The 130757-nt window shown below is 36.6% G+C and overlaps 7 protein-coding genes and 5 long non-coding RNA genes across 20 annotated transcripts; 5 read left to right on the top strand and 7 right to left on the bottom strand.

Annotated features, from left to right (window-relative positions):
* Positions 1 to 16865: 16865 nt before the first annotated feature.
* LOC106083793 (uncharacterized) lies at positions 16866 to 37382 on the bottom strand. Of its 3 annotated transcripts, none has more exons than XM_013247047.2 (5): positions 37290 to 37382; positions 18365 to 18613; positions 18121 to 18261; positions 17823 to 17965; positions 16866 to 17767 (listed from the first exon to the last, which is right to left on the bottom strand). In XM_013247047.2, the coding sequence occupies exons 1-5, from the start codon at positions 37362 to 37364 to the stop codon at positions 17185 to 17187; spliced, it is 1191 nt and encodes a 396-aa protein (XP_013102501.1). In that variant the 5' UTR covers positions 37365 to 37382; the 3' UTR covers positions 16866 to 17184. The 3 variants fall into 3 exon arrangements, with proteins under 3 accessions (XP_013102501.1, XP_013102500.1, XP_059218156.1); XM_013247046.2 differs by lacking the exon at positions 37290 to 37382 and adding an exon at positions 26418 to 27034; XM_059362173.1 differs by lacking the exon at positions 37290 to 37382 and adding an exon at positions 18818 to 19312.
* LOC106083795 (uncharacterized) lies at positions 28241 to 45451 on the top strand. The gene is made up of 3 exons (XR_001220706.2): positions 28241 to 28521; positions 44671 to 44740; positions 44804 to 45451. It is a non-coding gene; the product is annotated as an uncharacterized LOC106083795 (long non-coding RNA).
* On the top strand, positions 37913 to 39073 carry LOC131994938 (uncharacterized). The gene is made up of 2 exons (XM_059362176.1): positions 37913 to 38331; positions 38423 to 39073. Exons 1-2 carry the CDS (start codon positions 37957 to 37959, stop codon positions 39029 to 39031), a joined length of 984 nt encoding a protein of 327 aa, XP_059218159.1. The 5' UTR covers positions 37913 to 37956; the 3' UTR covers positions 39032 to 39073.
* Positions 39099 to 40740, bottom strand: LOC131994937 (uncharacterized). 2 transcript variants are annotated; one of them, XM_059362175.1, is made up of 3 exons: positions 40633 to 40734; positions 40064 to 40537; positions 39099 to 39992 (listed from the first exon to the last, which is right to left on the bottom strand). In XM_059362175.1, exons 2-3 carry the CDS (start codon positions 40520 to 40522, stop codon positions 39231 to 39233), a joined length of 1221 nt encoding a protein of 406 aa, XP_059218158.1. In that variant the 5' UTR covers positions 40523 to 40537; positions 40633 to 40734; the 3' UTR covers positions 39099 to 39230. The 2 variants fall into 2 exon arrangements, with proteins under 2 accessions (XP_059218158.1, XP_059218157.1); XM_059362174.1 differs by having other exon boundaries at positions 40064 to 40740.
* On the bottom strand, positions 45448 to 99702 carry LOC106083792 (eukaryotic translation initiation factor 2D). 4 transcript variants are annotated; one of them, XM_059362172.1, is made up of 4 exons: positions 99037 to 99702; positions 67794 to 67983; positions 67572 to 67713; positions 45448 to 46874 (listed from the first exon to the last, which is right to left on the bottom strand). In XM_059362172.1, the coding sequence occupies exons 1-4, from the start codon at positions 99219 to 99221 to the stop codon at positions 45514 to 45516; spliced, it is 1878 nt and encodes a 625-aa protein (XP_059218155.1). In that variant the 5' UTR covers positions 99222 to 99702; the 3' UTR covers positions 45448 to 45513. The 4 variants fall into 4 exon arrangements, with proteins under 4 accessions (XP_059218155.1, XP_013102496.2, XP_013102497.2 ...); XM_013247042.2 differs by lacking the exon at positions 99037 to 99702 and adding an exon at positions 72196 to 72369; XM_013247043.2 differs by lacking the exons at positions 67794 to 67983; positions 99037 to 99702 and adding an exon at positions 72196 to 72283.
* Positions 55053 to 57892, bottom strand: LOC106083794 (uncharacterized). The gene is made up of 2 exons (XR_001220705.2): positions 55303 to 57892; positions 55053 to 55242 (listed from the first exon to the last, which is right to left on the bottom strand). It is a non-coding gene; the product is annotated as an uncharacterized LOC106083794 (long non-coding RNA).
* Positions 73333 to 74478, top strand: LOC106083790 (uncharacterized). The gene is made up of 3 exons (XR_001220703.2): positions 73333 to 73758; positions 73826 to 74119; positions 74201 to 74478. It is a non-coding gene; the product is annotated as an uncharacterized LOC106083790 (long non-coding RNA).
* Positions 76262 to 86189, bottom strand: LOC131994939 (uncharacterized). Of its 2 annotated transcripts, none has more exons than XR_009396981.1 (5): positions 86101 to 86189; positions 83668 to 84604; positions 78260 to 78592; positions 77471 to 78201; positions 76262 to 77192 (listed from the first exon to the last, which is right to left on the bottom strand). It is a non-coding gene; the product is annotated as an uncharacterized LOC131994939 (long non-coding RNA). The 2 variants fall into 2 exon arrangements; XR_009396980.1 differs by having other exon boundaries at positions 78270 to 78592.
* Positions 86843 to 88521, bottom strand: LOC131994940 (uncharacterized). Its single transcript, XR_009396982.1, has 2 exons — positions 88052 to 88521; positions 86843 to 87773 (listed from the first exon to the last, which is right to left on the bottom strand). It is a non-coding gene; the product is annotated as an uncharacterized LOC131994940 (long non-coding RNA).
* LOC106083786 (uncharacterized) lies at positions 90072 to 91437 on the top strand. 2 transcript variants are annotated; one of them, XM_013247037.2, is made up of 4 exons: positions 90072 to 90254; positions 90406 to 90569; positions 90621 to 90915; positions 90985 to 91437. In XM_013247037.2, the coding sequence occupies exons 2-4, from the start codon at positions 90463 to 90465 to the stop codon at positions 91390 to 91392; spliced, it is 810 nt and encodes a 269-aa protein (XP_013102491.2). In that variant the 5' UTR covers positions 90072 to 90254; positions 90406 to 90462; the 3' UTR covers positions 91393 to 91437. The 2 variants fall into 2 exon arrangements, with proteins under 2 accessions (XP_013102491.2, XP_013102490.2); XM_013247036.2 differs by having other exon boundaries at positions 90073 to 90254; positions 90349 to 90569.
* A 1325-nt stretch (positions 99703 to 101027) lies between the features above and the next one.
* LOC106083815 (phosphoglycerate mutase 1) lies at positions 101028 to 102189 on the top strand. Its single transcript, XM_013247071.2, has 3 exons — positions 101028 to 101243; positions 101298 to 101795; positions 101852 to 102189. Exons 1-3 carry the CDS (start codon positions 101141 to 101143, stop codon positions 102016 to 102018), a joined length of 768 nt encoding a protein of 255 aa, XP_013102525.1. The 5' UTR covers positions 101028 to 101140; the 3' UTR covers positions 102019 to 102189.
* Positions 102190 to 107055: 4866 nt separating this feature from the next.
* Positions 107056 to 114252, bottom strand: LOC106083807 (plexin-A4). Its single transcript, XM_013247058.2, has 2 exons — positions 114019 to 114252; positions 107056 to 113949 (listed from the first exon to the last, which is right to left on the bottom strand). Exon 2 carries the CDS (start codon positions 113753 to 113755, stop codon positions 107657 to 107659), a length of 6099 nt encoding a protein of 2032 aa, XP_013102512.1. The 5' UTR covers positions 113756 to 113949; positions 114019 to 114252; the 3' UTR covers positions 107056 to 107656.
* Positions 114253 to 130757: the final 16505 nt, after the last annotated feature.

Raw genomic sequence — 130757 nt, 5'->3', positions numbered from 1 at the left:
AGGACGTACCTTAGAGCGTCCCAAAAAACTAAGTGTTTTTCTGAAACGCATACCATCCATTTTTGATGGTTTTTGAACCCAATAAACGGAGTACGAAATATACACCCTTATTGTGTATGTTGTTGTTGTTGTACATTGTGTTACTGAAGAACTACATCAATCCGGTACGTACAACCGGCTGCCATGGGATTGTATCGTCTATGTTTAAGTCGAATCTTCGACTTCAACTGACCTAAATTCAAGTTCATATTTCGTCAGTATTCAAATTCTACATGAATATTATTAATAAAAATGAATTCGACGATTATCGATAACGCGTGCGGCAACAGCGACAAAAATTGGAAATAGTTAATTTTTTGGGTTCCATTGGAAGATTTTACATGTTATAATTTAATTTGAGCACAAACTTTGGCAGTTTCTTGTGAAACGATCGGCTCAGAATTATTTCATACTTCGATCTAGTCTTGTCCGTCTGGTCGCTAATCTGCTTGTCTGTCTTTTCATGTTTTGTAATCAAGGTACGGGTCGCGTTTATCCTATCATCACGAAATTTTGCACATGACACTTTTTTAACCTAGGAACAAACGCTTTGAATTGAAAATCGGTTCAGATTTATATATATATATATATATATATATATATATATATATATATATATATATATATATATATATATATATATATATATATATATATATATATATATATATATATATATATATATATTGCCCGATTTTCACTTAAATGGTCTTAATTGCCCCGATTTTAAACCGTTATGGTATGGTCTATTACCCATCTGAAAACCTCAGTCAAATCGGTTCAGATTTAGATATAGCTCCCGTATATATGTAGCTACAACTTTCGATTTTCACGAAATTTGGTAGTGATGCAAATTTGCCCATAAACATTCATTAGGAAACAGGGGCAAACTTCTCATGTATCAATGAGTGCTGTCCGATTTAAGTTCAGGCTCAATGATATCCTTTTTACAGCCAAGTCCGAACGGCGTGCCGCAGTGTGACACCTCTTTGGGGAGAAGTTACTAAAAGTTATGTTAAAATCGTACAGTACCTCACAAATGTCAGAAGGGGATAACCACTGCTAAAAATTTATTCCGTTGTTCTCTCCGGGATTCGAATCCAGGCGTTCAGAGTCATACGCGGACATGCTAAAATCTGCAGTAACGATTGTTTCATTAAATATTTTCACACCTTTGCTCAATTTGATCAAAAACGGTTCAGATGCCCATGCAGTTCACATATATACAATAGCATAGTACGATTTTACTCATATGTCCACTAAAGTGCATTTTCACAAGCTTTGGCGTAAGTTGTTGCGATGAATAGACAAGCCCTAGTGGTGTTTTGTGCAGGCATCTGCCGTGATGGCTTAATACTGCAGGGCTCTAAACCCCGGGTGAATATTATGTGTCTACCAACGTTCCGATACATAACTGAAGCCAGTATGAGTACCAATTCAATCCCATGTTGTTTGGACATGCTCTCCCCCTTGGTTAGGAGCGTACCACCATCTAAAACTCCTTCCGATCTATGGGTCTCGGCTACCGTTTGATTACATGCTACACCACACCGAGCATTAAAAATTCCCTTCCAGCGATTTTAGGTCTTAACCACAACCAACACGTTGCTCCCAATTTGGATTTTACCATAGTCAGGTTGGAACCGAAGTTCCAGAGCCCCCGGCTTCCGTGGAACCAGATTAAGGACTTTGGTCCAACCACATTGTCCAACTACTTTAAGTTGAACTCCAAATAGTTCAGGACTGGACACTTGTGATGCAAGCATCCACCACATCCAAAAATCAGTTGGCATAACCCACAATGATTCAGCACAAGACTGAGCCAAAACAGGAATGCAACCGAAGCATTCACAAAACCCGGTTAATATTATGCTATTCACAAGGAATAGCAGCGACACTGTGTGGAAACATTCAAACCATCAGGAACTTCTACACTCACACCCACACGTCCAACTCCGAAGACTTCAAAACTGTACAGCAGCCTTAAATTCCCCGATCTTTTCAATGACTACTCATTCATCCCCATTCATCATCTCCTTACCCTCCATTCACCTCTCTTACGTCTACCTTTCTATTCCAACAAATACACATCACTATCTTTTATACATCATTCATCAAACACTGTTTGATCATCATTTATCAAACACAGGAGATCAATTGTTAACGAAAATCCCAAAACAACAGGATTTCTGCTATTACATATTTTCCACCTAATGGTCCCCCGCGGGGATGCGATGAATAGACAGACATGTCTAATAGGATAGCTTTACGTGTGTCAGAAATTTCGAACTATTGCTTAGTGGTGATATTTTTAAAGAGAAAAATGTATTGGATGCAGAGAATTTAAACATTATCGTCAAGATTCCAATCAGTTTACAATTCGCTTTCAAATATCAGCACGGCAATAAGTTGTTCTGTATTTTTATAAGAAAGACGTTTTTCTTTAGATTTGCGTGCATCTAATGATGGCAAGAGTTTCCCATTTCAGTGTACATTTTTCTCGCATGGCCCTTGCTCCTTCGCCTCGCATACACCTCTCAATTCCCTGAATGTTTGATTTGCTTATCGAACAATCATCAACGTTATGTCCAAGCGACTGTTGCTTCAATAATAAAAACTGCATATGTCACATTTATCTGGCACCTATCTAATGCTAATACCAATTTTCGAGACCATTTTGGCCGATTTTTAATATTTTTTGGCTAATAAAGTACATATGTACTGAAATTAATAGTTTTTATTTGCATATTATTTTGTTTTATGTGGTTTGGACCTAGCTAAACATTTTCATTCGTAATTGCGAGAAAAACTTCAGCAATGCCTATTATGTCACCCTGTTAGGGTTGGTCATTCCGCTTTCGGAATAGGCGCGGAAATCTTTAATTCTTCCGCGATGAATTTTACAATTTTGTTTTGTTTTCATTTTCATACCAAAAGACGTTTTATTGTCTGCACTTATGGTTTTATTTTTTTTTTTTTTTTTGCAAATAATAAAATACCAAAAGAAATAACAAACCATTGAAACCAATAAAATAAAAATGATGCCGACAATGGTGTCAAGCGTTGCCACTAAAATGTCTTTTTGCCATTTTCCTCACTATAAACAGAGTACTACTTTTTCACCTATTATACTCCAGCGTTTCGCCGACATTTTTTATATGGAATTTGTCAGCATTTCGCCTGAAAAGACGAACAGAATACTCAGCTTTACGCAAACAAAATTAATTTGAGCTGCATACCTGAAAGCGAAAATTGGGTAACCTAAATTTCGTTTAGAACCCCGTTAACACTGGTCTTCAAATTCCCTCTATAAAATCAGCTGACGAGAGCCTTAAATCCGGATTTAATGAGCAGTGCAAACGGGGTTCAGGATATGTCAATGCGTTTCTTATTGCCTGGTACTATGAATGACATAATTACCAGATAGTGTACCGTTAACAGTAAAATTGTATTGTAAAAAAATAAGTAAAATTTTTTCTCGCGAAGTGTACTATCTGTCAACGAGTTTTGGTCGTGTGTGTGTATAATAGTTAAGAACACACACAAACAACGAAAAATGGCATGAACTAGTACCATACACAAAATCAGAGTTCCACTAAGCACTGATTTTGACAGATATTGCACTCAATATTTTGTTGTTGGGCAACTGCTACTACCTGTAAATGAATATATCTTTGTACTATGTTCGATTTTCACTGTTGGAATCCCTGTTTTTCACGATTAATTTTTTTTAAAACATTACGAAAATAACAATGAGAAAATTACAATTTTATTAAAATTTTACCATAAGTATTGAGGGAATGTCCTACTGAATGAAATCAGCAAGTTTTCTTGCTTTAAAATCTTTTATCTAAAAAGAGTATCGGTTAAAAATTTCACGTGAAGCGAATAAAGTACAAGCCTCATGGTAACGAAAATTTGGGAAAAGCCATGTAGGGAAATCAAAAATTCGACTTCTATTATCAGAAAGTCTATTTTTTCCCTCTTTTCTTTGCCAGAAAACAAACAACAACACACCACAAGGACAACATCATTAAAACAGAGTTGACTGGTTCCCATTTCGAGTGCATTTAATTACATTGACAATTAATTGAAGCGAAATTTGTATTGGCACAATGACATGTCGCTCCTATTTTGCTTATAGAACGTTTTCTTTTGTTTCATTCTTAAGCCTAATACTGACTTCGACTTTTAGGCCGAACAACTGTCAAAACGGATTACAAAAAAAATGGTTAGGAAGAAAATTCAACTGCTGTTGGCATCGGGCCTTTAAAGCGCTGGGCCGAATCACGAAATACGTGATCGAGTACGCTTTGTATTGAACGAGATTTCGTCATGTATCGAATGGATGGATGTATTACCGCACTTGAAAGCAGCCGTATCGAAACTTTTCAAATATACACAAATGACAATTAACATCTAAACGGCTTTGTAAAGTCTTGTTGTACGTCCATGGTCTGCGACCGAAATATTTGCTTGCCCAGGGCTACCAACAGGTTTTAACAATAAAAAATTCCATGTACTTTGATTGATTTTTCTTTTGTTTTAACTATTTATTCCAAGTAACAATTCTATTCGATTGCTCCAGAGCTCACGTGTGGATATCGAACAACTGATACTCTATTATGCACTCGTTAACGAATGGCGTAATCTCGAATGTCGAATGTAGTGCTTATTCGTTAACGAATGCAATAAAGCCAAAACAATAATTTTCGAACAATTTTATTCGTTCACGTGTGCGGTCGTTTACGTTCCTTTGTCTGTGCCTTGATTAAAAAAACAACAACAATTAGCGGTTCAAATCGTGATACAGATATAAAATCCATTGCAGAACAAATCTTACATTGTAATTTGTTTTGTTTTTTTATATGATTTAAAATGAAATGAGATGGTGAACTACCTCCGCCGCCACATCCACATAGTGTTGTCGCAATTCCTTTGCAATTATCCCCCGCTGTTCCAGTATACAAACACCCAAACTTTTCCAAGATAACTGATTTGGAAAAAGTACTGTAAATTTTCACAAAACAAATGTCAAATAAACTTACCGCATTAAACCGTACAGAAGATCTAGCCATCCTACAACAGTTCCAACAAGTAAAAGCGTGCTAAGTTCGGCCGGGCCAAATCAGCCAAATCGGATAGGAATTGTGCCCTCTAATGGCTCAAGAAGTCAAGATCCAAGATCAGTTTATATGGCAGCTATATCAAAATATGGACCGATATAGCCCATTTAGAATCCCAACCGACCTACTCTAATAAGAAGTGTTTGTGCAAAATTTCAAGCGGCTAGCTTTACTCCTTCGAAAGTTAGCGTGCTTTCGACACACAGACGGACGGACATGGCTAGATCGACCTAAAATATCATGACAATCAAGAATATATATACTTTATGGGGCTTAGACGAATGTTTCGAGGAGTAACAAACAGAATGACGAAATTAGTATACCCCCAACCTATGGTGGAGGGTATACAAATCCGGGAAAAACTAAAAATATTTCCGGGATTTCCGTCTCCAAAAAAAGCGGGAATTTCCTATGCAAAACCCTAATTATACCCTTAAAACACACGAAACAGTTTTTCCTGAGATGCCCATACATCACCACTCCGTTTGCAATTTCAAAAGTGAGAGGTCCTAAACCCATTGTTACCCATTGTTATCGATCGGCATACAATTACTAACAGATTCGATTAATCATCGCATATATTTTCCGATTGTTGCAACGAATATCGATAGTTTGTATGTCTATCCCCAGACTCTACATCAAAGTTCTCCGAAGAAATGGCTTCTATGTGAGTACACTGTTTACGGTACACTACCTTATAAATATGTCATGGTTGACAGCCTAGTAGGAATCATGACATAATTACCGTAAACAGCTGAGTAAAATTTTTTCTCGCGAAGTGCACTATCTTTTATCGAGTTATGGTTCTTAATTGTAGAACCATAACACACAAAGAAAAACGGCGCGAACTAGTAACATACACAAAATCACTGTTGGGCAACTGCCACTGCCTGTAAATGAATATATCTTGGTAGGAATTTGCCAGGGTTGAATTAAGAAGGTTGGCTCACTTACCCAACTGATGGAATTGTCCAACTCCAGAGTTGTACCCATTTCCCACTAAAACGTCAAATGCTAATTTTTTTTTTACATTTTGCCCCTTTTAACATTTTAATTGTTTTAATTTATAATTTACACGGTTTTAATCATAAATCTTTTGATCGTGTGGTTGCTATACATAAAAAGTAGAATGTCAATTAGGAAGTGTCCAGAAATTTGACATCCTAGGGAATTTCCGTTGTACCGTTGATTTCGTTATTCTTAATTCAACCTTGGAATTTGCGCCACAGAGTTATATCGTTGATTTCGTTGTTGTTGGGCAAGTGACCCAAACTTCTTAATTCAACCACGGGTTTATCCAAGCCACTATTTAAGAAGCACCAAGTGCAAAGATTAGAAATAAACAAAGAAAAGCAGAAATAAACAAAGAAAACTAGGAAAACTTGTGTTTTTTTTTTTTGTTTTTAAGTTAAAAATTATTTTTACAAAACATCGTTAAACTTTCATTAGGCGACTTTTAAGGGTTGTACTCTATTCGGCTTTTCACGTGAACAACTCCATATAAAAAAATTGTAAATGGAAAATGTTTGAAATATTAAAATGTTTTTTTAAGCTAATGACATAAAAATAGCAATTAGGCACAATTATTTCTATTGGAATATCATTGCAGGAAGTTTACAGCAAATATGTTTAAATAAATTGAGATATTTTGTTGAAGGTTTTCACAGCTGAAAATGTACCCTGCTTAAAGCCTACACGCAAAACAAACTCACAATTCTTCCAGAGTATATTTGGATTTTTTTTTTTTGATGTTATCATACACAATTATATTAAAAACCTTTTATGTTGCTCTAATGATTTTTCTGATTAGAAATCCCTTTGGCGAAACTTTAAAAATTGTCAATTTCCGAGTTTACCATCCGTTCATCACTTTTTATTCACCACTGGACTATACGCTTAAATACTCACCTTCTCTCTCTCTCTAGTAGGATAGACACAAGAGAACAATTATTGGTCCAGTAACGAATAATAGTATAAGAAAAGTACTTTCACCGAAGTTGAAAGGGTTGTTTAAGGGTTTACAAATAAAGTAAGTTACGTATAATAATGCTACGTTTACGGCTAACGTTTGATATGTTGAAGCGAAGCGTAACATATTGAGATTGCATTGCAGGATATTATCCAGCTTAGACGATTTAATGCTTTATTTTCAAAGAATGCTTTCTATTCAAGATTTTAAGACAGAAAAAAGAAAGCCCAAACAGAGAAACGTTACGTAGTTACAATAAAAGAAAAACTACAAAATAAAAGTGTTTTGTGTCTAGTAAATGTCTCAAACGTTTTACTTTTTTTCGTTTCACCTTAGGCAACATGGGTACCAAATGAAAGGTATTAAGGAGTAGATTATGAAAACGCAATTTTCATTGTTATTAAAAATTTAGGATGAAGAGGAGGAGGAGGAGGAGGATGATGACGAATATGAAAACATCACACCGTGGGTGTAAAAGGAGCCCACATTAAATTTACTCCTGAGGGCATTAAAATGTGATTGTCACATCCATGCGGCAATCCCTGGGTAGCGACAACAATTGGGAGCACGTACCCCCGAGGAGGCATTTCGGTCGCTAGAGGATCGAAGGGCCTTTGGCCCAGAAACGGACTTCAGAATCTCGTTATTGAGCTCAGAACAAGCAATTCACATGGCGCTCACTATAAATTGAATTTTTCCCCAAATCTCGTCATTTGGTTTGTAACACCCCGAAAAATTATAATAAATATTAATCGTCTGAGTATTTGAAGTCAATCTAGCTATATCCGTCTGTTCATATAACAGGTCGACGAAATCACAATACCGTCGAAACGCATGCAATTTTTCATAGATACTTCTTATTGTGCGTCGTTTGCAGCCAAATATTGGTCATATTGAATTTATACAAAGAAATTAAAACTATGTATTTAAAAATTATTTTGTACTACGCACGTTTCTAAGGTGATTAATGTTTCCTGAACTGGCCTTTCAAATTGTTCGAAAACTGCGCTTATTCAAAAACGTGTGCATGTTTTTTACATTTTTAAATATCGATCGCAGGATATGCAAGATAAATATGGAAAGAGTAAATAGTGAAATTTTCACTAGATTTATTAGATACAATATTCAATTTATTTGGAAAAAATCCATTGGATGAATGAAATTTTTTCCAAATATACACATACACAATTTCAATGAAGTGTTTTCTTAAGACAAAATTTTTACAGAATTTTTCAATCAAAATTTTTTTAAAGACAAAATAATTTTTCTAAAAACAACATTTTAATGACATTTTTATAGGCAATTTTTTCAAAGAAAGTTGTTCAAGATAAAATTTTATTGATATTTTCCCAAAGTTTTTCTAAAGGAAAACTTTCAGTAAGATTATTTCTTAAAACAAAATTCTATGAAATTTTCATTTAATGAAATTTTTCCTAAAGACAAAGTTTTAACTAAACTTTTTTTAAATACAAAACTTCAATCAATATTTTTTTGAAAACAATATTTAGAAGATTTTTTACAGTGAGATTGTTTCTAATGACATAATTCCAATGAATTTTTTTCTAAAGACAAAATTTTTTGTAAAGAAAAAATTTCAAATAAATGTTTTCGACAAAATTTTAATGAATTTTTTGCTTTGAATATAACTTTTTTTGTTGAAACATTTTTTCTATTTTGTCCGAATGTCGCAGCCCTGTAAGCGACATTTGTGAAAGTCTCTGCTTTGTAACTTCTCGACTCGAGGTATTGTCTACAAAACGGTGACCTCAACTTATGAGCATGACAGATATTCCACCGTAATCCTTAAGAGTTCATTTGCAGGTAGTTGCAGTTGTCCAACAAAAAAGTATTAGGTCTGTTCGCGTACCTCAATCAGCAATTTGCAAATTCTTAATTACTAAACACCCAAAATTGTGCACGTTCTCACGCACTCTCCCGCTTTCTTCTGCTGGCAAATAAAGTACAATAAAGTACAAAGTAAATTTACACCAGTTTTTGAGTACACATTTTTCAAACCGAAATCCCGTTTTAAACTGCTCTTTAAATCCGGATTTAATGGCTCGATCATCTGTTTTCCGTTTATAAAATTAGCTGACGAGAACCTTAAATACGGATTTAATGAGCAGTGTAAACGGGGTTCGTGTCACAGTTCTTTAGTATGGGCTGATACTTGACCAATTTTGGCTAGGTTGTTAAGTGCTACTTTTTGTGTATGGATTTGCAATTGTCAACAAATGTTTCCTAAGATGTTGATTGTTAATAGTCTTGGAATTATAAGAATAACGACCATAATATTAACCACACATTTAATAACATCATTATTACCATGAGAGGACCAATTCTTTTATGATGAAAGCTATTGAATTGAATTAACTAACAACAACTTTTTCATCATCACGATAAATTTTACAACGGTTCATGATGTATGCTCTTTATATACATACTAATATATGCATTCAAATTGTTTAGCTTAAAAAGAAACAACAATATGTATGAAATAAAGAAATTTCAATTAAAAAATAAAAAATAATAACGACAAAACTTTGTAAAATAAAAAAATAATAATCACAAAAATACAACGAATAATTAAAAATGTACACCCTAATTATATTCATACTGCAAAAAACATAAATAATGCTTATATACGTGTTTTGTTAAATAATTTAAATAGATAAACAAAAGGAAAGAACTACATCAAAACAACGCAAACTATCATTATTATTCAAAATATCATATGTAGTTATTCAAATACATATTTTTTTTGTAAATTCAATAAAATCTCTTTTACCAAGCATTTTTAAACGATTTGCTTACAAAACATATATAGAAAGTATTAGACACACAAGGAATACAAAGCTTAATAAAGTTTCTTGAAGAACTTATTCAACAAACATTTATTTCTAATTAAGACACAGAACGCCTTTCCCCCTCATCACTATGGTACGTTGTGGTTTACAAATCTCATTTTACAAATTGGAAAGAGAAACTTTTACACTCTAATATCAAAATATGAAAACAATTTCGGTTATTGGTAAATTGGCTGATTATTATACTCGCATCTCGTACATACATGTTTCAGCACTTAACTATAGAAATCCTATTACAATTATGTGTTTGTATATACAAAACAAGACACGCACTTTATCAATGTAGTCGAAAACGGATAAGAGAAACGCGAAAAATGCTTCTATTGTAATTCATTGATACGCTATTTTCAGTTAAGCATAGTTCGGATAAGTGAAATTAATTTCCAGTGAAAGGCCGGTGCTCAGCTCCAGCGAAACTTTTATTGCAATAAACTTTTATTGCATGATCGCCTCTTATCGTATGATTGTGTAAATAAAAACTTATTACACACCTACCATTTGTAATATTTATTGAAATGGTAAATTTTCCGATACTTTCAAAAGCTGCATTAAACTTAGCTTTAAAGGCCATAGCAGATAAATGGACCAAAGTGCAGGGTGCACAATTATTCAAATGGATTTATTTATTTATTGGAATCTCAGCACTTTGTATAAGGGACTCAAGGTAATTTACTTTCGATGTCAAATTCAATGAGCAAAAGAAAGGTATGCCAATAATGGTCACCTATGTATATCACATATATAGTCGATATAGTGATGAAAAGTTTACTAGACGCCGCAATTTTGCATAATTGCATAATAATTGACACCCCGGCGGGTGTCAACGCATGAATTTTAAGACAGGCCACTGGGCTCCAATGTACAGAAATTTGGTACAGAGCCACAGACACAATACAGAATTTTTGTCTACAAAAATATATTTTGATTTTATTTTTGTTTAATAGTTGTCAATGCCAAAACTTCAAGTTCAAATCCAGAGGAAGATCACCATTGGTGGTCAAAATATTGATAAGAATTAAAATTCAAAGATTAATGACAACACAAACACCTTTTTTAAAATTATTCAGTGACCTGGAGCCAAATAAATCAGAAAAACCTTATTATAGGAATGTTTGACTCTTACATAAATTTACAAGTCGGGGAATCAGTTTTTTATGGATTAATTTGGCCCAAATAGCAAAACAAATAAAAATAAGTCTACAACGGTAGGTCTGAGCAGTACAAAATGTTATAGACTTTTGTAGAGGGACCATGGACTTTGAGGAACATGATGTTGTGGACCTACATCTTGAATACTGGGTATCAAATTAGACCACTTTGCACAAAACAGTAAATTTTTTAACTAAATCTTTATATAGTGTTGATTTTGATTTCAAAGGGACACATTTAAGCCTTTGTTGGAAATCTTAATTTTATGGTGCTCATGTATGTATGTGTCAGATTTATTAGTAATCCACATTACTTTAGGGTGTATCTTATGTTTAAAATGAGGGGGATCACACAAAAACTCGATAATGCTACCCCATTTACTTGCTGCTTGACTGTTGGAGCTGTAAAGTACTTATCAAATATATATAGCATGATTTACAGTATGTACATACACATAGAAAAACCAAAAATAGTTGAAATAAAATTACAATCTAAACGATCAAAAATGTGTTTTACTATACGTGCAGGAGTAACAAAAAATTATATGCGTCTCCTCAAAAAATAGGATAGCTCAGAAATTTTTTTTGAGCCAAAGATATGTACCAGGATCCACTTATAAGGTGAGGTCATGCAAACAGCTGAGTAAATTTTGTTACGTTATACCCTGCACTGTAGGAATGGGATATACTGAATTCGTCATTCCGTATATATATATATATATATATAGTAAGTAATATATATAGTAAGTAATATATATAGTAAGTAATAGTAATAATTTTTACACCTTTTTTCTAAAGCAAAAAAGGTGTAAAAAAGTATATTTGATTAAAGTTCATTCTAAGTTTTATTAAAAATGCATTTACTTTCTTTTAAAAAATCCTTACTTACTTTTAGGGCAACCCAATATATATAAGAAATTTGTATATATATATATATATATATATATATATATATATATATATATATATATATATATATATATATATATATATATATATATATATATATATATATATATATATATATATATATATATATATATATATATATATATATATATATATATATATATATATATATATATATATATGCGATTTCCTATTTTTATTATGCCTTTTGATAATCTTTGTTATATTGTTCACGATATATATATATATATATATATATATATATTTATATATATATATATATATATATATATATATATATATATATATATATATATATATATATATATATATATATATATATATATATATATATATATATATATATATATATATATATATATATATATGCGATTTCCTATTTTTATTATGCCTTTTGATAATCTTTGTTATATTGTTCACGATAATCACATCTTTCGCTCGGAATTGTCTAATTCAAATGCAAACTTAAATATCCTGCAAAGCTTAAATTTAATTTAATTCAAATTTAAATCCTTCGTCAACCAAAATTTCTGAAATTAAATGTATTGTTGAGGATAGTTTTTTATCCGTCCATCCGATCTGGATATGTGAATGTTTCTGGGTTTGTTGTTTGTAGTAACGATCGACCTGACAGGAGGGGGTGTGGCCTTGAAGAGGGAGGGTGTGGCCGTGCTTATTTCAAACAAATTGAAATACAACGTCGTTCACTCGGGGTTGAATTATGGAGTGGTAGAAAGTTTATTTATTGAGGTTATTACTGCTTCAGGAGGAATTTTAGTAGCTGTAGTTTACCTACCCAATGTCAATTTCGACTCTTTCGAACATGAAATATTCAGTCCTTTTGTTCGATAGAGGAATATTGTGGTAATGGGCGATTTCAAAAGAAATCTTTTTGATCCCTCCATCGCTGCTACTATAAGGCAGTCCTGCAACACAGTGGGAGTGTCTGTTTCCCATAACAGCTTTTGCCAGACTCATTTTGATGTTTCCCATCAATTTACCTCGTTGAATGATTACTTTTCAGTGTCATGCCAAATTATTTACCCTAATATATCAAAGCATGCCTTTGTATATATCTCTCTCAACATCTTCGTGGGGAGAAATGATGAACTTTGTGAGTTTTTTGATTACAACAGATTCAGTGAACCAGAGTTGCTTGGAAATGTGGCTTCAGCTGTGCTTGCACGAATGTTTTGAACTTCTGATGTTAATAATCAACTTGCGTTATTAGAGTGCGGCTTAGATAGGATTCATTCCGTTTTTAAGAAGAAGTACACAGTTTACGGTCTTGGTAAAAGCGCTTGTAAGCTTTTGTTTTCCTATTTGGTTGATAGAAAGCAATTTGTTCAGATAGGTGATCTAACTTCATCTACGTTGCCGGTTAAAGCGGAGTTACTCAGGGGTCTGTACTCGGTCCCCTCCACTTTTTGTTTTAGAACGACTGATTTAAGTCCATAGAGAATTGGTGTACGCATATGCGGACGATGTTCAGATAGTGTTTGTAGGTAACCGTTACTCTTTGAACGTTCTTCAATCGAAGATTGATTTGGCCTTGGCTTCATAGATGTCTTTGAATCGTCGGTCTGGTAATGCGGCAAAGACTCTCTTCTTTTTTCTCTATTCTTCGGATCGAATGAAACTCCAGATGTGAGGCTGGTATATAATGGGGGTGAAATTGGATTTGTCCATAATATTCAGTGCTTGCAGTTTTGGACGATAAATTGTCATTCGATTTACAACTGATTTGTTATTACCTCGATATATTAAGGGACGACTGGTTCATGCTCTTATAATGCCACATCTCCTGTACTGCCTTGAGGTATATTCTGGCACCACTGCAAGTAACATGTTGAAGGTTAAATTTGCTTTAAATAGAGTAGTACACTACATTTTTTCTTGCAGGTTATTCGATCATATTTCCTCGTTTGTTAAAAGCTTTCTTGATTGTCCCTTCAATGATTTTATTAAATGTAGAAATCTGGTTATATTCTACAAAATCTTTAACTCCCGTGATCCACTATTTCTGGTAAATACATTCTCATTTCCTCACTCTACTCGAGTTAATGAAATACTCATACCAAGAGTTCTACCCCATATGGATGGGAAGTTTTCTATAGGAGTAGCACGTCAAGTTAATTTATTTCCTAACTCCTTACGTATTTTCAATTATACCAATGATACATATCGAAAAATAATAAGGATAATTTCTCTTTTATTTTTTTTTTCTTACTTTAATGTTTTTCTTTCGTTTTTTGTTTTTGGTTCTGATTATCGTTATTTTCTAAAAAAAATAGATAATAAATCATAATAATAATAATAAAATTAAACAACTCCTTGTTGAAAAATTAGTAGATTTGATAGAAATTTACACAACCGTTGTTGAAAATTGGTAGATTTTATAGAAATTTACACACTGCGAATTGTCTTATTTTAGATTAAGTTATTCATTCAATTTTATTTTATATTTTATACAATTAATTTAAGAAGTTTTATGTTTGAGAGTAGTGCTTATTGTAATTTTATTGAATAGGCCTTATAGGGCTTTAAAATTACAAAATCTAAAAATAAAAATAAAAAAGTGGCAAAATGGCTTAGGATTTTAATTTAATTAATTTAAAAAAAGACAATATAGAAATTCTAGAGAATACTAGAAACAATATGCGATGACATGATAACGGCCGTAATAATTTGAATTCTTAAACATAACGATAATTAAAATAAAGGGACCTTAAAACTAATAAAAGCCAATTGTAACAATATTTATTAATAAAACGGAATTATATTTATATCATTTAGTGAAATTTAAATAGCATGTGACACGGTTTTTATACAATTGCCCTCATCCCAGATAGTTAGATTATTTTCAAGCAAGGAAATTCCGGTATAAGGTTTTAATCTGTTTTTCCTTCCGTTTTAACACAATTTTAATGCAGAAAAAATAAAGAATAACCTTTTAAAGAAAAATGTTTTAAAGGGCGCGAAGACTTGTTGATGCTGAATGTGAATGGTCTTAATCATTGACATTTTTAGATAAAAACTACTAGAAATATACTTCTAAACTCAACTAAGAGCTCGTACAAGGCAAGATATTGCCAAGTTCGCCACTAGCCAACTCTATCTCTGAATACAAAACCTTATTTTGGCTTTTCTATGAAAACAGTTATTGTTTTTCTTTAAAACCAAAAGGAAGAGATTTATCTGTCAGTAATTATCCGCTTTTGTTGTTGTAGCCACATTTTCATGTGGAGGTGGCGATTCGTTGCAGCTGCTCCGTATGGAGCATTCCACTATCTGCAACCTGTGGACGCGCCTTGTAGCTTTCAGATAAGCTTCTCGTGACAGCAATGAACGCATAGATCGGCTTGTGTGGTACACAGATCGGCTTGTGTGGTGTTTACTGCTATCCCGTACCGCGATATACGCTATATATAATCTATTCCTTTTAAATGTATAACCATGGCCAAAAATGGTGCAACTGATATGAACTATCAACTAGTTGTTTTTGTTTTGCACACGTGTAAATGCACCATTGTTGAACAAAACCTCATTTATATAAAAATAGGGACCTAAAACCCCACTTTTATTATATGGCTTATAAAACTTATAGTACGTCAAGTAAAGTGGTGATACAACTTTGTGCATTAGTCGAATTTTAGGAATATTTTCAACAATATGAAAAAACGTTGCTTTTATTTGCACGACACTGTATGTTCGTCCGATTTTCATAATATTGCAATAATTTGGTTATTTGTAAACTGATCATCATGAAAATTCTTTTATGAGACTTGAAACTTTTAACTGAATTTAATAGAAATCGGTATTCACTGTTTTCACTTCTACAGCTTTTAAAACTCTTTTTTATTTACCGATCTTAATATTTTGCACCATATTTTCTTCAACCACTGCCACTAGGTCTTGAAGAAATTGGTTCAGACAAAGATATAACTCCAAATGTATTTATCGTCCGTTTTTCACTAATAAAAAACTAACAATTTGAAACCAAAATTTTGAAACGAAATTTGGTGAGAATTGAATTTTTACTTATGTATCTGCAATCTCTAAGATATTTCATCAAAATCGGTTCAGATTTAGATACTGCTCCCATTTAATATGCATTGTCCTATTCCTCCCTTCTGAACATCATAAAATGATATGGCCTAAGTTAAACTTAAAAAGTAAGTGTAAGGTATTATCCCTTACTATCCACTACTTTCCCTTCTTTTAGATTCACAAATTAAAGCAAAAAGGAGCAACTTGCGTTATAAGTAATAATTTGTTACAAACTTTTTAATAAAAAAAACACTTTCTTGTTAAAATAGTAATTATTTTATACCAAAATTAATTTTTTTCTCACCATTGTAAAAACAACCCCATACTTCATTTTTAGAACTCACCATGGGATATTGAGATCATTCGACACACGCTCTATGTTACTGAGCAATTTTGACGTAAGCGACATATTCCGGTCACGCAAAAATGCTAACAAATCATAAATGGAGCTTACACCAAAATCATTTTCACATAATTCAATATTCAACAAAAATGTCAAAATCAAAAAATGTTCACTTACATCATTTACGAGGGAAGGGTTCGGTATAATGTTATAACAGAAATTTTATGAATTACATTATATGGATAATTTGATCACAAAAAGAATTAAAATTGCGTCTGGAGATTTAATGAACAAATCGAACGGCGCATGGTATGTATCACATTACAGGTGTTGAAGTTGTTGTTGTTTTCAACAAAAATAATATTATATATAATTAATCTAAGTCATTTGAAATAATTTAATTAAATTTTGTTTTATTCATATCTAATATTTGAATTTCCTTAGCCATGATGCATTTCGAAGCTTTCATTATAATTTTGAGAGTTTTTAGATGCTTACATTCCACTTTTTTTTGTCGCTCTCTGGCCAGTACCTTCAAAATTTACTAAATATTCTTACCGCATCAAACACTCAAATGCAAATTTTGCCATGAACATTCCACTAAGGACAAGGGCAAAAAACCAATTTTTTGTACAAAATTTAATTACAAGTTGTAGAATTACAGTTATAAAACAGTTATAAATTAAATAAATAAACTTTATTAGTGTAACTCTCATGAATCGGCAGGCAAGTCCTCCAGTAAAACGTTCGTTTTGCAATCCGTTTTCTGTGCATTATTGTTATCTTGAACCTTGGACGATGTTTCTTTGTCTTGGACAATAGCGCTTTCCCTTTCCGCAGGACCTTCAATGGACTCCCGCACCTCTTCTATTCCAGACACAGTATTTGTTGGTTGCTTGCTAATGGGCATAGCATTCATGGCATTCATTGTTTTCAATAAAATTTTAAGATTTTCACCAGATATATGATCGACACTAGGAACATGGTTAGAATTATTTTGCGGCAAAGGATGGTGGGGTGAAGGCATAAACTGCGCGGTGGGGCGAATTAAATGAACCCAATGTGCTGGATTTAACGTGTAATGGAACACCAACTTTACTATAAAACCGATGAGGCCTATGAGTAAAAACCCTGCAATGATATTGAACGGAAATCCCAAGTTTTCATGTAACGATAACAAGGTTTTGGTGCACTGTCCTATTAAAGCTTCTAAATATTTCATAAATATGTCATTAAAATACATTATAAGCACATGATCGGGGCGACAGAAACCCAAAGACAATCTTGTTGATTTCCTGAAAAACAACATATTGAACTCGTACATACAACAGGGCAATTGTGTTTACTTACCTTAAAAGTTCCTCCTCCTGCACACTTTCGGAGCTAGAAAAATAACGTTGAATAATGCCCCAAACCCCATTTGGACCTTTGTTGCCTTGAGATTGTTTGTTTGCCAGTTTTGTAAATTCAATCATTTGATTAACTTCCATTTCCTAAAATCGAAAATGAGACCAAAAAAAACACGACAACGTTAATGTTTAAAAATATAAAGTCGCATTTCTAACACAAAAGCAAGTTCATTAGTAAAATGGCAAGTGTTTCAATTGCAAAATTTGTTAGAGTTTTCCAGCAAGGCACATTTACTTACACGATTGCATTCCAAATAAGTATGTATGTATCCAAATATGAAAAGACTACCGCCAAACAAAGCCAAAAGGCCAATGCGATAACGTTTGTGCAAAAACCATCCACATAACACAGCAACGGTAACGATCAATAGGAATCGAATCTGGTAACATAGACAAATTAATTCCATTAAATGTGATGCGCTGTTCATATTGCTGCAACATATCAATTGAAAGCATACTTATGACTATTGTTTCACACATTACCTCAGATGTTTGTACAAGCTGTCCCAAATCGCGCAAAATATCAACAATCAAATATTTAAAACCACTTGCTTCCTTTGTTTCAATATGGCAATGCTGATATTTATTAACACCGCTACGACTTTTTTCGAATATCTCTGTTAACAAATTGTCCAAATCTCGCGGATCGTCCAGCTTTTCCAATTTTTCCAACTGTGATAATTGCACGGACAACGTTAGCAAACGTTTAAACACTTGGCTTTCGGCATCATGCTAAAACAAACAAATTTAGTTAACTCTTTATTTACGGCCGTATTCATCATCTATAATTGTCTATAACACCCCAGTTAAAATTCTCATGACCTAAAATTTTTTAATACGACTCTTTCAACTTTATTGAATGACATACTCGTCACTCTTATTTCCGCCTTAATATCTAATAAAATGGTAGGAAAAAAAATCAAAAAGTTTACGTACACAATCCCCCACAAGAATTGTTTTAATGTCCACAACTTCAGTCACTTTTGCTGCCGTAAAAGTGACTGTTCCAAATAGAGGCGCAATTTTGTTCACATGACGCATCTCTTTGCCAATCATCCCGAGAAGAGACGAAACATCACAAATTAGTGTGGATGAACGCCTTAGGTTTCCTTTTCTTATAAAGACTCGCCGATTTAATAGATTATCCAAAGGTTTTATTAAACATACGGACAACCCTGCTTTTAGCTGTACTTTTTCCAATGCATTTATTTTTGTGTAATGGCAAACATTCTATCTGTGGTAAATTACACTTTCTTCCGTACCACACAAAATCATGTGTGCATCTGTTGGAAGTTGTATTGATGGCTTCGAACGCTAAGACAACGGCATTGGCTCTCACCGAATTTTTAATTTTTCAAGTTTTTTGTTTTTGCCTGTTATTTACTAAAATTATAGAAAACACAACGTCCACAGTGTTTGTTAGGTCGTCCACAATGCGACTGTGATGCACTAACGAGGCATTTAAAATATAATAAATCTAATTAAAATTCTAAATAAATAACAGAACATAAATTTGAATTATCAATCGAACAAAGAAAGTAACAATGTAAAAAAAAGCACGTTGACATCCTAAATAGCGAGTACTGTCTAAAATTCAAAAAATTATATGTGACTACCAAAATGTTAGTTGCTTTGTATTCGAACAATGCATCTTATCTCAAAATGACGCGATACTAAATTTTTGCATTGTATACTTTTCAAACAGTAAACATTAGCCAGTAAAAATTTGCAGGAGAATAAAAGCAGCCGTTACTTTCTTTTGCTATTTACAGCTGTTAAAATTTTCAAGCTCTCAATTACCTAACTCTCAACATTTTGCTCCCTCTCACGCACTCTCCCGCTCTCTTCTGCTAGTAAATGAAGCACGCGAACGACTTTCAGTAACAATTTGTACAAATTTGCAAAAATTTTTCAGTACATGAATACAATAAATTGATAACAATTCCCAGCAGTCCAAACGTCTTCATGATATTGCCTCCAAAGACTTCTTTAAGACAATTTGAATTTTGTCCCCGATACGCCATACTTGCTGGCATGTCTAGCGGATTAGCTGTTATTAAATTCTATCGTCGACAAATTCATTGACCGAGTCTAGAAAAAAGCCAGCAAAACTTTTTTCATTCTCTCTGTCTCATTGAAATTCTAAACACTTTACTCTGTCGAGGACATCTTTGAAGACCGTGACTTGAATCCCGTTTACACTGCTCATTAATTCCGGATTTAAGGATCTCGTCAGCTGATTTTGTAAAGGAAAAACAGATGATTGAGCCATTAAATCCGGATTTAAAGAGCAGTGTAAACGGGGTTTTGCCTTCATCTGACAAAAAACTTTGTTTTGAACATTAATGAAAAAGGTATCTAACTGTACAAAAAACAAAGCATAGAAGAATGTGATGGAATGGAAGAATCCGGTACGTACAACTGGCTGCCGTGGGATTGATTAAATTCTCTTTTTAACTTTTGGTAAGTATTTTACGCGTAATAAAAAATTCGTAAATACCTATATATTTTTTTCTTAAAAGCCGTAAAAGACTATGGAGAATGTGTGCAAACTAAATTTATTAATAAGAGAAACTAACACCACCCATAAACCAAATTCCCCGAAAACAAAAATTAAATTATATATTTAAATAATTTTTTTATTTTTGTGTGTATGAGTACAATTTAAACAATAAATGAATTCTTCAATAACAAATTTATGGACGCTTGCTTTCCTTTGCTGAATGAAAAATTAAATAAAAGGGTCTGAAATTTTAAAATCTAAAGAAATCGATGAAATGATTTAACTTTTTATACTGTGGTACTTGACCTTATTTCTCAATCTGTTCCTAAAACTACTTTTTGCAACGCATCTGGTCCTCCATAAAATACAACCAATCTTTCTAGGCTGAAGAACAAGAGAAATAAATTATATAAAAGTTTTAAACGCTCAGTGTCAACGTCAGACTTTTCGATGTATTCTTTAGCAAGCGAATATAATAAAGAAAACAAATTGGCATATGGTAGTTATTTGAATAGAATTAGAAATCAATTGACATCAATTGGACGTAGTCAATGAGTGAAATTTGGTACTGCATTTTCCAAATCAATTTTTGTCTCTTCATGTGTTCCACAGGGTAGCCATCTTGGTCTTGTGCTGTTTTGTTTGTTCATAATTTCCCTTTTACTTTAAAGCGCTCGAATATTCTGATGTATGCAGATGATGTAGAGATCTTCAGATCAACGAGAGACTCTGATAAACAGTGTTATCTTCAGTATGACCTTGATACTCTTTACGAATGATGCAACCAGAACTTTATGGAACTTAATATTTCCAAATGCAAACACATATCATTTTCAAAAATAACCTATCTAAAACTAGCTACTTTTTGGATTCCAATCAATTTGAAGTAGTCTAAAGCTTTAAAGACCTTGGATTTCTTCTAGACCAACGCTTAAACTTCCGTCAACACATCTCAAAGGTTGTAAACAAAGCACGTGACTTCAAACCACTTGGCTTCATGAAACGCTGGAGTAAAGAACTTAATGATTTCTCTGTGATGAAAAACTTATATACTGAACCATACTCGAGATTACTTCTGACTAGTAATCTCGAGTATGGTTCAGTGGTATGGAATCCGTACTACAATATTCGTTCACATTTGATAGAATCGGTTCAAAAACAATTTCTATTATTTTATCTCCGTCGAAATGTGTGGGACAGAAGTTCATTACCTTCGTATGAGTACCGATTAAATCTTATCTTGGGACCTGTTTTGTTTATGCTCTATGTTCGTTCTTGTGTACAACATGTAGACTTAGCAATATATGCCGATGATTTTCAGTTGTTAAGTACAACTGACTCTGGTACTTTAGAAAGTTAAATCTCGCACTTTGATGGAGATATTGGACGAGTTTGTTAATGGGCTCAGTCAAATAACTCAATAATTAACATTGGTAAAACAAAATGTGTGGTATTCAATATCTCACGTCATCAATACTCTCCTCAAAATATTATTGTTCAAAACAATGTTGTCGCATCGACTGATACTATGACCTCATTGGGCTTTGTAATTGATTTGGATATTGTATTCTCATTGCACATTGCACATATCTGCTTCAAACTAAACTTTATACTTAAAAAGCTCTACAATTTAAATGTTATTTTACCCACACAAATAATATATATGCTGGCTCATTCGTTGTTGATGCCTGATATATTATATGGTGCTGAGGTATATTCCGGATCCAATAGGACTAATCTGCTTAGGCTTCAGAAGTGTTTCCATAGCATACTGCGGTTTGTTTACGGTCGCCGTTGTAAACGAGACTACGAATACTTTGCGAAACAATTGCAATCGTTTGTAATACGCTTGTCTAGGCTATGGAATACTCTTCCTACCAGTCTTAAAAACATCTCAGTATGTCAACAAACTTTCAAGTCTAAGCTAATCCAACATTTATATAGGCAACTCGATTGAATTCGTTTTCATCACTGATGATATCTCACATTTGCTGCTTTTTCTTGGTGTTTGAACGGATAATTGTGCGTTAGACTATGTTACTTATATTTTTTTACATTCAATAAATTTGTTGGTTATTTATTTTAGTGATAGTATTATATTAGATTTTAATATTGATTTTTGTATTATAAAAACTTGAAAATTTTCCTATCTATCAAAAAATGAATGAATGAAAAAAGTCGTAGAACCATGCTAAACATTACGATTTTGACTTTATAAATTCATCTTCAAATAGATTCTTACTTTCTTTTGAATCGAATTTTCTTTAATGTTCCTATCAGACCTACCAGATACTTTTATCTTTTGAAAATTTCTTATTATAGAAACAACTATGCCAATAATTATCCTTTTCGGCACCTATGTTATCAATTTAATCAACTGAAAGATAAAATAGATCTATTTGAGAATCAAGAAAGTTTAAAAAGGACAATTATATTATTTTTAAATTCTTAGGTTAATACATTTGTAAATATATTGTTATTAGCCTGTAAGGGTATTTATTATCTATAGACTTAAATAAAAAAAATTACAATATCCTGATGATTTAAAATTTTTTTCGCACATTGACGTAGAACGTAGAATAGCGTTCCAAACGCCTTGATCTTCTGCGCTCATTCTAAAATCTCTGAAACCAAGTTTCGAGGTGTCTCCCACAACTTGATCTTTCCATCGGGCTGGTCTTCCCGGTTTGCGTGTACCACCGTGTTTGCCTTCAAGTCTTCTTTGCTGGAGCTTCTTCATCCATTCTGACAACATGACCTAGCCAACGCAGCCGTTGTATTCGTCATACAGCTCATACAGCTCATACAGCTCGTGGTTCATACGTCGCCTATATTCTCCGTTAACGCAAACTGGTCCATATATTTTACGAAGAATCTTTCTCTCAAATACTCCAAGCACTGCCTCATCTGCTTTCACAAGTACCCAATCTTCAGAACCATATAACAGCACGGGTAGTATCAGTGTCTTGTATAGTGTAATCTTCGTCTGTCGAGAGGTGGCCTTGTTTCTAAACCGCTTACTTTGTCCAAAGTAGCATCTGTTTGCCAGCGAAGAATAATTCGCTTTATCTCAAAACTGGTGTCAATCGTTTCGGTTACGGCGGTGCCGAGGTAGATAAAGATACTGACTGTCTCAAAGTTGTGGTTCCCAACTATCTCCATTTTCTTTATCTGTTCGGTTGTGCAAGGCTTTTTGGGAGTTGAAACCATCCATTTCTTCTTATCTCCATTTACTGCCAGACCCATTTTCACTGACTCTCTTTGGATTCTTTCAAACGCTGTAGTTACTACTTCCGGTGACCGACCTAAGATATCGATGTCGTCGACGTAGGCGAGTAGCATCTTTTCTCTTATGATTAGTGTGCCATATCTATTCACATCTGCATCTAGTATAATCTTCTCCAGCAGGATGTTAAAGAGATCACACGATAGGCTGTCTCCTTGTCTGAAACCTCGTTTGGTATTAAATGGTTCGGAGAGATTCTTTCCTATTCTTACTGAGGAACGCGTATCAGCAAGTGCCATCCTGCAGTCTTATTAATTTTGCAAGGATTCCAAACTCAGACATGGCTTGAAATACCTTTGAACGTAAAGGAGTATCGAAGGCGGCTTTGTAGTCAACGAAGAGATGGTAAGTGTTGATTTGTCCTTCTCGGGTCTTTTCCAGGATTTGGCGCAGTGTGAATATCTGGTCTAGGGTGGATTTACCAGGTTTAATGCCGCATTGATTGGGGCCAATTATGTCACTGACTTTAGGTTTCAATCTTTCATACAGTACGCTCGAGAGTATCTTGTATGCAATGTGGAGGAGACTTATTCCTCTGTAGTTGGCGCATTCCGTCTTGTCTCCTTTCTTGTGTACGGGACATAGAATGCTGAGGTTCCAATCGTTGGGTATGCGTTCTTCTGGCCAGATTGCGCAGATAAGCTGATGCATACGCCTTATCAGCGTGTCACATCCGGTCTTAAATAGTTCAGCGGGTAACCCGTCGGCTCCCGCTGCCTTATTGTTCTTTAGTCGGGTCACTGCTACTTGGACCTCATTCTGACTAGGAGGTAAACATTCTATACCATCATCATTGATTGGTTCTGCGGTATCCTCTTCGCCACCAACATCGGACACTAGCAGTTGGGTAAAATTTTCTTTCCATATCCTCAGCATGTTATCTGTGTCAGGTACCAGATTTCCTTCTTTGTCTCTGCAGGAGGTTGTGCCTGTACCAAAGCCATCGGTTTGATGTTTTATACTTTGGTAGAATTTCCGGACTTCATTCTGACTCCTGTACATCTCAATTCGCTCACACTCACGTCTTTTCATTTCCTTTTTCTTTCTGCGGAATAGACGTTTCTCCTCTTTCCTTTTCTCCCGATACCTCTCCTTCATCTGGCGCGTTGCCACTGATTGCAGGGTTGCTCTATATGCCGCATTCTTGGCTTCAGTAGCATCTCGACACTCTTGGTCGTACCATGGGTTTCTTGGAGGAGGCTTCCGGTACCCAAGTACGGATTTCGCGGCATTTTCCATGGAGTGGGCAATAGTTTGCCATTGCGCCATTATATCATCGGAACAAGGAGTGCTTTCATCAAGCAGTTGGGTCAGTCGAGTGGAGTATGCCGCTGCCATTTGCTGTGTTTGCAGCTTTTCAATGTCCAGCTTCCGTGCAGTGTCAGATCGTACTTTCCTCACCACGTTCAAGCGGGTGCAAACTTGTGCTGCAACGAGGTAATGATCCGAATCTATATTCGCTCCACGGATCGATCTTAAATCTAACACATATAATGCTTTCCATCTATCACAACATGATCAATTTGGATTCTCGTGTTTTGATCGGGTGCCACCCATGTGGCTTTGTGAATATTTTTATGTTGAAATCTGGTGCTACTAACTACAATCTATTTTCACAACTAGCTGATGTTAAATGACCTTGGGGCAAATGTAAATGTAATATAAAACTTTTTTGCTTTTAAAAAGGGTAATTTGGAGGTGGTCGGGCCCTAAATTAATTTTTGTCATTTTTATTAAAATTTTGTTTTTAGTTCATGATTATTATTTCTTTACAATTTTGTCCTTAAGAAAAATAATTTTGGACAGCCCTGGCCTAAACTAAATTTTATTTTTATATAACATCATAAAATTAAAATCTTGTCATTGAAGAAAGATTTAGTGAAATTTTTTGTTTAGAATAGATTTAATTGAAATTATTTTCTTTATCTTAAATAAGCACCCCCTGTCGCCAGGTACGTACCTGGTATTAACTCTTGTACAATCAAACATTTTAATGACGCCTTGGATCTTGGTTTTTTTTTTGACGATAAGTTTTCTTTTGTTAATCATTTAAAGGGGCTATGCGCTACTCGCGTTAGTAAGAAGATATTGTAGAGGCTTTAAAAATCCATATATGATTAAACTGGTATACACCATAATTATTCGTTCCAAATTAGAATAAGCGTGTATGGTTCGGAATTGCCCGGAACCACTCAGTCTTCCACCGTTCAAGGTGCCCCCCTGTGCATTACGCCGATTCAACTTATTTCATGTACCTTTGTATATAACTTGTTATGCCATTAAATAATCAATGACCAGGGCTTTAAAGCATTTAATAGGTTAAATCGTTTAAATTGTTTCTTTTACTTTTGCACAATTTTCGAACATACCTATTAGATATTCTTTACTTTTAAATTTAGTTTAAGTACACATATTTATTTTAAGATCAAGTCTGTAAGGAATTTTATTGTTCAATAAACTCAATCTCTCCCGCATATAGCATTTGAATAAGAGAACATCATTCTCAACCTACAATCCGTTTTGATCACCCTTACTCAACCGATGCAATAGAGTTTATTTAAGTATTGTTCTATATTGCACGAAAACCGAACTACAATTGTTTTAAGTCCTAATGTTTTAATGAAACGTAACATAGTCTTTTAGTTAAACCTTTTAACTATGACGTCACCCACTATAGTCATTGTAGAATGAACTTTAAAAATATTAATTACAAATGACGCTAAATTATACATCCTGAAAATACTTACTCCCATGTGCTTCCGATCAAACAATGTTGAAATCAATTTCTTATAATACACAAATGCTACGTTGTCCTTTGTGTCTTTATTTGGTTGCTGGAATGAATCCGTTGCTAAACAGGAACATTTATCGATGGCATGAGCACTGATGGTCAAATGATCTCTAGACCACGCGTCAGGTTCTATCCAGGATCCCTGATCAGGATCATCGTTCCCATGTGCCGCACCAATCAAAAACAAAGCAAATACAAACAAGAACATGTTTATGTGTTTTGTGTTTTGTATCATAGCGAATGCTTCACAGACAGTAAATGGAAATAGATAAACCATCGACTCTTTTAAGAGGCACCAAGTACAAAGATTAGATATAAACGAAGAGAGAATTTCATGAGAAAATGTGTATGATCAACGAATATGATTTCGATTGTTTTTAATCGATTGTGGCATTTTATCTGCTTTTAACCATGAAATTAGTTTTACAAAACCCTTTTTAACTTTCTTGTTAGCATGACATAATTACTTGGTAGTGTACTGTAAGCAGCTGAGTAAAATTTTTTCTAGCGAATTGCACTTTGTATCAACGAGTTTTGGTTGCATGTGTGTATTATAGTTAACCATACACACACAAACAACGAAAGATGGCTCGAAGTAGTATCATACACAAAATCAGAATTGCACCAATCAGATAGTGCACTCAATATTTTGTTGTTGGGGAACTGCCACAACCTGCAAATTAATATATCTTGTTTGTTATCTTCTTTGTTTGAATTTACTTGTGTTTTTCTACAGTTTTATGTTCCCTCATTTCCGTTTTCTTCTCTCTTAAGCTGAGTATTCTGTACAGCTTTTCCAGCGGAATGCTGTCAAACTCCGTATAAAAAACATAGGCTAAAAATAGGCGTTAGAGTAATTCTTCGTTTAAAGTGAGGAAAATGGCATAAAGTTATTATAGTGGCAACACTTGAAACTATTGCTGGCATCATTTTTGTTCGTTTATAGATATATGTGTATATATATGTATATAAATATATATATATATAAATATATATATATATATATATATATATATTAGAGAAATGCTCCTTTTAAAGTGAGGAAAATGGCATAAAGTTATTATAGTGGCAACACTTGAAACTATTGCTGGCATCATTTTTGTTCGTTTATATATATATATATATATATATATATATATATATATATATATATATATATATATATATATATATATATATATATATATATTTATATATATATATATATATATATATATGTATTTAAAATAGAGAAAACAATAAGTGCAGATAAAGAAACATGTTGGAATGGAAACAAAAACATTTGACTGCTTTCAAACTCCACCTGCGAAACAATTAAAAACTTCAGAGGCTATTCCGAAAGCAAATTACAATACCAACCCATGGCGAAACGGTTAAAGGTGGTCTCATTTGTACAACAACCACAAACATTGCCATCAAGCTGATCGCCGTTGTCTCAACACACATAAAGAAGTTTGTGTACGTGTGCGTACATGAATAGAGAATATGCGAGAAAAAAGATAACAACAAAGAGAATGCAAACAAAAATCTGACATCTTAATACCGTCAAACCTGGCCGGCTGGTAACAGCTGTGCGCGTGAGACCACCCTTTTAAATCCGCCTTGATACCAACCCTTAGATATCTTAAGAACGAAACAAAAAAAAATGTCGAATTATTATCGTTGTTGCCATTTTTTGAGAGAGGGAATATTCATCTATAGGAAATCTATTGTCCGTGGAATGCGCTAGGCATGGTTGAATTAACAAGGTTGCCTCACTTGCCCAACAACAACGAAATCAATTATACAACCCTGTGGCGATGGTGGCGCAAACTCCAACTAGGACTCAAAATTTCTGGACACTTCCTAAATGACATTCTAGTTTTTATTTGCATTTCGTGTGTAGTAGTCATAAGATCAAAAGAATTATAATTATAAACATGTAAATTGTAAATTAAAACAATTAAAATGTGGAAAAAGGAATAACATGTGGAATAATTTTAAAATCCAAACCAAGCGTTTGACGTTCTAGTGGGATTTGAAAACATCTTTGGAGTTGGACAATATCATCAGCTGGGCAGGTGAGCCAGCCTTGTTAATTCAACCATGCTTAGCGCATTCCACAGATAATAGATATTTTATAGATGAATATTCCCTCTCTCAAAAAATTGTAAAAACGATCAGAATTCAACATTTTCTTTAGTTTCGTTCTTAAGATACCTAAGGATTGGTATCAAAGCGGATTTAAAAAGGTGGTCTCACGCGCACAGCTGTTGACAGCGTTGACTTTTTGTGTACAAAAGTCGAAGTCGACTTTCACGGAATAAAAAGTAGTAGTCGATTTTCAATGACTAAAAAGAAGAAGTCGACTTTCAATGACTAAAAAGTTGAATAGCTGATTTTGTGGTCGAATAGTCGAAAAGAAAGCTGTACAAAAAGGCGAAGCAATTAAAGGTGGTCTCATTTGTACATTAATCCACCTTGGCAGTACAGAGAACAAAAGCTGCACAGAGATACAAGTTTTGGTTTGCTTATGTTGCTGCTAGGTTGCTTGGTAAAGCTCCATTAATATAAAAAATGGATTTCGGAATAAATATGCACCTTTTTTCGATTAAATCGAGCTGTTGTTTCTTCACATATACATAAAGACATATGTCTACATAAAAGTACAATATGCAGATTAGAATGCGCTCTATTCGTATTAGACCTACATAAAACAAGTCTTATAAATACAGAAAGTGGTAGGTCATATGACATGACTTTTTTTCTGCCGGAAAATATATTTTTAAATTGAATAGTTATTTAAATGTCTAAACATTATTTAAAGGTAAGGCAACATTTGGTAATATTATGACCATGATACAATTAAAGGCCTGGTTATGCTCTCGTAAACATACCGTAAATGTAGGAAAACGCGTCAGCTCTTTGGTTTTGGTTTATAAATACACGTAAAAATGATTATCGAACGTTTGTATTGAATTGAAATGTAGAATTCAGTAAAAACAAATTTTACGTTCCGTTTTCGTGCCAGCTAATAATATTTGAAGTTTGAACAAATTTAAAACCAAAAATTTTAATTTAGAAAACTGCTATTTTCCTATTCTATGATTTCTCTGTGGAATTTATTACAATTTATTGTTAATATTGGCCATATGGTCGGATCATTTTCCCATACTGTTGCAAATTAATGTTGGAACTGACAACAGAATAGAAGAAAAGATGGCGCTCCTACCAAAGTTAATATGGAAGGATAAATATAAGAGTAATTATCAACAAATGATGAGCGCAAATCTTAACAAAATCGCAGCTATAAATGAAATCAGCCTTAACGAAATCTGTGAAATTATTAAGGAATCTTATCCAAAACAAAACAGCCGTAAACCATCTTTTAATTCAAAGCATAAATGGCATAATAATAATTGCAATTTAGCAAGAATTAATACCTTCAAGCTGCTGAAAATCTACAGAAAAACGGGTATTTTAGAAGACAAACGCCGGTATATATCAGCTCAGAAGCATTATAGAGCCATATGTAATAGCAGTAAAGAGGTGTACTACAACAACATGGCTAATAACCTCAATTGTATAAGGAACTCCAAGGAATGGTGGAAAACGGCTAGAGAAATGCGCAACCAACACAATCTTGTATCCTCTAACATAACCCCCGAAGTATTTAGATCCTATTACGAAGGTTTATTAAATAACTCTGAAGAAATCACCCTTATCTATTATGCCCCTTTTTATAAAGAAGATTCTGATTTAGATGGACCGTTTACTATGATCGAACTGAAGAAAATTTTGGCAAGTGTAAAAACTAATAAAGCTCCAGGGGAAGATAGAATCCCTTATGAATTCTTCATGAATGCCACTGATCAATTTCATAACCTGCTTCTAAATACATACAATAGATTGTATACGAATGGAAAAATCGATCCTATATTTTCGAAGACCATTATTTTCCCAATACACAAAAAAGGAGATCTGAATGAAGCATCAAATTATAGAGGCATTTCGTTCATGAACTGTGCAGCTAAGATTTTTATGGGATTAATGAACGAAAAGCTATACAACTGGGTTGAACAGAACAAAATCCTAACCGAATTTCAATCTGGTTTCCGCAAAAATTATGCAACAACCGATAATATATACAATCTAGCATCTATCGTTAACCTAAAATTGAGCGAAAAGAAAAAAGTATATGCTTTCTTTGTAGATTTCAAGGCAGCATTTGATAATATATCGAGACAAGCCCTTATTTATAAGCTTTTTCAAATGGGTATATCATATAAATTCGTTAGATTGGTAGAACAAATGTACAACAATACCCAATCAGCTGTGTGGAACGGAAAAGAAATATCCGAATATTTTGAAACAACGAAGGGTGTTAAACAGGGTTGCCTTTTATCACCATTATTATTCACACTCTACATAAATGATTTGCATGATTATATTGAAGGCGGATTATGTGTGGAATCTATCAATATAAGATTACTTCTATATGCAGATGATATTGTGCTGCTAGCTGATGATATTAAAATCCTACAGAATATGATAGATAAATTAGAATTATACTGCAAAAGATGGAGCTTAGAAGTGAATATAAGCAAATCGGAAATAATGGTTTTCAGAAATGGAGGAAAGCTAAGCAAGTACGAGAAATGGACATACAAAGGCAGGGAGATAAAAATCTGCAACGAATTTAAATATTTAGGAGTAGTATTTACACCCAAAATGAAATTTCATAAACATGTGCAAAACAGAAATAATGAAGCAAAAAACGCAATAAATTCTATATGGAAACAATTTATGGAAAGAAATGATATAAATATGAATAACAAATGGAAGGTATTTTTAGCTGTTTGCAGATCCATTCAAACGTATGCTGCTCAAGTTTGGGGATACTCTTATTTTGAAGAAGTTAATACACTGCAGAGATATCTTTTGAAACGGATTTTGAGAGTACCAAGTTTTACTCCAAACTACGTGTTGATGCTGGAAACAGATGTAGAAGATACCCAGATTTACACTCTGGGATTACATTTGAAGTATATAGAGAAAACACTGTATCACCATGAACCATGCAGGCTCCCGAAACAATTATCTAATATTATATTGGAGAAAAATACATTTTGGGCAAAAGAAATAGCTACCCTGTCGCAAAACTTTAACATACAATGGGACCAATCCACTTCATGTTTAGCTAACTGGAGGGCATTTTGCAAAAATTTACTCAGCAGCATAAAAATGCGACTACATGAGGAGAGACTATGGAGACAACAGAACTGTCAGAGTCTGCGAATTTATAAATATTTGAATCCAAACCGAGCTCAGCTTTACCTGAACGATAAAAATTCTTACAATAAGATCGTATGGATATTCAAAACACGCAGTGGAATGATTCCTTTGGGGTATAATAAATTTGATTCCGATACATCGAGTAGAGAGTGTAAACTATGCAATTTGCGTGAGATCGAAACAATACAACACTTTCTGGGAAAATGTCCTGTACTTCAAGAATTCAGAATGTTATCATTTCAAAGACCAATATTAAATGAGGAAGAGGTGATTAGAGTACTTGATGGCGAAGAAGAAGAAGACTGGGATAGGTTGGCAAACTATATGGAAACCACTTATAAATATAGAAACTTTTTAATGAATGAATTCGATTAACTTAAATTTGTTTTATATATAACGCGATAGACGTAATTATTACATTATCGCAAATTCCAACTACTTCTAAAATTGATTTTTTTTTTGAATCTTTGTATAAATTGTATAATGAATGAAAACAAAAAATTTTCTCAATAAAGAAGTATTACTACTACTACTACTACATATTGGCCAGTCTGACCTGTGGTGAAAAGGAAATGAAATAGTGAGAAATATGTGATAAGAAGAGATTAGGGGATAAGCGTCAATACGGCGCTGGTGAATGCGTTAATCCATGTTAGGACTATGTCGTGTCGGCCAGTCTGACCTGTAGTGAAAAGTAGGTGTGTGTAGGGTGTTAAATCTGGAGTCAATTTTGGGAGTCCACACACTACGCCACACACTTCGACCTCACTGTACAAGAACCCAAGGCCTTGAGGGTCGCCATAAATCCCCTCTCAGAATTCCTTCCCCTTTATTATGACACAGATCCCTGTCTGAAGTGTTGTGTGTGTGTAGTATAGCCCCAATCCTGTCCCTGTCTCAAACTTAGAGTCATCTATACGGACCGAGGTATCATTCTTGGTATTCACTTCCTACCTCCCGGGAAAGCGAATCCCGAAATTCCAAGTAGTCTGAAACCCTCCTCAGTCTTCCCAATGCATGCATAGCGTACAGAACGGAACATTTGCTGTATCCTTCACAGAACGAAACGCAGACCTTGATATGTTGTATACCTAGCATTGCGATCATTCTTACATCATCCCTGTTTAGACCCAACAAATATTCCTTCACCACTATGTTCCAGAGAATTGGCGAGAACCTCCTTCGCTGAGGCGTTCCCATTATCACTCGCCCTTTGACCACTCTATCTCCGAAGTCCGCGTTGATAGTGCTGTCACGTAGCATACTGGTCGTCCACAGGGATAAACTCGGGTGGATCCCCCTGTAGCTCAGAGCGGTGACTGTCGACCCATCTCCTCGTTGTTAAATGCCCTCCCAATAATCCGGAAGGCCGCCATCGCATACTTCTTCAGTAAGAGAGACGTCTCGACTTCCCCCACCACTGCGTGGAGGGCTCTCATCTCCGACCTGCCCTTAAGGTATGCCTGTTGTCCAAATATACGTTTTGTTTGTACATTTGTTTGTTTGTAACCAGGTCTAATCTACTCCTAACGAAACAACGGCACATGCCGTAAAATCAAATGTCAAGGTGGTTTTAGAAATATATTTTGTTTTACAACTAATCTTTACACTAACTCGTTTTGCTTATGCCGTTTTGAAAACTTCTCAACCGCGTATGCATCAGCTTATCTGGGCAATCTGGCTAGAAGAACACATACCCGATGATTTTAACCTCAGCATACTATGTCTCGTACACAAGAACGGAGACAAGACGGAATGTGCCAACTACAGAGAAATAAGTCTTCTCCCCATCGCATACTCTCGAGCGTACCGTGTGAAAGATTAAAACCTTAAGTCAATGATATAATTAGGGCCTATCAATGAGGCTTCAGACCTGGTAAATCCACCCTGAATCACACTGCGCCAAATCCTGAAAAAGACCCGAGAAGGACAAATCAACACCTGCCATCTCTTTGTTGACTACCATGGCGAAACAATTAAAGGTGGTCTCATTTGTACAACAACCACAAATCAAATGGTGCAATCCGCCATCTTGCCATAAATCTGACCGACATTTTGCTAACACACGCAAATAAAATTTGTGTACGTGTGCGTACATGAGTAGAGAATATGCGAGAAAAAAGATAACAACAAAGAGAATGCAAACAAAAATCTGACATCTTAATACCGTCAAACCTGGCCGCTTGGTAACGGCTGTTTTCGTGAGACCACCTTTTTAAATCCGCCTTGGTTGACTGCAAACCCGCTTTCGATACTCCTTTACGTTCAAAGGTATTTCAAGCCATGTCTGAGTTTAGTATCCCTGCAAAATGGGTCTGCCAGTAAATGGAGATAAGACGACATGGATGGTTTCAACTCCCAAAACGCCTTGTACAACCGAGCAGGTCATGAAGAAACAATTATAGGTGGTCTGATTTGTGCAACAACCACCAAACATATGGTGCAATCTGCCATCTTGTCATCAAGTTGATCGACGTTTTGCCAACACGCGCAAACAAATTTGTGAGCGTGTGTGTATACGTGTGCGTACATGAGCAGAGAATATGCGATAAAAAGTTAACAACAAAGAGAATGTCAAAAAAAAAAAAATCTGTCAAGCCTGGCCGGCTGTTAACAGCTGCTCGCGTGAGATAACCTTTTTAATTCCGCCATGAATGCGTACGTGCAAAGAGCAATAACAACGGATGTATTATAAACGTAAGTATTGGAATATTTCTTTGTGTGGCTTTTATAATGGTTGTCTATACTGTTGGAGAAATGGTGAACCAGATCGGAAAGCCATAAACCAAAACTGATCTAATAGTCACTTTGTATAAAAGTAGTTTTGTTTGTTGCGGTAGGCATTTATTATTAAAAAGATAATAAACGCTTGAATTATTTTTTTTTTTGCTTTTTGCAGTTTCAGTCTTACATGTTGATTGAATTTCATCAATTTGTTAAAGGTTATGCCCAAGTACTTGATTTCAGTTTTAAATGGGATTTCAATATCTCCAAGAGAAGCTTGTAGTGGCAATAAGGCAATCGTCTGCGTATAATATTGCTTGTGAATTTGCAGTTGTATGGTTAAAATCATGGATATACAGATTAAAGAGGAACGGGGCAATGGCGCTGCCCTGCGGCACTCCGCTGTTGACCATGCCAGGTTTCGTCAAAAGCTGATGAATAAAAGCCTGGAAGCATTCAGCTAATTCACTTTCAAATGTGATGGTTTATTATACACTTTCAACTGCTGACAGAAAGGCGATTTTCTTTTACATGATATGGAATAGATTTCTTTGAATGCAGATGGACCAGGCTTGATTTTTGATAATCTGTTATTAAACTGTTTAGCTTGTTCTAGAGCTATTGTTTCCTTTAGTTTTTAACAGCTGGATTTGTTTAGATAAAATTCTATAATCACTAATTTGCCCATTTCCATTTCTATAAAATATTCGTATCAGATCCTTTTGCCATTGATGTTTGCATTTTAATAGTTTTTTTTGCCTTCTCGGAGAGCGGGAATTTATGTCCATTGGTATGAATCTTCTGAGAATGAGAGTCATGGATTGTGCCAAAAACCGCATTAAAATCCACAATCTAGGAATCTAGCTCATTATTGGACAAGTTGCAGTTTGATGGAGGCGTCAACCTCTCAGATTCGGTGTCAAGGATGCTTCTAAAGCTGTTCCAGTCAGTATTTTTGTATGATGTGAAGGATTCATAATTGTTCTGAGCACTCAATATTAATTTAAAATTTTAATAATGAAATAAAGGGAAGTGATCCGAGATTGAAGGCAGCGAGGAAATCTCAACGTTTTGGAGAAAATTGTAAATCAAATTTGAGATAAGAAGATAATGGTCGAGGGACGATGGACCGTTTGGATATGACGGGGAAATATCGCAAAGCCGGACAATATCCAGCCAACTCAATAGAGTTTTTCCATTTACGTTTTTTTTTTGATTCTCCCCAAGATTGGCTTTTCGAGTTCACGACTCCTCCGAGAATGAATCCGTCAAAGTCGTTACACAATTGAAGCAACTTGTCTTAGTCAGATTCCAATCTCTGAGCTGTGTAATTGCAAGGAATATAAATGGACCCCACCATATACTTTTTTACAGATTTATTAGTATGGCCCTCTATTTGGGCTAATGATGTATAAATCCCTACATCAGAAAGACATATTCCTTGATATTTTAATGTATATTTGTTGAAAAAAGCAACTCCAATATTAGAATAGCCGTTTAAAAATTATATCCATGAATTTTAATTCTTTTATTTCTCCGCAAATGACATTCTTGAATGAAGCCTATATCAATAATGTTGTGTAAGAGAGTTTTGCTCAGCTCTATTTGTCTACAAGAGAACGCACGTTAAAAGTAAAACAAAATGTACAATTTACGGTCCTAACCATATTAGCACTTAACTTTGTTTAGAAGACGCAAAAACTCAAGTTTTGCATCTGGCTTTGGCATAGGATGTAACTTGAAAGTTTCAAAAACTCTTCTACAAAAGATGGGTTGCTATTCTGTCTCTGTGATAGGTTTCAACATACTGGCAAAGGATTTACCTGGTGAGTTCAATGATATATCAACTACTCTTTTCACATAGGTTTCAACATACTGGCAAAAGATTTACCTGGTGAGGTCAATGATATATCGACTACTCTTTTCAGAGTAGTCGAGTAGACCGTCTCAGCTTGCCTCAGCCAGGCAGAGACGGTCTTCTGTCTTGCAAAAACATATTATAAATTAAACACCCTTTCCAATTCACTGGTTGGCCCGATTCACCACAGTTCTTGCAGGACGGATCAGAAGTGTCCTGTCGAATTCTTTGGCATTAGCCTGGGTCATGATCCTGTGCGCATTTTACGCAATTATATACAGAATTGCATCTTCGGGAAATATGACACCATGCTTCTCCCAAAATATAATTTGGTGTTCAATTCCTCGGATATGAGATATATCTCCAATTATTTTTCCGGGACGCAACGTCACCAAGAAAAGGCCAGTGTCATAATTGTTTTAGTTGAAGATGGCGTTTTGAATTTAGCCACTTCTGCAACGGTTTCTGGTACAAGTCTGTCCAACTCAGGCTTGATACCAGTAATGTCCGAAACTGCATACAGACCTCGAAGCACCAGAGACACTTGTTTCAACTCTTTTGGAGTAAAATAGTAGGAATGAATGTTCTTGGTTCTCAAAAGAGCCATAATTGAAGTATGCACCGCCGGGTTAAATGAAAAATCAGAAATAGTAGTCTTCAGACTGTCTACAAGTGCTTATATGTTAACATTGTAAATAAATATAGGGGGCACCATTTCGTCTTTGTAGAAAGGGGTACATCCTTGTTGGTAGGTGCCTTGACCTCTTTAGTCGGGGCCGCATTATGTATGTTAATATCAGTCAGGACACTAAAAATGCCGTAGGCGTTTTGGTCCTGCTGTTTGTGGTTAGACAATCTCTCAGATAAATCTTAGATTTCGAAGTTAAGTGGGGAAAGGGCACTTTCAACACGTTGCCTTTTGCGTTCATTTGCCTTGGTTTGAGCATTTGTCATTTGTGTGGCTGTATTTACCTTGCCGCCAGTAGATACAGACGGTTTTATACTTAATGATGTCGCTACTTCTTCCTCAACCGCATCAAACTCCATATCAGAAGGTTAAAAACCAGGCATCTTTATTGCAATGACTGCAATTTGATGCCCGAAAAATTGATGATTTCAAAAAAAAAATAATAATAATAAAATTGTTTTACAAAATCTGAGATAAAAACAAGTACAATTAGCACAACTTTCAAAAAGCCTTCGTCAGCATCTTTCAGTTTTATCCAAACACAGCACAACACTTTATTTCACAATCCTTATTATTTCGTATTGATTTGATTGAGTGCTTGTTGGCAAAGAAATATTTATTTTTCTTTCGAGTATATTTAAAAAAATACTTTCTTATTTGTGCATTCGCAAACACTTTTTTCCATCCATAGAAAATCCATGTGAGCAACATCACTAAAGCTAGCCATAGACGAACGATAAATTCGAGCAATTTGTTGGGTTTGTGGTCGCGTTTTTACGTCTGTGGGGTAGTTTGCGAACAAATTGCAAGTTTTTGAAAATTTTCAAAAACTTGCAATTTGTTGGCAAACAAATCATACGTGTGTGGGCTACTGCGCAAATTTTAAGCCATTTTGCCATTTCAGTTGCTCTTCAACCATTGTAACGAAAGGTCGTGTAGTGCACACAAAAAATGGCAAGCAAAGACTTTATGATAGAATTTTTTGATGTGTTAAAAAATGAAAATGCCATTTGGCAAACAAAAAGTGAAAAATATAAAGACAAATTAGAAAAACAAAAATCATGGGAAAAACTCGTAACAAAATGGAAAGAGGTTGATAAAAATGCTTCGGTGGACCTAGTAAAAAAAAAATATAATTGCCTACGAACAACGTACAGAAGGGAGCTGCAGAAGATGCGCAAAAGCGAAAGGTCAGGTGCAGGTGCTGAGGATATATACGTGCCGTCGCTGTGGTATTTTGACCATCTTAATTTTTTGCTCGACCAAGAGACACAGTTGGAAGGCATTTCTACGTTTGATGAGACGTTTGACGCAGAAATTGAAAAGGTAAGTAAATTGTGCTTGTGTAATAGAATATTTATTTGTGTATGTAATTTATTATTTTCAGTCTCTAAATGCATAATATTTTCATTTTTAGGAACCAAAGAAAAAAAAATTCGATCCGACAGATTTTCTAGAAACGGCTGTCGACCATCTGAAAAAAACTATCCCAAAAGCAAATAAGGACGAGGCAGATATTTATGGTGAAGCGTGGGCAGTAACATTCCGCAAATTAAGGCCGGAGCAAAAAATATATGCAAAAAAGGTGATGGACGAAGCCCTTGTGTACGCGCAACTAGGCAATCTGACGCTACAAAGTTCCGTGAGCCTTGGGCAGCAACAAGTACAACAACAAGTTTACTTGCAAGTGCAACCACGGAAACCTATGTCCAATTTTCACCACAACAACCAAAACTCAAAGCCTTACGCGTCTGCTTCCTCAACATATTCGTCTTTTTCCGCAATTTCACCTCATGGAACACCATCACCTTCACCAGTTTTATCAACAAGGCCACCCAGTCGCTTCCACTTTTCGGATGAATCGGCAACGCCGTTATATGCGACACCAACACCTTCACCTGCTTATTCAACAGTGTCATCCCACCACAGCACCCACTTAGATGAAACCGTGCATATAATACCTGACGAGGTAGTGCCATCAGAAAATGCATTTCAGCAGCTTTTTGACACGTTAGAATATGAATAGCATTTTTTTGTGTGTTTAAATCGACTAACCCCCAAAGTATTTAATGTAATTAATAACTAAAACTGAATTAATGAATTTATTTATTTTTTATTTTTATAGATTTAAGAGATTTAATGTAAATAAAATATTTGTTTGTTAATAGCTCCCATCTAATTACTTTCAAGGACATTTTTTTGCTGGGTTTTAATGGTGACTGGTTTTAGGAGGCATTGTACTGCCAGGGTACGGCACCAACGCTGTTAAAATAGTTGCTCAGTTTGTGCCGAACATTTTTCGCGTTATTTGACGAATTACCATGAGCAATTGGTTCCAAGTCAGTCAAATTTAAATTCTCTTCATTCTCACTGCGTTTCAAGTATATATTTGAATTTTTAAAACATAAGTAATTATGCAAGTAGCAGCAGGCAAGAGTTATAATTGAAGCCTTTTCGGGGCACAAATTAATTGTTGTGTGCAGAATTCTAAAACGGTTCGCTAAAATTCCGAACGCATTTTCCACTATTCGTCGAGCTCTCGATAGTCGGTAATTGAATATAATTTCCTCCTCTGTTAAGTTGTGCCGACTGTAAGGCTTCATGAGGTTCTCTAAAAGTGGGAAGGCGTCGTCTCCAACAATAACATATGGAACCACATCTTCGGTTAACGGTAACATTTCCGGGGCTGGCAAATTCAATCCATAATCGTCGTACATTTGCTTTAACTTCGACTGAGCAAAAACACCTGCATCTGAACATCTTCCATTTATTCCAACCTCGACCATTAAAAACTCATAATTTGCGCCCACCAGTGCCATCATCACAATACTGAAGTTTTTCTTGTAATTGTAGAAGTACGAGCCAGATTTAGACGGTTTCACTATATTCACATGCTTTCCGTCGATGGCTCCCACGCAGTGGTTAAAATTCCATCTATTTTCGAAGTCATTGGCAATTGTTTTCCATTCATCAGAGTTGCGTGGCATCTAAAAATAAAATATTTATAAAAAAATAAAATAAACTGCAACCAGAATTTGATATTAACATTTTCACTTACCTTAATAAATGGTTTTAGTGCTGCAATAATAGCTTTCGACGTCTCCAATATGATTCCACCAAGACTTTGGGCCGATATTTTGGTTAGAAATTTAAGGTCCTCATAGCTTTGCCCAGAAGCAAGGAAGCGTAACGTCGCTGAAAGTCTTTCATTTGGCGTAATAGCGTCACGCATCACTGTGTCCTCCTTTTTTATTGCTGGCGTTACCCACCTTAATAGTTCTTCATAGGTATCTACATCCATGCGTAAAAAATTTTTATAATCCCTTGGAGTAAGCATTTCCATATTTTTGAGCGTTGCTACATGGGAATGCTTTTTTCTTTCGAGCAGCCACTCTTCACTCCATTTTCTTTTTCTTTTTTTTTCGATTTTTTTCTTTTCTTGTTTTTTATGTTCTATGTCGAAACATGTATATATAATTAAAAGCGCAGCTGCATCAGCCGCTGCATCGTCGCACATGTTTTTTTAAGTTTCCTATCAAAAGAAAAAAAGAAAAGAAAAGAAAAGAAAAGCACAAACCGAAGTTCAAACACAAAATGAACATCATCCGCTTCGTAGCATATGCTTACTCTTCAACGTCAGCCGAATTATGATTTGTTCGAGCGTGTGTGGAGAAACGGTATGCAATAAATCGCAGCAATAAATTTGCAAATCACACCAACAAATCGTTCGTCTATGGCTAGCTTAACACTAACACTCAGTTACAATTAGAAGTTTGGCGATCGCGTTTATTTTGCGTAAAAAAATTACTTGTTGCACAGCGACTATGGTTGTGCTCTCAATGTGTAAATTTTCGAAAAAACAAGTTATGACGAAACAAACACATTTCGGCAAAATTTTACGTTGTCTTTTAAAGGGTGATTTTTTTGAGGTTAGGATTTTTATGCATTAGTATTTGACAGATCACGTGGGATTTCAGACATGGTGTCAAAGAGAAAGATGCTCAGTATGCTTTGACATTTCATCATGAATAGACTTACTAACGAGCAACGCTTGCAAATCATTGAATTTTATTACCAAAATCAGTGTTCGGTTCGAAATGTGTTCATTCACCGTTCAGCGATGAGGCTCATTTCTGGTTGAATGGCTACGTAAATAAGCAAAATTGCCGCATTTGGAGTGAAGAGCAACCAGAAGCCGTTCAAGAACTGCCCATGCATCCCGAAAAATGCACTGTTTGGTGTGGTTTGTACGCTGGTGGAATCATTGGACCGTATTTTTTCAAATATGCTGTTGGACGCAACGTTACGGTGAATGAACACATTCCGAACCGAACACTGATTTTGGTAATAAAATTCAATGATTTGCAAGCGTTGCTCGTTAGTAAGTCTATTCATGATGAAATGTCAAAGCATACTGAGCATCTTTCTCTTTGACACCATGTCTGAAATCCCACGTGATCTGTCAAATACTAATGCATGAAAATCCTAACCTCAAAAAAATCACCCTTTATATGGAGTTTCAACACGAAAAGCTAAAATGGAAAACAAGTCGTTTGCCCAAAAGAGTTTTGGTCTGAACTTAGTACAAAACTGTTTTTTTGCTTATAGCTGAGTGCTGAATTCGCCTTCTCGGTCGAATAACTGTTAAAACGCATTATAAAACATGTAAAAAGGCGTTAAGTTCGGCCGGGCCTAATCGATTGTTCGATTTGGACCGTTTTGACAATTAGTCCGATTTGGACAAAATTCGACACGGAAATTGATTGGTCTAATAATAAAAGTCATTGTTCAATTTTGTAGAACAAAGTATTGGTATTTTTGGTAGCCATATCCAAATATAGACCGATTTGAACCATATAGAACACGGATGTCGAAAAGCCTAACATAAGTCACAGTGTCATATTTGAACGAAATCAGTTTATAAATGCGCCTTTTATAAAACCATATATCGAGAGTTCGGTCTATATGGCAGATATATCCAAATCTGAACCGATTTGGGCCAAATTGAAGAATGATGTCGACTGGCTGTACCAAATTTCAGCAAAATCGGATAATAAATGTGGCTTTTATGGGCCTAAGACCCTAAATCGGCGGATCGGTCTACATGACAGATATATTGAAATCTGGACCAATCTGGGCCAAATTAAGGAAGAATGTCGACTGATCTAACACAATTCACTGTCCCAAATTTCAGCAAAATCGGATAATAAATGGGGCTTTTATGGGCCTAAGACCCTATATCAGCGGATCGATCTATAGGGGGGCTATATCAACATATAGTCCGATATAGCCCTTTTTTAAACTTAATCTGCTTATGGACAAAAAAGAATCTGCCCAAAGTTTCAGCTCAATATCGCTATTTTTAAAGACTGTTGCGTAATTTCAAACAGACAGTTTGACGGACATGGCCAGATCGTCTTAGATTTTTACGATAATCAAGAATATATATAAATGTTGCGTATATATGTTGCAAATGGAATGACAAAATGAATATACCCCGGTGGTGGGTATAAAAATGGTGACGAAGAAAATGCGAACACATTCCGTAGAAGTGGTAATGAGTTTTATTAGCAAAATTGTAGCGTCATGTCGCTGCGCCATTACAAATTTCGCTTCTAATAATTGCCAATGTAATTAAACGACGAGAAACTTAAATCCGGATTTAATGCGCAGCGTAAACGGGGTATAAGATTTAGCTTAATAATTTTATGTTTTTGGAAGCTGGACTTTGCCATAAATGTATTTGTACTTGTACATGTACTTGCTCATGTCTACTTACTCAGGTTGGAAAAAATATTGTTTGTGGATGCATAAATAAGAAACTATATATAAATATAAATAAATATACTTCAAAAATAAATGTTTCTTTCATAACAAATTATTGTACGAAGTAATAACAATTGCAAAAGTGATGTGCTTTTGGTCTTGCTATTACAACAATATTTCTTTTATACAAGTGACAGATGCTGCCAAAGACTTTTGAAAAGTTGTGTTTATTTAACTTATACCAACAAAAATACTACAAAATCTAATTATATTTACAAATAAAAGCAGAATTCGTTTCTTTTTAAATAGTTTTGTGTTTCATTATTTATTAATTTCGAAGGGTGGGCTTTTGTTGAAATTGCAACAACATATATGAATATTTTGTTTTCGCAAATAAATAAAATAATAAAAAGAAAATACGAACCTTTGAAACCAATAAAACAAACAAAAATGATGCCGACAATGGTTTCAAGCGTTGCCACTAAAATTTCTTCCGGCCATTTTCCCCACTTCCGCTAACGTTTTTTATATTTCCGCCTGAAAAGCTAAACAGAATACTCAGCTTTAGGGTACACTACACAAATAGAGATTTTTGGACCGAATTTAGCGAAATCTAGATGGAATTCAGATTAAGAAGATAAACTCCGATTGGGTAAAGGCGGCCTGTTTTCATGTTTAATGGTGACAAAAACAACAAAATTTGGAAAATTCTACTTTTTTTTTTTAAAAAAATCTTGTTTGGTAATGCCGGATACATAAAATCGGATCGAATAGAGATAATTTTGTGTTTCTTTTGGGGTTTAAAGAGGAAGTGAAAGAGAATAAAATTTTGTCACTCATATGTGCGATAAAATGTCATGTCCTACTTGAGTTTTAACATTCAGAATAACATTGTTGAAAGTCGGCTAAGATATATGGATATTAAAATTAAACGTCTATTTCTGTTATAACTGGCGTAATTTTTTTTTATCTGATTTGGATATTTTGTTGGTGGTTTTTTTTATGACTTCCAACATTCGTGCTTATAATGTTCCAAACCGTTAGTTTTTTAAATAGTAACATGGTATTTTAAAATCCATTTGAAGGCATGTCAATATATTTTTTATAGTAGAATTAATATAACGAAACTTATTTATGGATTGCTTACCTTAAAGGCGAGGTGGTGGCAAAAATGTTTCAAAGAAAAAATTTCACAAACATAAAGACATGCGGTGAATTTTATACCAGCACATGTGTTACTCAACACACAAAAAATATAGACCTAAATTTGACCGATTAAACATGGTATTGAATTTTTTTCAAACAAAGTGCTAGTTGCTTTAATTATTTTTGATATAGAAATTGAATGTTTTGGTATCACGGCAAGTGATTGGTAAACAAGACATACGTTGAACATATTTTTAATTGTACGAATTAAATTTTTATTTAATAGTACAAATTATGTATTAACCAAGATTATATTGTGTTCCCTTTCATACATATGTAATGTGACAAGAAGTGCGAAAGAGTCAAATATATGGCTAACTATATCACATACCGACACAAAGTGGCGTGGCTGGACAAAAACAACAGTTTCAAGAAAATTAGTTTTATATCTACTTAAATGCAATTTTTTTATAACAACTTCAAAGCTAAACAAATTTATTTTTGCGCTGAAATAGTGTAATGCAGAAAAATGTCCTATGTGAACAAATAGAATAGATATACATATGCCAAATGCTACAAATTGGAGGACATTGTAGAATGTATAGAATGTATGTATGTATGTAAATACATATTATTAATATAATCTTATTTTAATATTTTTTTAGCTTGCTTTAGAAAAAAAGTTTAAAAAAGGTATATTCGATTAAAGTTCATTCTAAGTTTTATTAAAAATGCATTTACTTTCTTTTAAAGAATCCGCAATTACTTTTTGGGCAACCCAATATGTGGATTTCATAGTATTCAACGCAAAATGCTAAGATTGGTATTAATTACGATTCATTTTAAATATGTATATAATTTATATTGTTTATAATACTCTTTACAGGCGGTGTAACCGACAACGAAGAGAGGCTCAAAATGGAATCGAAAATGTTTCTTTTTAGAAGCCTGTAGTGGTATTCAGTAAAGTTTTAACCATGCTTTTTAACCATGCTATTGACTTAACTTTCTATAAATTTGTCTAGGCAGTACAGGACTTCTCAATGATGACCAAGCATTTCGATTTCGGTGGATTCAACAACAAAACAGCTGTAACCCACTTATTCACTTTATAAAGATCGTCATTAAGTTTCTCAAAACAATTTGGTATTAGGTCTATTCGGGTACTTTTCTAGTAAAAATTTGCAGGAGAGAATAAGAATTTAGCTCTTTCGCACTCGCGCTCTCCTTTGCTAGCAAATAAAGTACGCGAACGATTTCCAGTAACAATCTGTGCAAATTTCCACAAATTGTAGAGTACACGTACATACTTATTATCGATAGAATCGTTGCGATAGATTTTAACGTCAAAGAGAGCATGAATAAAATTCAGTTCGGTGCAATCTATTGGTGCCGTATATTTGAAGAAACTAAACAGAATTACCAACATCAACAAAAATAGATAGATAGTCAAACTGGATCGTATGGTATTTATCTTTTTTGTGACAAGCTGTCGGTCCTTTGAATATAGCAGAATAAAAAAAAGTTAAATGAGTTTTGTTTTGTTTTTTTATTCTTTAATGCTTCTGGTAAATTATGGCTCCAATGATATACGATTTATTTTTTCTTGTGCTTTTTACCGTCTTTAGCCAACTCGAGTCCCAGTATGTACTTTGGTGATAATTTGTAAGTCTCCGTCAAAAGGGTGTAGATGAATCTGACTTGATTTCCCTGTATCTGTAACATTTCTTTCTTTTGATTTGGTAACGACACAATAGTTGCACTAGCCGCCGCTCCTTGCTTGCATAGTTTAATGAATTCGGTCAATATAATGCCGTGGCATTCAATATTACTTACGAGAGTTACTTTTTTATTTCCAGACCTTGTGGCTAAAGACATTTGGATCATTGGTTTATTTCCACTTACATCTTTGACACTACACATCTGATAAGAGTGATTCATTTGTGATATTATGGAAGCGGTGACTTTTGACAATGTAGCAACATTGGTTTTACATATTCTTTCGAGGCATTCATCCAGAACATACGATTTAGATTCTGCTTGGGGATCTTTTGACATCACCAAGTTGACCTTGTTTATGTATTCCCGAACAACTTTCTTGAGTTGCGTTGCTGGTATACCTTCTCCACGTTTATAATTTAGCTTTGTAAACAGAGTAGCCACAGGGTCGGTAATAATGTACAGCTCTGTCAATTCTGAGTGAAACAATGGATTATCGTCTGCGATACTGGTAGGTTTCTTAAAATCAGTAATAAATTTAACCAAATCCGGGTGATCTAAATCTATAGAAGTTATTTTATCAATCCCTTTTGATTCCTCTCGGACTACTATGTAGCCCTCGTCAACCATTTCAGCGAGAAAATTTGACAACTTTTTGTACTTGGTTTTTTTCATATCTAAACTTTGCTCACACTCGGGCACAACATACGATCGAAAAAACGTACTTGTCAATAAAGGCAGCTGCATTGACTTTCCATGATTTTTAAGCGCAGACAGGAATGCGTTCCTTAAAATTAATTCAGGTGTGACAGAATTAGCTGCGCCGGAATCATGACATTCCTTATTGCTCTCAAAGTCGACAATACAATTTTCCTCATTTTCAATATCTGCTTGTTCTGCATAAACATTATAACCATCCATGTTAGATTGATTAGTGTTAACTTTTTCAACACCATTGTTTAAAATCTCCGCATTTCCAACCAGCGTATGCTCTCTATTACGTTTTTCATTGCGCTTCTCGTTACCCAATTCAGGAAAGTCATCATCTGTTAAATTTGTTGTTTTAAACTGAGGGACTTGTTGAGCCAGCTGAGGTTCGATTCCCCATAGCTTATCACCAAACAAATGCAGAATTTTTACAGCGATACCATGACCTCCGCTCATATACAAATCATCACTGGAACGTGGTAAAAACCCAACTCCAACGGCAGACTTGTTAGACGTTAAATTCACAGCAACTGTTTTAGAAAAAAGAATTAGGTTATTTAATTAATGAAATATTTTTATGGGTCTTATGTGCATCACATTACAGAAATGGTTTAGTAAATTAAATTAAAGGGATAAACGTAATTAAAATTAAGAGCGGACAAAAAATGTTAATAGCTTAATTTGTTAAAGTATATACAGCGGTCAAAAAAAGTATTCATCATTAGCAAAATTGATAATAAATTCACTTATTTTGGGTAATTGAAGAAAATTTAAAGTAAACAAATAATGCAGTTTTATGCAATAGTTTATTTTTCGTAATATGTTTTAAAATAAATTCAAAAAATAAATTTAATTAGCGCAAAAAATGCAATTTTATATAATAACACCAAAAACAGAACAAAAAAAGTATTCATCATTGATGTGCTATCATCAAAGTCAAATTCAAATATTATTTGGGAATCCCCCTTTTCTGTTTTATTTAGTAAAGGAGGCTATGCCCTTGAAAGCAAATATTTAATTTCATTGAAAATATAGTTTTTGTCAAAATGGGTCGTAAGCAAAACGAGGTTTCTGATGAGGTAAAAGTTTTGATAATAAAACACCACAGGAATGGTTTAACTCAAAAAACTATCAGTGAAATATTAAATAGACCACGATCTACTATACAATCCATCATCAGAAAGTGGACAGAAACGAAAACTGTTGACAATAAACCAAGATCTGGTCGACCAAAAGCACTTTCAGTTGGAGATGTGCGTTGGCTAGTGCGGCAAGTTCAGAAAACTCCGAAGACAAATGCACTATGGAATATTTAGGGAAGGAAGTTACTACACAAACAATTCGAAATACACTCAAAAGGCATAGTTACAGAGGAAGAACTGCACGTAAGAAGCCCTTTATAAATAAAATAAACCGAGTGAAAAGGCTAAACTTCGCAAAAATGTATGTAAAACAGCCCGAATCATTTTGGAAAACAGTCATTTTTGCAGACGAGAGCAAGTTTAATCTTTTTGGGTGCGATGGAAAGGTCATAGTGTACAGAAAACCAAATACAGAGCTTGAAGAACGAAACACAGTTGCTACTGTAAAACATGGTGGAGGTGGTTTAATGGTTTGGGGGTGTATGGCGGCTTCAGGAGCGGGAAATCTTGAAATTATTAATGGAGTAATGGATCATAAGTATTACATTGACATTTTAAAGAGGAATTTAAAAGATAGTGCTGTAAAACTTGGGCTTGGTAATAACTTTCAATATTATCAAGATAATGACCCCAAACATTCTGCTTTAAATACCAAGATGTGGATGCTGTATAACTGCCCCAAAGTCATTAAAACTCCTCCTCAAAGTCCCGACTTGAACCCAATTGAACATCTTTGGGAACATCTCGAACGCAAATTGAGAACGCGCAATTTTTCGAGCAAGAGTCAAATGCAACAGGTGATAATGGAGGAATGGACTAATATAGACCAAAATATAACCGCTAAATTAGTCCAATCGATGTCAAACCGTTTAAAAGAAGTTATAAGACGCGGTGGTCGAATAACAAAGTATTAATTTTTTTAAATTATGTTATTTATTTTTTTGTTTTTTTGCAATGATGAATACTTTTTTGTTTAATTTTTTGTGTTCAGCTGTAAAATGGCCCTTTTTGTTCCAATAAATACTATTTTTTTCTTTAAAAACAATGAAATTGTGTACATATATATCACACAAGCACTACTGCATCATTAGTTTAATATGTTTTTATTCCAATTGTCTTTTGTAGACTTATTAAAAAAAAAACATTGAATGATGAATACTTTTTTTGACCGCTGTACCTAATAATTTTAATTTATTGCCAGCCATCTTCCAACTATCATTGATGTGTGTCTGTGTTTTTATCAATGTATTATTATTAATATTATTGTTAAACCTAACAAAATTGGAAGACCTGTAAATATGGAAATCGTGCAAAAGTGTAATTCGAAGGGGAAGGAGAAAATATTATTGTAATTTTATCTACTGTAATAGACCTTGCAACATTATGGTGCAATCTTTGTGGCACATGTCAAATAATTTAATTTTTATTTACGGAGAGAATTAAAAATATTTAAAAAGAGTAATTCACACATACTCAGAAAAAAATATTTTTAACTGAATCTGAACTTTTTTCAATTAGGACCGTGATTGAACATTTTGGCAATTTCAATTAAAAATTAATTGTTTCAATCATTGTTTTAATTAAATCTGAACTTTTTACATGATCACGATCATGATCAAAAATTTTTAAATTTTCGATTTAAAAATGTCACTCGATTCGTTCGCCAATTCATTTAAAAGAGCTGATTTTATAAAGGAAAAATATTTCTTTCAATCATTTTTTAGTTCAATCGGAAATTTTTTAGACTCAACAGCATTGTTATGACTGTTCGTTTCTGATAAATTCTAGGCGCTCGAAATATTGATAAATACTTTCTATGTATAGACGATAAAACTACCCCACAAGCAGCAGTGACTACCTTTTCAAATTTCTAGACGCAATTCTTATATATTATCAAAATATTAATATCAATCGCATTACGGCTGTTTTAGCATCGATCTAATTATAAAATATTTTAAATAAATGTTTTTCAGTTGGGTTTACTTCATCAATGCATGTAATTCAGGAAATTACTGTAATAAAAATATATTAATTACTGTTAGTTTATGTCAATATCTAGACCAAAACCCGCCTCGGCTCTTTCTTTTAAATTCGGGGAACAATAATTTGCATTGCATTATGAAAAGTGATCATGGACCCAAACATAAACCTCAAATTCGTCCTCCTGGAGTTTTACACATTTATTTATTTTATTTATTCATTCAGAACAAGCCACAAAACTGGCCCATGTAGATAATTAAAATGGGTTACATATGTGAACCAATGGAGGGTGCGGCCTATATAGCGCGCTTTTCTCAAACATTTTAATACATAGAACATTTGAGTTTATTCAATTAAAAAATTAATTTGATATTTCTTGTATCTTTCCTTTTCTCCCATTCCTCACTTATGTCAAATGAATTCTAGGTTTAACGAGTTAGTTCAATAAAAGCTATCAAGAAAGCGACGGTGTTTTATTTCGATTGCAAGGAACAACAAAGGTTAGGGGTCCAGACCAACGCGTTTAAGATTGGATTGTGTGAATTAAAGTTGCAAAATATGTGTCCAAAGGAGGCTTATAGACAAGCAGCCTGGAAGGCGATTGACCAAAAGGCACTCACAATGATAAATTTGAGTATAAGACCAAGTAAACTAATGAATATAAAAGACTGTGAGACTCTTTATAAGGCAAATACGGCCTGTAGAGAAGTGAACCTTTTTAAGAAACTGGTGCGTATTAAAATTAATTCTTTGGAAAAATTGTCATCACAAATTGGTGAATATCGAGAAATAATCGACGATTTGAAAACAATTGGGAATGAACTCAAGGAAGACTTTGTATCTGTGCTGTTTGCGTCGCCTGAGGAGACGGAAAGCTTTGTGGTTGGTGTAGAGAACATAAATGGTGATCGAGAAAAAACAATGAAATCCAACAAAAAATTCCATGGAAAGAACAACCGTTTCGAAAAAGGAAGAGAAGAGAAACTAAAAGCATCAGCTTTTGGTGCAATAAGCAGAGAAATAAGTCGCGGTTCATGAATTTTAGACAGTAGCGCATCGTGTCATATGCGTCGCAGTCGAGAGCTATTTATTTCATTGGAGAGTGAAATGCAAGGAATACTTTTGGCGTCGGGAGAGACAGTATATTCTGAGGGGAAAGGGACAGTATTGCTTCAGACAAAATACGTGATTTTTACTCTCATTAACGTTTTGTTTGTCCCGTATTTCCAATCTTTTTGTCATTCAAATTTTTTTCTTTTAAATTTTTTTGTCATTCCAGAATTTGTCTCCCTCAGAATTTATGGACTGAAGCCTTTAATACGGCCACTTACATTAGAAACAGATGTTAGAGTGGTTAAACCCGTGGCACATTTTCGTACATTCGGGTGTGATGCTGTTACCCTACAAAAACAAAGTACTGGTGGAAAGTTGAAGCTTAGAAACCAAAATTAAATTTTTAGGGTACCAGAGTTTGACAAAAGGTTTGCATGGGAATCCCAGAAGCAGACTGCGGTTGCACAGAGCTCCATCGAAGCTCCGAAGATAATGCTGATGATGTATTTACTAAAGTACTGAACAACCAAAGACTTTAAAGCATTTAAACTTTTGAATTAAATTTTTTGAAATTGTTATGTAATGCACTTGGGTTGAGCCGGGGTATGTTATGTAAATTGGTAATCTTCTTTTATTCGTTGAAATATGGCAACCCACATGCATCTTCCTTTTTTCTCACTTATGTCAAATGAATTCTACTTTTAACGAGTTAGTTCAATAAAAGCTATCAAGAAAGCTTCGGTGAAATAGATTTATTTGACAGTTCTATAAAGGAAATCTGATCAGGAAATAAACCTATTCCTTACCAAATGAATAAGGCAGTACATTTTTATTGCTTGAACTCACAGACTCTATCCTATCTCTCTGGATTTGGCGAAAGCCTTCGACTCTGGGAGTTATTCTAGAAGAGTGTTAAAACTTTTAAATGAGTAAAACATTTCCTTGTATACAGAAAAAATTTTAAACTGCTACAATCACAAAAATGAAAAAATCAATCAGTTTTCAAAAGTGATTGAAAAAAGTTTCAATTTCAAATATTGCGCATTCAATTAAAATGATTGAAAATTTTTGAAATTTCTAAAAAAATTTTTTGTCGATCCAACTAAAAACTTACTTTAGATTTTTATTAAATTTTCAATAAATTTTTTAATTGATTCAAATAAAAAATGTTGAAATTTTCGAAATTCTAATCAATTTTTTAATAAATCAAAAAAAAAAAAAAACACATTGAAAATATGCAATTGTTTGGGTCCCTGCTCAATCCTAGGACACACACACACATTGGTGTAAAGTTCGGTGGAGCCTAATCTTTTATGTCCTCCTCTTCGCATTAGAAGTTCTTTGGAATAAGAATTTAGTCGCCAAGAGCTAAATATATAAATCGGAAGTTTGATTGAAAGCGTATTTGATTAATGCATTCTACGCAGATTCGAAACTACACTAAAGAACACTTAAGACATTTTTATTGGTTTCCAGCTATAACAGATCTAAAATATAATCACATCAATTGAACTTGGTTATGATTCAACGTTAACTAAACGGAACTAAATTATTATTTATTTAGTGCATAGATGAATCGTGAAAGACATTTTGAACTTAACACAATTAATGGAATCAAATGTTCGAAATTTTTACTGTGTTAATACAACTGTACAAACTTTTTGTAAAATTTCATTCAATTACCACTAAAATGTAGGAAATAATTCAGTAATTTGTAGATGTAACATTAATTCTCATATTAAATAATAATATTTTGAACTGAACTCAACACAATTGATGGACAAATATGTTCGAAATTTTTACTATGTGTTATTTTATCTATACAAACTTTTTTCAAAATCTGTGCTTCTATTCCATTCAGTTTCAACTAATACGCATGAAATAATGCATTTAATGGTAATGTACTATTTATTCTTATATTAATCATTGTTTTATTTTATATTTCGAATTTACACTTTTTAAAATAAAAATGTTCACACTTTTAGTTTCCAATGACTTTCGAAAAATGTCCAATTGCAAATGGTCGCATAGGAGTAAGCACCGTATTTTTCCAAAAGTTGCGTTTCGCCATATCCACAATATTTTATAGACTTTTGGAAAAGAAGTGAAAGAGTTCAGTATAGTCACATAGTTTCATTTTCAATCAAATACTTGCCATAAAACGTGAACATCCGTCTATAATTAGTAGTATAATTATTTATTAAAATACTAAGCTTATAGTGATAAATTTAGTTTTTGAGACATAAGGCCCCTACAAAATCATCAAGAAAATAAAATCATCAGAATAATAATGACATCGTATATCGCATCCAGAAGGACGGATGTTCAAGGTCAAAAATGAAAGTGGTGCATCTAGAGCGGTTAGCCTCATATGGAATGGGAATTGTGCCTATTGGAGACGAACAGACTTAAGCGGTGGGTAGTGTTAAAATTGGTTTTTATTAGTTTTAAGGTCCCTTTAGTTTAATATCCGTTATTTTAAATTTCAATTGTAGCAGTTTTCTTATTACATCATCTAGCATTGTTTCTAGTATTCCTTTATTGTTCTTTGTTGTTGATCTCTTACTCTTAATAATGTCTGTTATGTTTCTTTTGGCTGCAACCCTAAATTAGTATATAATGTTACTGACTATCTCAAATTTGTGGTTCCAAACTTTCTCCATTTTCTTTATCTGATCGGTTGTACCACCACCGTAGCGCAGAGGTTAGCATGTCCGCCTATGAGCTGAACGCCTGGGTTCGAATCCTGGCGAGACCATCAGAAAAAAATTTGTCAGCGGTGGTTTGTGAGGTACTATGCCATGTAAAACTTCTCTCCAAACAGGTGTCGCCATGCGGCACGCCGTTCGGACTCAGCTATAATAAGGAGGCACTTATCATTGAGCTTAAACATGAATCGGACTGCACTCATTGATATGTGAGAAGTTTCCATATCTATTCACATCTGCATGTCGTGTAATCTTCTCCAGCAGGATATTAAAGAGATCGCACGATTGGCTGTCTCCTTGTCTGAGTAAATGGTTCGAAGAGATTCTTACTAAGAATGTGCATCCGGAAGTGTCATTCTAGGGTCTTATTAATTTTGCAGAAATCGGGTATGCGTTCTTCTAGCCAGTTTGCGCAGACAAGCTGATGCCTTATCAGCGTGTCGCCTCTAGTCATAGTTGCCATCTGTTGTGTTTGCAGCTTTTCAATGTCAATTTTCCGTCCAGTGTCAGATCGTACTTTCCTCGCCATGGTAACGATCCGAATCTATACTTGCTCCACGGATCGATCGTACATCTAACAAGCTGGATGAATGCCTTCCATCTATCACAACGTGATCAATTTGGTTCCTCGTGTTTTTATCGGGTAACAGCCATGCCGAGTTATTATTATTTTTATGTTAAAATCTGTTGCTGCTACTACCATGTATTTTGCCGCGGCGAAATCTATTAGCATCAACCCATTATCGGACGTTATATTCTCTCTGTAGGTGCTCCTAGAAAATATCCTGATCTGCTCGTCCTGAAGGCTGATGTTGAAGAATTTTGCTTTTATGCGGTTTGTGGCTAGCCTCTCATCCACCGGAGTAAAGCTTGAGACAAGGTTTCAGTCTCCGACTAACCACACATCCACAGCCAAATTCATTCATAGTATAGTTCGTCAACGTTTGGTGTTGTTATGACGTCATCCGCCAGCGGGTATACTGCAACTTTTTATTTTATTTATTTATTCATTCAGAACACTTAACAAAAAGCCACAAAATTGACCAATATAGATAATTACAATTAGAGTGTGTTATTTCAGGTGCAGATCCGCAAATCATGGTCCTTTTTTCGTTTGCGTGGATCGTCAGCGTTGGGGGGTCCGTTTACTTTCCTTTGTTTCTCATAGTTTTCCGGGGGCGGGTTACTGGCCTAGCGCCCCAACCGCATGGGTTTTGTGGGATTGCACATGTATCCCTCGTTGTGGCGAGCCGCTTGCTCCAAGATCCGACGTCGCCCCCAGCCGCCCCTAGCCTGAGAACAGACGCTTATGTTGACCATTGCTTATTTGAAGGCGCCAATAACTCGTCTGTCATCTCGAGTATCATTGGCACTCAGTATTTAATTAAGAACCAGTGCCACCTTGCTCCTCACTGAGACTCTCCTCTAGGAAACCGCTGACTGCCCGAGGCCGCATTTGCAGCTACTCCGCATAAAAACGGAGGTTTCCACCATCCGCAACCTGTGGACGCGCCCGGTAGCTTTCAGCTAAGCTTCCCGTGATAACGATGGACGCCACACAAATCGGAGCTTAACATTCCAGCCTGTGAGGTTTTCATAGTTATCATATGTCGACCGGGCTTTCTTTAGCTCAAGAAAGCCAAAATGCAAGTGAGCGTATTGGACACTTGTCTTCTTATAACTGATGCCAATACAGCCCATAGAGAAACCCGATTACAAAGCAAATTACTTACGTCTACTTTCTTTCGCATTTCCATTTGTCTGATAGCGTGCGAGGGAATAGAAAGAATTAACTTAGTGAAACCGACTGTAAATCGCGAAATCATTTGCATAAATTGTAGAAGGCATTTCAATTTTAAAATTTCCTCCAAACAAAGTTAAATAAAGTCCAGTAAAGCAACAGAATACTTTTAGTTTTTTTAATTTTTAATGATTACCAAAATTTTAGGCCCTGTCATGCTGGAAATTCCTTTTACACCACTGTATCATATTCAATTTCTTCCTGTAATTGTATTCTGAGACGAGGAAGGAAAATATTAGTTGAACAGAAAGAAGAGATGGATATCTTGACTCACCAAATTTGTCTTGGTCATTTATTTCATATTCTTGCACTTTTTAATTTTTTTTTTGTTACCGTCAACCACGTTTCTTGGAGAATGTGTACATCAGACTGAGCGTTGTAATCCCGGCGCGACAGGGAATGGTTTGCATAGTTTTCAGCTGCTACCTGTGTATGTTGCTAACGCCTTTTCGAAAGCGGGAAATGCTGCGTATTGCTCTGAATAATTTAGGCCCTGCTATTGCATATTTGTTTTTATTATGAACATAGACAGTTTCCAATAACAGCATAAAATGGTCACGGTTTTCAAACATAAAAGGTCTACGGGTAAACATGTTAATTGTCCCATAGACAGAGAAAAATGTAAAAGGGGGATTTAGTTTTTTAAATAAGAATTTGTATCAATAATAAACCTTAAAAGGTTTCTAAGGCATTTTATTTATGGTTTCTAACATGGATCTATTGTCCTTCAAGACGTAGTCACAAATCAAATGTCTTGTATTATATTCTAACATTCTTATTCAAAAATGCAAATGCAAATTTTGCCCATGAACATTCCACTAAGGAACAGGGGCAAACTTCTCACATATCAATGAGTGCAGTCCGGATCAAGTTTTTAAGCTCAATGATAAGGGACCTCCTTTTTATAGCCGAGTCCGAACGGCGTGCCGCAGTGCGACACCTCTTTGGAGAGAAGTTTTACATGGCATAGCACCTTTTTGGACCAATGAAACTGTCGATAGGGCAAACTGCGCACATATCAATGAGTTCTGTTCGATTCAACTTTGATCGGACAACTCTAAATTGAATGGAAAAATGTCGCGAGGGCGCTTAAATCATAGAAAGATACGTTTATAAATAGAATTATTTGTGCAAAATCACGAACGGTATTTTTGGTGATGGAAAAGTCGCTTTAGATACTCGGAAGTGGAAGACGGTGGTGGGTATGAATTATACCAAAAGAAATGTTCCTATGAACATTCAAGAAACGTTGAGTGAATCGGAGGTTTTGTTATTTGGTCTGCAATAATTCTTTTGTAATTCGTAATAGGTCATTATTTTTGGAAGAGATGTACATATCACTTTTTTAGCCTAGGGACAAACGCTTTTCATCTAGGTAAAAATCGGTTCAGATTTAGATATAGCCTAAATTTTCGTAGTTGCCACAATTTTAACCGATTTGTATGAAATTTGGTATGGAAAGTTCTATTACCTATTTGAAAATCTCAGTTCAATTTCATCCAAATCGCTTCAGATTTAGATATAGCACCTATATATATGTATCAGCGGATTAAAACGTATAAGGGCGTACTAGCTACAACTTTTGATCTTCAGGAAATTTTGTAGTGATAGTTTTATTAAATATTTTCACACATTTGCTCAATTTTATCAAAATCGGTTCAGATGCGCTTGCAACTCCCAATATACAATAGCATAGTCCGATTTTACTCATATTATTGCAAAAGTACAAGCTTTGGCGTTAGATGTTGCGATGAAAAAACAGGTGTCCCAGAGAGCAGTTTTATATGTGCCAGTAATTTTGAACTGAGTGAATCGTTAGTACGGTTCATATAATTTAATGTTTGAAGATCATTTCATGCAAATGTTGACCGTGACTGCGCCTCAAATGGTCTATCCGCTTTGTCCAATTTTCGCATACTCTGCAACATTTCGGTCGATATCTTACGTATAAATGCTTCAATGTTTTCTTCCAATGCGTCAATAATAAAAAATGTTCACCGAACTCGCCTCTCAATAAGTCCATTGTTATGCGTACTGTGTGGCATGTAGCACCGTCTTCTTGAAACCACATGTCATGCAAGTCAAGCTCTTTAGGTAAAAAAATTTGGATATCATCTCACGATTGCGCTCACCATTCACAGTTAAGTTACGATTTGCATCATCTTTGAAGAAGAATGGTCCAATGATGCCACCATCCCATAAACCGCACCAAACTGTGACTTTTTTATGCATTGGTAGCTCTTGCAATGCTTCTAGCTGATCTTTGCTCCAAAATCGACAATTCTGCTTATTAACGTACCCATGATAATAAAATTCAATCATTTGCAAGCGTTGTTCTTTTTAAGACAATTCATGGTTAAATTATAGACCAAACTGAAGATGTTCGACAGCGAAACAAAATACGAAACGTGCGTGAGTTGCTTAAACCAGCGTTGCCAAAAAATAATAGCAAACCAATCACCCTTTATTTTTATAAGAAACTATCATATGACCTGTCGCTTCGCTGCCCCCGATGCTACACCCATTATTAAGGTGCAACTGTATCGCAATTTTAAGAGCTTTAGCCTAATTCCTAAAGTAACATTTTGAAAGTTTTAGTGCTTAAATGTACCAATAAAGAAAAAAAGAAACTTTAGTCGGCCGACATTTACTGTCAAAGTGTAACTGTTACGCAATTTGTACGTTTTATTACGTAAATATACAAATTTCAAAAAAATCTTCTGGTCATCCGGTACATACTGCCAAGATGTACGCGTATCCCAAATTTCAGAGCTGTAGCTCAGTCTTTAATGAAAGTACCGTTTTAGTACCGAAATGTACGAATATCAAAAAAATCTTCTGGTCACCCGGTACATACTGCTAAGATATACCTGTATCCCAAATTTCAGAACTGTAGCTCAGTCTGAAATGAAAGTAACATTTTGTATGGTTTAGTACCAAAATGTACGAATGCCTAAAACACAATTTTAGTCGCCCGGTACATACTGCCAAGATGTAACTGTATCCCAAATTTCAGAAATGTAGTTCAGTCTGAAATGAAAGTAAAATTTTTTACGTTTTAGTACCAACATGTAGGAATATCAAAAAAATCTTCTAGTCGCCCGGTACATGCTGCCAAGATGGACCGGTCGCCCAACTAAATTGCTTAAATTGTTAAGAAAGTGTCATTTTATATGTTTTAGTACCTAAATGTACAATTTTGAAAGAAAACCTTCTGGTCGCCTAAAATTTATATATTAATTTTTGCATTTTAAATTTTATTTGATTTATTTTCATCAAATAATAAATAATTTATGTCCTTAAAAATTATAACTTTGAAAGAGCAAACTATTTTCAAATATTTAATATACATATACATTTGACATCTTCTGATGATTTTTCTTGGTCGAATATAAAATCGTGATACAGGAAACCAGTGTAGAAGCATTTGACTGGTTTCCTGTATCACGATTTCATTTTCGACAACAACACACTTTTTGCTGACTTTTAAATGTTTTTTGTCATACTATTCTTTGAATAGAAAACATTAAACAACGATCTAAAGCCGGACAATATCCTGCAATTTTCAAATATTCTCAAAAAGTACATTCTTTATATAACTTTTTCATTCAACTAGCCCAAGATTCCCACATATTGATGTTAAATGTCCTAGCACCAAAGCATTTGACTGGTTTCCTGTATCACGATTTCATTTTCGACAACAACACACTTTTTGTTGTCTTTTAAATGTTTTTTGTCGTACTATTCTTTTAATAGAATACATTAAACAATGATCTAAAGCCGGACAATATCCTGCAATTTTCAAATATTCTCAAAAAGTACATTCTTTATATAACTTTTTCATTCAACTAGCCCAAGATTCCCACATATTGATGTTAAATGTCCTAGCACCAAACGTTGGTGTTATATAAAACTTGCTCTCATAGAAAAAACTCTGCTGGCTTATAGGATTCAACAAAAGTCGTTCCTTTTTTAACACATTTCATTTCTTAGGGAGTTTGGAATTTTTTGTAAACATGGAACTTGACTCGTCCAATTTCACATAACTTTTTCGTACATAACACTTAAGGGAAAAATTATTCGCAAGATTTTTTTCATCGTAATTTTCTTGGAAAAAAATAAAAAATTCAAAAAGTTAACTTTGACATTTTTGAAAAAATGTTACACTCTGCCCAATTTTTCTAAAGTTTAACTAAAGATTTTCAGACTTACAATTACGAAATTATTATATTCCATTAGAATTTTTGTTAAATGTTTCTTAAAGAACATTTTAATAATTGTTTGCTTAAAACAATCTCAAAAGTTGTATTTTTTATTTTTTTATATTGTAATTTGGATTTAAAAGAAAATTTCATTAAAATTTTGTCTTTGCAAATTGCAAATTTTGCCTATTAACATTCCACTAAGGAACAGGGGCAAACTTCTCACATATCAATGAGTGCAGTCCGATTCAAATTTAAGCTCAATGATAAGGGCGAGCCGCAGTGCGACACCTCTTTGGAGAGAAGTTTTACATGGCATAGTACCTCACAAATGTCGTCAGCATTAGGAGGGGAAAACCACCGGTGAAAAATTTTTCTTTTCTGATGGTCTCGCCAGGATTCGAACCTAGTCGTTCAGCGTCATAGGCGGACATGCTAACCTCTGCGCTACGGTGGCCTCCAATTTTGTCTTTAAAAATATTTATAAAAATTTGTCTTTAGAAAAAAATTGTAGGAAAATGTCGTTTGAAAAGTTGTTGTTCAAATTTATCTTTTAGAAAAAAAATTGCCTTCAGATAATCTTTCATTGAAATTTTGTCGTTAGAAAAAAATTTATAGACATTTTGAAAAAAGTGTATTAACATTTCAAAAAATTTCATTAAAATGTTGTCCATAAAAATTTAATTTCGTTATTAGAATTGTGTCCAGATTAGACCAATGGGTTTTGTTTGTTTTTGTTTCTATTTGAAATAGAAAAGAAAAATTAAAAGAATTTAAACAAGTTTAGGCAAAATTCATTGAGCGGGCTCGGGCCCGGAAGCCCCCTCCAGACTACGTCCATGATGGCAGCTATATCCAAATATAAACCAATCTTGATCATACTTAGTACGGATGTCGAGGAGCCTAACGCAAAACATTGTGCTAAATTTCGGAGAAATTGGATAATAAATGTGGGTTTAATTGGCCTAAAATCTTAAATCGGAAGATCGGGCTATATGAGGATATATTCCAATATAATAAATTTTCGAACTTAACCTGCCTATGAACAAAGAAAGAAGAAAAAGACGGACGGACGGAAATGGCTATATAGTCTTAAATTTTTACAACGACCAAGAATATATATATAAATATATAAAAAAGCCACTTTTTCAAATGTTGGACAATGTTTCAGTACGTCTTTTGGTTAAGCGGTCGCCATAATATTTCGTTTATTGGAAAAGAAATCGAGGGTTTCACAAAAAAAACACTTGTTATTTTTTGGGACATTCTAATACACATGTTATCTGTGGATCTTTTGGAAGTTGTGTTTTGTGATTGAAAAGTATACACCTAGGACGAAACGCGGCTCATAGTGGCTAGTGTGATCTGACCTCAAGCTTTCCTTTTCTTCGATCATTGAGCTCGTTTTGAAAGGGAAATAAACGAGAAATTATAAATAGGTGATCGCCATAACAGGCAAAAATTTTGAGAATAAAAATTCGGTAGAGCCTGGCCGGGATTCCAACTTGGACATTCAGAGCAACAGCGAGAGCCGTTGACGCCATCTAGCATTCGAAGCCACCAACACAACTTCCAAAAGATGCCATGTGTATACCATGGAAGAAGTTGTAGTTTTAGGTACAAAAAATCCATCACTACAACACAAAACACATGTAACAGCTAGTGTGGCAAGGTGCCATACTCACATCGCAAACACGCTGTAAATTCGATATAACTGCGATCTACCAATGTACGACCCTCAAAACTTCCACACCTAATGTAATTCAAAAGTCCCCATCAATGCAAGGTATCTTCGACCATTGAGTTCATTATGTTAAGAGAAATAAACGAAGAATTATAAATAAATGAACTTTGCTCGAACAGGAAAAGAATTTTATATTATTTATTGTTAAGAACAATTTCTTCGTTGGTGTACTTTAAATCATTTAGAGGCCAACCCCTCTAAAACTAAGGATATATATATTCATTGGTTCAACTAAAAATTTAGAGACACAAATTTTACTCGACTTAGAGAGCGTTAGTACGAGAAAATCACAAGTTAAAAAAAGTAAAAACGTGTTAAATTCGGCCGTGGCGAAATTTGGATACCCACCACCATAATATAATAATCATCCTATTTTATTATAACCCGACTACTAAATCCATAGTAATATCTTAATAGGGGCTGGTCTCTATCAATTTCTATTCAGGTCCCGAGAACTCATATACGAGTAACAGTTTCATCGAAATCAGACAATAAATCCGCCTTTTATGGGATAAAGACCCTAAGTTGGAAGATCGGTCTATAAGCCAGCTATATCTATATAGTCTGGTCTGATTCATATTTGGGTCAGATGGCGGCAGACTTAAAACAACTTACTGATTAAAATTTTAGCGAAATCGGGTAATAAGTAAAACCTTTATGGGCTTAAGACCCTTAATCGGAAGTTTGCTATATCTAAATACAGTCAGATCCGAACCAAATTTAGGTCGGATTTCGGGAGGCATAAAGCAACTAACTGTTTAAAATTTCAGCGAAATCGGATAAAAAATTGTAGGGTGCGTTTATAGACCGAACAACCATACGGATACGCGAAATTTTTTCTCTGTTCCTGAACCTATCTCTTGCTTACTCAGACATTATATTGCTGGGGACTTCAACTCTAACGTTTTACAGGACACGGGCTTGAAGTTTGAAATGTCTTCCTTGGGGCTTTTACCTGTCAATTCAAAAATTCCCACGCATTTTTCCACAACCTCCAGCACGCTTCTCGATCTGTACTTTATTAGTGACACTTCTAAAGTCCTCCTATACGACAAACTGTCAGCCTCATGTTTTTCGAACCATGACTTGATCCTTTTATGTTATAAATTTGAGCTGAACAGGACTAGGAAAATTTATTCATATAGAGATTTTGCCAGTCTCGACCATGATTTTTTGCTTTCGAGTGCTGTGCTCATCGACTGGGATCTGATATTTCGTATGGAAACTATTGATGAACAAACTGACTTTCTACAGAGGAATATCCGTGACTTGCAGGAACTTACGGTTCCACTCAAGACTAGAGAAGGGACCTCCAGATCGAAACCGTGGTTCTTCCGGGATATTCGTTCGGCTATTCACGAGAGGAATATGTCGCAGGTGGAGACGTTTCAGGACGCCTGAGTTACATGATGCCTTTCCTCAGCAAGAGAACGTCAATAAGTTGATTAAGTTAGCGAAGAAAGACTACTATTGGGTTGCCCAAAAAGTAATTGCAGATTTTTCATATAGTCGGCGTTGACAAATTTTTTCACAGCTTGTAACTCAGTAATTGCATTCTTTCTTCTGTCAGTTATCAGCTGTTACTTTTAGCTTGCTTTAGAAAAAAAGTGTAAAAAAAGTATATTTGATTAAAGTTCATTCTAAGTATTATTAAAAATGCATTTACTTTCTTTTAAAAAATCCGCAATTACTTTTTGGGCAACCCAATATTACAGTGGAAGGTTATTCGAGACATAGGAATTTGGAAAGATACTAATAGATGCTCAACAAACTTGGACATCAATGGGCTTAATGATGCCTTTGTTAATGTCCCATAGATCCCAGTTGATCCCAATTTCTATGGCTTCAATATCTTCCCCTCTCTCGATGACGACTCTGATTTTAACTTCAGCTGTATTGGTCCCGCCGATGTCCTTGAGTGTGTTGCGACTGTAAAGTCTAACTCTGTCGGATCTGATGGCATTGATCCTAGATTTGTAAGACTCTTGCTCCCCCTTATTATTCCTTATTTAACCTATGTTTTCAATAAGATTTTGACCACGAGTTACTTTCCATTAGCGTGGAAACATGCCAAGGTTATCCCACTGCCTAAGAATTCCAAGGAATATAGACCAATTGCGATTCTTTGTTACTTGTCAAAGGTTTTTGAGAAAATATTGTATTTGCAAATATCGTCTTTTGTCAACGAGAACTCTTTGTTATATGTGAGACAGTCCGAGTTTCGACCTAACCACAGCAGCGTAACTGCAAGATAAATTGCCTTGTTCTTCTTGACCATTCTAAGGCATTTGACACTGTGGATCATTCCTTGTTATGTGATAGGATGAGACATCTTTACAATTTTTCTTCTACATCCGTTCGTCTTATTTTGTCGTACTTGTCACACCGCACTTAGTCTGTCAGTTATAAGTCTTCTGTATCGTCACCTCTGCTTATTTTAAAAGGTGTTCCTCAGGGATCAATTCTGGGTCCTCTTCTCTTTTCATTTTACAGTAAAGACTTGGCGAGTCAATTATCTTATTGTGAAGTACATATGTACGCTGACGATGTACAAATATATTGGGTTGCCCAAAAAGTAATTGTTGGTAATATAGTAGTAATATAGTCGGCGTTCACAAATTTTTTCAACGGCTTGTGACTCTGTAATTGCACTCTTTCTTCTGTCAGTTATCAGCTGTTACATTTAGCTTGCTTTAGAAAAAAAGTGCGCGAAATTTTGTTTACATTTGTTTGTTTGGCGTCAATTTTAATATGGGTACCACATGTATTGAAAGAAATTCATTTAACAAACCGAATCAACGCTTGTGATATGCACCTTAAACGCAATGAATTCTATCCGTTTTTAAAACGAATCATAACTGAAGATGAAAAATGGATTGTTTACAATACCGTTAGTCGAAAACGATCATGGTCCAAGCATGGTGAACCAGCTCAAACCACTTCAAAGGCTGATATCCACCAAAAGAAGGTTATGCTGTCTGTTTGATGGGATTGGAATGGTGTGGTATATTTTGAGCTGCTTCCAAGGAACCAAACGATTAATTCGGATGTTTACTGTCAACAATTGGACAAATTGAATACGGCCATCAAGGAGAAGCGACCAGAATTGGTCAATCGTAAAGGTGTCATATTCCCCCAGGACAACGCTAGACCGCACACATCTTTGGTCACTCGCCAAAAACTGAGTGAGCTTGGCTGGGAACTTTTGATGCATCCACCACTTGGAGTGATCATATCGACTCTGTCGTAAGTCAGGGATATTCGCTGCGGGTTAGGTCTCTCTTGGCAAAGACTTATCTTGTTCCTGGCATTCTCTACGGCTGTGAGTTGTTTGCTAATTGCGACTCGGTAAGTAGACGTAAGCTAAACACCTTTTTTAATAGCGTCTCGTTATGTATTTGGCTTGAGACGGCGCGACTCCATCTCTGAATATTCTTTATCCCTGTATGGCGTCTCCTTACAGCACTTGTTGTACCTTAGGTCGCTTACTTTCCTGCATAAACTGATCTACATGCAGGCACCGCAATAGCTGTATGGATTTATTGGTTTCTGCTTTTTGCTTTTTTCTGTTAAATTCAAATTTACGAAGCCACAAATGTTAATTTTTTCCGTTAGTAAGTTATTCATTCAAAATCTGTGATGTATTGTATAGCTATAGATTCTTAGTTTTAAGTGTCTACTATGTACAATTGTTGGAAATATTACCCGCACTTTAATTGTAAGAATTTTATATACTTGTTGTGCGGGTGTAAATAAATAAATTACAAATTAAATAAAGCTTTTATAGGCTTCAAACCCTTTATCGGCAGATCGGCCTATATGGTAGCTTTATCTAAATATAGACCGATCTGAAACAGATTTGGGTTGGTTCCGCGAGGCTTAAAATATCTGTTTTAAATTTCAGCGAAATCGGATAAAAAATAAAGCATTTATGGACTTCAGACCCTTTATCGGCAGATCGATCTATATTGTAGCAATATCTAAATATGGTGCGATCTGAAACAGATTTGGGTCGGATTTCGAGAGGCTTAAAATACATCATTGATTTAAATTTCAGTGAAAACGGATAATAAATGCAGCTTTTATTGGCTTCAGTCGCATTATCAGCAGATCGGTCTATCGATAGCTATATCCAAATATGATCCGATCTGAACCATATTTGAGTCGGATGTCAGGAGACTTAAACCAACCTACTGCTTCAAATGGCAGCTATATCTAAATGAACTGTATTTGGTTCCGATGTCGGGAGGCTTGAAACAACCCACTGTTTCAAATTTCAGTGAAATAAAACTTTTATGGGCTTAAGACCCTTTATTGGCAGGTCGGTCTATGCAGCAGCTATATCCAAATATTGTCCAATCTGGACAATCTCTAGCAAAATGCCCTTGTTCATTGCAATTGTAGCATATGGTATTAAGTTTTTTATAACGTGAACCTCGAGAGCGTGAAGAAAACTACGATTTGCTCAAAAATGCTTCACGATTTCTCTGTTGTTCCATAACAGTCAATAGAACCCAGCAAAAGTGTTAATCAGTTGATTATCCTTACGACCCGACACAATATAAATATCATCTAATACCATTGTTGAAACCTTGTTGACCACATACAAAACAATTTAATGGTCTGTTGTAAGGTATGCAGCGCCAGTATGGTCTCGTCAGTTATGTGGCACGCAGTGGAATAATATTCAAAAATCTTCAGAATCTCACTCTTCGAACTGCGACGGGCTGTCTCCTCAGTTCTCACGTGTTGCACCTTCATCAGGAGACAAAGATCCTACCCGTGCGGATATATAAATACATTCTGTCCAAGCAATGCCTTCTGGGTTGTGATCGCAGGGACCATCCATATCATGATCTGCCCAGAAGCCTTAACTGGGATTTACATGACCTAGAGCTTGGGGTTGTAACAGAGAACCTCTAAATTAAGCTGGTGAGACACCATTAATGCAGAAACGGTAGCAGATGCGGTTAGTAGCTACCGGTTGATTGCGGTCGCAGATCCAGGATGTGTGCCGATTGTAACTTGGGACCACGCGACTCACGTCACCTGTTAACTAACCCGCCAGACCCACTCGTCTCAGGCCCATATTCCTCTAGGCGTTCCCCATCAAAGTTGCAGAGTTCCTGGATCTGTATAATCAACAGAACCAAGAAAACGAAAGATAGAAAACATCATCAGGGGTATCGAGTGGAAACCCTCAGGTAGAGGCCGGGCGGAACCAATTTTTGCTTAAATGCTAAGTGCCTATGATGATCGATAAGACAAGGCGTGTTACTGGCGCCTTTAAACACGGTTGCCAGATTTTTTTAAGACAGAGTCTCATAATTTCAAAAAATTTCCCAATTAAAATGTTTTTCCCTTAAAAAATATATATACTGATAGTTTTTTTTTATAAAAAATTTTTATGCCTACAACCAAAGGGTGCATTTTAATTTTGTTATTGTTAGTAATAAAAAACACTGCGCCCAAAATTTCAGTCAATGTTAATTTCAAAATGTCAAATCGAGAGAAAGTTTTATTCGATTTATATGGGAGCTTTTACATCAGGTTGTAAACGAATTCGGACTATACTTGGAACGATTGTTAGAAGTCGTGATAAGAGACTACGTGTATTTTTAGCCTTATAAGATGCTATTGCAGTTTTTAGGGGTTTAGAAGTTAAGTCGAAAGTCATATCGAAATCTGAACCGATATGGCACTTTCAAGGAGAAATCTTCATTCATTCGACCACTATGGTTATTTAAACAGACGGACGGAGAGACGGACATGGATAGATTGAATTAGAATGTCAAGACCATCAAAAATATAATATACTCATTATGGGGTTGCACATCAATATTTTGAGTTGCTAAAAACTGAATGATTAGATAAGTATAACGCCATCCTATGGCGGTGGGTATAAAAAGCTGTCTTAGTATTGTGTAGATGCCGCGACCTTAGCCGACCTCAAGTTGTTGGCAACATTTCCTGCTTTAGTACGATGTCCGATGCCTCCTGATGGACTAATGCCTATGTCGATCATATGCATGTAAAAATGTAATCTCTGGGGAACGTATGTATTTCTAAATTCGAAAACTGACCTCTACTGTGGCAGATCAACAAGATGGTTGAACAATTCTAAATTTACCAGTTCTGGGTGCCAGGACGCAAACACTTCCTACAGCAGACGAGCTAGCTAGGACTAGGAATAATAATCCGTATATTAAATGTATGTAATTTGATTAAATTGGCCACTTCCTGACTTCAAGTTACATTAACTGAATAAAAATGAAATGAAAAATATTACGATGGACGAAAACGTCTAAGGGAGTCTGATGGCAGACTGCCACTTAAGCCTAACACCTAACCTAAACTAAGTAATTTATAACATTTTTATTTCCAGGTAGCACGAATATTTTGACCCTGGAGTCTTTTGTATTACTGTAAAATAAATATATAAAAAAAGCCGAAAAAGCTGTCGAAGGTGCCAAAAACGGCAATTTCGTGGTTTCAATTTACTTTATCAATTTCAGAATACCACCTAGTGACGGAGTTAAATGGAGCAATTCTTTCAAGCGCTAAAACATTGCATTAATTAGGAAATGTATACATTACCCATTTGTCCTTTTTTATAATGGCCATACATGTTCATTCCAACACCCTGAACAACAACACCTGGTAACATTAAATCTGCGCCGTTGTTGAGCTTAGGCAACACACCAGGATGTGTAGTAAAATAAGGCAATAAATCTGGATCCTAAAAGAAAATACAAAATAAAGTACTAATATAATAAGATGTCACATCCTCGATTAGTACCTAACAAATAATATTCTCACCTTCCACAAACTGTACAGTGTTGGCACCAGTTTGTTTTCGTCATTCTCAAAGAACATGGGCAACTTATCCACGCAATATATACATGTTTGCATCTCACCATGTGTAATCAGTTTTAATATAGTAACATTAGCTTTGCTTGGCATAAATAACTCTGGATTCGTATGGGAAAACTCAGTCTGAATTCTTTGCCTGTTTTAAGTTATTACGTAAAGATCAGTAAAAAACATTTGTGTAGTTAAATAATTATTTATTTTTTTAAATTTTCTTTAATTTTTTGTATTTTATATTTGCCGCAATGTACAGAGTGCGTGAGAGAAACATACTAATTTGAAAGGTCAATAAAAACAAAAGTACTTTAGTTGTTGTTTAAATTCTTTGTTTTATTTGAGAGTACAATATATATTGGGTTGCCCAAAAAGTAATTGCGGTTTTTTTAAAAGAAAGTAAATGCATTTTTAATAAAACTTAGAATGAACTTTAATTAAATATACTTTTTTTACACTTTTTTTCTAAAGCAAGCTAAAAGTTACAGCTGATAACTGACAGAAGAAAGAATGCAATTACAGAGTCACAAGCTGTGAAAAAATTTGTCAACGCAGACTATATGAAAAATCCGCAATTTCTTTTTGGGCAACCCAATATATAATATATGGCGTAGCTTTATTTGTCCGAAAACGAGAAATGTCATAACGCCTAATTTCTTCTCATATTTTTTTTTTTTTTTTTGGGCGCATTCACATTTCCTGACGATAATTTTGGTTCCTCGGTAGAAATGGATACGACATAACACCCAACTAACTGAAAAATTATTAATGTCATAACACCCAATTTCTGGGTTGCCCAAAAAGTAATTGCTGATTTTTCATATAGTCGGCGTTGACAAATTTTAAGCAAATTTTAAGCATTAATCGAATTGGATCGTCATGTAACTGAGCGTGAGATAGGAGAGAAGTTAAATATACCAAAATCAGCCGTTCATTTTCACATAAAAAGTCTTGGACTGGTGAAAAAACTTGATATTTGGGTACCACATGTATTGAAAGAAATTCATTTAACAAACCGAATCAACGCTTGTGCACCTTATGCACCTATATGCACCTTAAACGCAATGAATTCGATCCGTTTTTAAAACGAATCATAACTGGAGATGAAAAATGGATTGTTTACAATAACGTTAGTCGAAAACGATCATGGTCCAAGCATGGTGAACCAGCTCAAACCACTTCAAAGGCTGATATCCACCAAAAGAAGGTTATGCTGTCTGTTTGGTGGGATTGGAAGGGTGTGGTATATTTTGAGCTGATTCCAAGGAACCAAACGATTAATTAGGATGTTTACTGTTAACCATTGGACAAATTGAATACAGCCATCAAGGAGAAGCGACCAGAATTGGTCAATCGTAAAGGTGTCATATTCCACCAGGACAACGCTAGACCGCACACATCTTTGGTCACTCGCAAAAAACTGAGTTAGCTTGGCTGGGAACTTTGATGCATCCACCATATAGTCCTGACTTTGCACCATCAGACTACCATTTATTACAATCCCATGGCAGCCGGTTGTACGTACCTGATTGACCCGATGGATTCCTTCATCGGCAAGGGTTGATGCCTCAGTGCATAACACACTGCTACAACAACAACCATTTATTTCGATCTTTGCAGATCTCCTAAAATGGTAAAACTTTCGGCAATGATGAGGCTATAAAATCGCACTTGGTTCAGTTTTTTGCAGATAAAGGCCAGAAGTTCTATGAGCGTGGAATACTAAATTTGCCAGGAAGATGGCAAAAGGTTATCGAACAAAATGGCAATTATATATTTGATTAAAGTTCATTCTAAATTTTATTAAAAATGCATTTACTTTCTTTTAAAAAATCCGCAATTACTTTTTAGGCAACCCAATACATTTCGCCCAAAAAGAATAAATGACATTGAACCCAAAAAGTATCTACTAATCAAAACTTTAAATAGAAAAGAAAAATATTTACCTATTCATATGAAAATTTTCTTTGAAAATTTTTACGAAATTTAAGTCTATTTGGAGAAACACTTGCACGTTGTCAAATACTAGCTTCAGGCAGGTTGCCTATCAGCATTTCGCATGCATTTTGACGGGCAAAAAAAATGGGTTCAGTTAATTCTTGCGCAACAACCAGTTTGTAGGGTAGAATTTAAGGTCTTGATGGAGAATTTGAATATTTCCGGAGTTATGATGGTCCATTGAAGTCTATTTCTGAGCTTAGCGAAACTTCCACACTCCCGAAATAAGTTAACCTACGACAGAATCGAATTGCGGCCAGGAACGCGTCTGTGAGGATGAGTTTCAAAGTGAACGCCGAAGGCACGTTGCATAGCAACAAGCGACGATTAGAAAAGAAGCTCTCAACGAATAATGATGGCAACTGACTGGACAGAGAAACAAACTTTGGGTCTTCACCCTCCAGATGCGCCGACTCACGACCCTCTCTCCGCCCATCTCACCGCTCGGAAGATTTTTCAAATAAGTAAGATTCTGTATGTTAAGGCAATTTTATTTATAGTTGCTGCGAAGGCTTTTGTATTACTTTTGAAAATAAATAAAACAAAGTAATAAATTATATGTTGGAACGCTTCTGGTAATCCCACGGTTGTCCATACCGGATTGCCCGATGTCCTTCACCGGCAAGGGCTGCCGCCTCAGTGTACAACACACTGCTACAACAACAAGCTCTTGGTGGGAATCAAATCTATAGGTAGTTCAGTATTATGAACAATTTCATAGCGAATTGGGAGTGCAAATTGGATTTGTTCCTGCGCTTCGACAGCTATACAATACAAATTTCAAGGTGCAACTAACCTTTAGCGACTAGTGCGCTATATATTATTGTTTAGGGGATGTGATCATATATCAACATTTGTACGTCGATTTTTAAAATGTTCTTTCCACGATTTTGTGAGTTTTCCGTTGGCTGTTTTTTTTTCTAAAAAGTCTTCAAAACCCGACGTCCTAATTTTCTAACTGACTGATTTATCTTTTGCCCCTCAGTGCGTGCTGATCAATTAATCAATTGATTATTCCCAGAGTAGGTTCATTTACGACACACCCATTTACAGTGCGAGTAGTTAGGTTATTTAATGCGCTACCAGGTTATCTCAGATCAATATAATGCTACATACCGTAATCATCTTTTTATACAAAAAAAACTTCTCCCCAAATTGCGGCACGTAGAGCACTTTTCATGAAGTCCTCAGTGTACAACACACTGCAACAACAAGAACAACAGCACTCATTGAAATGTTAGAAGTTTGCATTTGAAATCCCCCATTCCACACCCTCTGACAGCATCGAGATCGCATTTTGTGCAGACGATCCCACGTTTATGATATCTGCAATAACAAATGCTAGGTAGATGTTTACTAGTTGTCAATGTTACAGTAGCCACATATTTGCATATCGAGTATCATAGGCACTTTTGTCACTTGCAATTCATGTCATATCCCTTGTGCAATTCATCATGTATGTCAAAATTGTAAATTTACAAACGATTCATCATCTTTGCTGTCACACTTGTGTGTTATTTTCTTATGCAAATGCAAATTTTGCCATGAACATTCCACTAAGGAACAAGGGCAAACTTCTCACATATCAATGAGTGCAGTTCGATTCAAGTTTAAGCTCAATGATAAGAGGCCTGCTTTTTATAGCCGAGTCCGAACGGCGTGCCGTAGTGACACCTCTTTGAAGAAAAGTTTTACATGGCATAGTACCTCACAAATGTTGCCAGCATTAGAAGGGGAAAACCACCGCTTTCTGATGGTCTCGCCAGGATTCGAACTCAGGCGTTCAGCGTCATAGGCGGACATGCTAACACCTCTGCGCTACGGTGGCCTCCAATTTACTTACGACATAACCTAAAAATGTAAGCAGTCTGATTTTGTAATGCCTACAATTTGTTAATCTTGTGAGAAAACTGTTATCACACTGTGTGCACCTTTACCATATGCAAAATTTGATGTCATGACACAAACACATAAGTGTGATAGCAGCTTAAGCAATAGCCGGCGGTATCACTGTGACTCTCCACTCGACACGACTGCAGTTGCAGCTACTCTGTACAGCTTCGGAGCATTCCACTACCCAGTAGCTAGCTCTGTTATTGGCATTTTGGAGCTAAAAGTTCCATCCTGTGTGGTGCTCATATCCCGTGACAGCTACCGAGTGAATGCCGTTCTTGAAATCCGCCGCCCTTAGTACCTAGTCTACATACTCGTCGGTCAAACCAGAACAAAGCAAGTTGCTGAGCTCACAGATCTGGATATTTAACAGAACCCAATATACATATTGAGGAAAATGGTACAAGATACTTTTTTACAACACATTTTATTTTATATATTTATAGAAGTAGAATTTTACACCTACCGCAACTTTTTTGCATCTGAACCTTTCAGAGGAGCATTGCTCTTTAATTTAAAAGTTTTAAGGAACATAATGCGCTTCAACTTATTTACAAAAAACTTTTTTCGACTTTTTGTCCAATGAAATGCTTTCACTCTCAACGACAACCTCGTTAGGATGCATTTTCCATAGGTGTGAGGCTCTGTGTGTGTCGATTTCGATTAATCGAAAAGTCGAAGTGGACTTTCACTGCTTAAAAAAGTCGAATAATCGACGTTGAAGTCGAAAAATTTCTTCTAGTCGATTTTTGATGCCGACTGCTTCGGCTATATTTCGAAATGCGACGTTTTAAAAATGAAATTAAAAAAACACAAAAGAGTAGAAACATATCAGATATTACATTTTTTGGGCAAAGTGTTTGGGGGTCCCATTACATCCCCAAACTATACATATTTACCGATAATGGCAATATGGGGCTCAAATTAAAGGTATTTGGAAATAGAGCACAAATTTGATAACTATATCCAATGCGAAATGTCTGAGGTGCCATCCCACCCACAAAAAGAACTCCTTATTATACTGATTTTCAAAAAACCCAGATCTCGGAGATGGGTGGTCCAAGCTAAATTTTTTTTTGCACTCAATTTTTGTTGAACAATGGAATCAGCATATTCGGATCAGTGTTCACTGACTAAGTCAATTTCAGAGTTGTAACCAAAGACACCCATTTTGTTTATTGTTTTACGTTTTGAATGTTCTAATTTATACGTTTGTAATCACAAATCTATTAATTTTTTTGGCTGCTGCACGGAGCAATGCAAATAAAAACTAGAATGTCAATTTTATAGTTTACAGAAGTTTGACAGATGAGTGGGAATTCCCACCCCATTCCCACAGGAATGGTGATTTCGCTGTTGTTGGACAAGTGATGCTACTTTCTATTGGGGTGCCCAAAAAGTAATTACGGATTTTTCATATAGTCGGCGTTGACAAATTTTTTCACAGCTTGTGATTGCATTCTTTCTTTTGTCAGTTATCAGCTGTCAATTTTAGCTTGCTTTAGAAAAAAAGTTTAAAAAAAGTATATTTGATTGAAGTTCATTCTAAGTTTTATTAAAAATGCATTTACTTTCTTTAAAAAAATCCGCGTAAACAGTTGAGTACATATTTTTCTCGCGAAGTGCACTATTTGTCAACGAGTTTTGGTTGTGTGTGCGTATTATAGTTAAAAACTATAACACACACAAACAACAACCCTTCAGCTGCACAAGGCAACCCTTCCGCTGCCAGACGAAGACGAAAACAAGTACTGGTTGCTCGCAAGAATCAAAATCAGTGGTTAGTGCATTTCTGATTTTGTGTTTGTTACTCGTTGCGATAGTACTAACTGGTAATTATGTCACGCTTGGAACAATGACCGAAGGCATGGTAGAATTAAGTGGTAAAGTCATCAGCACAACAACAAAATTTCTCCATGCTTGTTTGTTATAAATATAAATGTCACAACCATCTGCTCATAAAATCAATAGAATTTTGCAAAATCAATTACATTTTACTAAAAGCTATAAAAGTTGAAAGAAACAAAATGTAAGCAAATATTAAGATTATGAGGGTAATGAATGTAGTACACTTATTAATTTGTTTGTTCATACAGATGCTGTCTGAATGTTGTGTCCAGGCGAGAAACATAAAAAAAGGTTTGCAGCGGCGGTCATTTGCCCGCTAAAGGCTGGGCACATTAATGATGTACTTGGAGAATAATGTTGTAATATTCCAAAATCTTGACAAAATTATATGTCAAATTCAAAAATTTCTCGGGCTATCCGTTTTAGTAATAATGTTTTTGCAGGACTTTGTTGTCATTTAATTGTGGCGCTAGCACCTCACGAAATTGCCAGTCAATCTGGAACCTCTAGAACATGCCAATGAGGGAGATGAACATCAATGAGTATAACAATAAAAGAAAATAATCCCTGTATGGCAGGGATTGGGATTGGCTAGTAACCATATCATTTGTTTTATATTTTAGGTGTATGGTGCTAATTTTGTTACATTAGCTGTGACCACACTAGTCACAGGCAGCGTTACCGTTGGATATTTTCAAACTGTGGCACAAAAAATGTCATTTGTAAAAAAAAGTGGCAATATTTGTTTTTGAAGAGTGCCAATTTTTTTTTGTTTTTATTAAAAAAAAAAACGAACAAGAACACAAGCGTACAATAATCCTTCTGATTTTAACCTAAATAACATAAAAAACTTGTTTAAATTGGTCCAAAATTTGGCACAAAATTTTTCATAAAAAAACAAAAATAAAACGTGTATAAAAAAAACAAACAATTCAGTTCTTTCTTTACACAAAAAAGTTGTATAAAAGATAAGTATTCCCACCACCGTAAGTCAATCCTAGGTTTTAGATCGAGACTTTTTGTAACCAAAAAGCCAAATTCAAATTTGGACGGACGAACGGAATGCAAATGTTAAAAGCGTCTGCGTCTCAAACGGTCCATCCGTTTAGTCGAATAAACGGATTTACAGCTTTAACATAGCCCCACAAACAAAGTCTAAAGGCGTAAAATGGCACGATCTAGGTGGTTAATTAAACGTGAAATAAAATGTTCACCGAACTCGCCACTTAATAAGTCCATTTTTAAGCGTGCTGTGTGGCATGCAGCTCCGTCTTCTTGAAACCACATGTCATGCAAGTCAAGCTCTTGCATTTTGGGCAAAAAAAATTGTATATCATCTGACGATAGCGCTCACCATTCACAGTTCCGTTGCGACTTGCATCATCTTTGAAGAAGTACGGTCAAATTATGCCACCAGCCCATAAACCGCACGAAACTGTTACTTTTTCTGGATGCATTGGTAGCTCTTGCAATGCTTCTGGGTGATCTTCACTACGTACCAATTGAGCCAAAAATGATACCTGCCTTTAAACCCAACTCTAATCCACTTTTATTCAAAAAAAGTATACCCACCTTTCATTCCGATATTTCAATTGTGATTTTCACAAAAAATATTTCGTTTTTTTTTTTTACTTTTAATTTCATTTATTTTATTTATTTATTTGGATTTTTTTCTTAATTCATTGTCTAAATTTAAAATCTTAATTTATTTATGATATAGTGATTTATTTACTTACTTTATTTTAATTGGCTATTGACAGAATATTTGCTCCACTAGCCGAACGTAGAATAGCGTTCCACGCGCCTTGATCTTCTGCGCTCATTCTAAAATCTATTACACCAAGTTTCGAGGTGTCTCCCACCACTTGATCTTTCCATCGGGTTTTGGTCCTCCCGTTTTGCGTGTACCACCGTGTTTGCTTTCAAAAGACTTCTTTGCTGGAGCTTCTTCATCCATTATTTATCTGCTCGGTTGTGCAAGGCTTTTTGAAAGTTGAAACCATCCATTTCGTCTTAACGCCATTTACTGCCAGACCCATTTTCACTGACTCTCTTTCGATTTTTTCAAAGGCTGCAGTTACTACTTCCGGTGATATCGATGTCGTTGGTATAGGCGAGTAGCATGTGTTCTCTTGTATTAGTGTGTCATATCTATTCACATCTGCATCTCGTATAATCTTCTCCAACAGGACATTAAAGAGATCACACGATAGGCTGCCTCCTTGTCTGAAACCTCGTTTGGTATTAAATGGTTTGTAGCGTGTCACCCTATGTCTGATTAGAGAAGAGCGACATCTGGGTTTGAACAGTCTGTTTTTTTTATGGCAGCTGGTGAATGCAACCCTGCGATACCAGCATATGTTACCTCCACATACAAAGGTAACTACTACAATGAAAATCGAGGAAACCATATGTTGTTTGTTTTTGCTATTTTGGAAAACAAAATTTTATGATGGTTCCTCGGTGGACATGATGGCTTGGGGGAACCATGATGGACAGTAAAGGGAAGATGACGAGTTCTTTTTGGATGGAGCCGTGCAAGCAGTAAGAGGTGGTGTACTCAAGAGTGTTGAAAGTGGTGTTTCAAAAAGAGAGAAAACTTTAAAAAAAAAGAAAAGGTTATGTTGTGTTCTACAAACCTTTGATTGTGAGCTTGACAAACAAAAGAAAAAAAAAACAAATCAGAATATGTGATGCCAAAGGCATAAAGTTTTTTATTTAAAAGCAAATAAATGTTCCTTTTTTTGTGAAAGGAATAAAGACTAGCTTTTGTAGTAAAAAAGCTGAAGTTACTTTAGATCAACTTAAAGCTAAATAAACTTATTAGTGCTAATTAATGCTAAAGAAAAAAGATCCTGTGAAATATAAAAAGCTTTGAAAAAGAACGTTAATTTGAGCCACGAATAAAACATAGCAAAGACTAAACAGAACAACAAAAACTTTTTGTCAAATAATAAATACCCACCTCTACTGCAATTTTAACCATCGTCATCCACGGCAACGTCAACATTTCCATCCTCAACAACATCATCATCTCATCAGCATCTCCAGCTTCATCATTGGTTCCACCGCCGCCATCTGCTCCAGTGTCCCCGAGGGAATTTTGCACCAGCAGCCCGTAGGTGCCAAGGTAGGCCGATGTATGCTCCTTTTTATATGTTCAATACTTAGAACGATACACAGAGAAACTTAGCTTGACACACATCCTGGAATAAAAATATAAGAAATAAAAAAAAAAAAGAAAACAGAATAACTTAGGCAGCAAACAGGGTAGACATTGGGTTTCATATCTGCAGTCCGGTGATTGAACGGACGATACAACCTAGGAAGTAGGGTGAGCTCATTCTAGGGCACTAGGAATACACTTTAAATAAAAGACCCTTTGGTCGTTTAATGTTGTCCCTGCAGGTTGGCTAAAAGAAAAAAAAAGAAAAACAAGAAATTATATATTTTTATTGAGGGTAAGACATTACACGAACTACCTATACATACTTACCAAGAACATAAAAAGGGAAATCCAGGGCACCTCCGCTACCAAATTGTCTTGCTATCCAGGGGAGCCGTCGTCGAAGCATTCCAGTCCGGCGATCTGACAGACGCAACAAAGGCACTTTTCTGAAAAGAAAAAAAAAACAGTTATATATATATTGTAATTTTTTTATTTTTTTTTTAAGTCCTTTTGGATTGATTTTAGAAGTTTGATTTGTTTTAATCTTTATCTAATTAATTGAATTTCTTACTTTGCATTGCCTTAAAAATTGCGTTTTTTTTTGTTTTTGTAAATTGCAGTAATTATAAAGCTTTCTTTAACATTTAAATATTTTGATCAATGTTAATTTAACGTATAGAATCAAAATCAGAGGATGTAACCTCTAAATAAAGCCCATACATACCTTTTATAACGTAGAAATGAAATTCCACTTGGCTTAGTATTCTCATTTCGCTATGGAAGAGTAGATCATTAAGGTAAGGAAGGGGTAGTGCACCATGCTGTAGAGGGGGAACGGGGAGACGATTCTGGGGTATCCAAAACTGTTGGACAACGGATACCATGGTTGGGGTGGGCCGTCCAGGGCACTGTAGGATGTCTCAGTGCCCCCTGAAGAGCGAATCCATAGCGGTAAGTGCGAGTAAGAAAGCGAATAACGTGCCTGCCGTAAAGTAAGTATGACCCTGTGTTGTTATCCCATCCAGAGCTGGTTTCAATTTAGTTTTTTTGTCAGCTGTCTCTGGACATGGTGTGTTGGCAAGAACCGCGCCCCAGACTGAGCCACAGCCGGAGCTCTAACGCCAACAGCCAGCGCCCGCCAGCACACTATGTCCCCTTTCTCCGCTGAGACAGTTCGGACCCTCCGGGGTCCACGACAAGAATGGCGCCCGCAACATGGGGCCCGAGTTATCGGGTTGACCGCATCATTTTATCGCCACAGCCAGCAACTGATCGGATTTCGGTTACCGGATTGAGTCCCGATCGTAAGTTTTCAAAAGCTTGGATCGCGTGCCAAACTGGTGGTGACTGGAAGCTGGTTAGATGCAGGATGTGGCACGGTGTTTTACTAATCTTTAACTCCCGTAAGTCACGAAGTTTAAGGATTTTGGTATCCGCATTTCGTTTGCGACGGGCCTGAGGAGAGAAGGAGATGCCATTATATACAATAGTTAACTGCAATAGCCCAAATTACTTTTGCTTACCTGTCCGTCCGCTTAATACAATCATACCCATGGGCCAAAGCACATGAGACGTTGTTGGGTTTATCTTTATGTTTTCAACAACAGCCGTGTGGTTATGTCCGTAGGTAGCAAACGTAATACCAATATACTACAGCATCTCAGGGTCATACAATACATTACGGCAGAGAAAGCAGTTTCCGGATACGTTTGGAGAAGTCCTATTTGGAAACTTAGAATGCTTCGCTTATCCGCTTAGATTTGCTCTTCTCTCACTTGTTCCCCACCTTATAGTAGGATATATGCACTACACTTTCTACCTTGTTTGTGAATTTTGGTTTTCATATCTGCGTTTAAAGAAGAAGACATAATTAGTGTATTTAGAGTTTGAGTTGGCTGAATTTGGTAATTTGGAATTGTCATCAAGTTTAATTAGTAGTATAGGTTATAGGTTGGAGTAGGTTTAATGGTCAATACCAGAGCAAATAGTTACACTAGTGAGGTTCCTGATCCGACCACATCGGCTATGGCAACAACAACAACCACAGTAACCAACATGGCGACAGCCATTACGACCACAGCAGCAGCCTCGGCAATGGCAATGGCCACAACAACAGCAACAGTCACCCCCATGATGGTCACGTCCGCGGTTTCCAGTCCAGCCTTGTCGGTATCGGATATGTCGGACGTACGTATAACTCCGGACACGCCGGAGTTCAGCAGCTTGACAGCTCAGACGGTCCAGAGAGAACGTAGAGAGAACCGGGAGACGAATGCTGCACGCCAGGCGCTTTACCAAGCTCCACGAGAAGGAGGTTCCCTAAACGCGGTCATAGATTCGGCCATTGGTGTGGGACAGTTAGAGCTCATCAGGTTACTCGATGAGAAGTTGAGGCAGCTGGTACCCCAGCTTGTACAGCAGAGCTTGGCCCACTTAAATGTTCCGATGGGCACAGGCGTCCCACAGACAGCGACCGCACAACCAGCGCAGCCACACACGGCCGTAGGCCAGCAGATACCACCATCGAATCGAATTCCGAGAGGCAGCGAGTACCGAGAGCCAACAATGAATCAGTACCAAACCTTTCCAGCCGTAGACGCCCCGCAGGGACCACCGGATGGGTGGCCATCCCCTCATCCACCACCGGAGCAGTACCACCTGGGTGACAGAAACACATATCTTCCGGATGCTGTAAACGCGCCGGCGCCACATTACCCGCAAGTTTCGCCTATTCCGAATCGTCAGGCCATTAGAAGAATAGATGTGGAGAAATGGCGGGTGAAGTTTGATGGCACCACGAAGTCGATGAGCGCCGAGGATTTTATGTTCCGTATAGAACAGCTTCGGGAGGATTATCGGTGTGAGTGGGATGAGGTGCTGGTGAAGTTCCCACAGCTGCTGGAGGGACCGGCGGAGGAGTGGTACTGGATGCAGAGGAGGTTGGGGTACATTCGCAGTTATCCGGAATTGAAACAGGCATTCCTGGCGCAGTTTCGGAAGTTCGAGAGCGACTTCGATATACAGAGGAGGATGATGGACCGAAGGCAAGGGTCCCACGAGTCGTTCGAGGACTTCTGTAACGCTATGCTGCGCCTTCGCCACCAGCAACGGGAGCCCATGAGGGAGGAGATGATGGTGGAGATGATGAAAGGCAATCTCAAACAGGCAATGGCGGCGCTGGTCTTTCCGATAAGAATGTATGGGTTGCAGCACTTCAGAGAGGAGTGTAGGAAGGCGGAGTTGCTGCTAGCAAATCAAAGGCAGTTCGCTCAGGCACACCGCCAGCAATTTGCCCCTAGAGTAAATGAGCTGGAATATGACCAAGAGGAGCCGGAACTGGAAATAGAAGCCATCAGTAGGCAGTCCAATTATATCTGTTGGAACTGCCGGGAGAAGGGCCACGGTTTTGTGGACTGCCCATCCACCACAAGGAAACTGTTTTGCTATGGGTGCGGGATGGAGAACGTGGTGAAACCCAAATGTCCGCGGTGTCAGGGAAACCGACAAGCGGGCCCGAGAGAGGGGGAAACGCGCCCGAAACCGATGCACCCCCAGTAGTAGCCGATCATGTGGAGCAGGACTCCGCTGGAGTAACTATTTTAGAGAATAAGGATAGGATTAAGAATGAATTGGAGAATGAATTAAATTCTGAATTGAGATTAAAGGAAATAACGCCTTGGACCATAAGGAGGGCGAAGTACCAAGAGGTTAGAAACAGAATTTTTAGCGAAGGTAACCTCAAGGTGAATAAGACAAGAGTTGAGAAAGCCAGGCTCAGGTACAAGAAAAGGAAAGACCTTAGGAAAGAAATAGCCTCTGCGAAATTGTATGAGGGTGAAGATTCCCGGCTTTACATGCGGATAAAGATTGGTGAGGAAGAGGTCGAGGGACTGTTGGACAGTGGCGCCACGGTGAGTTGCCTTGGCCAGGATTGCATTGAAAGGGTCGAAAAGGCCAGGATTCCCATATTTGCATATAGAGCCGTAGTTCATACAGCGGACGAGACACCCCTAGAGGTCGTAGGCCGCATCCGAGTGAAGGTAAAAGTTAAGAAACTTGCGAAACAGATTGAGTTCTTTTTGGTCCCAGCCTTGAGCAAGGCCCTATACCTGGGCATCGATTTTATGAAGGCTTTTAAGTTGGTGGCCAGCGTCGAGAGTTTGTCCCTGGGGGCTGAAGAGGATGAAGAACCAGTTGACCCATCCCGTCACGCCTTAAACGAAGATGAGGAGAGAAGATTGGCCACGGTAATTGAGCGTTATCCATCCTTTGAGCATCGAGGTTTGGGCAAGACCTCTCTAGAGATGCACATTATCGACACTGCAGATGCGGAACCGGTAAAACAAAGGCACTATCCCGTCTCTCCGGCTGTGCAGCGCTTAATGTTTGCCGAGCTGGACAGAATGCTTGACATGAAGGTCATTGAGCCAAGCCAAAGCCCATGGAATAACCCGGTGACTTTAGTCCGAAAGGGCACAAAAAACCGACTATGCCTGGACGCCCGGAAGCTCAATGCCCTTACGGTTAAGGATGCTTATCCGCTCCCAAACATAGAGGGCCTGCTCAGCCGGCTTGGAGATACGCATTTCATTTCGAGTGTGGATTTGAAAGATGCTTTCTGGCAAATCCCGCTCGATATGAAAAGCCGGGAGAAGACCGCTTTTACCGTTCCAGGGAGGCCTTTATACCATTTTACCGTTATGCCTTTTGGGCTGTGTAACGCGGCCCAAAGGTTATGTAGGTTAATGGATAAAGTCATCCCTGCACATCTGCGTGAGAGGGTGTTCGTCTACCTGGACGACTTGCTAATCGTGGCTCCAGATTTCGGGACGCACCTAGAGCTGCTGAGACAAGTGGCTGTTCTGCTCACGCAGGCCGGCCTCACAATTAATGTGGCCAAGTCAAAATTTTGTTTCCGAGAATTGCGCTATCTGGGGTACATCGTCGGTGGAGGCCGGTTGAAGCCAGACCCTGGTAAGGTATCGGCCATAATGGATTTTGCCTTCCCCAAAAGTGCGAAGCAAGTACGAAGCTTCACGGGAATGACTGGGTGGTACCGCCGGTTTATAGCAGATTATGCCACAATTGCCGAGCCCATTTTTAATACATTGAAAAAGGGGAAGACCTTCGAATTTGGAGAGGCAGCGAAATCTGCTTTTGAAAAGTTAAAAGAGGCTCTTACGAGGAGTCCCGTCCTGAGGCACCCCGATTTTGAAAGACATTTTTATGTCCAATGCGACGCTTCGGATGTGGGTGTGGGAGGAGTTCTTTTTCAAAAGGACGATAACGGCGGAGAGCACCCAATAGCCTACGTTTCAAAGAAGTTAACGGCAGCTCAGAAAAATTATTCCGTAACAGAGCGAGAGTGTCTGGCGGTAGTCGTGGCACTCAAGAAATTCAGGCCATATATTGAGCTTATGCCCTTCACGGTAATCACCGACCATTCGTCCCTAAAATGGCTAATGTCCAACAAGGAGTTAAGCGGACGATTGGCCCGGTGGAGCTTATTGCTTCAAGGGCATAGCTTTGAGATTGAGCATCGGCGAGGAAGCCAGAATGTGGTGCCTGACGCTCTCTCACGGTATAATATGGATGAGCTGGGTTTCTGGCGCTTGTTGGACATGGACGCACCGGAGTTCAGGGCCGAAAACTACCTCGAGAAGGTAAGGGTGGTCGAGGAGAATGGAGAAAGGTTGCCTGATCTTCGCGTTAAGGATGGTCGCCTCTATAAAAGGACGGTTCCGGTGACCACAGATATACCCAGCGAAGAGTTCGCCTGGAAGCTATGGGTACCAGAGGAGGTAACCTCGGAGGCTATCGCCAAGGCACATAACCCACCAACGGCCGCCCACTCAGGCTTTCACAAGACCTTGAGGCGTTTGAAGGAGATGTTTTACTGGCCGAATATGGGTGCTCAAGTGCGAGCTTACGTGCAGAGATGCCAGACATGTAAGGAGTCGAAGCCTAATTTCCAGAATATGCAGCAGCCCATGGGTGAGGAAGTCCAGATCGATAGGCCGTTCCAAAAAGTCTATGTAGATTTTCTGGGGCCTTATGTTCGGTCGAAGACCGGAAATTCGTTCATATTTATCGTTCTGGACCACCTCACCAAGTTTGTTTTGCTCAAACCCATGGGAAGGGCCACATCGCGCAACGTAATCCGGTTCTTGACGACAGAGGTTTTCCATAAGTTTGGCGTGCCTGAGACCCTGATGTCTGATAACGGTAAGCAGTTCACGAGCAAGGATTTTACTGCTTTCCTCGAAGCCTATGGGGTCACCCATTTCAGGACAGGTCTTTACTCGCCCCAGGCTAACGCTTCGGAGCGAGTGAACCAATCTATACTGGCAGCAATAAGGTCCTATTTGCAGGAAGATCAGAAGGAGTGGGACCAGAATATCTCGGCCATCGAATGTGCCCTGCGATCTTCGGTACGTGCTTCCACGGGTATGACACCATATTTTGCTCTATTTGGAACAAATATGGTAACTCATGGAAGCGTGTACAGGTTGGCTCGCCAGTTAGATGTCATGAAGGACCCGGAGTATGCCGCTTTGCCTAAGGCTACCCAATTGGAACTCGTAAGGGAACGGCTTCGAAAGAACATATCGAAGGCCTATACAGGCAGGGCCGTTAAGTATAATACAAGGGCTAGAGCGGTTCGATTCTTCCCGGGTCAAGAGGTATACCGTCGAAATCACCAATTGAGCGATTTTAGTAAGGGCGTTAATGCCAAACTCAACAAAAAGTATTTGAGATGTCGGATTGTACGCCCGGTGGGAAGATGTCTTTACGAGATTGAAGACTTGAAAGGCAGGACAATAGGGGTATACCACGCGAAGGATCTTAAGCAATAGGCATAACGATGATAGATCGCTATACTACGGCGACACCTTTGATGAGGAAGTAGCAATCACTTACCTGGTTGATGGTACTTTCCAAATCCTCCTTAGGAATCCAAGGATAGTAGATGCAAGGCAATAGAATAGTAGGCTGTAGGATAAGTATTGAAATGAATTAGAATTTGAATTATCTTTTAATTTTAGATTTAAGGATACTTAGCTTTAGTTTTGGCAGGCACGCAGTTTCTGGGTTAAACTTAGATTTTTTTTTTTGTTCGCCTTGGGCGGCAGTTTAGGCGAAACCGTCTATAGATGGTCATTTGAATTGCTTCCATAAAATTCCTTGCAAGTTACATCCCATGGTCAACAGGCGGTGAAGGACGTGTGTGTGTGTACGATGAGTAAATGGACCTAGAGGATTGGAACTTTATACTTACCTTATACTTACCTGAATTATCCGTCGGGGACTGAGAGCGACGAAACTCGTGGTCTTACGCAGTCGCGAGTGCGGGGCCGCCAGGAGTGTTCCAGTGGTGTAATGTGCACAGGGGTTAGAACGAGGTAGTGCCATTTCTCTCTGCCTATCTGGGGTGCCTCGACCGCCGGAGAGCTCGCTGTCAACCTCGCAGTGGGTGACCCGTCTTTCTATCACTATGGCATCTTGGACATGGAGCGCGAGTTGCGGCGGAAGGCGTTTTGTCCGGACGAGAGATTGTCATCTTTCGATGCCGGCCCCAGGAGATCACTCAACCACGGTAGAGCCTCTTGACGACCTCGGTGTATGTCGGGCCGACCCGTCTTTCTATCGCTATGGCATCTTGGACATGGGGCGAGGGATGCCGTGGTGAGTGCAAGTAGGGGGCTGAGAGGAGTAATAAAGAATACGCCGTGGCGTATTATTTATTTGACAATTACCAGTTCATCTGCCCTGGGCACATTAGGTCGCTGGTCCACGTCTGGTATGGTCCGTGCTCTCAAGCGAAGCGGCCGATGCGAGTTTGGTGTCGTTGCAGCATCTGGAAAGAGAACCAAGAAGAAAGTTTGTTTAGTCAAAATGCATTTTTTTTTCTAAAATTATTTATTATTTTAAGATTTTCCTTTGGTTTGATATTTTTAATTTTTTAGAGGAATTTTTGTTTTTATTTTTTTTTTGAAATTTAGAATTTTGAGGAATTTTTGCTTTTGAATCTCATTGTATTTTTATCTTTGGGAGCTTCGTAGTTTTTTTTAGATTCTTGTTTTTTTTGTCATTTAAAATTTTTCTGATTTAAATTAGCGGCTTGTTATTTTCACTTATTTGACCAAACGAAAATAGACTTTAATTTTGTTTATATTGTTTTTTTTACATTTTTAACTTTGGTGTATGTATTTTCACTGAAATAATTCTTTTGTTTCACATTAATTTCATTCAAACTTTTTAGCTTTGGTTCCGAAAATTTTCTTTGGTAGAGTTTTTTTATTTTTATTTCGAAAATTTCTAATTTTCCATTTCCTTTAAGTTTTTTGTGTTTACACAATTTTTATAAATTTTCTTTTATTTTTTTTCCCGTTTTCCAAGTTGAGATTTTACCTTGATTTTACTTTAACTTTCTCACACCACTTTCACTTTGCGTTCATTGAACTTATAAATGATTCACAGCATTTCATTATCGTTCTGTTTCTTTCGATCTGTTTAAATCACAAGAAGAAGAGAGTGTTAACACCTGTTCTATGTTTGCATTACATTAGGCACATGACACACACACATTTTCCGCAATTGTTTTTGTTGGTTTCTCACACTTCACTTTTTGCGGAGTAATTTGTCTTGGCACTCAGTTTGGTTTTAGCACCCCCACCTCCATTCATGATTTGAGTGGTTTACAGATGATGGTAGGGATACCGTAAAGTAATACGCACTTAAAGTCACACACACTTGCACATCAAATTAAACCGTTTTTTTTTTGGTTGAATTTTTTTTAGTTAGTTTTTTTTGTAGGTTACGTTTTGCAAACCACATATGATTTGTACATAACCACTTAAATTTATTTTTCTGCCAATTTTCACTGTTGGTTATTAAAAATTTAGGTTTTTACCTTTTTTTTTTCTATTAATTCTTTGTCCGGCATTATTTACTGGCCGGTGCCTGTTATTTTAGTTTACTGCCGTTTGGTTCCATTCACACACACACAGCACCGTATAACAATTTTTATCTTATAATTCACTTTTTCATGGGAATTCCTCCACGGCCGGCATATAATTTTCTATACATTACACTTTTGTTTATTTACATTTCATTTTTATTGCGTTTTGTTAGGCAAGTAGAGTTTTTTATTAAGTTTTTTTTGGCGTAGTTACTCGTCCATTCATTTCTATACACACACACACGCACACGCGTAAAGTTTACCGCACTTTTTTGGTTTTTTTTGGACGCACCTTGTAATTTTTTTTATCCAAAGCATTTTTATATGCTTATTTTATTTTATTTTTTTTTCGTTTTTATTTCACAATATTTAGTTTTACCACTTTTACTTACCTTTTAATTTAAATGCTTATTCAGCATATTTTTTCCGTCCGTCCGCTTTAGTGATATAATTAATTTGATCAAGGTATGTCTAAGGAAGGTATAACTGGTTAGTCGAGTACCGGATAGGTACTACTCGACTCAAGGTATACTTATAGCCCAAGGTACATTTATTGGAGAAGAATTACTTTTTCTTAAGGAGGCTACACCCACTGAGATAGGTTTGACTAATGCTACGTTCACACGTTATGTTATTATATACATGACAAAAATTTGTTTTTCCCTCCCATCCTATGACGGTGACGTCTAAAGGATGATTGGGTTTGTAGCGTGTCACCCTATGTCTGATTAGAGAAGAGCGACATCTGGGTTTGAACAGTCTGTTTTTTTTATGGCAGCTGGTGAATGCAACCCTGCGATACCAGCATATGTTACCTCCACATACAAAGGTAACTACTACAATGAAAATCGAGGAAACCATATGTTGTTTGTTTTTGCTATTTTGGAAAACAAAATTTTATGATGGTTCCTCGGTGGACATGATGGCTTGGGGGAACCATGATGGACAGTAAAGGGAAGATGACGAGTTCTTTTTGGATGGAGCCGTGCAAGCAGTAAGAGGTGGTGTACTCAAGAGTGTTGAAAGTGGTGTTTCAAAAAGAGAGAAAACTTTAAAAAAAAAGAAAAGGTTATGTTGTGTTCTACAAACCTTTGATTGTGAGCTTGACAAACAAAAGAAAAAAAAAACAAATCAGAATATGTGATGCCAAAGGCATAAAGTTTTTTATTTAAAAGCAAATAAATGTTCCTTTTTTTGTGAAAGGAATAAAGACTAGCTTTTGTAGTAAAAAAGCTGAAGTTACTTTAGATCAACTTAAAGCTAAATAAACTTATTAGTGCTAATTAATGCTAAAGAAAAAAGATCCTGTGAAATATAAAAAGCTTTGAAAAAGAACGTTAATTTGAGCCACGAATAAAACATAGCAAAGACTAAACAGAACAACAAAAACTTTTTGTCAAATAATAAATACCCACCTCTACTGCAATTTTAACCATCGTCATCCACGGCAACGTCAACATTTCCATCCTCAACAACATCATCATCTCATCAGCATCTCCAGCTTCATCATTGGTTCCACCGCCGCCATCTGCTCCAGTGTCCCCGAGGGAATTTTGCACCAGCAGCCCGTAGGTGCCAAGGTAGGCCGATGTATGCTCCTTTTTATATGTTCAATACTTAGAACGATACACAGAGAAACTTAGCTTGACACACATCCTGGAATAAAAATATAAGAAATAAAAAAAAAAAAGAAAACAGAATAACTTAGGCAGCAAACAGGGTAGACATTGGGTTTCATATCTGCAGTCCGGTGATTGAACGGACGATACAACCTAGGAAGTAGGGTGAGCTCATTCTAGGGCACTAGGAATACACTTTAAATAAAAGACCCTTTGGTCGTTTAATGTTGTCCCTGCAGGTTGGCTAAAAGAAAAAAAAAGAAAAACAAGAAATTATATATTTTTATTGAGGGTAAGACATTACACGAACTACCTATACATACTTACCAAGAACATAAAAAGGGAAATCCAGGGCACCTCCGCTACCAAATTGTCTTGCTATCCAGGGGAGCCGTCGTCGAAGCATTCCAGTCCGGCGATCTGACAGACGCAACAAAGGCACTTTTCTGAAAAGAAAAAAAAAACAGTTATATATATATTGTAATTTTTTTATTTTTTTTTTAAGTCCTTTTGGATTGATTTTAGAAGTTTGATTTGTTTTAATCTTTATCTAATTAATTGAATTTCTTACTTTGCATTGCCTTAAAAATTGCGTTTTTTTTTGTTTTTGTAAATTGCAGTAATTATAAAGCTTTCTTTAACATTTAAATATTTTGATCAATGTTAATTTAACGTATAGAATCAAAATCAGAGGATGTAACCTCTAAATAAAGCCCATACATACCTTTTATAACGTAGAAATGAAATTCCACTTGGCTTAGTATTCTCATTTCGCTATGGAAGAGTAGATCATTAAGGTAAGGAAGGGGTAGTGCACCATGCTGTAGAGGGGGAACGGGGAGACGATTCTGGGGTATCCAAAACTGTTGGACAACGGATACCATGGTTGGGGTGGGCCGTCCAGGGCACTGTAGGATGTCTCAGTGCCCCCTGAAGAGCGAATCCATAGCGGTAAGTGCGAGTAAGAAAGCGAATAACGTGCCTGCCGTAAAGTAAGTATGACCCTGTGTTGTTATCCCATCCAGAGCTGGTTTCAATTTAGTTTTTTTGTCAGCTGTCTCTGGACATGGTGTGTTGGCAAGAACCGCGCCCCAGACTGAGCCACAGCCGGAGCTCTAACGCCAACAGCCAGCGCCCGCCAGCACACTATGTCCCCTTTCTCCGCTGAGACAGTTCGGACCCTCCGGGGTCCACGACAGGTTCGGACAGATTCTTTCCTATTCTTACTGAGGAACGCTTATCAGCAAGTGTCATCCTGCAGTCTTATTAATTTTGAAGATATACCAAACTCAGACATGGCTTGAAATACCTTTTAACGTAAAGGAGTATCTAAGACGGCTTTGTAGTCAATAAAGAGATGGTAGATGTTGATTTGTCCTTCTCGGGTCTTTTCCAAGATTTGACGCAGTGTGAATATCTGTTCCAGGGTGGATTTACCAGGTCAGGTAGAATTTCCGGACTTCATTCTGACTCCTGTACATATCAATTCGCTCACACTCACGTCCTTTCATTTCCTTTTTCTTTCTGCGGAATAGACGTTTCTCCTCTCTACTTTTCTCCAGAAATCTCTCCTTCATCTGGACCAAATCAGTAGCATCTCCCGTTGCTACTTGTTGCAGGGTTGCTCTATATATGCCGCATTCTTGGCTTCAGTAGCATCTCGACATTCTTGGTCGTACCATGGGTTTCTTAGATTTCACGGCATTTTCCATGGAGAGGGCAATAGAACAGTCTTATTTAGAACTTGTAATGCGTTGTTTGTTTTGTATCAATCAATAAAATTTGTTTTAAGAACAAATATGCAGTAAATGTCCATTGGTTGGTTCTAAACTTTTTTCTTAAATTAAAATCGGGACTGTAAACATTGATCCATATACATAATAACCACTAGCTCTCAAAAGCTTAATGTCAACGTCAAAGATGTATGCCCCACTTATAAAAAAAGACCACACGCCACGTATGTCACAAACTACTGTCATTGGACTCAATTGGAAAACTGTTGATGAGGAACATTAAAGATCTTGGTCATCAATGGGATTCTCAGGACTATTGAACAGAATACAGAGTCATACCGACATTTTTTTGACAAATGGGACACATTCGCATTTTGTTGCTACTTTTTCAACTTCTCGGGCGTCTAGCAATACCAAGCTTTTCTTATTACCAAAAATAATTAATAATTTTAATTAATTTATACAAAAACCTCAATCACGAAAAAAAGTGCCAAAGCTTAAAATTTTCTTCCAAGTATTTATTTTTCACATAAACATCAGACATACACATGAAAATGCAAAGTGCCAATATTTGACACTTGAGTCAAATTAAAAAAATTTTACTTAGCTGTTCGCATGACTTCACCTAATAAGTCCATCCTGATTGCAACACAAGGGTTGTCCAATCCCGAAATATAAATGGCAACTCTCATAAACAGAGGAATATCGATACGATGAATTCAAGACGGATTTAAAAAGGTGGTCTTACGCGAACAGTTGTTAACAGCCGGCCACGTTTGACGGTATTAAACTGACATTAAAATGAAATAAATGTTTGCATTCTCTTTGTTATCTTTTTTCTCGTATATTCTCTGCTCATACCACACGTACATGCACATGCACACACATTTCTTTGCGTTTGTTGGCAAAATTACGATCAGCTTGATGACAAGATGGCAGATTGCACCATATGATTTGAGGTTGTTGTACAAATTAGACCACCTTTAATTGTTTCGCCATGCGATGATTTGCAACCGGACAGTGAGAAACCTGACCATATTGACTCTTTCGCCATTCAAAGTGGATTATTCGACCTTTTTATTCAGGAAAAGTCGACTTCGACATTTTTTTCCCAATTTGTCGAAAGTCTACTTTTAGATCCCTAGACCTTAATCTCGGTCCTATCTACAATTTAATTTGATTTGGAGAGTGAAGGTAAATATTTCACAAGTTTCAACAAATCAAAGAAGTTCTTCCCCGCAAGGAATTAATTTTTACTTTTTTTTTTATAATAACAAATGTTTTCAAGGCAAAAGTGAAACTCAGAACGGTGGCCAATAATGAATGGGATTGTTGATCATTTCAGAAAAAGTAAAAAACGAGATTAGAAGACACAAATCACACCACAACTACTACTACTAAAATGGATCCTTCTCTTGTAAATCTCGCAAGTAATTGGACTCGTGTCGGTGGTTGTCCTTTCGAGGAAATTTTGCAGGTTAAAAGTGCCGACCCCGATGTATTCTTAAGGTATTTGTGTGCGTAAAAAAATCTTAGTTTTTTCAGACAATATTTTTGTAGACCAACGTTGAATGAATTGCTGAATCAGGATAAAGCTATTTTATTGAAGAAAGGAGATTGTACAGAATGCTTCGAAATACATATACAATTAATCCCTGAGTATAAAATCCAGGCCATATCTTTTATTTCCAATATAACAAAGGTGGAAATTTTTCAAGGCAAAATGGAGGAATATTTAAAAACTTTATATGGGACACTTGAGAAAGAGGACGATGACATTGTTGATGAAGATTTCAAAACCTACCGCTACGACTTGGAGGTAGAAAAATCGGGAATAACAGATGTAGCCATAAAAGTATGTTTTCTTTTGCGTCTGCTCATGTATGCGTCTGCTAATGTATAAAAAATATATCTTTTAATACAGTTTCTTTCCTCTGCTGACGAAGTATGTATATTTGGAATTCAGGTACAAATAGCTCCTAATCCCAATGGAATTACAACGCTGGTATCCAACTGCATTAACTACGATAATGTACAAAGCATTTTACAAAGTTCTAACACTGGAAGTCTGGCATCGGAGAAATGTACGCAATTATTAAACATCTTTGCAAAATCGAAATGTCCCTCCAAGTTTAGATCCGAATCTTCCGAAAAACTGAAAGCTTTTGACATGAAGGTTGTGAATGAGGCATCCTCTATACAAACTTATATTGATCATAGACTGAATAAAATGGAAGAACGCTTGAATGAGCGTCTAACATGTATCGAGAAAAAACAAACTGAAATAGTCGATTGTTTAATAAAATTGTTAGAGAAATTAGAATCAAAATAAATGCACAGAAATTAGTTGGTCAATATGCCTGCATTAATATGATAATTTTGTTCGAGTTAAAATGAGTTAATTGCTAGACGTTTTTTTTTCATTTCCACAAAATTTTTAAGGACTATGGCCTTTGATTACCATTGGATAAAATGCACTTTATAGGGCGCACGTCCGATTTTGCTGAAATATGGTATGTAGCTGTGTATTGAACCTAGAAACACGTATATAATGTCAGTGTTTGGGGCAAAGGCCCATGGGCCCAAAACAGCCTCGACAAGATGTTCTCCAGCCGGGGGAAAACTGGACATCAAACGAGAGTTATTAACGAGTAGATTACAAATATTAACGAAATGTGCCAAAACATTTATTATTATTGAGTTAATGAACCCCTTTCGTCCTGTTGGTACAATTACTATGCCTTTCCTGCACACATCATTTGAATAGAAGATATACATTAATATGGCACCAATCAATTTATCAACTGCCTACGTGCATGTGTACACACAAATGTGTGTGAATCGTCATCAAATTAATATATGTATGTGGTTGTAATTTTAACCAAAACCCACCTTCGAAATTTATAAATAATGAAACACAAACCTATTTGAAAAGAAATGAATGCAGCTTTATATAATTAAATTTTGTAGTATTTTATTTGGTAAAAGTAAAAAAGGCATAACTTTTCAAAAGTCTTTGCCAGCATCTTCCAAAGCAAAGCACTAGCTTTCACAATCGTTATTACTTCGTACAGATGTACAGTTGCGCAGCAACTGTGATTGTGCTCTTCTTGCGCGTCGTGAAATGTAAATTTTCACTTAATGAAAAAACAAGTTATAGCGAAATGAACACATTTCATTAACTTTTTCCGATATTTTTAAATGGACTTTCACCGCGAAAACCGAATATAGTGCCAATCTTAAGACTGACTTGTGTTGCGTTACGTCACTGAGTTATATACCTCTTGGTGGCCAAATCGATGTTTCTAGAATACACAATCTGGTAACTTCACGATAGGTCCTCTCGTTAACAAAACCAACACACATATATAACATGATACTTGACTGGCAAAAACATTTTTACCTCTATTAAACATTTAAGTTAGGGGTGCAGCCAAACGAAAGAAACACAACGGACATTATTACGAGTAAGAGAATAGCAACAAGGAACAATAAAGACATTCTGGGGAATACTATTGGGTTGCCCAAAAAGTAATTGCGGATTTTTCATATAGTCGGCGTTGACAAATTTTTTCACAGCTTGTGACTCTGTAATTGCATTCTTTCTTCTGTCAGTTATCAGCTGTAACTTTTAGCTTGCTTTAGAAAAAAAGTGTAAAAAAAGTATATTTGATTAAAGTTCATTCTAAGTTTTATTAAAAATGCATTTACTTTTTTTAAAAAATCCGCAATTACTTTTTTGGCAACCCAATAAAAACAATGGGTGATGACATAATGAGAAAACTGTTACAATTTGAAATTTAAAGTAACCGAAATCAAACTAAAAGGACCTAAAAAATAATAAACCACATATGTATGTAGCAATATGAAACTTCCAAAAAAGGAATACAAACCCAGATTATGGGCATTCAAAATAAAATCGATGAACTTATTAATGTTCTGAATTGAATGTCAAGATGCAAAAATTGAAGAAGAATTAAATAGCTGATTTGCAATTGACAAGCAATTTGAGGCAATAAATAGGAATAGGTATATACTGGACTAATAAGACCTAAGATAGAATACATGGTCCCTCTACTCAGAGAATTCAATTTAAGGGTGTAAGCATATCACTAGGGGCTATGATATCGACTCATATCCTCGCATTTGAGCAAGAGGCATGTATGATGTCAGTTTCTGAAGTACATTATCCAATATAATGAGAAAAATGGTGCAGACTTAAACTGCACATGAAATACGACAACAAGATCAGAAGCTTCCAGATTGATAAACGCCCGAAGCCTCTTTTCTAAATTCCATTCAAGGCTAACATCTCAATCAGCTGCTATTGCGGACAAGTACCGGAAATTGGTGACAAAATGATTCGCTGGATACACAAAGATTTTCACAGATGGTTCGAAGACGGCGGGCAACACAAGTAGCGCATTTTTGGTTCCAAGAATGGATATTGAGGCATCCTTATAAGTTGTTCGATATACGCTGAAGAGGTTCATGCTATCCTGGGGGCGATACTGCTTGTAAAAGTCAACGATGTTGTTCTCTCCGGAATAATTTCTCCATCGACCATAACAGTCAGCTCAGTATTCACCTCATGCGTGTTTGTAGTGAGCAATGTGCCTGAAGATTTAGTGGCACATATCTTTAGATTTCTTGCAGCGAAATATACGTTCAACCTATCCCAGATGTCAACAATGGGTGGGGGCCTGATGCCATGATCGTAGAATCGTCCGCATATGATACGATCTCTATGCCGTCTGGAGGGGGTGGAATGGAGGAGGTAGAGGTTAAACAGTGACGGAGATATCACCCCACCTTGGCAAACTTCCTGTTTTACTCTACGGTGCTTCGACTTCCCTAAACTCCACAAATGATTGGCGACCACACAGATAATTCGCGAACCAGGGTTTCAGGCCTGGCTGGAGGGACGTGTTGGCAATGGCCTCAAATGTCGAATGCCTTCGATAGTTCCAGTGCCACGAGGACCGCCCTATCACATGGCCTGGGCTGAGCCACGTCAAATGTGTACGGTGATTGCACGCAGAGCTGTTGTTGTGCTTTGCAGTCTCCGAAATCCATGTTGGTGCTCGGCGAATGGAAATTCTCCTACAAGGCTCGGGAGGAGTAATGCCTCAAGCGTCTTTGCTACTGGTGAGAGAAGGGAGATCGGTCTCTATGACTCCCCCAAACTCGAGTCCTTCCCAGGCTTCAGTTGCGCGATCACTTTGCCCATTTTCCAGACATCGGGAACTATAAGAGTGTTCAAAGATAGGTTTGGGACAGTAGTAAGGTACTCAACTCCAGGTGAATCCAGATTCGTCGGGGCCCAGCGCCTTAGATGATTTGGCGCCACGGATGACAATTTGTAACTTCGCCTACGGTGAATTGTGATGGCTGTTAATAGGCTCGGAGACCACGAATATGGCGAATGGCTTTCCTCCTTGCCCTGTAACTCTCGGGAAGCACAATAATTTGACGGTTGACAACCTGGCGCATCTCTTCGGATGAGTCACGGTTATTTCGCCAAAAGTGACTGAGGTCCTGTCATCCCGTCTACCGGGGATCGAGAGTGACTTAACAGTAGACCATAGCTTGCCTGCTGCGTTAATGATGTCTCGAAATTTTCTCTTGGCCACTAGCACATCCGAAGGGGGTGGCAGTTCACTTAAGCGGCGATTGGTATACTCTCTGAAGCCTGCCCAATCGGCTTTCTTCTGATTGAGTTAATGCACCTCCTCGTAATCCTAGTGGGGCATCCTCATTCACCGCGCAAAACGTGGAGCTTTCAATCTGCTCTGCCAAAGCTATGCCACGCTGGTCGTTACCTAGGGGAGAATGCCATAAAGTGTGATGCCCAATCGGCTATCTTCTGATTGAGTTAATGCACCTCCTCGTAATCCTAGTGGGGCATCTTCATTCACCGCGCAAAACGTGGAGATTTCAATCTGCTCTGCCAAAGCTATGTCACGCTGGTCGTTACCTAGGGGATAATGCCATAAAGTGTGATGCGCATTAAAGGCCCCCAGAACCAGACGGTTATGGCCAGATATTAACCCACTTATGTCGGGGTTGTAAGCCTGGCCATTAATCGGGACACAGCTACCGACCGGCGGTATGTACATGTTGTATAGTTTTATTTCGGCAGTACCGGACCTTACGGTTATCTCCAAGCACTCCATTTAAGGGTCACTAGCGCCAGTCGCAGGCAAGATGGGTCTATATTACACGGAATGGTTTATCACGAAGGCCAATCCCCCCCTCTCCATTCCAAAAAATTTACCTCTTTTTACGCAGATTCGACAACAAGACAAATATCCAGATATAAACCTCAACAATAATCCGAAAATTACGCACGAAATACCGACAAAGGTGTCGATAGATCTGGTATCTCTTGCACCGTTTTTCACTTTGTGTCAGTGTCGAAGAAGAAGAAGTAGTGCTTCCACGAAGTAGTGCTTTCTATACAATTTCACTCAATAGTGACGGATTATGCAGATGATGGTTGCCTTCGGCGCTTTTTAGGAATATTGCCATATTCGTAGTGTTGTCGAAATTTACAGTGCAATCAGTCGTCTTTGGCTAGGGAGGGTATTCTTCGTACTTTGTCAATTTGACTTTTGATAATTTTTTCTGGTCTTCCAAACATCTTTTTTAGTTTAATCATTGAGGCTTTCACCTTGCCTGAACTTCCTAATAGACATGCTACTGCCTCTCGAATGTTACCATTTAAGGCGTCTTTTAGACGCATTATATTGTGCAAGTCACTGTACATAAATTCTTTTGTGGTACTGTAAAAAGATTCGGAAAAAGTTGGCAATTCCTCGGGCAGTCCTGAAAATCTTTTGTGGCAAATCAATAGCTGTGTTCGGAAACTCAAAAATTTGCACAAATTTTTACTGGAAGTCGTTTCCGTATTTTATTTGCCAGCAGAAGAGAGCGCGAGAGAGAGCAAATTTTGACAGTTAGAAAATAGAGAACAAGCTAATTTTTACTGGGACTTTTTTTGCCAGCAGAAATTTGCAACTTTATATACGTTTTGTAAAGGTCAGCTGTTTTATGATAAGCAGCCGTTACATAAAAATACAAAATCTAACCCCAAAATCAAAAAGGCAGAGGTAAGTAAAAAATATAAATATTGTTTATTGGTTATTATTAAATTTGTTTCATTTTTATATACTTTTAATGAAGATTCATGGATAGTGTTCAGGTACAGAAAACTCGACAAATGAAGTTGTAAATTTACCTCAAGTCGGGTGTTCTGCATTAAGGCCAGTACTATATTCGGTTTTCGCGTTAAAACTCCATATAAAAAATAAACGGAAAAATTTGCCGAAATGTGTTCGTTTCGTCATAACTTGTTATTTCATCTAGGGAAAATTTACATTTCGGGACGCCCATTGAGAGCACAACCACAACCGCTGTGCAACAAATCATAAAATAAAATAAATAAACTTCTAATTGTAAATGGGTGTTTGTTAATGTTAGTGATGTTGCTCACATGTATTTACCCTGGTTGGAAAAAAATAAAGTGTTTGTGGATGCAAAAATAAGAAAGTATTTTTTTAATCTAAATAAATATACTCGAAAGAAAAATAAATATTTCTTTTACAACAAGCAATTCAATCAATGTGTACGAAATAATAAGGTTTGTGAAAGAATGTGTTGCGCTTTTGGTTTTGCAATTACAACAACAATATTTGGATAAAAGTGGAAGATGCTGACATAGGCTTTGAAAAGTTTTGCTTATTTAACTTATAAGTGTGAAAATACTACAAAATCTAATTATTTTTACAAACAAATGCTGAATTTGTCTCTTTTTAAATTGTTTTGTGTTTCATTATTTTTTTATATGTAAATGACAACATTTTGGCCAAAGAAACCCAAAAAATCAACCTTGTCAAACCTTTGAATTTGTTAAGGAGGGAAGATGCTGCCATTGGGTGGTTCTAGCTGGGCAGTTAATCAAGTGACGCACAGTGCAAATTAGTCTGCCAATTTTGAACGGATACAGATATCTTCAATGATAACAAAGTGTCCGTACCCGCCACAAGACCAAATAGAAAGCCTCACACCAGTGGTCGTAGCAATTTATCTAGCCACAATATCCAAAAGTATTAGATGGCTAGTCCAAAGTATCTTTGTCAGCACAACAAGTGTATTTTTGTTTACAATAATGGTATGTAAAGCAGTTGTAGTCCTATGCAGCCTTCGAATTGCATTCTGATGCTCGGCGAATGGAAATTGTCCAACGAGAGGAGTAGCCCCTCATGCGTCTTGGCTACCGATGAGAGATGGGAGATCGGTCTGTACGACTCCCCATTGCTCGTGTCGTTTTCAGGTTTCAGTAGCGGGATCAGACTGCCCATCTTCCCACATCGGATACTATAATAGTGTTCAGATAGGCTGAGGGCAGTTGTAAAGTTAGTCAAATGCGGTACGTCGAACCGGCTGCCATGGGATTGTACGGTAATTTATGATAGCTGTCCAGCGGCACGGATATACGAATGGCTCCCCTTCTAGCCTTTTCACTCTCGGGTCAATAAATTGACGTTTATCTAAGGAAAATACCTCGAAAGAATCGCCAGCATTTTTTATTTAAAAAAATATATTTTCCAAGCAAACAATTAAAAAACCAACCAAATCAAAAATCAGCTGTTTTTCTGCAAAATTTCACTGGAAGTCGTTCACGGAAGGCGTACTTTTGCTTGCAAATTTTTTAAAGAGTGTAAAATGACTCTTACATTACTGGATATTTTTACTGGAAAAGTACGCGAACAGACCTACCACACACATAGCCCATAAAGTCTGCGTTCACCTGACAAACTTTTATGATTGGTTATAGAACGCAAAATAAAATTATAAACCAAATCAACAAATCAAAATATATGTAATATTTTTTCTTCATATTCCTAACATTAAAAAACAAAAACTAAGTTCTAAGTTTGGTTAAGCACTTTCACTCCAGAGCGATTTAAATATGATAACAATTAAATATAAGCACCACAAAATCTGCGTTCAGTAATTAAAAATAAACAAAAGAGTTATTTAAACACAAAATAAAAACATATTAACTCATTCCTAATATTTGGTAGGATAGCCACGTTGTTTTAAAACTGCAATTAGTCTATTTGGCATGGAGTTTACCAACTTCTCTGTTTCCTCAGATGTTATTTTCGCCCATTCTGCCTGCATGACACTTCGTAACATCTCCTTGCTGGTTATAACGTGCTGACAAATTTTTTTCTCCAATAGATCCCAAAGATGCTCAATGGGGTTAAGATCTGTAGGTTGGGGTGATGTTTTAAGCTGCTTTGGAGTGTTATATAGAAGCCAAAGCCTAACAACCTCTGATGTATGCTTTGGATCGTTATCTTGTTGGAACCAAAATGTCGTTGCTAACCCTAGTTTAGCAGCACTTGGTTTCAATTTTTTTTTCAAAATATTAAGATAAATCCATTTAACTATTTTTGACTCAATAAATTCTAATTAACCCACTCCACTAGCAGCCATACACCCCCACACCCCCCACAATTTAATAATTATTTTTCTTTCAGATATGCATATTTCCTTTCCTTTAGTTTCCATGTTTCCAAATTTATTATTTTTTTAAAAAAACACGTGTAACTATCACTTGTTATGATAATGAACTGAAACTGATCAAAAATAAGAACAAGCATCATAAAAAGTAACGGTACTTTCGAAGTAAACAAGTGAACGCAAAACAAAAAAGCAAAAGCAAACATGTATTTTTGTTTTCTAATTTAAGAAATATAAAGAAACAACATATACAACAAAACTTAACTTTATTTATTTTTTTATGTTGTTTTTTAATCATTAAAAAAGAAATTGTCGCATGAACGCAGACTTTATGGACTATGTGTATGTGTTTGGTGTGTTCAGAACACTATATGGCATTTCGTGTGATGATTCCATATGCAAGGCTCTCTCTAAAACCTAAAACTTATGTGGGGTTACTTACGTTGGCTGGACTAATTGGTGCGGCTGTGGGGCGATTAGTTGTGATGGCGGTTTGTCCAGATGGCAGCGGCGGTTTGTTGAACATACTGGCTGGCTCCAATGTCTACTAACGTGCTGCTGCTGTGATGTTGGTGGAGAATTTTGGACGGACGTATTCGATTGTTGCGATGTCAGTCCTTCAAACATATTTTTCTTAATTGCTGCATCTTAGTTGCATTTGCATTTTTTTATGCAGCATTGTCTGCATTAGTAGCATATTTTCGTGCATCTGCTTCGTTGACTTTTGATGTAGTTGTTGCGGTTGTGAGGGTTGCTTTACGTCTGCTGTACGGACATCACCGTCAGACGCGCTGCTAATCTGTTGAGTTTACTTGTTGTTGGCTTAATGGCGTACGTAGATGTGCTTCGTTGGTAGAAGCGGCGCTAGCTGATGAGGTTTTTGGCGTATTCGATGTTGAATGCTGAAGACTCATATCTTCCAAACGGGATGGGAGTTTACCTTGCGTCGGTCGTTTACTTCTCTGCTGTTTTATGGAGTTCAGCTGTTTAATTCAAATAAATAGCAAAAGAGAGTAAAGGCTGTTCTTGCTTTCCTGCAAACAAACCTAAATACGGCTTCACACATGAACAATTTGATGGAAGTTGTTTTCTGTGGCAATGCCACAGTGGCATTGATGTGATAAATTCGTTTTGCGAGGCTGGCAAACATACAACTATATTCTGGCAAAACAATTAAAGATTTAACGGCGGCAATTGTTACTTCTTATATAATATTTATTGGCAAACCAAAAAATAAATAAATGCTTAATACAAGACGGTTTATTAATGATCGGCAATAAATGTTTTATATAAATTGGTTTACAAACGTCGAAAAAAATGTTATTTTATTATTATTCGGTCTGTGCGTAGATATTACTTCTATATAAATCGATCTCTTGATTTTTACTTCTCATTTTCGTTTGCAATATACGATAGTATAGGTACCATCGATATTTATTATTAAAAAAACGTTAATGTCCTTCTTACACTCCAAAGCTGTTCGTGTTTTACTGCCCTTAAAGATGTTTACACTCAAAGTCCTCGCGTTAGTAGGACACCACACCACGCATTCCTTGATCGCCCGGGTCTCCGCCTGCTGGACCGTATTATGGTCAGGCAGTCTAAAACAGATCTTTGTCCCTGGGTTCTCAATGTAGACAACCAGGCCCACTCTGACCTCTAGCTTTGATCCATCCGTGTAACATGATCTTCCAGATGGCAATACTAGGGCTCCGTCAGTACAAGACAGTACCGCTGGCAGCAGTGCCTCGCACTGGATAGGTATCCGATCGGAAACCTCTTCGCTTCCTATCGCCGCCTCCATTATATTGCGATGGTGTGAGCCACTCCTACCCTTAATTCATTCTCCTATCGCCTTAAATCTCATAGCCGAAATGGCTGCCGCACACTTTATCCGTATGTCTATTGGTCGGATATCTAGAATAGTCTCCAGTACCCAAGTGGGCGTGGTCCCCATCGCTCCGCCTATGCCAAGACAACATGTTTTCTGAACCTGTTGTATTAACCTAACGTTGCACTTTTTCTCCATCACAGTCCTCCAAACTACTGAGGGGTAACTAAGCATTGGTCTAATCACGCTCATATAGAGTCAGTGGACTATCCTCGAATTCAGGCCTCATTTCAAGTCTACGGCCCGTCTACATAATGTCTAACACCTGTGAGCCTTGTCTGTACGCTCCTGAATATAACACTTTCAATTCAGTTTCCTGTCCAAGACCACTCCTAGTATTTAACCTTGTCAGATATAGAAATCGTTCTATCGAGAAAACGTGGTGCGTTAAATTGGCCCACCTTTGTCTTCCGTAGCCGTTAAATTTGAATCTATCTGTGCTCAGGACCGTCTTCATCGTCAACAGCTGATTCGTAGATGGTTTTACGACACGTATACACTAACGTATTTTAGAACTGAATATTGTCGTGACCTTGTGATGTTCTCAAAGGTCATACAATTTCTTGGGATACTTTTTAGTTCTACTCCAAGAACCGATTTTCAAAGTTCTTATTATTGCATTCGTCGAAATATTGGCAATAACTTTTTAAGAAGGATGTCTGGAAAATATAAAATTGTAATGGTCAGACATGGAGAGTCTGAGTGGAACCTTAAGAACCAGTTCTGTGGTTGGTTCGATTCGGATTTGAGCGAAAATGGTATTTGTAGATATTTAAGCTGGGTGATTATGAAATAACGAAAAAGGTTTGCAGGTAAAAAGGAAGCCGACGCTGCAGGAGAAGCAGTCAAAGCTGCTGGATTGAAATTTGATGTTGCCCATACATCAGTATTGAAGCGTGCACAAATCACTTTGAATGCCATCCTTACTAAAAGCGGTCAGAGTGATATTCCTGTGTTCAAAACTTGGCGATTGAATGAGCGACATTATGGTGGATTGACCGGATTGAATAAGGCAGAAACTGCAGCTAAGTATGGCGAAGACCAAGTTAAAATTTGGCGCCGCAGTTTCGATACACCACCACCACCAATGGAACCTGGGCATCCATACTACGACGCTATCGTTAATGACCCCCGCTACGCTAACGAACCTAAAAAGGATGAATTTCCAATGTTCGAGTCGTTAAAATTAACAATTGAACGTACTTTGCCGTATTGGAATGATGTTATCATTCCTCAGCTGAAGGAGGGAAAAACCGTTATGATCGCTGCACATGGCAACAGTTTACGAGGCATTGTTAAACATTTGGACAGTAAGTAACCGGGATGGTATAGTAGTTCTTTCTTTTTCTATAACATTATAATTTAGATATGTCCGAGGATGCAATTATGGGCCTCAACTTACCTACCGGTATACCGTTCGTATATGAGTTGGATGATAACTTCAAACCTGTAGTTTCCATGAAATTCTTGGGAGATGAAGAAACGGTTAAGAAAGCAATAGAGGCAGTGGCTGCCCAAGGAAAAGCCAAATAAATCGGCAGCATTTAATCGCACGAAAATCCTAAAAATAGATTTAATTGAGATGTTTCAAAATTTTAGTATATTACATATAGCTATAGAAAAAATACGACGAATAAGATACAAAATTGCAGCATAGTTAATTTATTTACATTAATAAATGATAAATTGTAAAAGTAAACTAAATTCAAAATATGTATCTCATATGGGACAAGATATAATACCAGATTTTTAACCGATTTGCATGAAATTTCGTATGGAAAGCTATTACCAATTTGAAAGCCATTGTTAAATTTCGTCAAAATTAGTTTAGATTTCGCTATATCTCCCATATAAAGACACTTCTCCACGTACGGACCTGTGAACGTAGCTTTCATTGTAGATAACGGATCGTCCAAGCATCTGGCTCAATGGAACAAATTTGGTAATCATTGCAGCTTTTATTCGATGTATACCACATTGAAAACAGACTGAGGCGATGTATACTCCCAAATGTACGTTCGTTCCTAAAGCGTATGAAATAAGGGGTTTTTTCCAATTTGTTGTGAAACAAGGAAGCCCTATAATTGTCGGTCTTCGCAGCAAGACTCTCTATGGCTATCTCCAGAGCTTTGTATAACGCCCAAAGCTCCCACGAAATGTACGACGATCTGATATCGAATTAAGATTTTAAATTCTCTGCTGTAAATTTGCCGTATAACTTCTCTGGTCGTACACTCTATGACAACCTATGTTATAGAGATAATAATTACAGTCGAACTTCTCTATGAGGAATAAAAACTTATTTTCTTCAGCCATTTTCACCTATTTTAACCTCTTTATAACGAACATCTCTATAGCGAATAATTCTCATCTTGCACAGAAACTAATCTCCCTATAACGAATTTGTCGCAAACTTTTTTTAATGAAGTTCTCAAAAATAAAAGGAACCACTTAAATTCATTTAATGTTGATAACAAACGAACTTGCAAACAGCGACAAAATAAAAATTGCTGTAAAATACATTGTATTTTTATAGACTTCCATTCCTAGTTGCTCGTATACACCAAACAAAAATACAAATTACACGATTTCGATGAAATTTGAAACAAAAGGAATTCCGAGAACCTAAAAACTTTAGAAACACAAGTAAATTAACAAAAAGAAGAAAGAAAGAAACAACAAAGTTAAAAATGTTTTGTAAAAATCATTTAAAGCTTAAAAGCAAAAAAAAAAAAAAATGCACAATCGATTGAAAACAAGCTATGTACATCACAATCATTGCTCATATACAGTTATCTTGAAATTCTTCTCTTGATTTTCGTCGTTTATTTCCAATCGTGGTACTTGATGCCTCTTTAAAGAATCGCTTGATTCATCGGTCTGTGAACTATGCTAACGCAGTTGATACAACACTGATTTTCTCCATCAATGCAGACTGGTCGTATCAGTGTAATTTGCGTCTGTTCAGAGGTGGCATTGTTTCTAAACAGCTTGCTTGATCCAAAGTAGCACCTGCTAGCCAATATTATTTTTTGTTGTATTTCAAAACTGGTGTTATTCATTTCGATTACGGTGCACAGTGTTGGCCCGTGGACCAAAATGCAAAAATCGCACGTAAAATTTGGTATGGAATAATATTCTTCAAGAACACTTAAAAAAAGATTCGAAAAAATATGTACTTTATGTACATACCTATATTGAAGTCCTCCTCCTTTAAAACAAACAAGCGCGACATATATCTTCCGTCAATTTATTGTTGTTGTTGTAGCAGTTTGTTGTGTTCTATCTTTCATCTGCTTGATTCTGTTGAGTATCAATATCCAGGAACTCTGCGACTAATCTAGGGTGCATCCACAGGGATCTGGGTCTGGGTTGAGTTAGTATGGCTAGGCAGTTAAACAGGTGACATGTATCGTCTGGTCCCTGGACACAATCAGGGCATGTATCTTGCACATCGGCATCAATCCTTGCTCTGTAGGAGTTGAGTCGGCTGCATTTGCCGGAACGTAATTGAGGCAGAACTACTCTGCCGCTTGATCTGGAGGTTCTCTCTTGTAGCGCTGAACCTCGCGCTCTGGATCCTCTAGATCTACCTTAAGGATTCTGTGCGGTGAATATCTATCCACAAGATGATGATTTGGATGGTCTCTGCGATAACAGCCCAAAAGGTATTGCTTAGACAGCATGTAGTTATGTCTTCGCACTGGTAGGATCTTTGTCTTCTGATGGAGGTGGTTCACATAAAACTAAGGAGACAGCTCGTCGCAGTTCGGAGGGCGGCATTCTGACAGATCTGAATATTTTTCCACTGCGTGTCACAGAGCTGACGAGACCACACTGGCGCTGCATAATTTACCACAGACCGTCCAATTGCTTTGTACGTGGTCAACAAGGTTTCTTTACCTGTACCCCAAGTGACTTGAGGACCTTGTTTCTATTTTTGACTTTCTCAAATGTGACGCCAAGTACTTTCGGAAACTTGATGGTCAGAATCGAGGCTCCAATAAATTGACGGTTGAACCACCTGGCGCACCTCTTCGGATCAGTCACGGTTATATCGCCAAAAGTGATTGAAATTCTGTCATCCCGTCCACCGGGGTTCGAAAGTGACTAAACTGTAGACCGCAGCTTGCCTAAACCGGCAAGCAATGTAAGTTACATTGCTGCAAGTGTTCCAACCACAAATTCCACCTATGTTCGTTGACCACCCTCTTTATTTCCACATTCAGCCCCCTGATTCTGGGGTTAGAGAGGTCCGTACAACGAATTCGCTCACCTGCGAGTACCATTGCCGGAAAATTGGACCGCACTTGGGGTATTCAACCGGCTGGTATTAAGCGAACGGCTGCTGCGTTAATGATGTCTTGGAATTTCCTCCCGACAATTAGCACATCCGAGGGGGGTGCCAGTTCACTGAAGCGGCGATAGATATAGGAAATCAGCCCAATCGGCTTTCTTCTGATTGATAAACCTCCGGCGCTCAGAGGTTATGAAATCGAGTGGTCGGTCGGTCGATAGTGAGAATTATGGGAAGGTGATCTGACCCCAAAGAGATGACGGCTTGCCAGGATACGTCACTCAGGAGATGGAATGGAAATGTCTGGCAAGCGTCTGCACCTCCTCGTAATCCTAGTGGGGGCATCCTCATTCACCGTGCAAAACGTGGAGCCTTCAATCTGCTCTGCCAAAGCCATGGCATGCTGGTCGTTACCTAGGGGAGAATGCCATGAAATGCGATGCGCCTTAAAAAAATCCCCTAGAACCAGACGATTATGGCCAGATAGTAACCCACTTATGTCGGGGTTGTAAGCTTGGCCATTAATTGGGACACAGCTACCAACCGGCGGCTATCTCCTGCTGCTATCTCCATTCACTCCATGTAGTGGTCACTAGCGCCAGACGTATGCGAGAAGGGTCTATTTTGAGCGGAATGGTGTATCACGAAGGCCAAAAATCCACCTCCATTCCTTGAGCGATCCTTACGTAGGTATTGGTCAGCTTTGTCTCCTGGCAGCGGGTTGTACGCACCGGATTGACCCGATGGAATCCTTCATCGGCAAGGGCTGCCCCCTCAGTGTACGTGTTCGTCTTTTTCGGCATGGGAGAGGTACATCTCGGAGTACCTTCTCCGGACGCTTCTGGTCCGTGCCGGGATTGAAAAGTGCAAGTTGTGTGTCCCGATTGTAACCAGGGACTACATGATACACTTCACCTGTTTAACTGCTATACACGACCCAGAGTTCCTGGATCTTGACACTCAACAGAATCAAGCAGACGAAAGATAAAACACAACAAACTGCTACAACAACAACATAATAATATTGAGGATAATTGCAAGGGCTATTTGGTAATTTAATGGAACAAAGTAGGCATTATGTGAAAAATGTCTTTGTTTTCATTTAAGAAAACGAATGTCATATATGGTCTAACGACTTGACAAAAAAATGAGCAAATTAAATTAAATTAATCGCATGTTAAAAATGTCCAAATGCTTCAACCCTGCAATCAGTAGCAACGCACCATGTGAAGGGTAGGTGTCTGGAGAAAGGAGGGAGGAAAAATGTCTATTGCGCAGAAAGAAAAGGGAAATGGAAAGACACGCGCTTAGCAGCATAGGCGGACATCCTAACCGCTGCGCTACGGTGGTTTTAAGTAGGAATAACCTGACTGAACAAGTCAAGAAGCCGATGGGTTGCCAGCTGAACTATTTAAGACCGGAAAGGACACTATAAGGAGTATACATCAGCTCGTCTGCGCGATCTAGCTAGAAGGAAGAATATGATTGGATTCTCAGCTTACTACGTATTGTACACAATACAGTATGTGCCAAAAGAGAGGAACAAATCTCCTCAACATTGCATACAAGATACCCTCGAGCTTACTGTGTGAGCAAACAAAGAAGGTTGGAAGCTATAGCTTTGAGATGAGCTGCCGCACAATGTACACAGAGTGTAATATAGAAATAAGCAAGCACCTTTGGAGCCATATAACAGCACGTCTGGTATAGTGCTATTTTTGTCTGTCGAGAGGTAGCTTTGCTCTTCATCTGTTTGATCAGTCCAAAATAGAATCTGTTAGCCAATACTATCCTTCGTATATTTCAAAACTGGTGTCATATGTTTCTGAGCACAATGGCTTGATATGTAAAATGAGATTTTAGTTTATTTATTTAGATAAAAAACAATGTCGATGCAGGAAAATGGTATAATATATATATATATATATATATATACTTCTTTACCTCTCGGCAGACTCCCAGTATTGTTGTGCCAATTTATAAACCCCTCCTTATATCGATGCTAACCTCCGCCGTGTATACCTGACCTGACAAGGGCATGCGCATACAAACAATTACATACAAAGTTCTTTTTGGGATTTTTTTATGAATGTATGTATTTTCTTAAGGATATGTCTGTATTTATGTGGCTTAGTTTGTATGTGGAATAGGCAAAACATCAATATTTGTAAATTATATTCGTAATACATTTATTATCTTTTAAAAATTATAAATATGAGTTCTATATATATATATATATATATATATATATATATATATATATATATTCGTTTTTCAATCTTTTGTTTTGTTCTGGTTGTCTGTTCAACAAGATGCTATGTTATCGAATGTTTGATGAAGAAAAAAGGAAATGCAACAAGCATGATGCTCCGATTAACATATATAAGAATGAAGGACAAAGATATAGAGAAATAGAAAGAAAACAAGGCGCACTTTCGCTTTAAGCGTCCAATTTGTTCAATTTTATAAAATGGCAAAAAGATAAAACATTTTTCTTATGAAGAGATTTGATGTTTTTTCTTGTTGAACAGACGATGGGTGTTACATTTCAAATGATTTATAATGGGAGATGTTAAATAGCGTTTTGTGTAAAAAATATAACAAATTAAAAAAACATGACATCGATTATTACTTAAATATGTTTTTGAATATCAATATGTTTTTATCTTTATTGAGCCCAAATTGGGAATTACAATTTTTATTTGTTTACTTAAGATTGACTTTTTACTCATTATCTCTTCAATATGTTTTTGTTTGCTTCTTAAAAAAAATGTTGAACACCAATTAGTTTTATGTTTTACTTTGCTTAATTGTTACTGATTACATATTACAAAATATAGTAGTTTTCACTTTGCCTCCGGGTAGAGTGAGTAATTACTCGGCGGACATGATGTTGTGAACTTGCTCAAGTTTATAGGCAAGACGCTGCTTCTGGGAAAATTCATCTTCCTCCAATGTGACAGCCAACTGTTCATTGTATTTGACCACATATGTATATAATTCGTGTAGAGCGCAATTTGTGTTGAATTCAGATGTGTGTAGCCTAGACTCCTCGGCCAACATGGCGTTCATATCTTGATCAGATATTGGGGGCATTTCTCGTATGTCGTGGTAATAGCGATCTACCCATTTACGATATTCTGGTATGTCTTTAGCATAGAGCAATTTGGAGCTGGGCGAATCTTTTCCCAATCTGTGATCGGATGTGGAACACGAGTCCATGAAAGTTTGTGCGACTACCGAAAGACACGAATCGACTATGTTCGATTTGTGGATATCGAAAACGAAATTAGGATTTTTTATGAGGTTTACCCAAAATCTTAATGGCAAACTATTGCTTTTCCATGTGTGCACAACCTCGGGGTCTGTGATGCCATGCAATAATGCTTGGTCATCAAGGAAATCGAACATGTATTTGATAGCCAATGGCAAGGCAGAACCTCGATGAGCTGTGCTGAAAATCGTCTCAAAGAGATCATCCACAAATTTCTGCAATGTGCCTTTCGTAGCTAAAAGTCGAGTTAAGTAGATTTCGGAGACAAGTTTGTTGACGCGTTCCCCTTCTTTTTGCACATCGTTGTCGTGATGTTTTACTAAATGCCAATATTTGACGCCATTTTCGTGAATATCGTTGTTTAGAGGACTGCCTGCCCTGCTGAACGTAGGCGACGAAGAAGTATACTTAGACAAATTCAACGTTTCATATTTATGAGATTTTTCATTTTTGTCGGATAAAATTGAGAAGTTGTATATCGAGCTTTGCTTTGGAACTAAACTTAAACCGGCTCCATCTGGAACGTTATAATGCTGTAAAGTGTTTAACTTCTTCCATTCATTTTCAGTCTTTGATGTAGTATCCTCGTCATAAAGGATAACACGTCCCGTTGCTCCGGTACGCCATTCAAGATCCAAGTCATCCTTTCTAGGCTTTTGACTAGCTGGTATGTTGCGATATATGGTGTCAAGACATTTCTCTTTTACCTGCCCTATGGTATCACAATCTAACACTTTGACTGGAACATTCTCAGTATGTGATGGCAGCATTTCAACATTGTTACAAAAGATCTGTTGCTGTATTATGCTAGCATAAACTGTCATTGGCCTGAAATCGATCAGCTGACGAATGAGCTTCTCTTCGCTCAGCGAATAGCGTGCTTCGTAAGTGCAGGCGTCGACGGGACCTTTATCCACTTGTCCCTTGACAGCACGGAAGAGCATGTACAATGGCTCGCCGGCACATTCTTTTAGAAATTTATACAAAAGGAATGTAAACCATGCGCTTAACATTTTTTCGGCGACACTCTCTGTTCGTCTTAACAAAAGCTTAGGATGAGATTTTCCTTCTATGCACTTTTCGATCAGATCCCCAAGTAATGTCTTCAAAATATCTGTGCAATACTCAAGTTTTGATTGGAGCGTAACCATAATTAGTGAAGCTACATTAACCCGCTCCCTCATGGAAAAGTATCTATTCGATTCGAGTGTTCGTATAAAAAGCAAAAGGAAAGTCTTGTTCATAATGAGCTTGCCGAACAACCGAAGACCGTTTTCTTTGCGTAGCAACTCAGGTCTTTCCCATTGCAATACAATGTGATCTTCGTGGTTGGGAAAAAGAATTTTCATAGCATACGTACAATAATCGAGAAAGGGTATACCACCGGATGTTAAATCTCCTGTAAGATCTGTCATTTCAGTTTGAAGTTCTGCAAAGGCTTCCTTGCATTCTGCTGCTACTCTTAATTCCAGTATATCCATTTGTTCTTGCATGTTTCTTAGGACTCGATTGGATTCCGATGTCTTTTTCTTGTAGGCTATCAATAATGCGACGAAAATTAATAGCAGTAATATAACGCCAGATACGACAACAACAAAAGCATTTTTCCCCAAATCGTCCATAATGTTTGGGGAGGCATAACTTAAAACGCCTATACGGTACTCCAGTGATCGTCCGATGCGCACGACAACTTCTGGCCCTGAGCCATCTTTACCCTCCACCATACTATCGTCGTCTGAGTCGTAGTTGTCACCACTAAACGGTTCTGAAGGCGGTCGGCATGTCAACTGTTGTCGCGATAAAGACGTTATATTACAAAGCTTCTTTCCAATAAAAACTTTCACATCGTTTTCACTACAAGCCCGATCTAAGTGCCGGCCATTAATGGTTAAGTATTCGCTTTTGTAGTATTTTACACGCTCTTCAAAATTGTAGTAGACTGGGTTGGGATACAATTCGTAGTAGTTGTTAAGTTTAGCTGACAGATTTTGAACGTGTAGCACGTGATCCATTAGGAAACCATATTCCAACTTTTGTGGATTTTCGGCTTCCAACATATCGGCGGGATTCGTCTCCACGGTGGGTGCATCACAGATCATTTTATTTGGTAATTTTACTTTGCACTGGCTGAGAAATGTTTTGTTGTTGTATATTACGTACATACTTGGAGCTTGAATATTATCAAAATATTCTCCTAAGACAGTTATTTCGGTGCCTCCGGCGGGTATGCCTTTTGGCACTTTAATTTGACCACCTGATGGCCCGGAATACACTTCTTTAATAGTGGGATCGAGTACGTACTTAAAATTATATTCGTTGAATTCCCGAGGACCATTATCGAAAACCATTTTCAAGCGCCCCTCTATAACTCCTGGAGAAGAGGATGTGCTGCAAATTGCCTGATTTTCATCAACACTTAGAATTTCACATGGTAGGCGATCATTGATAAATGCTTGAATGCGTGAACCAGAGTTCAAATATTTTCCAATTATCCTTATCTGTGTCCCGCCTGAGATTGGGCCGTGTCTAGGACTAAATGTTGTAATTTTTGGGTCAACAAATTCATAATCTTCTTTCGATTCCCCACGATAGTCTCCTATTTGAACCACAATTCGGCCACTTCTGTACATTTGTTCTCCAGGACTATCGACAATACATACAATCTCTTTCGTGTCCACATAATATTCCTCAAATGGCGAGCAGTTTATACCGGCAATTCGTACTCCGGAATAAATATCTGTAAATTTCTTACCTAGGTTAATACCGCGTATAGTTATGTTGGTTCCTCCTTCCCAAGGCCCTGTTTTAGGGGAAAAGTAGTGAATTTCAGGATTCGGACACGTTTCCATTCTATTTAGCCAGTCGGTTTTTCCTTCGTTGTTATTTTTGTTGCATTGCTCTTCAACCTCACATGTGTTTGTCGATGAGCACCAACCACAATTGTATTTCTGCGCTAAGGCTAAACACATGCCGCAACTGTCGGCCATATCGCGGCAACGATATATAACGACATGTATATCGTGAGGATTGTCCAAAGGTTTTGAACCACCCCAAATTACAGCAAATGTCGCAGTAAGATTTGGTGAACGCGACGTGTACTGAAATTCCATGCTATCACAATAAATTGTATCGCCTAATAATTGAGCATTTAAACTGGTGACGCGTCCTTCGATATTGAATTGGCAAACAAAACGTGTCTGGACAATAAATTGGCCTATAATGTGAACTTTAACTTTGATCGATTTACTGGTCCCTGCAGCTACAAGAATCTCGCTTCCATCGCCTGTGGCATTAATTGTTGGACAAAACCCTGGTCCAGATCGGTAGCTGGGACCTATTCGGCTAACCCCCGTCACTAATATATCATTGCGACAATTTTCCGCTGTGTCGTGCGTACAACGATGTGCCTCCACGCACCAATCGCAAGGAAATTCCGAAGAAACGCATCGGGTACAAGAGGAATGGGTGCTGCAATCGAAAAATGTAAAATCTGTCGACACTAGATCAGGTCCGTTACGTGTGCGAACGGATAATTTGGCAGTGAAATGATGTTTTCCCTGTCCAATCTGGGGTAGCATATCAGTACGTGGTGTTGTACAGTTAACACCATTGCGTTTTTTGGTTGCATTGGTAAATAGTGCTTTTTCTTCGGTGGTGAAAGCGCAAACCAAATTCTCCTTTAATTGTGGCAAGTGGTCAATTATTAATTCGAGAGTTCGGGCAGTAGTTCGTTGAAGTTGATGAGGCATTACACTGGTTATAGTTGTACATTTGCCTGTCTTGTAATTAATCCAATAAAGAGGATCATTGACATCATCTTGACATGTAGATCGCGGTGAACATTTATTTTCTAAGGAACACCAGCCGCAATAAGGATCGTGCGCTCCCAAACATTCCCCACATGTCTTATATCCACTGCAGTCATAAACTTTAACCTTGGCCACCTGCGACCTCGACATGACATATAAATGCATATTTTGATTGTCAAAGTGCATATCTCGTTGAATGGGAGATCTGACGTTTATGGGAATTTCAGCGTATTCATTTGCTATGGTGCTTGACTCGACAACGATTTTTTTCAAATATCCGTTGCCCGTTCCAATAAACACAACAGTATAACCACTGGCACTTGTTGCTGCTATCGATGTAAGATTATCCTTAAATGTGGCCACGGGAACGGCAGTGATGGGTTGATCTCCACCAAGAGGAGAATTAACATCCAATCCACAAAAATCCTCACCAATTGTTTGCAGCTTGGTTGGAACGCACGGCATGTTAGGCGAAATAAAATCAAGACCTCTGGATCCGACACCATTAAAACATGATTTGATATTTTGCATAAATTTTCGACGAATGGCTTTCAATGAATATATACACAAGGCGGAATTGTCGGTCGATTGGTTGCCACGACCTTCAGAAAATACTGCAAAAAGGACATCGTCTTGTGGTGTTACTGATAAACTTTCAGCTAAATCTGAACTAGGCTTGTCCAAATAAGCAGCTTGCACCAAATTATATTTGGTTCCACCTTGGTCTGTACTAATACAATCTACAGGAATTTCAGTGTACGAGTAGTAATTCGAATCCTCTTGGCAAATTCGAACCAATTTTGTAATATATTCTTTAGGATTTGAGTGGTGGTTGTGCTTTAGTTGTGTGGTGAGAAAATATGAAAAGCGCTCGGAGCTAAAACCATAAACATACGTCACAAGATATCCTTCTCGAGCATACGAATTTATAAACGTTCGGGTTCCAGTTGTAACTGCAGAGGACGCAATTTGAAACATTTTTGTTTTTTCTAATGACCGCGACGCAACCGCTGGTATTTCGCTGCGATATGGTGAATTGTTGGTATACGTAACGCCAACATACATAACATTTGTTAACGGATGTTGAGGCGGTCCAGGGGCAATAAATGCTACAGTCGAAGAGTTGGCATCGTTCGCCACCACAGCGTCTGGAACTTCTTGTTCAATTATCGAAACATTTTGCAAATTGTGAACCGTGCAGTTTCCTTGAAAAAGGCTGCCACATACTATAAGCCGCGATGTAGCACGGTCAATTAATAGTACCTTGTTGTAATTATCAGTGGGCTTGCGTATGGCGTGTACAGGGCAATCCAAAATTGAACATTCAACCGAGTCATTTTTTGGGCCGGTTTTTACACTTTCATGTACATCCAAATCTGGTGATAATTGATATAAGTTGTTTACACCGCCCACGTAAACTCGTCCTGTAACTGTGTCCACAACTAAATGATTCAGTTGTGTGTCAAATTGGACCTTCTTCGTTATAAAGTTACTCATGTTTTTACTGCTTCCTGCTGCTGGCGACGAAGCGGCGGACGATGGCCCGGTGGAAGAGTCACCACCATTACTACTCGGTTTAGTTTCTAAGCTAAACGGCAATGACTGATTGAACGATGGGGGGCTCGATGTATTGTTTGGATCTTCATATGTAAGTGCAGCCGATTCAAAGCCTTTATATGCAGAACTCAAAACTGCACTAGCGAACAAGTCTGCGCTACTGCTCGTCCCAACCGAAGCGGGTGGCACTACAGGGGACTGAGCTTGAGAATCAGATTTTTCTACTGTTGAACTTGTTAATGATATTATATTATAAATCTCTATGCTGGTGACATGTTGTACCACAAATGCCAATATTACAATGACGCGGCAGGACAGATAAGCAAACTTCATGTTTCGTCAGTCGTATGCAACAGACGAATTTTCAGTCATATATTGGTTAGGCTTACGTTGTGTGGGGGGTGCCCCTATTCATGCACAACGATTTGGTGTTGGTGGTAGTTGTGTTGGTGATTAATCTCTAGAGGACTACTGAAGTGATATGAAATTTGCGTTTGGATCGAAATTTTCAATGGAGTTGTGAAAATCTGCTCTCGGAGAAAAAAGGATTTTTCAAAATTTGTATGTATTTACTTTGATAGTGAAGAATGCCTTACCCATCTCTATTGCAGTCGTCGCCTGCTATGGCGTTTGCAGATTTAATACATATCTTTGTTCACATGAAGAATATTTATATCTTATTTATGATTCAACGCTGACGGTTGCAATTAAATCTACCTACGATTACGATTTCTATTTCTATTTAATTTGATTTAAATTCTTTTTTTAAATTTAATCTCTGCTTTTCTTTTTCTTATTCTTTTCTGTATTTCATTTCTGTATTTCTTTAGGGAGGGATCGACTAATCGATTATTTAACTTTTGGTTAAAAAATCGATATTGTTTATATATCAATCGAAATTGCGGTGCAAGAAATCGACCTGTGTGAAGTTAACGATAACTCAGACGATGGTGGTAATACAGGGTGACTAGAACTGTAAAATAAATTATCTTTAAAATTAAAACCATTGAAACATGAGTTACTATCGTCGGTAACTTTCGATAATAAACGATAGCTGAACATACAGGTTGACATAAAATAGTAAAACTAACAATTTTAAAACTAAATCACTCAGCAAAATTATGAAAATAAATAATATATGACATTTTTACAAAAAAAGTTGTAACTATAATTCATTAAAGAGGTTTCAAACTATACAAAAAAATACATTATGGGAAGAACTTATATTTTGGATACAAGAATTTCAAGCGATATCGTCACAATTTATCGGAAGAGGAGGTCAATACCATGATATAAGAACTAAGAAGGTAGGGTCACTTGCTCAACAACAAAATTTTTCTGTGCAACCCTGGCGGATTGTTTAAAACTCGAAACGTCAAATGCCGAGGTTAGAAGAAGAAAAGAGTTTAATAATTTTTTTGGCCCATAGAGTTATTGTTTTGTTCACGCACCGATGAGGGACAAATTCAATGCTGAGTTAAAACGTATACCAGACTTTTACTTCCGTAAACGAGACAGCACATCAAGAAATAGAAGCCAAATCAATTATGTGAAAACTGTGATAGTGAAAATATCAAATCGTTCATGCAGAAGATTTGTAATTGACACGAAAACAACAAAAAAAAGACCATAAAACGGCCGTGGAGTTTTTCTTTTTTCAATTTCTTGAAACGTTTTTATTTGCAAAAACCAAACCTGAATAAAAAATACAACCAACGTTCAGTTTTTCGTTTTCCAAGGATTTTGTTTTCATGTAAACAACACACATACACATGAAAGCACACACATCAGTGTTTTACATTGGGAAATTTGTCAAATTAAAACAATTGTACTCAGATGTTCGTATGACCATACCTTTTTATGCCATGGTCAATACCATGGCATAATTACCAGGTATTGTACCGTAAACTGCTGAGTAAATTTTTTTCTCTGAATTGCATTATCTGTCAACGAGTTTTGGTTGTGTGTGTGTATAATAGTTAACACTCAAACAAGTAAAAATGGCGCGATCTAGTAACTTACACAAAATCAGAGTTGCACTAATCACTGATTTTGACAGATAGTGCAGTAAATATATATTGGTCGATACCCATGGCAAAACAATTAAATGTGGTCTCATTTGTACAACAACCACAAATCACATGGCGCAATCGGCCATCTAGCCATCAAGCTGATGGACGTTTTGCCAACACACACCAAGAAAATTGTGTGCGTGGATATATACGTGTGCGTACATGAGCAGAGAATATGCGAGAAAGAAGATTGAAACAAAGAGAATGCAAAAAAATGAGACATCTTGATACCAAGTGCAAGACCACCTTTTGAAATCGGCCTTGGTCAATCTCGTGTTTTACAACGAGGTTTCCCATACATTTTTAATGTAAGCAAATCTACTTATTTGAGGCGATTTGCAGCAAATCTCCTTGCAGATTTAAATGCAACACTGCGTTTACATTGAATACCGGTTGTTATTGGGATTTTTGGGCAGCACATTTTTTAACATCTGACAATTTCTTATTGATATTATAAAATTTAGTAGTATTTTAATAAAATCGTTTCACAAACTTAATTGCTTGCCGCATTGTATAAGCTAAACACAATAAAAAAGCTAATCACAATAAAAACGTTTTCAAAACGTCACTGTTGAGAAACAAAAACCCCATAAATCGAAGCGGAAACGGATTTCGGAGATTATCTCAAATCAAGTGGATTGAGGCTCTAGTGAAAACATGGTTTTACACATGTTTTCACAAAACTTAATATGAATTTGTAATAGGTTTATTTGACAGATTTCCATAGTACTGTCAAATAAACCTATTTTATAGCTTCGCAAACGTTTGTGAATACAGCTATAATTTTTTTTAATATAATTGCATGCAATTTTTTATACTAACTCAATCTTACATTCATATATTAGGATTAATTGTTTTTAGGTGCCCCTTTTAAGACATTAGCGTAAAAAAGGCATTCATTTATTTGATATGTTGACGGTTGTTCACGTAAAAACCAGAATAGAGTACCAACCCCTATTGAAAACCCATATTTTCGGGATTATTTCTTTAAAACACTATACAAATAATAATGATAAAATAACAATTTTATTGAAATTTTACCATAAGCAATAAGGCAATGTGCTACTAAATGAAATCAGGAAGTTTATTTGCTTTAAAACCTGTTATCTAAAAAGTAATCGGCGAAAAATATAGTGAAAAGCGAATATAGTACCAGCTTTTAACTGGAATCAGTTTTTCCTTGAACAAATTTTTTAGATTTTTGTTTAGAAACTGGAGGACAGGACACTAATTTCAGCATAGAGTCCAGGAATTGACTTTGTACAAAATTGTGCGAATGGGGCCAGGACAAATGCCATTGACGGTAACTTTTCCTAAATCAGTTGTCGGGTTCTATACAGGGTGATGTATTATTATTTCACACTAAAAAGCATTACAGGGTGACATATCCTAAACGAAATTTTCGTTACCGGCATGACATAATTAACAGGTATGTTACCGTAAACATCTGAGTACAATTTTTTCTCGCGAAGTGCACTATGTGTCAACGAGTTACACTAATCACTGATTTTGACAGATAGTGCACTAAATATTTTGTTGTTGGGCAACTGCCACTACCTGTAAATTAATAAATGTTGGTTACCGGTACCGTTATCGCAAATTTCGCTCACAGGTACGCAGCTCGAATGAAATTTTGCTTTGCGTAAAGGTTGGTACTACATTCGCGTTTCGCGGTGAAACTCCATATAAAAAATAAACGGAAAATATTTATGAAAAGTGTTCGTCTCGCTATAATTTATTTTTTCATCTAGGGTAAATTTACCTATCACGACGCCCAAAAAAAGCACAACCGCATTCGCTGCGCAAAAAGTCGTTTTGTTACGTTAAATAAACGCCAAACTTCTAATTGCAGAGTTAGTGATCTTGTCCACATATACTTACACGGGGTGGAAAAATTTAAGTATTTGTGAATGCATAAATTGGAAAGAATTTGTATATCAATATCAATAAATATTCTTGTAAAATAAATAAAAAATGTTTTTTTCATAAGAAGCTATCTCAATAAATCTGTACGAAGTTATAACCATTGTGGAAGATAGTGTTGTGCGCAAGTGATTAGTGCAACTCTGATTTTGTGTATGTAACTAGTTTGCGCCATTTTTCATTGTCTGTGTGTATTATGGTTCTTGACTATAATACACACACAACCAAAACTTGTTGACAGATAGTGCACTTCGCGAGAAAAAATTTTACTCAGCTGTTTACGTTACACTACCTGGTAGTTATGTCATGGTTGTGGTTTTGGTCTTGTAATTACAACAACATTTTTTGATACAAGTGCAAAGCGGATTAAAAAATGTGGTCTCACGGGAACAACTGTTAACAGCCGGGGAAATGTAAATGCTCATCAATAAGTAACCAATGAAGAAGAATTAGAAAGGGAAACTAATTGGATCGTTCAGAGATCTAAAAAGAACAGCACTACATTGAAGTTTTAAAAAGATTACAAAACAACTTTATATTAGGAGATTTCAATGCTAAAAATAAGGTCTGTGGTTCTAGATTAACTACATCCAAAGGACACTTCACATAGCATGCAGTACTCTAAAATGTGAAATTTATTCAGGAATCGAGCCTACTTATTGGCCATCAAATGAGCAACGAATTCCAGACTTGATTGATTTCTTTGTTACTAAAAATATACCTAAAAGCTTTATTTACCTTGAAAATACAAATACAAGCTTCATCAACGCAATACAAATGACTGCATACGAAAGTACTAGAAGTCATACCAACCCTACTAGCACTTATCCGAAGGTAATAAGAGACTTTTAATCGAATGAAAGAAAAGCCAGAAAGAAATGGAGGCCACCGTAGCGCAGAGGTTAGCATGTCCGCCTATGACGCTGTACGCCTGGGTTCGAATCCTGGCGAGACTATCAGAAAAAATTTTCAACGGTGGTTTTCCCCTCCTAATGCTGGCAACATTTGTGAGGTACTATGCCATGTAAAACTTCTCTCGAAAGAGGTGTCGCACTGCGGCACGCCGTTCGGACTCGGCTATAAAAAGGAGGCCCCTTATCATTGAGCTTAAAACTTGAATCGGACTGCACTCATTGATATGTGAGAAGTTTGCCCCTGTTCCTTAGTGGAATGTTCATGGGCAAAATTTGCTTTGTTTTTATTTTTGTCAAAAATAAGGCTATGTCTAGATACTTGGGAAACCTAACAGCAACCAAAGAAATCAACTACAATCTATGGAAGGCCACGCAACAATTAAATCAGGCTACCCCAACAATCCCATCACTTAAAAATGAAGATGGATCATGGATAAAAAAGAAGCCGAGGAAAAGGTAGAATTGTTTGCAAATCATTTCAGCAACATATTTAAATCTCATCGCCAAAGATCTGAGTGGAAAGAAATCTCCAGGTTATGATTTAATATTTAAAAACTTCTATCTATAGTTGTAAAAAACTTTTGTTTATAATAAATGCATGTTTTCGTCTACAAAATGTTCCATTAGAATGGAAAGTTGCGAAAGTAATCGTAATCAAGAAACCTGGAAAATCTGACCATGAAATAACATCATACCGTCCGATATCGCTACTACCGGTTATGTCAAAGATTTTTGAAAAATTGCTATTAAAAAGACTGCGTCCCTTATTAACAAGTAGGATTCTCATACCAAACCATCAGTTTGGATTCCGAAATAATCATTTAACAATAGAAGAAGTTTACCCAATAGTTGATGTAGCCGAAAGAGCCATTAAAAATAAACTCATCTGCTCTGCCGTCTTTTTAGACGTGGGACAAGCATTTGACAAAGTTTGGCATCAAGGGCTCTTAACTAAACTTCACAACGAGGAATACACAACCAAAGGAATACTATGAAATTTTGGAGTCATACATAACTAACCGGTACTTTCGAGTAAAAGTAGAAAATAAGTATTCCAAATTGAAACCAATATAGGCTGGAGTACCTTAAGGGAGTGTTCTAGGCCCTGTTTTATACCTTCTCTACACCAGAGATATACCAAAGCCCCCTGATACAACAATTGCGACATTTGCAGATGAAACTGCACTTCTTACGACTGCCAATAATGAAACTGACGCAACAAATAAACTTTAAGCAGCTCTGTCAAATATTTTATATTGGATAAACAAATGAAGAATGAATCTAAACGAAAATAAGTCAATCCACATACTGTTCACAAACAAGAAGCCTCGTTATTTACCATTGTATCTGAATGGTAAAGTAATACCATTCGCAAACACAGCAAAATATTTGGGAATGACCCTAGACACAAAAATGGAAAGACCACGTGAAGAAAAGAAAAATAAGGATATAAAATTCTCCGATTTGTACTGGATGCTAGTTGACAATAGATTATTGATTCAAAATAAACTTCTTGGTATATACGAAACACCGATCTACACACAGACTTAGGAGTGAGGACAATATCGGAAGAAATATTCATCCACGCCCTAAAACATGCGAATAAACTACAGAGTCAAGTTTATTCTGACTTGAACTATATTATTGTTGATTCTTGTTTGAACCGTTGAGTGGAGCGGACGTATTGTTATTTCACTCCACAAGAATTTTCCTGTAACTCGTAATAGGTCATTAGTTTTGGAAGAAAAATTTAAGTCACTCAAGGATAGCTGCGATAGTGGTATTCATGGTAGAATGGACTCCAAAGACCCAACATCTGCGATGGTGGTATTAGGCCGTAGCATGTTGTCTGCTACTGAAACCTCGATTGGTGGAGGGATTGCTCCAGGCTCCACTAGCCGACAGACGACTGGTCAGCAGGGGCTTTTGACGAAGACACCTGGTTCGAGTCTAAAGGACATGGCCGAACCTATTCCTTCTTCGCATGCCTATAATTTGCCTAGGCCATCGGCCTTTCCCGGCAAACCAACACGCTCTTTAAGAGGTTGGAACAATAGAAGACGCATCGCTCTCAGGTTTATTGAGAGGCATGGTGCGAATGATCCTAAGACCCTCATTGATTGGGAGAGAGATTCCCTAAATTGGGCTCGAAAATTCGCAGCACAGGCTACCCCAAAGATTACAGGTCTAGATTCGGAAACTGCACCGCGAACAACAGTAACAGTTTGCTAATGTCGCTAGGGACAGTTTGGTGATGGCAGTTGTCGACAAGGGAGAAGAACAGGGCTGCATACCTAGGAATAATTAGAGTGGGATAGTCAATGGACTGTCATCAGTATCCTCCGATGTCCTTGCGGAATTTCCTGGGTCTCCTCCAGTTTGTGACGATGCAGGCTGATATCGAGGCCGATACAAACTAATTACTTTCGCTTACTTACGCTCAATTGAAATGTATCGTTGTGCGAGTTACGTATAATCATACTACCCCTGATAAAATTGATAAGTTCTTGGAAACAATTAGCCAATAAAACGTGTACAATTATTGCACTGTAAGCATAAGTGAATTTGACATTCTTTAGTTTGACTTTATTTTATTTTTCCAGTTAAAACTGTCTGGAGCTGAGTATACAATTATTTACAAAAGTGTGTTAATCAAATTTCATTTAAAATAAACTTATGCTAACACTGCAATAATTAATTAACAAATAATACCTGTAGAATAAGTAAATTAAAAATGTAAAAGTTAGTCTTAGTTCCATCCTCTTAGTCGCAAGTCGACGAATAAATAAATAAAAGAAAGAAAGAAAAAAACAATTGTTTTTTTTTAATAAACATAATTAATCAGGTTATCTAATTGGCGCAGTCGGTAGGATCCTTTAGGAATTAAAAAGGATCCAGTGAAACGTACCTAAATTATAAATAATTAAATAAATTCTGCGAATCCTACGGGACCCTCCAGGATTATAAAATAAACATTAGTGCAGTGAATAATTAAAAAAAAAAAAAAATTGAACACCACTAAAATAAACAATAGTGCAGTGAATAATTCAAAAAATTGAACACCACTAAAATAAACAATAGTGCAGTGAACATTTAAGTTAAGTGGACACCACTAGATAAAGGAAGTCAATCCTTTTTTTTTTTCTTTTAAAAGTGTATTCGCAAAGGCAAAAAGTCTTCGACAAACGAAGAAGAATGGAGGAACAAGCTCACATCGCATCCGTAAATGTGGCAGAAGAACTAGCCAGAAAGGATCAACAATTGGAACGGTTACGCCAAGCATATCTAGAATTGCAACAGCAAACACAAGAACTACAACAACAACAGCGTAACCCGGTGTTATATGATACACAATCAAATAATGCAAAAGACAACATTTTAAAAACGATAAATCATCTACCCATTTTCACCGGCACCGGAGAAGTAACGGTGAACAGCTTTTTTAGTAGCACTGAGTACTTGCTGTCAACTATACAAGATGAAAATATTAAGAAAGAGGCCATAAGAACAATATTCTATAAAATAATCCAGGGACAAGCTAAAGACGTCATAATAAACATACCCACACCGGACAACTGGCAACTAATCAAGGAGACTTTAAAACTAAGGTATAGACCGAACGTGGAACCACACAATATATATAGGATGATAGCCAACTTAAAAGTAAATTCGGTAAGTGAATTAATAATAGAGTTGCAGAATCTAAAATATAAGGCAGATGAGTTAATAGTTTATTACCGAAATGACCACTATATTGACTTATCAAACGTGGACAGTCTTTTAGTAAATACAGTTAAGGAAATGACACAAGGTACACTGTTAGACAAAATTTACGAAGAAAGAAACATTAATGATATATTAAAAATATTGACAAGAAGGAGATTTGAAGACACATGCATTAGGCCAGAATATAGGAAGTTTAGGACTAAAGACGACGTAACATTTAGACAAAATCGGTCGCAAAATAGGAATAATTTTAATCCGCAGATTAACAGTAATAACCAGGGATATAATCAACGGAATTGGTTAGGACAAAATAATTTTAGGTCGGATATTAGACAAGAACGAAATAATAATGATAATAATAAAACCTATAATAATAATAATAACGATAACTATAATAGGAATAGAAACTTTAATCATTCAGGACAGTATAGAGTCCAACAAAATAACAGTTATAATAATAACTATAATAATAGGAATCAAAATGGAAATTTTAATCATTCAGGACAGTATAGAGTCCAACAAAGTAACTATAATAATATGTCGGGAAATTTCAGAAGGTTTCAGCAACAGGTAGGAAACCCTAGGCCAAATTTCAGCCAAAATCGCTTGAATCAACCTAGGCAAGACCAGCAGGAACCTATGGAAATAGACAATATAGAAGTAGATAATTATCGAGTAGTAGGAAACTCTGAACCAAATTTACATCAGGATAACGGACAAGACCAAAGACAAAATAATTTTTTTCGGAAACAACCTCCGATTGTTTACCTACCATAACCATTACGATTAATAAAAGGAAATATAAAGCTTTGATTGATACAGGCGCAAACTTAAGCCTGATTGACAGTAAGGTAAAAGATTTTGAACGAGTTTTACTAAAACAACCTATAGAATTTAGCACCATAACTAGGAAGGACATAATTAAATTTGAAGTTATAACTGACGCACCTATGGAATTTAACTTACCAAATTATACAAAAATTAAGTGGAAAATGCAAGAGTTAAAAGGAAGAAAGTACAATTTTATTATAGGAGTTGATTTACTAAACCATTTTAACACGATGATAAATTTAATAGACGGACACATAACATTTAATAACGAGATTACAAAATTTTTAATTAATCCATATAGGGATTTGGAAATATGTTCATTGGAAAAACTGGAAGTTGACTTGGACAGAATTCAGTTGAATCATTTAAATGCAGAGGAGCATTTAGAAGTTACGAGAATTTTAAGAAGATTCGACAAAATATTTTTTAAAGAAGGGGACCAATTGACAAGTACAATGACAATAAAACATGAAATAAGAACGACAACAAATGAACAGATAAATTCCAAATTATACAGATATCCGCCACAACATGAAGAAGAAGTACGACGACAGATCAGGGAAATGGAGGAACAGGGCATAATTAGGAAAAGTTGTTCAAGATATTCAAGCCCATTAATAGTAGTACCCAAGAAAATAGATAATTCTGGAGAGCGTAAATATAGATTAGTGGTAGATTATAGGAAGCTTAATGAAGTGACGATCGATGATAAATATCCACTACCGAACATAGATTCAATTTTAGATAAACTAGGACGAGCACAATATTTTACTACCTTGGATCTAGCCAAGGGATACCATCAAATTCTAATAAGAGAACAGGACAGAGAGAAAACAGCTTTTGTGACACCTCACGGATTATATGAATTCATAAGAATGCCGTTTGGGTTAAAAAATGCCCCAGCGACATTCCAACGATTAATGAATGAAACACTAAGAGATTTCATTAATAAAACATGTGTAGTTTATCTGGACGATATACTTATTTTTAGTACTTCTCTTAAGGAACACGTTAAAGCCATAACGGACATTTTCACGGTATTGGAACGGGCAAATTTAAAAATACAAATCGACAAATGTAATTTCATGAAAAGAGAGACGGAATTTTTGGGGCATATTCTGACAAAGGAAGGACTAAAACCAAACCCCAATAAAATTAAGGTTATTCAAGAATTAGATTTACCTAAAACAGAAAAACAAATCAAAAGTTTCCTGGGATTAACGGGATATTATAGAAAATTTGTGAGGGATTATGCTAAAGTCGCACAGCCAATAACAAAATACTTAAAGAAAGGTGTAAAAATAAATTTAAGGGACCCTACATACATAGAAGCTTTTGAAAAATTAAAATCTTTAATTAGCTCTCATCCAATTTTAAGATACCCAAATTATGAAAGACAATTTACATTAACTACAGATGCGTCGAATTACGCAATCGGTGCTGTCCTGTCACAGGAGGGACATCCAATTTGTTTTGCATCAAGAACGCTTAACAATCACGAAAGAAATTATTCGGCAACGGACAAAGAATTTCTAGCAATATTATGGAGCGTTAATTATTTGAGACCATACCTCTATGGTCGAAAATTTAAAATATTTACGGATCACCAACCCATCAGATTTTTACACACAAAATATAGAGGGAAAGACATGTCACCCAGGCACCAGCGATGGTTTTTGAAATTAGGAGAATACGATTTTAATATAGAATACATAAAAGGCAAGGAAAACAAGGTGGCAGATTTTCTAAGTAGAATTGAGAAAGATAATGAAGATGATACCATTTCAGATAAGGTACAAAATTCGGAGAATAATTCAGAATTGAGAATAATAAATAATATTGAGGATGATGATGATGTATCAATGATTACAATTCATTCAGCTGATGAAAATTTACAAGATCATTTCTTTATAAAAGAAGAAATAGTGAATAAGTACAGGACACAGATTATACTTACAAATGATAAAGTTCAGGAAATAAAACATTTACATAATAAAAGGATAATTTTCATAGCGGAAAGTGATTTTCACGAAATGGGGGAAATATTTAGAAAGTATATTACCAAAGGAAAAATAGGTATATTTTCGGAAGTATCGGAGAGAAGCTATAATACTGTTCAGGAAAAACTAATAGAAATGTACTCTAATGAGAAACAAGTGGAATTTATTAAATGCACTATCAGGGCTCAAGATATAGAAACAGAAGTGGAGGCGGTGAAACAGATATCATTATATCATGTAAAAGAAAGTATGCACTCGGGCATACAGGAAACCTATAACCAAATAAAAAATAAAATTTATTACCCAAGATTAATGGAACTAATTCAATTAGTTATAAATCAATGTGAAGTTTGTCAGGAGATAAAATATGATAGAAATCCAATTAAATTGAAATTCTCATACACAGAAACACCGTCGACGAAAAACGAAATAATACATATTGACACATATGTGATTAAAAGATTTCATTTTTTGACAATAATTGATAAATTTTCTAAATTCGGTGCAGCGTATCCATTGAATGATAGAAATCATTTAACAATAATGGAGCAATTAGATGATCATTTTACAAAGGTAGGGAAGCCAAGGAAAATAATAGCCGATAATGAATTTAAAGCCACTAGACTAAAGGAATTCTTAGACAATGAAAATATAGAATTGCATCTGACCAAACCTAATAGTCACACGGGAAACGCCGACATAGAACGATTTCACAACACAATTGCGGAAAAGTTTAGGATAATGTATAAAGCAAATAAGGAAATACCGGTGAAACAATTAATTCAGAGATCAATTAGAAATTACAACGAACGATATCACTCAACTATTAAATGTACTCCTAAAGAGGTTCAACAAGGAAAAATGGATGAAAATAAAGTTAGAAAGTATTTAGAGGACAGTAAAAGAAAAATAATAGATAAAATAAATAACTCTAGAGAAGATTATAAGGAAAATAGAAAAGAAGGGTTTATAAAAAATTATAAGGCCGTCCGACATAAGGAACAACCGAAATATAAAAAGACAAAACTGGAGCGAATACATCCGTGCAATATTAAAAGACCTTTGAAATTTGCAGATTTGGACAATACTGATGATACTAATATGGATACCACAGACTAGAGGGATAATTACTACAAAATTTCTGACAGAACAAAGAGGATATATGGACATTTGCATGGGAAATCAGAAAATTGTTAATGAATCGGACATAATTTTACATATAATCAATCTTCACGAAATTGAAACAATTTTAGATGACATAACAGATAACATTATTCTAATGAAAATCGAAAACAAAGAATTACTTGAGTTAGAACTATTAGATGCCAGAAATAAATTAATGACGTTGATACCCAAACAAAATAGAAAAAGACGCGGACTAATTAACGGTATAGGAAGTATGACCAAATGGTTATTTGGGACGATGGACGATGAAGACAGACGGAACATACAAGAACATCTTCTTAATATTAATGAAATTAAGGAAAATAATAATCAACAGATTGTAATTAATGATTATTTCAATATAACTTTAAGTCATTTAAAGATGGTAATTAAGAATGATAGAAAGAAAATAGAACAAGAATTAAACTCTATAAACAAATTTTTAGAGGAAGAAAATAATAAAAGTTTATACTTAGAACAATTGACTAATATACAATTAATTAAGAATAAGATAGAGCATTTGCAAGACAATGTAATTTCTGCAAAATACGGGATTGTACACCCAAGTATTTTAACAAGTAGAGAAATAAGAAAATATGAAATAGATTATAACAAACTTAAATATATTCAGTTTGGAACAACATTTCTTAACAACTCTTATCTTGTGTTTGGAATAAAAATACCTAAACAATTTATAACAGTAAAATTAAGATTTATTGTACCAATACCAGATAATGAAAATAATGAAATAGAATCTAATATGGAAAGATTTTTTGAATTTCAAAATAAAACTTATAAATTTGAAGAGAATAAACATTTAAAAGATTTAAAGTTAAGTCATCATTGTTTAATAAAGAATAATTGTCAATTGATAAAAAATAAAGACTTTGAAATTATACAGTTAGATATAGACACAATTATAATTAAAAATGCAATAAACACGACTGTAAATCAAACTTGTAACTTTGAAAAAATTTTGTTAAATGGAAATTATTTAATTAATTTTAATAATTGTTCAGTTAGGATAAAAGATTATTATTTTTCAAATATTGCAGAAATTACAAAAGAAAGACAAATAATTGAAAATACAAACAAAACTCAAAATTTTAAACATAAGATATCGTTCGAACAAATTGAAAAAGAACATCAATACAATGTAAGAAATATCGGAAAATTAAAATACCACACTAAAATAACATATGTATGTAATATTTCTATAGTAATTGTAATAATTATTTTAATTTTCATAATCATAACAAAACATAAATATATAACTGTAAAATTAAATAAAAGAATTCAGGAGAATTCTAGTCTAAAGGGGGGAGTAGTTACGTATAATCATACTACCCCTGATAAAATTGATAAGTTCTTGGAAACAATTAGCCAATAAAACGTGTACAATTATTGCACTGTAAGCATAAGTGAATTTGACATTCTTTAGTTTGACTTTATTTTATTTTTCCAGTTAAAACTGTCTGGAGCTGAGTATACAATTATTTACAAAAGTGTGTTAATCAAATTTCATTTAAAATAAACTTATGCTAACACTGCAATAATTAATTAACAAATAATACCTGTAGAATAAGTAAATTAAAAATGTAAAAGTTAGTCTTAGTTCCATCCTCTTAGTCGCAAGTCGACGAATAAATAAATAAAAGAAAGAAAGAAAAAAACAATTGTTTTTTTTTAATAAACATAATTAATCAGGTTATCTAATTTGCGCTAAAAAAGATGGGTGAGATCTGGCCAGGTCCAGCACTAGATTTATTCTAGAAAGAAGATATTCCTTTTCGGCCAATGGCGCAGGCTTGGATACCAAGGATTTCCTCAGATCCTGAAGCGATACTTGGAAGACTAAGGGAATGTAATCCCAATCTCGCAGACATCAACAAGTCTGAAGGGGTTGTATCCTACGGACACAAACAAGTTGAAACTGAAGATCTATAGAAGCGGTGGGGTTTGGGAATCAGGAGACGACTCAGCATTTGTTGCTGAACACTTGCCTGAGGAACTAACGACCACATCGCTAAAGTCTGGTGGATTGCAGGAGACTGAAAATCACCCTGCCACAATCGAGACAGGAGGGGATGGCATCGAAATGGGACCCGACAAGCCCTGTGTAGGTGGATCACAAAGTTAGACTGGGCTCAAAGTGCAAGCCAGCGGGGAAGTACGGACCTCAGAAAGTACTTCGACAGCAGCAGTTAGTGAAGAATCTAAGGAGAAATCTTCCACACCGCAAGTGCCCAGTGTCTTGAGGAAGAGTGGGTTCACAGCTTTCTCACCTGCCCTTGGATGCGTACGGAAGCTCATCATGACAAGTTCTAACGAATCTTGTGAAGATGAACTCCTGGTGAGTCAGAAGACGAGGCTAACACAACAGTGGTGGAAGTTCTGAATCCTGACTATTGTCCGGTTTCTACAGATAAATCTCCACCATTGTAAGGCCGCTTCGGCGGCACTAATGGTCCTCCTGATGGCTGGGGGATTTGACGTGGTTCTTATCTAGGAACCATGGGTGTATGGAGGAATGGTACCTGAACTTAGAATTCCGGAATTTAAACTTCTCAAATGGGGAATGGGAGACACAGAGCCTGTATTCTTGCAAAGGTAGTCTCAATGTTTTTCTTCTTCCGTAGCTAAGCACTGAAGATTTAGTAGTAGCCAGCCTTGAAATAAACAAACCTCATTACTGACTGTCTTCCCTTTATATGGCGCACGATTCAAAGATGCCGCCTTCAAACTTTAAGTCGCTGATTAAAGCTGCTTCTGTAGGGAAGAAAAGCCTTATTGTAGGAAGTGATGTTAATGCACATCACCAGATATGGGGAAGTTTGGATGTCAACGAAAGGGATGAGATGCTTATTGAAAATATTATAAGTTGCAATCTGGCCATTTGTAATAAAGGGATAAACCGAACAGCTTCTCTGATCATCGTTATTTTAGCCTTGGAGAAAATACTCAAGTAGTGGTCCCTCGGCTAAACAGAAGAAGGGCGGATTTAGATAAATTTCGCACAAATTCTGCAGCACTATCCTTTCTAGACTAGAAAAGGAAGTGGAAACTGCGGAGGATATAGACATAGTGTTCAAGTGGATCACGTAGGCCCTGAATGACTCGCTTGTGCCAGCATGCCCTAGTGTCAAGCCAAGGGGCTTGGGGCACAGCAACCGTCATGGTGGACCCCAGACCTGGTTGGTCTAAGGAAGGACTGCAGAAAACTCTTCAACGGAGCAAAAACCACACGGTTGGGTCATCTATAAGGCTGAGCTAAGAAGATATAAGGGCGAGCTTAGAAAGGCTCTGAACAAATCCTGGGTAGAATTCTGCAGCTCCTCCGGAGGATACATCTGAGGCCTCTAGGCTAAGGAAGATTATGTCCTCGAGACATATTACGGTGGGGTATATCCAGAAGTCCGAGAATGTATGGACAATGTCTAGTGAGGAAACACTAGAACTACTCGTTGATACACATTTCCCGCGAAATTCTCCAACGGAAAACGTGATGCCAGAAGAAGTTGTCACTGATATGCATTCGTCGTAGGCCATTAGGGAAATTGTGTCTGAGCTGAAAATCCTTTGGGCCATAAGAAGTTTCGACTCCTTTAAGTCACTAGGCCTTAATGATGTATCACCGGTTGAATAACAAGTTGCGTCTGATAGGCTGGTTCCCTGGCTTAGGAAGATATACTCTGCTTGTATCAGAATTTCATATATACCTGTGGGATGGAGGGACATAAAGGTTATTATTATTCCGAAAGCTGGAAATCCCTATCACACGAAGGCGAACGATTTTCGTCCTATTAATCTGTCATCCTTTATGTTTCCCAGCACTCTAAGATATATACTTCAGGAAGCTCTACGTGCAACAGCAAAGTGGGCTACCGAAATTGGTGTGGGTATAAATCCGTCCAAGACAGAAGCCGTCCAAGTGGGTATAAATCCGTCCAACAGCAAAGTGGGCTACCGAAATTGGTGTGGGTATAAATCCGTCCAAGACAGAAGTAGTCCTTTTCGGCAGGAGATACAAGTTGCCTACAGTGCAACCTGTCTCCTTGGGTGGCGCAAAGTTCCTGGGTTTTTTGCTGGACAGGAAACTGAACTTGATGTTCAGTTCCAACATTTTGGAAAGGGCAAGAAAGGCCACTCTTGCTCTATACACCTGCAAGAGAGCCATTGGCAAAAGTTGGGAATTTAGACCGCTTGTCATGCGTTGGGAATATACTGTAGTTGTAAGACCTTTTATGCTATATGGTGTTGTGGTCTGGAGGACGGCGCTTCAAAAATCCACCTACTGCTCAATACTTAACCGGATCCAATGGATGGCTTGTTTGTGCATTACAGCCGCACTGAGGACAACACCATCTAATGCACTGAATTTAATGCTTATGCCTCTGTACATTGTGGCTACCCAAATTGCAGCGACCACTGCCGTGAGGTTAAGGGAGCATTCTCATTGGTCATGTGGCGCCCACGGACACTGTGTTATACTTGATACAATATTCGATGTTCCAGGCAGTGTGGATTACACCCTACCTGAGCCGCTTTTTGATAAAAACTACTTTACCATTATTCCTGATAGAACAGATTGGAACTACGATATCGCTGGTAACAGAAGTTACATAGACTTCTATACGGATGGTTCCAAACAAAACGACCAGGTGGGCTTTGGGGTGTACTCTAAAGATCTAGAACTGGTCATATC

The sequence above is a fragment of the Stomoxys calcitrans genome, chromosome 2 (assembly GCF_963082655.1).
Source record: "Stomoxys calcitrans chromosome 2, idStoCalc2.1, whole genome shotgun sequence".
Lineage (NCBI taxonomy): Eukaryota > Metazoa > Arthropoda > Insecta > Diptera > Muscidae > Stomoxys > Stomoxys calcitrans.
The sequence above is the reverse complement of the archived record's forward strand: the minus strand, read 5'-3'. Positions and strand labels throughout refer to the sequence as shown.

Excerpts from the sequence above, each read along its gene's own strand:
- LOC106083792 (XM_059362172.1), bottom strand. The coding sequence starts at position 99,221 with ATGTTTGAAGGACTGACATCGCAACAATCGAATACGTCCGTCCAAAAT. Across the intron at positions 67,984-99,036 it reads CACCAATTAGTCCAGCCAAC|GCAAAGAATTCAGACTGAGT; the intron begins GTAAGTAACCCC and ends AACTTAAAACAG. Across the intron at positions 46,875-67,571 it reads TTATAAAAAAGGACAAATGG|TTGCTGTGAATTTAACGTCT; the intron begins GTAATGTATACA and ends TTTCTAAAACAG.
- LOC106083815 (XM_013247071.2), top strand. The coding sequence starts at position 101,141 with ATGTCTGGAAAATATAAAATTGTAATGGTCAGACATGGAGAGTCTGAG. Across the intron at positions 101,244-101,297 it reads TTCGGATTTGAGCGAAAATG|GTAAAAAGGAAGCCGACGCT; the intron begins GTATTTGTAGAT and ends AAAGGTTTGCAG. Across the intron at positions 101,796-101,851 it reads CATTGTTAAACATTTGGACA|ATATGTCCGAGGATGCAATT; the intron begins GTAAGTAACCGG and ends ATTATAATTTAG.
- LOC106083793 (XM_013247046.2), bottom strand. The coding sequence starts at position 26,738 with ATGGTTTATCTATTTCCATTTACTGTCTGTGAAGCATTCGCTATGATA. Across the intron at positions 18,614-26,417 it reads TTGATCGGAAGCACATGGGA|CATGATGCCGAAAGCCAAGT; the intron begins GTAAGTATTTTC and ends TGTTTGTTTTAG. Across the intron at positions 18,262-18,364 it reads AGCTTGTACAAACATCTGAG|ATTCGATTCCTATTGATCGT; the intron begins GTAATGTGTGAA and ends CTATGTTACCAG.
- LOC131994937 (XM_059362174.1), bottom strand. The coding sequence starts at position 40,522 with ATGTGCGACGATGCAGCGGCTGATGCAGCTGCGCTTTTAATTATATAT. Across the intron at positions 39,993-40,063 it reads CACTAAAACCATTTATTAAG|ATGCCACGCAACTCTGATGA; the intron begins GTAAGTGAAAAT and ends TTTTATTTTTAG.
- LOC106083786 (XM_013247037.2), top strand. The coding sequence starts at position 90,463 with ATGGATCCTTCTCTTGTAAATCTCGCAAGTAATTGGACTCGTGTCGGT. Across the intron at positions 90,570-90,620 it reads GACCCCGATGTATTCTTAAG|ACCAACGTTGAATGAATTGC; the intron begins GTATTTGTGTGC and ends ATATTTTTGTAG. Across the intron at positions 90,916-90,984 it reads TAACAGATGTAGCCATAAAA|TTTCTTTCCTCTGCTGACGA; the intron begins GTATGTTTTCTT and ends CTTTTAATACAG.
- LOC131994938 (XM_059362176.1), top strand. The coding sequence starts at position 37,957 with ATGGCAAGCAAAGACTTTATGATAGAATTTTTTGATGTGTTAAAAAAT. Across the intron at positions 38,332-38,422 it reads TTGACGCAGAAATTGAAAAG|GAACCAAAGAAAAAAAAATT; the intron begins GTAAGTAAATTG and ends TTTCATTTTTAG.
- LOC106083807 (XM_013247058.2), bottom strand. The coding sequence starts at position 113,755 with ATGAAGTTTGCTTATCTGTCCTGCCGCGTCATTGTAATATTGGCATTT.